The sequence below is a fragment of the Tamandua tetradactyla genome, chromosome 4, assembly GCF_023851605.1.
Source record: "Tamandua tetradactyla isolate mTamTet1 chromosome 4, mTamTet1.pri, whole genome shotgun sequence".
Taxonomy (NCBI): domain Eukaryota; kingdom Metazoa; phylum Chordata; class Mammalia; order Pilosa; family Myrmecophagidae; genus Tamandua; species Tamandua tetradactyla.
In genome coordinates, this window is record NC_135330.1 from 121,604,632 (window position 1) to 121,748,810 (window position 144,179).

General features: G+C 34.7%; 1 long non-coding RNA gene across 1 annotated transcript; it reads right to left on the minus strand.

Annotated features, from left to right (window-relative positions):
• Positions 1 to 29,938: 29,938 nt before the first annotated feature.
• LOC143679319 (uncharacterized) lies at positions 29,939 to 104,734 on the minus strand. The gene is made up of 4 exons (XR_013173649.1): positions 104,555 to 104,734; positions 88,247 to 88,330; positions 64,310 to 64,410; positions 29,939 to 30,018 (listed from the first exon to the last, which is right to left on the minus strand). It is a non-coding gene; the product is annotated as an uncharacterized LOC143679319 (long non-coding RNA).
• Positions 104,735 to 144,179: the final 39,445 nt, after the last annotated feature.

Consider the following 144,179-nt stretch of genomic DNA (forward strand, 5'->3'; position numbering starts at 1 on the left):
TATAGTGTTTGTAACAGATGAATTTAATACTGGACGTTACTTCAAAATTGATTTAATTGCTGGAGAGCAATAATGGAGCAGATAGCTGAAGTAATTGTAGGAGGCAATAACGACCCTGAGAGATAAATATTACCAAGATCCCTCTGTCTCTGTGCTGCAGAGGATGCTGAAACATTCAAAAAGACCATGAGTTTATGTGTTAGGTTGCTAATTTGCTGGAATGCAATACACCTAACATGGATTGGCTTTTATAAAGGGGATTTATTTAGTTACAAATTTACTGATTTGGGAAGGCACAGGGTGACTTCTGTTTCTGGGCTCAAATGGCTTTCCTGAGGTGATTCCTTTCTGCATCTCCAAACATCAGGGTCCGAGGCGGCACTGAGCTCTGAGCTGTGTTGTGCTGCCTGAGCTTCTCAGAGTTGTGAGGATCTTCTTTCTCACCTGATTTCTCCTTTTAAACCCCTCTCATTGCACAAGACACTCCCCTGAGCCAACAGTAAATGTAATCAGCCATAGATGAATTTCACAAGCTGATGATTTAACTCCACAGCAACAGAACAGCCAAGTTGAAACCTGAACCTAACTATCATAGTTTGTAACTAATCTGCCAGAGTAACAGGCTAGGAGTCTGGAAAATGTAGTTTCCTTAGGTCTAACTCTCACAATAGAGAGCAATACAAACGGGAAAGTGTAGCAATGAGAGAAAAGAATCATTATTTTTCTCAGGTCTGTTTTCCAAAGACACTGTGAAAAAAAACATCTCTGTGTGGTAAATATTCTGAACACTTACATGTTTAAGAATATATTTTTTTTTTACCTGTGTCTTTTAATGCCCATTTTGATGGATATGAAATTCTTGGTCGAAGCATCTTTTCCTTTGCTAGTCTAGAAACAGTCTCATAACCTTCAAATGTTGCTATTAAGAAAGTTGTTGTCAGTATACTTTGTGTTACTCTGCAGAAAAAGTTTTTCTATGGAAACTTTCAGTTTTATCTTTGATTCTGTGCAATGCAATTTCTCTATAATATGCTAAATTTACTTTTCTTTCTCTTGTATCCTTTTAGTTACCCAATGTTTTCTTTCAATCTGACAACTCCAATTTTTCTTTACTTTTAGAGAATTCTTAGGCATTTTGGATTATTCTATAATTCTAGTTTGCTATCTCCTCTGACTCTCTGGTATTATATGTTTGGGCATTTTTACATCTATCTTCACATCTGCTAACTTTATTTCTTAATTTCCTCATTTACCTTTTCTTTTCTAATAATGTTTGATTGAATTATTTCTGGCCCAGTAATTTATTTTTTCTACAGAATCCATTTTAATACTGAACAAATATTAGTAATTTTTGTCGTGGTTGCTTTTTGTATATGGATAACCAATATTTTCTGTTGTTTCAGAAACGGAACTGAAAATTTGAACTTTATATCCACAGTGTACTCTCTTTTCCCTTTCATTCTATTTATTATACTGATTTAAGTTATTTTCCTGTCTAGGTCATTTAGTTATTTTTTGTGTGTATTTATCATTTTTGTATTTTATCCTTTCTTTTCTATTCTCACTCATATTCTGCCTGTATTTTATTGTTTCTCCCCATTATATTCCATTGGGAGCATCAGTTAATATGATTCACAATGTTACGTGACTAAAGGATAAAATTCTTGTCCCTAGTCTGTACATTTCCTGCTGAGTTTATGGAGAGAAATAGAGAGAGAAGGAAGAAAGAGAAAGACTAGTGAACAAATATAAATCAGAGTAAAGAACTCCTTATGTTAAAATCAAGCCTCATCTAGCCCCTGTTTCACAGTCCCAAATCCATTAATCCAGCCTTTGGGAATCATCTCTCTCCTTCTATTATCATGACACCTCTTTCCACGTGATGCTTCTTGAAAAGGTTGGGAGGGGGTCATTATTATAGAATCTAAATGTTGTTATATGTGCTCCAGTTCTACCATGCATCAGTGATATAATATCATTCACAATTTGTTAGAGCTTCTGTTTTAATTCCCCACAGTGGAAACACAGTGCCCCAGGTTATTCTTTAATTTTCTGGGATTAGGTAATTCCCATCACCACTTTAGTTATTTGTGTACTTTTCCCTCTATTGGTTTGCATAACTTTATAGCACAGGAAGATAAAACTAGAAAACGAGAAAGCAAGCAAACAGACACAAAAGTTAGTTAAAGTCCGCTTAATGTCCACTGCTATGAAATGACTATTGAAATTTTTACTATCAATTTTGTTGCTTGAGGCCCCAAGGTTCTTAACATTGGATTAATTCAGATTGAGAAGTGACATTTAAACAGGGTGAATAAGCAGAGCTCTGCCAGAGAAATCTTTTAAAAACAAACCAAAGGAATTCTCTCTTAAAATGAGATCAGGCTGCATTTGGCTGGCTGGAAATTTTATTTTTGCTAATTTCTAAATTGCTAAAGATGATCTTTACCATGTTTTTCTTTACTTGTCCCCCCCGCCCAGGACTTTTTATTAAAAACAAAAAAAAATGTTTTTTCATATAATAAATAAATGCAAATACTCAAGTTACTTTGTGAATGGTGTGTGTCAGTAGATAAGAGAATAACTGATGGGAAATCTCTGACAATAATACAAAAATGAAAAGGATAAGAGAGGGAGGAGAAGAAAAGCTGACTCATTTCTTCCATTTCTAGGAGGACAACACACATAGAGAAATTTCCCTTTGAATTCCGACTTGTGGGGTTCCTCAGTGTGATGGATGGCTCCAGTTCCAAGCAATATTAAAGCAAAGAGCTCCACACAACTCTGCTCAGCCATGGAGACAATGCAATGCGTTTTCAACTGCCACTGCAGGGGAGCTGAGATCTTTCCTTTTACATATCATTTATACATTGATACTGTACCTCCACCAAGTAGCAGTCTTTTAAACCTTAATGAGAAAGAAAAATCATGTGTATGCTTGTGTGTGTACATGCATGTGTGTAAGTACATGGTTAGCATTTGATATCTCTAGAAAATTGGCAGGGACAACAATTCAAGCTCTTGAATATGTTATATTTTGACATTTTGTGCCTGCTTTCTTTTAAATATAACTTTACCTTCAAGTTATATGTTGGTAGAGAGAAAATGCAGGGCAAATAATAAAAATTTATACTCCTTGTGTAAATTTCTAAGACACCATTGCACTTGCACTAGGATATTTCAAGTATTGTGGCAGATTTAGTAAGGTCAAGTACAGAACGATGCTGTGTTAAGTTTGACTTTCAGATAAACAATGAATAATTTGAGGTATAATGTCTCAAATACTGTATGGGAAAACTAGCACTAAAACATTATTTTTTTGTTTATCTGAAATTTAAATTTAACTGGGCACCCTATAATTTATCTGGCCACCAAAATATTGTCTACCCTGATTTCATTCCCCTAAAAAATCATCTGTGGTAAAACATGAATTATTTCAAACTTTATGCATGATCACAGAACAGATACTTAAGTGGGTTAAATAGAACTTTGAGAATGATAAGGCTTTTTTTCTTTCCTTCCTCCTCATTTTTGTAAAGTGAAGCAGTGAATAGTCCCAGAAAGATCAAAAGCAACCATACTATGTACGCTGGGTCCCTAGAATAGCTCTGATAAGTCCTGGATCCAGTAAGCATGAGTTTTTTCATAAATACCAAAATCTTTTATTGTATTGTTCTCAATCCCCACTGTGAGCGCTGGTTTAATGGTAGCAATGATGTTTGTAGCTGAACTCTGGACCTTCACTATGCCACGTGCTACAAGTTTCAGGAAGAAAGATGCCACTCCATTAAAACAACCTGAAATGAAATTCTGGAATCCATGTGTTATAGAGAAACTGACAATGCACCAGGATTACTTTAATCAGCCCTGGATAACCACACCCAGCTTCGATGAATACTGAATGCTAGTGTCTCCCAGCTGCACCTTCTCCAGAGAATCTCCCCAAGAAGACAGAAATGCCTAGAAGGTCATGTATTACTTATTATCCCAAGTTGTCCACAGTCAAGGAATGTTGGCTAATGGATGGGACATCGCTGCGAATTAGTATTCTCTATGCAATCAGGCCAAGTCTAGAATTCAGGTGAAACCTTGAGTTTACTTACCTTTTTCTCCTTCACTGTCCTTACAGCTTTCACCAGAGAAATCATCTCAATAAATAACTTGCACATAAATCTTCATTTCAAATTCTGTCGTTGGAAATCTCCAACCCAGATACTATCCTATTATCATAAGAGATTTGTCTATGTAGACAAAATCAAATGGGAGGGACAGAGGATTATCTGTTGAATGTTAAACCATATGAGAAATAAGTATACGTGATCAATAATAATTATACTTCCTGGCTCCCCATGGTGCAACACAGTCATATCCTCTGTGACCCAGAAGGATAATTCCAGAGTTCTAGCCCTGAGATCAACCTGCAGCTTCAGGGTGTCTGAGAGGTAAGCATGGGTGGCTATAAAAATGCTCAGAGACAAGGGGTGTGAGGGCAGTTCAGTGGTAGAATTCTTGCGGGAGACCTGGGTTCAATTCCTGGCCCATACACTTCCCAAACAAACCAGCAAACAAACAGACAAAAAACCCAACAAAAATTCAACAAATGATGCTGCAATAAGGGGATACTTACATGGAAAAAGAATGAAATGTGACCCCCGCCATAGGCATACAAAGAAAAAAAAAAGTGCTCAAAGACAAATCTAGTTTTCATTATTGCCTGAAACAATTCCTTCTTTTGTAATATTTTACTTACCAAAAATAGCACCAAACTTTCATCTCCAATTTGTATATATTCACTTCTATGTTCAAGGGAGACAAACTTAACAATAGTTTGCCATTGTCCTCAATCTATGGATAGGGAAAACCAATATCATAGGACTAAATATATTTTTAGAAAATACGTTTTAGATGTGAATATGCTTAATGGCAAAATCTTGTTGATGGTTGCCCAAGTACTGATTTCCCAACAGGCAGATTAAGACTAATAATACGTAGCATATCATGCGATCACAGACACAAACATCCCTTTACTGATGAACAAAAAAAAAAAAAAAGAACACTGGAAGTACAAGAGTGCAGTGAGGAAAAATCCCCTCTCAGATTCTTATTTTGACTACTAAAGAGGCACTGTTTCCCATGGTGAGATAAATTTACAGTGACAACATTGGGAGAATGTGACAGTAATGTCTCCAAAGTTAGAGACAAGGGATGTAAATGATCATGATTGGCTATCTTCTCACAAGAATTTAAGGGGAAAAAAAGGATCAAATTTATCAGATTAAATGTATATATTATTTAGTGTACAATATATTGATAAGGAATCTAAGAGTGTTTTTATAAGGGCTCAAATATATAATTGCTATCTTTAATATGAATGAGTTGCATCCTTGTAATTCTTTTATGAAAATGTATAGATGACAATCTATGTCACGGACATTTTATATTGTTAAATGCTTTTTATACCCAAGTCTTATCTGCATCCAAATGAGTAAGTATTTTTTAGTATTTGATTAGCTTCCTAATAATTTTTTTCTGGCATCATTTGACAGAATATTGAAGCTATCACAAACCATGCTAATATAATTGGAGCATCTCCCAATTGGCTGAAAAATAGTATTTTCCCCTGTTAAGATATATATGCTACCAATATACTTCAAAGTCTATTTTAAGGAAAACTTTCTATGTTTAGTAACAAAATCCCCTAGTGAAACAATATGTTAAAAAGAGAGGGTTGCTTGCTTTTACAATTAGGCAAACTTGAGGCACAATTTTTCTTCAGATTTTTGGTTCCTACACAGATATACAGATTCTTACATATAAAGTCACAGACCGCTTAATTGGTAAAAAGTGACTTATGAATGGGACTATAATTCACTTCCAAAAACTTTTTTTTATCAACCTTCCCTGACAAGAATCTTGAAACTAAATTAAATCATAAAAATACAACGATGTTTTTCCCCATCCATTTTTGAGAAAAGCACCAAATCTACCTTAAGAGAATACTGCAATATATAAGGAAAATAAAAGCTAGACAAAAGTCATAGAACCTTGAAGGAAACAGTTATAAAAGATAAAAATCACAGCAATACTAAAAGAATACATGTGTTCTTACTTGTGGATAATTGAATTCTAAATTGTGACTGTGAGCTCACTATGAGGTATATTATCTGTTTTGTATTTCCTAAATTTTTTTCTTGGACAGAAAATATGATGAAATGAGCTCCTGGAAACTGGCAGCTCAGCAGGGCAATCAACTTGTGCCAAAATAACTTTGAACACAACGTTGTGCCAATAACCCCTTCTGCCAATTGCTGATTGCAAACCCAATCGGCAGTGGATAGACTTGCACAAATCTGGATCAGCGTATATACATAGATAGAGGCTCAGCGGTATTCATGCTTCAGTCCTTTTAAATTAATAACAAAGGTTGAAATGCCATATGTGATTGTTTCATTCTTCCCAGGCAACCTATAACCACATATCCTTTCCTCTCCCCACCAACACAGCCCCAGCCTCATCCAAAAATTATAGGTAGGGTTAGGGTTGAGATTCCGTGTGACCTGTTGAATGGGCTTGTCCTAGCTACCGTGCAAGGAAGAGTAATACTGGGTCGTGAAGGCCAGTTCTTCCTAAGGGATTCATCTATCCAAGAAACGTATGGTCAGTTAACCACAAATAAAATTGCCTGAAACTTATCCCTGCAAAACTTGACCAAGATTCCGGGACTTTCAAATGAACTCCAAGTGTCTCTGGTTTATTCTAAAAGATGAGTCTTTAAAACTATTCCAAACCCCTTGGTGTTTCTTCATATCAACGTATGCTTTGAGCCTTCAGTTATATTATTAGATATATGTTATAAAACATAATCATGTAATTATGCTATGTTACTGAGATGTTATTGATAGTTTTCCATCACTCCTTTATAAATATGCGGAGTCCTGACTTTTTTTTTTGTATGCTGTACGGCAGGGTCACATTTTGGTTTTTTTCTATGTAAGTTTCCTTTTATTGCAGCACCATTGCTGAATTGTTCGTTTGTGTTGGTTTCTTCATTTGTTTGGGAAGTGCATGGGCTGGGAATTGGACCCAGGTCTACCACTGAACTACACTTGCACTCCCTGACTTTTTTTTTTTTAACTGTCGTTTAAGAAAAAGTATCTGCATATATTCAGTCATATTTGCATCAACAGTCATAGTAAAAAACAAAGAATGAAACAAAAATCATAAACAGCCCAAAGGATCGCAAATTCTAAATCTCTGCTTGGTTCAGGCTACAACTTCACTCTCCAAATAAGATTTATGACTCCACTTGGGACTTGCATTACTGGGCAATCGAGGAACTTTCCTTGGGAAGGGCAACACGTATCTCAGTCACAACAGAATTTTGACAGATTTTCTCCCAGAGAGGATGGGAAGATTGAGAGTTACCTTAAATCCCTTTAAGACTTGTTTGATGGAAACCACTGAAGCAAGTTTAAGGTAATGCCATTTTTGGTTGCTTTATCAGTACTATCTAAGATAAATATCATCTTCAAAGTTACAACATATCAGCAGTTTTAGTGACAATGCAACAAATCATTCCAAATAGAAAGCTGTTCAAATTGCTTTATCAAAACTATCTAATTGTTTTTCTGGTATTATGGGAGCCAGATAAACTGTAATTCTCTTAACATGATTAAATAATTTTACAATAAGAAATAACATTAAAGGAAACCAGGTCTTCTGATTTTTAACACATTCTGTAGCTGACAGCCTAAGCTCTTTAAATATTAATTACATAACATTCTTCATAATAGGTTCAGGAAAAAAAAAACCTTTCGTGTTCTACTATTGAGTTTTCGCTGAATATTCTTCATGTAAATTACTTGCTTTCATAAAGTTTAGGAAGGGATATCTCAGAAATAAAATCCAATATAAGAAACAGTCCTTTTATCCTTTCTGCACTTTTTTTCTTTTATCATTTATCCTTATAGTCTGTTCTTTTGTGCTCTTTAACTGACTATGGCAGTGGTACAGAATGTTAAAAAGGCATACCTTGGTTCAATGTCACATAATAATTACGTTTACTGGTAATGATCAGCATAGGAGCTAAATATTAGACATTCTCAAGTTTTCCTTTTTGACTTTGCTGGAGGTAACCTAATAAGCTATCCATGTAAAGTTCTCTTTTAATATTCATGCACACAATTATATGAATATGCCACACTCATCATGTCCCTAGTACAGGAACAAAAAATGCTACAAAAGGAGTCTTACGTTGGATTTCACCTTATCTTTTCTGAAGTGTGTGCATATTTCAAAGTAAAATAATCTCATGTGTATTATACATCTAACTCAATTCTGAAATCTTTGACAGTGGTTAAATGCATTTGAATAACTAATGTGTTGTGCATTAACCTTCACGATAAATGTGCCTGTTTTGTGAGTTTTGTTATAATAGGCTTTTCAAACACTGTTTTTTGTGTGTTTGCTTCAGACCCTTCAAACATATGCTCTTAGTACCTTAAAAAAAAATGAAAACAAAAGAATGGGCCACATGCAATATTTTCTAGCCCTTCACTGTGTTTGTACTTAGCAGTTTTTTCAGCCAATAACGTTACCAGTTTAAAAATGTTTCCCAGAATGAATCATGTTTCACAAGTTGTATTAATAATTGTTGTTTCAAAGTAAAAGATTTTCCACACCCCAAAGCCAATCTTAACAATCTGTGTAATGATTTTTATTAAAACATTATGGAGAAGATAGAGGATAGGTTTATATGACATGCAGTTATACAAATTTTTATTTAAAATATAACATTAAATCATTCTTTTCTCCTCTAAGCATACCCCCAACGTATTCAATGGTGAACAGTTGCCCCATCTTCCTCATTTCTTCATCAGTTAGTCTCCCTAAACTAACTAATATAAGTCTTTCTGTCAGTTGTGCTCTTTTTGTCACGAATTTCAGTAAAATCTACATGGCTTTCTTTATTAGTTCGTTACCAGTGACAGAAGTTCAACTCAATGAAGGTAAACAAAAGAGAACTTAATTGGTTTGGGTAACTTGAAAAAACAGGAAGTTTCAGGAACAGATAATCCTTTCTGTGCAAAAATGTCATCTTGAATTTTTAACTTAGGTTATGTTTTATTTTTGGTTCCTCTGGCTTCATTGCATCCTATAATGGAAAGGATTCCTCCTTGTGCAGGAAATCTGATCACTGGCAAAGCCTGCAGGAGGAGAGACTTCTTTCAACGGGTATCAGCCCCATTTCTGTTATGAGTGATTTTTGCCAAGAAACAACTGAATCACATGCTCAATCATGTGACCTCAATTTGCAGGTGAGGGTGTGAGTGAGGTATATGATGTGATTGACAGCTTCACCAGATCAACAAATTTGCAAAATGGGCATCCCAGAAGATAAGGGAAATATGTGGGGTTTTTTTGTTCTGGTGGGAAAGAGGAATGTTTCTGGCAAAACAACAAACTTTAGTCTTTAGTTCCCTTTTTGTTTCTTTCCATAGTTTAGTATCTCTCTCCCTCACTCCCTCCCTCATTATTTGTTTCCATCTCGTTTCCTTTTTTTCTTTCTTTTGCTGTGATGACCTTTGCAGTTCTCTTTGATCAATAGGTACAGATCCAGAAAGGACAGAGATGATGGAATGAGCAGACAGAACGTTAAGACATCTGTTGTGATTATTCTCATATCAGGTGCTTGCCCTCCTCCAGGCTGATCTGCACTCTATAAGTAAACATTTTTAAAGCAGAATGGCCTAAAAGTCTGATAATATTTTTTTGATGTTAGGGAAAAAATTCTTGAATTAATATAATCTATTCCACCAACTTTGGTACAGATATAGTCTTTCATTTAGTTGTTTTTAAATATATTTATTAACTTACAATTGATAGGGTTTATGTATGCTAGATGAGAAGAGCGCTTAGAAATACTCTGCTTGAAGCAGCACTTAAAAGCTTTCAAGGATTCTAGACATTTCTCACTAGTGATAGATAAATGCTGTATATTTTACTTAAATTAGAGTATATTGTTTCTCAATTTGTCCTTACAAAATTTCTTAATTTCATTCCATGTATCCTTTTCCTGAATCATATTAATTAATAACCCAATATGTTTTACAGGACCATATGATGTACTATATGTACCGAATATTGTTTTTTTTCTATGTAGAATAATGTTTTTGCCCTTACTTCATGGTAAACTCATATTTATACTTCAAGCTCCGCAAATATTTACTCCCCAATAAGACCTTCTCAGGAATCCAGTCTATCTCTCCTATCTTCTCTACACCTTTGCTATATATCTTGATATTGAATATTTTATATATATGCTTCTTTTGCTTGTCTATTCTGAAGGCTCCTCAAGGGTACACTTCAAACTTTTCACCATATTTAACTTGGCAAATAACATATGGCATATAATGACTGCTCAGTAAGTGTTTGCTGAAATTAAGCTTTGCATGATAGAAATGGATAGAAAAAAATATACGCTTAGTATGAAACTAGTTGATGCCTGATCTAAGCTGCTTTGAAGATATACAGTAGTATAAAGAAAACACAGTGTTCTGTTTTTGACTCTAATTTCAAAATAGGTTATATAGTAGATTCCAGTAGTGAGTGTGAATCTGAAGCCTCTCCTCTGTCCAAAGAGGGTACTCAACCTGGTTCAGGAGGTGATCAGTCTCCTCTTCTGCCTGAAAGGCAGGACCTGTCAGTTGCTATACGTGATCAAATGGCCATTATTACCACTCCAATGGGCGAGGCTCCAGTCCAGTTCTTAGGGCTGCTGAGGTCCCTCCTGAGTCCAGGGAAGCCAGTGTCCCCTTCCAAACAGATGATGCCTAACTGGAAGAAGTTCTGAAGCACAAGGGAATGATCAGGATCAGTCTGTGGCTTGGGCCTCCCAGGACATGGGGAGGAGACAGAAGGGTGTCTCTCTTGGGGTACAGAGTTTCCAGGCCAATGCACCAGAAATGAAGTAGGGAAAACTCTGAACATCATACAAGAAATCACTGACACCTCTGAGAAGGGAGCAAGATTTTATTGCCGCAGCGGACTCGGAGGACTTCTGTCCAAAGTCTGAGCCCTGATTATATAGGCTAGCAAGCAAGGTGGGCGTTACCATGGGAACAGACAGGGGTGGTGCTAAGCAGGAGTTACTATGGGAATGGACATGGGTGATGCTATAAGCTCTGGCTGGTAACTGATCTCTTTTGTCTGGAATGCAGGTGGGCCTGGGCATGCCTGGACATGACTAGGCAGAAGCTGCAGACATTTGTTTCACTACCTCTTTCAGAAAGCATGTTTTTACACATTCTTGAAAGTACACAAATTCATAAAGCCATTTGTTCTAGTTTGCTAGTTGCTGGAATGCAACACACCAGAGATGGATTGGCTTTTAATAAAAAGGGATTTATTTTGTTAGTTCTTCAGAGGAAAGGCAGCTAACTTTCAACTGAGGTTCTTTCTTACATGGGAAGGCACAGGGTGATCTCTGCTGGCCTTCTCTCCAGGCCTATGGGTCCCAACAACTTTCCCCAGGGTGATTCCTTTCTGCATCTTCAAAGGCCTGGGCCAAGCTGCAAGTGCTGAGATGAGGTATGCTGAGCTGCTTGGGCTGTGCTACGTTGAGCTCTCTCATTTAAGTACCAGCCAATTAAGTCAAACATCATCCATTGCAGCAGGCACACCTCCTAGCCGACTGCAGATGTAATGAGCAACAGATGAGGTTCACATACCATTGCCTCATGCCCACAGCAACAGAACTAGGTATCTTCACCTGGCCAAGTGGACACCTGAACCTAACTACCACACCATTTTAGTAAGGAAATACAGCAATAATATTGGAGCCATTCTTATGAACAACCTCATTCCCCCCTTTTGATGAGATTATTCATCACATTTTACTCTATATAGGTAGCACTGTTTTCATTTGTGAGGACTAATTCATATTTTTGATAGTTCAAGGGGTACAGGCCTCTGAGATGAAGTAGGTAGGAGGCCTGTCTACAAAGGCTTCTATAGTTTGACTTACTCTTTTCAATAAGCAAGGGAGGAGACAGGAGAGGATAAGACATATACTAAGCAGCACTAAAACATTTCTATTCAGAGTTTTGAACCCTTCAAAGGTTGAGAACTACTCCCCAAACAGGTCTTTGGGGTCTCAGCTATTCCAGGTCTGAGCCAGGATATGGGCTAGGGTTCTCATGATTGGTGATTTCCTCTGTTACCTTTCCTTGATCATCTAACTGCAGGAAACAGTTGGAAAGGTTGAATTTTCCACATACTCCTCCCTCCTTTGCTAACAGGTAGTCATGAGTCACTCGGTTTTGATGGATGGCTGTTCAAAATTTGGTTTGTTGCCATGCCAACAGATTTAAAGCCTGGGCAGTTTCATTTGTGATTAGTTCTACTACTACTTGGAGTCAAATGCTGTGATTTAACATGTAAATTGGGGTCCAATGTCCCCATGCCTGCTGCCCATTTTGCTGGGCTGTAACATTGGAAGATGTGCTCAGGAGGCCACTCATCATCTTTCCAGTTCCCTATTTGTATGCCTCTCTTTTGGACCCAGTTATTTTCTGATTCATTGACTGGGTATCCTATTAGTTCCCCTTGATTTAAGGGGATTAGGAAGAAGGAAGGTCAGATAGATTCTAGCACACAGCCTCCTGCCCATCCTACAGGTAATTCAGAATAGGCTGTCCTGCTGCAGATCCAGTACAACCCTTCAGTGGCTTTCCAAATTCCTGGAACTGAAATATCTCTCCAGAAACCTTTTAGGAAGGGGAAAGAGGATGATGGTGATGGGTCTGGAGCTGTTTGATTTTCATCTGATCCCTACCATAAAGCAGCAGTTTTATTCTTATTATAATACTGTTGCCCCAAACAAATGAGGTTCCCAACTGGTACTGAGAAGCTATTTCCTCAACTAGATATGCAGTTTTTTTTTCCAATTATGGAAGTCGTCAGGTCCCATTTGCTGGGTTTGGGCTGGGAGGCAGTTACATTTACTTTTTCTGCTGGTATTTGTTCTCTTGCTTCTGATGGCCATTGGTCTCCCATGTTTGTTCCTCCACAGACATCACAGGAGGAAACACTTAGGGAGGAGGCTACCTATTCTGCTAGCTGAAAAAACAGATTTTGAGTGCTTACAGGAATGGCTGGGGGTTGTTCTTGTATTTTCTTATAAAGGGAATGGAATACCTTGAATTTTCCTCAATTGTAAGAGTTCATGGTTCTTTTTATATAGAAGTTGGGGCCAATGATGACTTTAGGGGACCACTTTATTCTGAAGAGCACCTGGACTTCTTCTCCCCACTGGGTATCATGAATATTTAAAATGGTAAGATTAGCGAAATTACAGTGCTTGGTCCTGGGGGTACTTGGTGTTATTTGTAGGAGGGTATTTTGGGGGTTTTCTATTTGGTATAGCACACAGCAACTGGTGGCACTTAGTGCTTTTTGTAGGAGAGTACCTTGAGGGTCTCCTCTTCATTGTAACACACAGCATGTAACCAGACCGATGGCTGGACAAGCATTAGAAGTATAGAAGAGTAGAAACGCTTGTTTTTTTGGAGCAATGGCTTTGCTTATTACTATTTCTTTTCTGCCTTCTTGGAATTCTAATTCTACCAGAGTTTCATGTTTGGGCATGTTAAGGTCGTGGCAGATGTAGTGATGGTCTTCCCCAGGGTCACAGACCTAGTATGTGCTCTGATTTTAGGTACAGAAGCCCTTGGGGAGACCCTGGCAAGTGTAATGGGTGTGGAATATCAGGGTGAAGGTGACTGTGCCTCCAATCTGGGTAGTGTGAGTGCACACATGGTGGGAGTTTGGGATGGTGATCCCTAAGGGACAAAGGGAAAGGGCAAGAGAGATTAAGGACAAAAACAGCATTCTGCAACTTATATAGGAAGGGAGGAGTTACCTGGATATGGAAGATGCCACCAAATTAAGGTAAAATTAGTTTTGGGGAAATAATGAAAATGGATTTCTTCTATAAGTGCTAAAATTGCTAGATGCACAACAGACACAAATGAAGGATTAAGAACACTAAACTACAGCACGATAAACTATATCACTCATTTCGTGAAAGACTAAGTTGATAATACAACACGTTATGCTGCCTCTCAAAATCAGAGTGTATCTAACTACTGAGGGTTTCTCCTTCAGCCTCTCCTCTGTCCAAAGCGTTCTCAGCCTGGTTTAGGAGGTGATATAGTTTTGTCTTCTACCTGAAAGGCAGGACCTGTCAGTTCCTAAACCTGATCAAATGGCCATTATTACCATTACCACCCTGATGGGCACGGCTTCAGTCCATTTCTCAGGGCTCTTGAGGTCCCTCCCAAGTCTGGGGAAGCTGGTGTCCCATTCCAAACAGATGATCCCAAACCAGCAGAAGAGATTCCTGGGCACCCAGGGGATGATCAGGATGAGCCCGCATCTTGTGCCTCCCCAGAGTTGGGGAAGGGACATAAGGGTGTCTCTCTGTTGGGGTGTAGAGTTTCCCAGCCAATGCACCAGAAATGAAGTAGGGAAAACTCTGAACACCACACAAGAAAGCACCAGAGCCTCTGAGAAGTGAGCAAGCTTTTTATTGTCGCAGCAGACTCAGAGAACTCTGTCCAAAGTCTGAGTCCCGAGTATCCCTTGTCTTCAAATTATATATATATAGGCTAGCAAGCAGGGCAGGAGTTACCATGGGAATGGATAGGGGCAGTGCTAAGCAAAACTTGCTGGGCAGGAGTTACTATGGGAATGGACAGGGACAAATTATGGTTATAAGAAAACTCTGTTTTGCATTGGCAATTGAAAAATATACTTAAGATGAACTAAAACCATCAGAAAAAAAAAGACAAATGACTAGTGTTCTAGTTTTCTGTTTTAATCATACTGGCTCAGTCTATGGCAAACTCTTTTATTTTTTCCAAAATAATATCAGAACACTTCAGAGAAATTAGGATAATGAGTGTAATTGTTAGTTTAGCAATTCATTCCCCTTTCATCTTAACATTGATGGTGTGACTGTATCACAAACATTTCTTTAATAATACTCTCCTTATTACAAAATAAATCAATTTTTCCCACAAATGGTGATAGAATCAAAAGAATGGGCAAACCTTATTTGGTTGACATATAAAAAGAGAAAGAGAGACAAAGTCAGATTACTAAAATCCAGAATGAAGGAAGCCTTACTTTCCTTTTGGTTGCTATAGTTTTAGTTTGCTGTTATTAGTCCAGTATATTCAGTTGAAGACTATAATAGTGATTTAAGACTTTTTTTTTCTTTTTTTAAATACATGTGCTTATAGCTACAATGTGCATTTTCTTCTGTGGATTCAAGTTACAACTGGCATCATTTCCTTTCTCCAACACAACTATTTCCCCAGTTGCCTCCTTTCTGCTGTCACTACATTTCATTTTCTTATAGCCTGTTATGTATTGAAAGGTACATTCAAGCTTTGATCCCAGTCTCATAAATGTGACCCTATTTTGAAATAGGATCATTTAAGGTATTATTAGTTAAGATGAGGTCAAACTGGTTTTGTAGTGGGCCCAAACCCATATAAATGATGTCCTTATAAGAAGAAATTTGGGCACTGATGAGGAGAGAATAGTGAGAAGGCAATCATGTGACAGAAGCAGAAATTGAGTTATGCCACAAGTCAAAGGACACCATGGGTTGCTGGCAAGTTATAAACAGAATCCTAATGACTTCATAGGAAACACAGCCCTGCTAACACCTTGATTTCAAGCTTCTAAATACAAAACTGAAAGACAATAAATTTCTGTTGTTTTAAGCCACCCAGTTCATGGTACTTTGTGAGGGCAGCCCCAACAAAGAAATAGCCCTAACAATACAGTTGTACACATATTGTTTGCTGCTTTTGTTTTTAAATCACTTGAGAAGAAAAATATTAAATATGCAATTCTACTGTCTTTTATAATCACATCTCCAATTAAATATATTGAATTTATATTTAATTTATAATTATGCTTTGATTTTCTGTATGGATTCAAATAGAACCCACACAGTGTCTGGGATCACTTACCTTCAAACTAAAGAATTTCTTTCAGTGCAGAAGGTTTGCTAGCAATGAAATTCTGTCCATTTTGGTTCATGTAGGAATGTATTTATTTCCTTTTTGTCTTGAAGGCTAGTTATAGTAAATACAGTATTCAAGATTGACTTCTTTTTTTGTTCTACTCAGTTCTTAGAATATGTTATTCCACTGTTTTCTGGTCCCTATTGTTTGTTTTTAGAAAAGTGAATTTTATTTCAAATGAGGAAAGAAATTACAGCAAATTACAATCATTTTTAAAGCTGACAAATATAGCCAACACAAAATCAAGATAAATAGCACAATCTTTTATTAATTAACTTCCTAAAATACACTATAATTTTTACATACAAGTTATTTTGGCTGCATAAATTTGAATACTTCCTTTATACATGTATTTTATATGTAATTATATGTATATTAGTTTTTTAGAGAAGTTGTCGATCCATGGAAAAATCATTCAGAAAATCCAGTGTTCCCATATACACACCACCTCCTCACCCCATTATTCATACTTTGCATTGTAACTTTTCTTACAGTTGATGAAAGAATCTTATTATAATTATACTAACTGTAGTCCATAGTTTACTTAGAGTTCACTGTTTGTGCTTTACAAATTTATGTTTTTTTAATTATTCCAATAAATAGATACATTTTCCTTTTTTATTCCTGCTTTTCTTACTTAGGTTCCCTTTCTGTAGAACTTTATTTTTCTGTTTTAGTATTTTTCTTATTTTCTTTCAACATGTTTACTAGGGTCTAGTGGTAGATCTCTTTGTCTTTATCCTACTTGGAATTGGTTGAAATTCATTGATGCATAAATTGTTTTTCATCAAATCTAGAAGTTTTCAACCATTAGTTCTTTGAAAATTGTGCTAGTTTGAAACTGTTATATATGCCAGAATAGCCATGTTCTCTTAATCCTAATCCAATATTCTTGGGTCAGAACTATTGTTTAGGGTGGGACCTTTGTTTGGGTCATTTCCATGGAGATGTGACACACTCAGTTGTTTGTGTGACTTTTGATTAAATTATTTCCATGTAGGCATGACCCCACACATTTACAGTGATCTTAATTGGTTTATTGTAGTCCTTTAAAAGGGAATATATTTGGGACAAAGCTCAGATTCAGAATGCTTGGAGTACCAACAGAGATGGTTTGAGAAGCCACAGGATACTAGGACACAGATGCTTAAAGAGAAGAAATCTCTGACTCCAGGAGATGCTAAGTTGAGAAGTGAAACCAGAGTTTTGACTAGAAGAAGCTAAAAGTGAGGGCCCACAGATGCTTGGAGAGAAAGCCACTGGAATCAAAAGCTGGAAGCAATGAACCTGGAGTAAATATTTCATATGCCAGTCATGTGCCTTCCCATGTGATAGAGAAATTCCCAGAATGCCATTTGGGCTTTCTTCAAAGTCAAGGTATCTTTCTCTCGATGCCTTGACTGGACATTATTATTGCCTTAGAATTGTAAACTTGCAATTTAATGCATCCAGTTCATAAAAACTGATCCATTTCTGATATATTGCATTCTGGAAGTTTTACCAAACTAAGACAAACATATTTATAATAGACACTTTGAAGTCATTGTCTTATAAGACCCACATGTTTACTTTCTAATAGGAAGTTATTGTTGTCTGCTTTTGTTCTGTGTGTTGGTCACACTGTTTCTTTGTATGAGTCATGCCATTTTTATCATAAATGGGGTATTGTAGGTAATACATTGTAAGAAATATACATATTGATAGTTCAGTGCTTGTGGTTGTTATTGCTTATTTGCTATTGATTTATTTGCTTAATGTCATGGTTAGAATATTTGAGTGAAGTCTATTTACCCCACAATATTCCGCCTCTGATATTATGCTTCACAATGTGCAGTTTTCCTGATACTCTTTCTACACATGGGTGAGTTCCTATCTGGTCTGTATGTATTGGTGTTGCATCTAGCTGCTACTAATCACTGCATTGATTATACTATATTCTTTTCAACAACCACCTAGTGCATACATGCTATGCAGTCTGTTTTAGAGAAGTTGAGCTGCTTCTCTTGAGTAGTTCTAGAGGACAGCCTTTTAAACTGACTTCAGCACCAACCCCAAGATGGCTCTTTTAAACTCTGTTTTTCCCTGACTCTTTCTGATAGACATCTAGCTTGAGTAACATTTCAGTTGTTGCTCGCTTGGAACTACCATCCTTCTCTTAATGGTTTATCACCATTATCCCCTTCTTTGTGACAGTGCCATTATCCTGAACTTTCCCGCACTGTTCCAAATAAAGTCAGTTCACATAAAGAGAGCTACAAAATTCACCATTCTTATCCTCTGCTTCTTTAATGGGGCAGGAGCTCCATACCACAAGTCCACTATTCCAGAGCCTGGTCATAGGCATAATCTCACTTGTCTTAGAGTAACACCACTACTGTATGATCAGAGCACTAAGCGTGGATGACAACCTCTGGTCTTGATTTGGCTCTCCTGGGATAGATCATCTGTCTTATGCATGAGATGAGGTGGAGCAAGTGGGGTCCAGGATTTTTAACTTGTCAAAGCTTGAACTAGAGCTTCTTTCCTATGAGCAGGAGGAGGCTAGAAGAAAGGAATCCCAGACCACTTGCATTGCTTACCTGGAATAGAACTTCTGCAACATGCAGCTAGAGGTGATGGTGCTGAGGAATGCTTACTACGTACTCCTCCCAGAAAGCAACCATAGCCCTATATAGGGAGCTGCCAAGAAGAGGGAGTTCTTTCTTTGTGACCATACCTACTAGAGGTGTACTTTCCACCACACTGGCCTGAGGTAAGAGGTAATGGGTCCTGGCTCAACTCTCATAGACTCTCATTGTTCGTACTCAGATTAGTAGATTTTGTAGCATGAATGTTTTTCCATTTGTTGTATGCACTTAGAACAATTCCAGAGAGTTTATCTGGCTAAATTTATGTGTGTATGTTTGTTTCGTTTTAATTTTGAGTAGTTATAATTGGTTCACTGGGGAGAACTTCCAAGGAAATCCTCATATGCCATTCTGGAAATGCTTCTTTCCCAAGTACTTTTAAGCATGTTATTTCCTGAGGTAATGTCAAATGCAAATGTTGTTATACTTTAGTCATGGCAACCTGGGCAAATAATTTACAATATTTTCATTATTTTTGGTTTGTTTTATTTCATTTAATTAAAATGATGATGAGGAAATATATATCATGTGATTTAATATGTAATCAAACATGCAAAATACATGGCACAATGACTAGGAAAGAGTAAGCTCTAGAGAAATCTTTTATATACACATTCACTTATAAGAAAATGTCAGGTCCTGAACAAATAACCAATCTCAGGTTACTATCCCTTATTTTGGAGTGGAAAACAATGTTTACCACTTTCAAGAAGCTTCTCCAACATCTATTTACTGACTGATAAGGAAATTATGCTAAGGAAGTTGTGTCTCCACTGCCAAGGAAGTTGTGCAAGTTTACAAGGCAGATACAGTAAACTGCTCAGAATTTTGTCAAGCAGCTTTGAGCCTGAATTTAATTTCCGCATGTGTGGTAAGTTATAAATTGCTTATCTTCTTTGAGTCTTTTTCCTCATCTGTAGAATCAGGATTACAATGGTTTCCACAAAAAGACTGTTATCAATATTAAATAAAATACTTAATACAGATATTGATCCCAGAAAATAAAATTACATCTCAACTATGTAATTGCTTTCCTGGCTCAACATTCTCTCTTGCATACTCACAATAGGAAAAATATGGAATGAGACTGTATTTATTTAATACCTATATATTACTATGTGTTTCCTTTCTCATAAGCCATAGGTCGATGCTCATCATATTATGCATTTGTTTTTGGCTATATCTTAGCCTATACTGTGTCCTTTTCCAAGTCTGATTTGTATGAGTTACTAAGAAGTTTTTTCTTCTGGTCATAAAATATTACATAATATGAACTAAAATTAATATAGGTTTCCTCCTTATTTATCAATATCCCATAGCATCTTAATCTCTAGAGCTATTGAACTTCACAATTTAAACAATAAATGGAAATGATATTTTCCATTATTAGATTCATTGTGGGTTTTTATTTGTTTTTTAAATGATAGCATGTCACTAGGGAAGATATTTTTGCATTAGACAATTCCCATGATTTTATTCTATATGAAAATTAAACTAGAGACAGTGAACATGGGAAACACTTTTTATAAGGTCTGGCATTGAAAGCTGACATCTGATTTGTAAAACTGAATTGTATTCTATTTTACTTAAGTTAAAACCTCTCCCCCACTTCACAGAAGGCATATCCAAGTCCCAAGCCCTGGTTCTGTGGGTGTGAACCCTTTTGTAAATAGGACCTTGAAGCCATTATGACCAAGGTATGTGTGCCCACATAAAGTGGGCCTTAAACCAATACGGTTGAAACCCTAAAAAGCAAAGGATATTGGAAACAGAAGAAGTCATGGAGCACAACCATAAGCTGGAAGTCCAAGGAACTCTAAAAAAAACAAAGACACTGCCATGCACATTGCCATGTGACAGACAAGCCAATGTAAGCCCAAAGATGCCCCACCAGCCAGAAGATACCAACCCTTGGAAAATGCAAGCTGTGCTGTGCTGGTCTGATGCTGTTATGGTCTCCAGAAAAGGCTATGTTTTTTTCATCTATTCCTGTAGGTGCAGACCTGTTGTGGGTGGGACCTTTTATCTTAGTGTTTCAGTATGCTAATGTTGCCAGAATGCAATATAGCAGAAATGAATTGGTTTTTATAAAGGGGATTTATTAAGTTACAAATTTACAGTTCTAAGGAATCAACAAAGGATACTTCATTCAAGAAAGGTCAATTGTATCTGGGGGTTCTCTGTCACATAAGAAGGCACATGGTGATGTGTGTTGTCCATCTCTCCCAGCTTCAGGTTTCCAACAGCTCTCAGCTCCTGAGAGGCTTCTGGCATCTCCTTGGGAAGTTTCCTTCTGCATCTCCAAATATGTACTGTGAGCTCTTTTAAGGACTCCAGTAAACTAATTAAGACCCACCTTGAATGGGCAGATTCATGTCTCCAGCTCATCAAAAGATCCCACCCACAATTGGGTGGGTCCATCTCCATGGAAACAACCTAATCTAAAGGTCCCACACAAACAATAGGTCTGCCCTCAGAAAATTGGATTGAGATTGAAAGAACATGGCTTTTCTGGGGTACATAATAGTTTCAAACTAGCACAGCTCAATTATTTCAATTTGAGATGTGACCCACCCCATTCAAGACGGGTGTTAATCCTATTTACTGGAGTCCTTTATGAGAGGGTAAAGGACAAGAAAAGCCCGGAGAGCTCAGAAAGAAACATCCAGAGAAGTTCTGAGAGAATTTAGAGAAAAAGTAACAGAGGAAGAAAAGCCTCAGAGATGCTGAGAGAGGACCCAGCAAAGCTCAAAGAGGAGTCCACTGCTTAGGAGCTGAAGACAATGAAACATGGAAATGAAGGACCAGCAGATGCCAGCCATGTGCCTTGCCTTCTGACAGAGGAAACCCAGACACCGGAGGCCTTTCTTCAGAGAAATTATCATCCTGTTGAGGAATTATTTGGGACATTTTCATGGATTTAGGATTGTAAGTTTGTAAACTAATAAATCCCTATTGTAAAAGCCAACCCATATTTGGTATATTACATTCTGGCAGCTTTAGTAAACTGAAACACAAACCCTGTAGCAAACTGTCAGCCACTAAATTTCTGTTGTTAAGCCAACCCATTGTATAGTATTTGTTTCAGCAGCTGGCAAATTAAAACAAACTCCACATCCTTTTCTATTCTTGTTTAAAAGCATTTTTTTTTTGCTTTGACCTAAAATAATTGTGGGTTTTAAGATATTCTAGTAAGAAAATTTGAGATTAGTTCACATTGATGGAAATGAGAAATCTTGATATTAAACAGAATAACAATAATTGCTAACATGTATATAGAACTTACTTTGTGCCAAGCATTGCTTCTAAATTCCTTGTCCGTATTTTCTTTTATTGTTTCTGAACCCTTTACACATTAAACAAGAACTACAAAACTGCTAATTAATGCCTTGGAAAGGAAATGTTTAGCTGGAGGCTTTCAATGTGCTTTCTCATTTCTAAACAGGGGTAAAATTTGGGGACTGTCCAGTGGAAAGGAAGGAAAGAAACAGGAAAGAAAAGAGGGAAAGATGTAAGAAGGGAGGGAGGGAATGAGGGCAGAGGGAAGAAAGGGTCCAGTCAAATAATCATGTAAGCATGATAATGACAGAACTCTTGTACATCACTCTAATGATTTTTGATAGTTGGAGAATCTGTGTGTATGGAATGATTTCACCAGGATACATTAGGTGTGAATATATCCTTACTGAAAACAAACCAAGGACAAGTGGGTTTTTGATGCATACATCCTTGAAAAATATCATGAGATGTGTAACTATTTGAGTATAAATTGGAGATATTTCAGGAATAAACTTTTCATTCTATTAAGTAATGAAGATATCTATATAATTTAAATTGTAAGCACATTAATTTTGACCTGAGTGCATTCTGATAAGGCAAAAAAGTCCTGGAGAGCTGTAAGGCATACCTACATCTCTTGGTGCTTCACTCGGGCCTTGAATTACCTTAGGTGCTGACAATTAGTAGTAAAGCCTGATACCAGGTAAGAATTCTGGTTTGTGTTTGTGTGATTTGACAACCTGGTACTTTGAGTCATCTTATACATGAATGTTGTTTTTATGTAAATAGATCTATGTAGCCCATAGCTTTCTACCTCACCTCTTGTAAATAATGCTTTATCATTTCATTCTTATTGAATTGACATTAAAGTTGTAAGTATGTATAGTGTGATGGTTGGGTTCTGGTGTGAATGGCAAGGTGAAGATGCACAGTTGCTTGGTCAGGTGGGCACTGCCCTAACCATTACTGCAAGGACATTTTGTGGCTTGTTGATAAACCAGAAGGCTGGCTTATTAAATCATCAGTCAGTTGATTGCATCTGTGGCTGATCACACCTATGATCAATTAAGGGCCCCTCTTCTACAAGCAAGATGATCCAATCAGATTGATCCCATCAGCTGAAGACTTTTAAGGAAGAAGAGAGAACTTTCATTGTTTCTTCAGTCAACAAGCCTCTCCGGTGAAGTTCATTAAGACCCCTCATCAGAGTTGACAGCTTCACAGCCTGCCCTAGGGATTTTGGACTCTTCCATTCCCACAGTTGTGTGAGACACTTTTATAAATCTCTTATTTACAGATATCTCATGTTGGTTCTATTTCTCTAGAAAACCCTGACTAATTCACACAGTTTTTCAAAATATTTATATTATATAAAATGGAGCTATACTTTAAAAGAATGTGAGATATTTTATAGTTTACTGTGTTGTTTTCAAGAGAGCTAGAGCACAATGTTTCTAATTCTGATATAGAATTAATTCATACAATTCTAAATTAAATCTTTAATAGGTACTATCCATTGTTTTGAGTGCCTTAACAATAATTTAGTGCTTCATTAACTATCCAAAAATAGTTGCAAACCTTCTGTGTTGGTTTGAAACTGTTATGCACCTCAGATAAACCACATCCTTTCACCTGATCCAATCTTGTGGGGCAGCCAAGTTTCTTTTAATCCTGATTATATTGTAAGGTGGTAACCCTTTGATTGGATTGTCCCACAGAGATGTGATGCACCGAATTGTAGGTGTGACCTTTTGATTAGATGTAGATGTGACTCTGCCCCTCCAAGATGGGTCTTGATTTATTTACTGGAGTCCTTTAAAAGAGGAAATATTTTGGAGAAACTTCAGCTGCAGACACAGACACAGATGTGTGGAAATTCAGAAGCCCCAGGAGAAACAGTTGCTTCAGAGCTAGAGGATTGTGCCAACAGAAATAGCAGATGACTACACACAGATATTTGGAGATGCAGAGCCCAACAGACATCACTGTGAGCCTTCCCATGTGATGCTAAGCAAGCCAGAACCTAGACTTGTGTCCCAAAGGAGCTAAGTGAAGGCCCACAGATGTTTAGAGAGGAAACCATTGGCATCAGAAGCTGGAAGCAACAGAACCAGGATGAGGAGTATTAGCTGCCAGCCACTTGCTTTCTCAGATTGGCCTTTGATGAGTCAAGGTATCTTTTCTGGATGCCTTAGTTCTGACATTTTTATAGCCTTAGAACTGCAAACTTGTATCTTAATTTCTTCCCTTTTTGAAAGCCATTCTATTTCTGGCATATTGTATCCCAGCAGCTTTAGCACATTCAAATACATTCTTTCCTACGTATCTCACTATTTTACCAACCAGAGGGTATTTTGGTTATCTTATCCTATGGAGGTACAGAATACTGACAAATGAATATTTAAAATTAAAATATAACTTGTCACACAGAATTAGAAACTAATGCCATTTACAAGGAAAAGGTAGATGCATATTCAGACATGTTTGATGTACCAATGGGGATTATTTCAGTTAAACATCAATGTTAATGTTATTTCAATAGACTGAAACCAGAGCAAAAGACACACAAACTCACATGAGACATAAGAATTTCAGTTATCTGAACTGAAACCTATTTACAGGAGCATTGGTTCAATTTATCTGTATTATCTAAAGTAGAAGGAAATGTCCTCAGAAATAGACCAAGAGAATTTAACCTTTGTTGTTGCACTAAAATGTGCAATTCTTCAAGTACAGTTATTATTCTTTGCTATTTTCCCTGGGTGAATAGAAGGCAACATCTTTTGCAGGGGTTAGAAATGAAAATCACTGGGGAAATAAATGTCTTTGCATTTAGTATAGTATTTTGCACTAACAAGGTAAAGCAGTTATTTTAATGGAGAAAATATACAAAATAAATACTTGGTTAAAATGCAAACATTCTTACTTACATTTTTATGGGCCTGGTTTATGTATGATTCAATTATGAAAGATTAAAGTAAATCTTCAATCGATAAACACTTTCTTAATTTGTAGTTTCATGTGCTTTTTAGAATTTGTTTGAGGTCTTCATACCAATTCAGAAAAGGATGCATTGGGATAGGGAGAATATGAATGACCTATTTGAATATATTTTGCTTTAAAAATACACCACGATATGACAAATCTGTAAATATGTATGTGTGTTTTCACAAGTTATGAAAACTTAATGTAGGCAAAATTAAGCCATGTTTTAGCTCTAAAACACCACTCAACAACACAATGCATCAGCAACCATTCACACTGAATGATGAAGATAATTAATCTAATTTTCCCTCTGCTTCATTTTGTGTTCTATTAGTTTTCTTATTCAAACTTTCAAGTCACAAATCTAATTTAAAACCTCTTAACTGGTGTAATGCATAATGTGTTCTATCTGCGTACATTGTCTAGCAGTGAATGGCAAAGCTGGAATACTAATTTGCTTCAGAGTGTGCAAAACACTCAATAATCAAATAACAAAATTTTGGATGCAGCATTTCTTAATGACATGATCAAATAAGTCCAATGCCCTGAAAGGTGCTTATAAGTTAAAATACAGAACAAAATGAAAGGTAGAAACATGCTACCCATAACGACATATTCAGTATCCTAAAATGGGCCCCTATGCAAGTTAACAAGTGTTTAAAACTAGCAAAATTTCAATTAACAACTTTATTAGTGTTGCCAGTTTAGTACTGCCAACGTACTTGTCATTTTCTTTCTCCTCTATCAACACAAAAAGACACTTAACCTGCATACACATTAGCATTATTTAGACTTAATATTTCAATATTATTTTCCATAGTCATGGTAAACTTGTATTGATTTTGAGGGCTTTTCCTCTCTCTTTTCTTTTTCCATTTTTTTCCGTATATCCACACCCCCTTTAGAAAATAAAGTGTATTTCCATACACACTTGAACTCAAAGTTAATTTTAAAAACATTTCTTAAAATGAAGAATTAGAGTATGTCAAAAGAATTAACCATGTACTGAGTGATTAAACTATTTGTTGTAGAGATGCCATTTCTATCTCATTTAAATGTAATGCAATTTACCAGATCATAAAGAACTCCTCAAATGAAATGGCTGTTTTCCAGGGAAAGCTACTATGCTGCTGATCGCAATATATTCTGGCATCTATGACAGTTTTATAATTCTTCTATTCGGTAATCCAAAATGTCCCTACTTTGCTGAAGGCTTTCTTCTGTGAAAAACCACTAAAGTTTTGTGGACTGAAAGGATGATAAACAACGTGATGGGAAAACAATATCACTATATGATGCAATATTATTAATTTGTTTTATGATAATGTATGAAAGTATTTCAAAAGACCTTTACATTAGGATTTAGAGGACATATTTTTATGCTATAGATAAAATATAGAGAAGATAATCATGGAAAAATAACTGAGGTTTTATTACATCTTTGGTAACTATTTTTGTTCAGTGCGAAATGTGTTAGAACAAAGACATATTGTAAAAAATATACTTTAAATATTACACGTTAAATATTCCTGTGGATAAAAGTATGACAATTTTAATAATGAATATCATAGAACAATAGAAATGTACGTTTTGGAGAGCATTTGTCAACAAAAGGATTTTTATTGCTTATAATATTACCTTAGAGGGTGTTCAATAAGTAATATCTCAATCACTCTTTTAGGAATCTGTGAGTTGCCCAGTAACGAGTATTTTATTTTCATTTCAATATCAAAAATAAGTTCTTATTTAGTATGTATTATATCAAATAACCATGGACAACACACACAGAAGGAAGAAATGTGGCCAACAACATCCAAAAGAAAATCACAAGAGGAGAGTCTGCAATGTTAAGAAAAGGAAAAATAAAATGAGCATGTGGATATGTATGTATTTATGTAAATACATGCACGCATAAGCACGCATACGCGCGTACACAAAAGAGGAGAACAGAAATTACAAACCTCTAGACAAAAGTATACACGTGAGTGTGTAGGCTGGATGCTCACAGTAAAACACTCATTAAAATCTGAAATCGCTGCCGTCTAACATTTGGACAAAGTTTAAGAAGTCATTTAACTATTCCATACAGTTTACATGGATTTAGATTTTCATTTTCTTAGGCTATTCCATTTTCCAATAAAAAGCATCACTGTGGCTCATCTTGCATCATTAACTGACATCTAAAATTCATCAGCTGGTACTATAATAAATAGCCTAGGGAAAGGCTATATGGAGTGAGTAGCACATTAAGAATGCTTCTGAACACAGAACAAATTATTTTATGCTTCCTTAGAGGACAGATTGTTTAAAAAACAACCAGTTTAAAGGGATGTAATGATAACTATAGTTGGAAAAGAAATACTCTATTAAATGTATTTCAACAAGTTTACTCTGTAGCATTCCTGTCACTGTACCTATGATTCTCTCAGTGATCCCCACTTCTCACCCTCCAATATGCACGTAAAAGAACTAAGAATGTTAAATAAAATGAGCATCCTTTCTCATTGGTCTGCCACAAGTGTGCAAACACATTGCAAGTAAAAATTCATTCCCTACCTCACCCCATCCCCCCCTCACCTTTTTAAAAGAAGCCTTGAAAGTAAAAAGTATCTTTGAGGGGTAATTTAAAACTGTGTTATTTTTCTCCCACATGTTTCATGAATTAAGGAAAATATTTTGGAACATAGAAGGTGTTAGTACTTAACTACTATTAGGCTACTAGAATGATATAATATGTAGAAGAGTTTTCTGTGGATTGTCGGTATGAGACAATCCTTATTTTCACTACCCTTATGCAATTGGCAATAATAGTCTGCTTTATGGCTATTTTGCATGAAGTCCCCAGGAAATAAGTGGTTGTGTTATACTTAAAATCAAAGCAACATACCTTCAAAGTTTGAACTCTTCAATTTGGAGGAAAATTTTCATATATAATAATCAAGGAGGATAAAAGCCAAATGAAAAGTACTGTAGTGGTTGATTACTCAAAACCAATTTTTCTTTATTCATGAAACATTTGGGAAATACATTTCTCACTTTATTTTATAAAAAATAAATTATGTGTTATGTACAGAATTAGAGCATATAAAATAAGTGCAGAATGTAAACAAGAAACAGTAAGTCTAACCATTTTTGAAAACCCACACTGATTTAAATACCAAAACATAGACACCTGAACCACTATCACGGGTGTTGTGTGTGGGCACGTGTGTGTCTCTTTGTTTGGAAACTTTCAGTTGGTTGGTGTGTGATGTTGATGGGAGGTTAGGTAGGAAAGAGAGGGAGAATATTGATGGGAAAAAGCCTGGAAACAATATTTTTAATTAGTTTTAAAGTTAACTAGTGTATTAGTTAGGGTTCTCTACAGAAACAGAATCAACAGGGAACACTTGCAAATATAAAATTTATGAAAGTGTCTCACGTGACCGTAGGAACGCAGAGTCCAAAATCCACAGTGCAGGCTGCGAAGCCGATGACTCCGATGGATGGCCTGGATGAAATCCACAGGAGAGGCTCACCAGCCAAAGCAGGAATGGAACCTGTCTCCTCTGAGTCCTCCTTAAAAGGCTTCCCATGAATAGATTTAGCATCACTAATTGCAGAAGACACTCCCCTTTGGCTGATTACAAATGGAATCAGCTGTGGATGTAGCTGACGTGATCATGACCTAATCCTATGAAATGTCCTCATTGCAACAGGACAGGCCAGCGCTTGCCCAATCAGATAAACAGGTACCACAACTTGGCCAAGTTGACACCTGTCCCTAACCATGACAACTAGTTATTGTTTTAACTAGTTAAAAGCGCTTTAACTAGTGCCATCTGACAATCTTCAGCTGTCCTCTAGATATGTTCTTTTGTGGTTTGCCTGATGAATAATTTATTGTTTATAAATTTAATCAATCACATTGCCCAAATTCCTCTCATATTCTATATCAAACTGGGTTATATAATGTAAAAAAGTGTTAGGAACATACTGAAAAAATCAAAATAGATTACTTGCTTTTAATTAAGCTAACGAAATTAGTTTAAGTTATGAATGGATTTGATAGTCATTATTTTTAACCATTTGCTTAAAAAATATTAATTGGGTCATGTAGTAGAAAATTTGAATGCAGTATATTAAACAGAAGTCAAGAGAAAAAAGCAATCACACTCATTCACGCACACATATGCAAACACACACAGAAATTGGCTACAAAAAGCGAAGATCCTAAGCAAGCTGTAACCCCATAGGCACAATAGGAGATTGTTGTCACTCTCCCTCTGTCTTTCCAGGAGAATTCTAAGCCCTCTTTCAAGTACTTGCAACTGATTAAGTCAGTCCCACCAAGGGTAATGTTCAACCCAAGAGTTTAAGCAAGTGTAATCTCCCTAATTTAAAGTCAACTGATTAGGGATTTTATTTGCATCAAAATATTTTACCCTTTGCCATATAATATAATATAAATAGGCTCAATTATTCACAGTCCTGTCTACTTAATTTCAGGGAATTATACGGGTTTACGTATCCAAACGGGTGGAAGCCTAGGGGCTGTCAGGGCATTTTGCTTTCCAAGGAATGTAAAGATGATTCCATGTTAAAAAAAAAAAAAATCCACGTAATTAACCTAATATATTACTAGCAAAAAGAGAAAAATATCATAAAATTCCCTTTATTATTTTTAAACATCTGATAAATTTCATTTACTTATGATTTTAAAAATGTTTAAGCTTGTTGAATAAAAGGAAACTTTCCTGATTCAATAAAAGTCATATTTCTCAACATATAGGAAATTCTATATACAACTGAGAAATTCTAAATTTTTCTTTTCTTATCAGAAATAAAGCAAAAATGTTCATTATGACCACTATAATTAAAATATTGGTCTTAGCCAACATTCTAAGTAAAGAAATAATACAAAAACATACTAGTTATACCTGATGGGTAGAAAAACATTTAATATTTGCAGATATGATTTTATCCAGATGAAAAACACAGACTCAAAACACAAGACACGCGGAAGACATGGGTTTGATTCCGAGTGCCTGCCCATGGGGAAAAAAAAAGACAATGCAATGAATAAGAGAGTTCAGCAAGGTCAGTGGATATGAGGTAAATAGAAAAGATAAATTAATGACATTTCTCTATACCAGCAACAACCAACTATAAAATATGTTACTAAATAAGATACCACTCAACATATCATAAAAGCACTACATAAAAATTATTAAATAATTAAAAATTATGCATGATATAAAACATATATAACAGATATTATATCATAAATATGCACATTTATATTCTATCATATCACATTTTATTCAATTTATTCTTAAATTCTAATGAAGGTCTTAAATATATCAGAATAAATACACTGGACATATCATGCTGTGGGGTGAAAATGCTTCATCCTTAATATTTAAATATTTCTGCCCTCCAAATAAATCTTTTTTTTTGCATGTACAGGCACCTGAAACCAAATAAATATCTTTTAATAGAAAAATATTTCTGAAATTCCATGCCATAAGAAATTAATTTGCAGCTGGATTTTCTGAGTACTTGTTGAACATATTCTTAAGTGCTTTACAACAAATAAAATATTAGGAATAACAGCATGAAGGAAAATAAACTGTAGAGTGGAACCTTACATAACGGATATTAATACAAACCACAATGCATAGAAATGTAACCACAGTGGTAACAGCACAAGGATAAACAGACTAATGAAACAGAATAAAACAAATATTTCAGAGGCAGACCCAACAGATTACAGGTATTATAAGAAATTCATTTCCCCAGGAGTTGGGGTGTCTGGCGGAATCTGGATAAGAAATGGGCAAACTTGGCAGATGAACCCAATGTGCCATATCAGTATTTTACTTTACTGTGTCCATGATATGAAAAAGTTCCAGAACTACCTACTACATTAGCCTGCCTCAGTGTTCATATGTAACATTAAAAACAAACAAAATTTTGCTCTATGAGTCATTGTTTATATAAAGGACCATTGTAATGTGGTCACTGTATGTGCTTGAAGAAATACTTTTGAACCTTTTTCAACTCTAAAAAACACACTTTTAGGATTGATGTCCTTGGTAGCTGCATAGTATTAGAATTCACTTGCTCTATTTCAATAATTCCTTACTTTTGATGCAAATATCGCACCCCTCTCTACAAGCTTTGGTACCAAGATTTGTGCATTAATTAAGGCTTGGATAATGCACCGGACAAAATCAAAAGCCCATTGTGCAAAGAGGTAACAGCCACAGATGAAACTACACACATTTTCCAAAATCAAGATTTCTATTTGAGTCTTCTATTGTCCAGTGTCAGGGGAATCTATAAAGCCTGCTGCTGTGTTTATTACCAAGGAGGAGGCTGCTTCTGCAACAACAAAGGCTGTTTCAAGATTCATAAGGGCTTTCACCAATAGTTTGCTTTGCTCCTGGATTCTGGGTTGCCAAGTAGAAGGAGGGAGCCGACATGATCAGAGGTTACAGATGACACAATGCAATGAAAGAATTTCTCTTAGTGTGGAAAACCGTATAGTCTTTGGAATTTCAGTTTCGGCTTCACTGGTTGTCTGAAAGTTTCCGCCTCTCTTGCACCACCTTTGAAACATGGCCAAGGCAATTAGAGGCATTGCGTTTTGGCCTTTCACTTTTCTTCCTCTATTACGAAAAATATTGTTTTTGTTCTTTTATGCGTATCTGAATGAAGTTTCTAATGATGAAGCTATGTTTTTCTCACCAAATCTTTCCAGTCAGTGTTTTGATTCAAATGCTGACTGATCTTGTCAATTTGCAGAATCTCTTAAAAAAATGAAGAGCTTTTACATTCAGATCATTATAGAGGAAATTTTAGGTTGGAGGAATGATGTTTTATTTCCAAATACAGAAAATACCCTAAAGTAAGCAATTTTCTAAATGTATAGCCCAACAAAGCTAGGAACATGTGAAAGAATTGTTGCACTGAAGTTGATGAATAGTTTCTAGCTTTTATGATTAATGGGCTATTCAGAAAGATGTGCATCTGGGAGCATTGAGTTAAAATTAAATGCCAGGAATTCCTGACTTCTAATTTCATATCTTGAAACAGTGTATCTGTGTATCTCTGTAATTTATGCGAGCATTGATGGAGTTTTTAAGCAACACTTATGATGAGCAGTGTTGATTTCACAGAGAATAATAGTGAATTGACTATGTTTCATTCCTTCACACAGACAACTGAAGAGGGAAAATAAAGGAAACGTCCCATAAATACAGCATTATTAAAATTTGCATTATTAGACTTTTTTCCCTTTAAGTGTTCCTCATATAGAAGCACTGTTATAAATCGATACCACATTCTGCCCTTGAAAAATATCCCAAGGATAATTAATTAATCATCCTTAATAATCATTAAATGACTGATATTATTACAATTTCATATATTTAAAAATGAAGGTAGTACAGGCCACGGTGGCTCAGTGACAGAGTTCTTGCCTGCCATGCTAGAGACCCAAGTTCGATTCCCAGTGCCTGCCCATGCAAAACAAAAACAAAGGTTTTTACAAGCTTCACTCTAGTCATTATCTATCTATCTATCTATCTATCTCAATTTTGGGAAAAATATTCAAGGTGTTTTTCTTAGAAGTGAGGACTTGAGAGTCTTAAAAATATATTTTAGAAAAATAAAATAGAGTAAAGGTAAATATATGTGAATTTTATCTAAGAAATTAAGAAGAGATAAAAATATGTAACAAATTAGTTTAATGAGGTAAAAGAAGAGATTAAATAGAAAGCATCAAGTGTGACAAAACAAAAACCACAAAACCTCTCATGACATATTATAAATCTGACTGATCTTTGTAAAGATGAAATGCAGTTGACTTAATGATTAAATTTTAATGGAGTCAGAAAATAAATCACTCATTATTATTGCAGATGAGAAAAGGGCACCTTTACTATACAGATGAAATCTAAAATAATAAGTATTTGACTTGGGGAGGTAAATTACAGAAAGTATTCAAAAGCCTGAATCGACCCATAACCAATTAAGAATGTCATCACAAACTACACATTCTTCTCATACAGAGCACAAATAGAGATAAAGAAATAACCTTCCTACAGTAACTCACATATTAAAATGTTCAAATGGTTTAATACAGTTTCATGGAAAAATCATTTGATTTCTTTTTTTAAAAAATGTCCTATTTAATACTTTAGCAGAAAAAAAACTCTCATTCCCAACACCATTATTTAAAAATGACATAATATGGAGACTGGGAAGGTCGTGGCAATAAATGCAGCACAGATTTTTACTCCCTGCAAATCCCAACCTAAAAACACATGGAACAATTTAAGTAGCAAAACCTGAACTAAGCAGCAATGTGTAAACAAGCTACATGACAAGTCACCCAAAGTAACTGCCTCATATGGAGTGTCGGAAACAAATAAATAACCACAGCATGTTTTATCTGTGTCTGTGCAGGGGAATGAAGAGTGAAGTAAAAGCTTGCCTAATGGACCAGGAAGCAGGGGCTCTCCGTGCCACTGAGGTGACTTTGCCCTATTCCAATAGCACCTGAGAGCAGGGTATGGTGGGGACTCATGAAGCTGAAGTGTTCTAGTTCCTATGATCTCTTGAAACCAAACTGCCAGGGGTCCCTTCCAGAACAGGGCCCAAAGTAAGGAGAAAATGCTGGGCAAGAATCAAAATTGAGTATAAACAGGAAAATTGAAACACATATAAAAGAAAGAACAGGAAAAAGAAATAGGGGCGAGTAATAGACCCAGAAAATCTGAAGATCCAAACCACTATATTTTGGGACACTACATAAAAACAACAGAAGGACATGCTCTGCAATGTCAGAATAGCTGTCTTAACATGTCACCTTCAAAATTAGAAGGAAAACAATTTCACAGAAATGAGCAATATAAAAATATTAAGGCCAAATCCCATAAAATGCTTTACATAAAAAAATTAATACATAATAGAGAATAATTAATATGTCAATACAGAAAATGAAGATGTGCAAAATAAATATTTGCTTGCAGAACAAATTGTAAGTATACAATTCCATTACAAAATGAGCTGAGATGCTAATAAAAATTTATAAGTCATGAGTGACGTCAAGAAATATAATTAGAGAACAAAAACAGAAGGTAGATCAAAGGATTCGAGAAAGAATTAAAGCATAAAATACAGTTCAGAAATACAAATTAAATTATAAGGAAACAAGACTGACTAAACATGAGCGACTCTTTAGTAAGAAAATATAATGTGAAAAGGAGGAACTACTGTTAAAATAAAAAAGCAATGAAGAAAACTTCAATAGAATTTAAGGAAAAAACTGAAGATCCTGAAAAAAGGCAAAAGAGATTGAAAGGGAATCACTTAAGAAAAAAAGTAACAGAAATAACATTTTAAATAAAGAAAATTTATATTAATTTTTAAAGGATTTGAAACTGCTTATGGGGATATATCTAAAAACACTGATGCAGAATAACCAATACCAAGACACATTTTAATAAAATTACTGCATTCTGAAAAAGAAGAATAAACATCCTTTGAACAGTTGGGCAAAAAATGGTGACAATTAGAAATTTTGATAGCAAATTTTTTCAAGAAATATTTCGAGTCATATATTTAAGATAATCAAAGAGAACACTCTTAACATCAGTTGAGAAAAAAAAAAACTGGTGATAAATACAGTGCGGTTCTGGAACTCTCTTAGATCATGAAAACAAAGATTAACAAATTCCCCCTAAGTGATGCATCATGCTGGTGGCTTGCAGTTTAATGGTGAAAGGATTTCCATCACAGAAATTGACGAACTCTATAAATCAGAGCCTTCTATATTTTTATTTTTCAATCAGTTTTAAACATTTACCAGCACATCGCTCTTTATAGAATTAATAGTGAATACAGATTAAATGGGAGAGAATTTATCATACAATGGTTATCCATTCAGAACATGAACATGAAATAAAATACTATAAAAAGTAAATTAAAAGTTGCTAAACACCAGGAAATCATATGCACAAAGATATTCCCTTTTTCCAGTAATTGTATCAGTGACATTAACGATGGTGTTATTTGGGTTGTTATTCTCTGTTATGTTTGAAATGTATGCTAGAGTAAATGAATAATTACAGGCTATTCTAAAATAATTACCTTGTGAGATACAATGTAATACATATATAGCTCTGATTGAACCTCTAGGGTTCAGAGAATGTTGTCTTCAACCTCATTTTTCAGTAAAAGAAACATGGCTTCATTGAATAATGGCTAATTCTAGGACTGGAGTAGAAAATGTTACAGACAGGCTTGGAACCTATTATCATAGTAGGTAGTAAGGAAATATTTTAAGACTAGTGGGGTAATATCAAATGGACTCAGTAGTAAGCTTACATACTCCTTCTGGCTAAATGTGGTGCAAAATAAACTATAGAAGTATAACAGTAACTGAATGAAATCCATTGATTATGTTTAAGATTATGGGTTAGTAATGATGTTTTTTTTTTTTTAATTGGTCATTTCTCAACAATGAAAGTAACAAATGCATTATCCTGAAAAGTTAAATGAAAACAAAAGCATCAATCCTGCATTTCCTATATGAATTCGGTAAGCAGACAATATTTCATCCAGTAAATATAATAGAAAAGTTTAATTGAGAATAACATCATTACTTAATCCCCAAATGAATTAATGAATGTACCAATGATCAAATTTGGTAAGCAGACAATATTTCATCCAGTAAATATAATAGAAAAGTTTAATTGAGAATAACATCATTACTAATCCCCAAATGAATTAATGAATGTACCAATGATCAAAGCTTTGAGCATCCTCAGCTGCTGCCTCCTGATTAAAAAAATGCACAAAAGATATTATATGTCATGCAATGAAAGAATGAAGTGATCAATCATGAGTTTTATCAAGACTTTGTATCAGACTGTGAATTGGAAAAATACAGAAGATGGAAGAGCATGTTAAACTATGTATGACGTTGCTAAGCAATCAACATTGAATTGATAAGTTGTGCTTTTATGATTTTCTGTTTTCTTGTCAAATAATTAAATTTGGAAATGTTTTTTAGTATATATTTTCTGTGTGTATAAAATATTTTTTTAAAAACACATCAGCATTTCAAAGGAGCCTGAGGTTTATTGAATCAGTCTGTGGAGCAATCTATATACCAGTGCAAATTGTTGAAAGCAATAGAAAAACCAGCCAACAATTGGTGGAGTTTACAGCTGGGTGTGGGCAAGTAAATAAATGGTCAAGAAATGCTCTGCCAAATCATTATCATTCCAGGGTGACTGTGGGCATACCCAGGGCTTTAGCCATAACATATGAAGAACAAAAGCAGAGACTTCACTCTGCATGGTGGAAATATACTTCATTAAAGTAATCAAGCAAATCACTAACCAAATGAAACACAAAAAACAGTAACAAGTCCCTGAGACAGTGATTACTATAATACATCAAATATCAAGTTTTCCAATAAAAATAATGAAGCATGCAAAGAAATAAATATCACACATATACCAGAAAACATAAAGAACATGTGTGACCAGATGTCAGATTTTAACAGAAAAAAAAAACAAGTAGCCATTATAAATAAAGTCAAAGAACTAAAAAAAAATGATTAAATAAATAAAAGAAGGTATGATGACAATGTCACATCAAATAAAAAATATCAATGAATGGAAATTATTTTAAAAAGGGCAAAATAAAAATTATGCAGTTGAAAATTACAATAACTGAAATGAAAAATTAACGTGAGGAGCTTCATAGTATATTTGAAAAAGAAGAAAAAGTAATTAGAAAACTTGACTATTAGTTTAACAGATTGTGCAACCCAAATATCAAAGACAAAAAAGAGAAGAAAAATGAGCATAGCTTAATAGAAATGTGGGACAGCATTACACACCCCAACATGTGTAATGATAGCACAAAAAGGAAAGAAAAATGAAAGAAGAAAAATGATGTGATAAATTAACAGCTGAAAAGTTCCTAAATTGACCCAAAAAATATTGATTTACATATTCAAAAAATCTTAAGTAATTCCAAGTAGGATAAAAATGAAGAGGTATGCAAACAGACATAGTAGAAAAGCTGAAGACAAAGAGAAGGAGAACACTTTAAAGCAGAAAAGGAAAACTGACATTACTTGCAAAGAAACCCCAAAGAAATTGACAGCTGATTTCTCAGTAGACACAAAGGAGGCCAGAACATGGTGGGAAAACATATTTAAAATATCCAAAGAGAAAAAATAAACAAAAATCCTTTATCCAGCAAAGGTATCTTATAAAATAAAAGAAAAATAAAATAAGATCCAACTATATATACCCTCTACTAGAGGTAAACTTAAGATTCAAAATTTTAAATAGATTCAAAGTAAAAAGATGAAGAGTGCAAACAACAACCATATCAAAGCTGAAGTGACTATACTTATATCAGACAAAACAAAATTTAAAATAAAATGTATTACCAGATAAAAAATAAGGACATTTTATAATGATAACAGGAAAAATCCATTGTGATGATTTATAAATACACATAAATGTAAAAACTGCACCAAAATACATGAAGAAGAGAAATAGACAATTCAAAAATATTAGATGGAGACTTCATTACTTTAATTTCTATAATAGATAAAGAAGTAGGAGAAAGATAATAGAATTCATATAGAACACGATTTATCAACTAGACACAACTACAGAACACTCTAACAACACCAGCAGAATTTAATTTCTTCTCAACAGCACATGAAAATTCTCCAAGATGCAATGTATGCAACACAGGATAGGCCGCAAAGAAAAATTTCAATAAACTTAAAGGTTTAGATATAATAATATGTATTTGTTTTTTAACCACAAGGAATGAAACTACAAATCAATAACAGAAAGAAATTTAGAAAGCAAAATACTCCAAAATACCAATAGGTCAAAGGGGAAATCCAAACAGAAATCAGAAAATATTTGAGGTGAATAAAAATGAGGACACAACATAACTAAAATTTATAAGAGGCAGCTAAAAGTAGTGTTTAGAAGGAGAAAAAGAAATGTATAGCTGTAAAGACCTATGTTAGAAAGTAGAAAGATCTCAAAGCAATACCCTAACATTCCCCATCACAACAGAAAAAGAAGCACAAACTAAACTTAAAGCAAACAGCAGGAAGGAAATAATTAACACCAAAGAGGATGTTGATGAAATAGAGAATGCAACAGAAAAAACAAAGGAAAAATCAGCAAAAGTAGATCATGAGTTCATTGAAAATATCAAAAGAATGGGCAAAACTTTAGCTAGATTAACCCAAGAAAGGAGAAGAAGATTTTAATTGCTAGAATCAGTAATGAATAAGGCATATTGCTACTGACCTTGCAGAAATCAAAATAATTATAAAAGAATGATATGAAAAATTTGTCAATAAATCAGATAATTTAGATTAAATGGACAAATTCTTAAAAAGAAACAAACTGCTGAAACTCACCCAAGAAGAAATATGCAATCTTACTAGATAAGTAAATAAATTGGATCAGTAATTAAAATAAAAATAAGAAGAAAAAACTATTCACAAACAAAATACCAGACCCAGATAGTTTCAGTGGTGAATTCTAGCAAACACTTAAATTAATGATAATTCACAAGAAACTCTTCAAATGAATAGAAAAGAAGAGGTCCTTTCCCAATTCTTTCTGTGAAGACAGTATTATCCTGATTAAAAAAAGATAAAAATATCATAATAAAACAAAAGACCAATATCACCTATGAAGATGTATACAAACACCTTTAACAAAATGTTACCAAACTGAATCCAGTAACATTTAAAAATAATTGCATATCATTATGAAATAAGATACATCTGAAGAATGCCAGGTTGTTTTAACATCAAAAATCAGTCAAGGTAATATCCAACCAATAGAATGAAAACCAAATGACACTGCATCACTGGATGCAGAAAAAGCATTTGACAAAATCCAATGCCATTTTATGAAGAGACACCGAACAAACTAGTAATAAAAATCACTTTCTCAATGTGATAAAGGTCATCTATGAAACTACAATCAGCAGCATACTTAATCATGAAATAATTAATGCTTTTCCCTAAGGTCACAAACAAGTTAAACAAGTCCACTTTTCCATATTTATTCAACTTTGAACTGTGGGTTCCTGTCAGGGCAATTAAGCAAGAAAAATAAAGACATCCAGGTTGAAAAGAAAGAAGAAAAGCCATCTCTCTTTACAGATATCATGACCTTGTATGTAGAAAAACCCAAAGGAATCCACTAAAATATGCCATAATGTTAAAATTAATAAATGTGTTCACAATGGCTGCAGGACACAAGATCAATAGACAAAAATCATTGTTTCTTTGCTCTTGGCATGAACAATACAAAAAATTAAGGAAACAATATATATTAGAATCTAAAACAAAATACTTACGAATATTTTAATAATGAAGTGTAAAATATATATTCTGAAAACTGCAGAAGATTGCTGAGCTTTAATTGATACTTAATATGTACATAAATAGGAAAGAAAACATGTTCAAGGATGAAAATCATAATATTGCAAAGATGGCAATCCTAAATGGGCCTGCAGATTGAATGGGATTCCTTTCATAACCCCAGTTGGTCTCTTGGTAGAAATTGTTAAGCTGATTCTAAAATTCATATGGAATTGCAAGGGGCCCCACATAGCCAAAACAATCATGAAAAAACAAACTTGGATGGCTCACATTTCCCAATTTCAAAACTTATTAAAACAGTAATTAGGACACTGTGGCAATTATGTAAGTGTAGACATAGATATATGTAGACATAGGTCAATAAAATGGATTAGAGAGTCCAGAAATAAATTAATATATCTATGGTCAAATGAGTTTCAACAAGGCTGAAAGACCATTTAGTGGTGAACTAATGGTATAGGGACAACTGGATAGTCACATACAAAAGAATGAGGAGACCCTTGCTTCACATGAAACCCAATAATTAACTTGCAATGTATCAAAGATGTAAATACATGAACTAAAATTATAAATCTCATGAAAATATATATATAAAACTTTATGAATATCAGATCTGACCATGGATCCTTAGATGTGACACCAAAAGCACAGCAACAAAAGAAAAGAAAGATAAATTGAATTTCAAGAAAATTAAAATCCTCTTTGCTTCAAAGATACTATTAATAAAGTGAAAAGACAGCCCTCAGAATTGGAAAGAATATTTGCAAACCATGTATCTGATAAGGTACTTGAATTTTGAATATATAAAAATCTCTTTTAAGTCAATAATAAAAAGGAAAATAACCGAACGGAACAATGGGCAAAGGATCTGAATGGACATTTCCCCAAAGAATATATACAAATGGGCAATAATTATATGTAAAGATGTTGTTCTAGTTTGCTACTGCCAGAATGCAACACACCAGAGACGGATTGGCTTTTAATAAAAGGGGATTTATTTTGTTGGTTCTTCAGAGGAAAGGCAGCTAACTTTCCACTGAGGTTCTTTCTTACGTGGAAGGCACAGGATGGTCTCTGCTGGTCTTCTTTCCAGGCCCCTGGATTCCAACAACTTTCCCCGGGGTGACTTCTTTCTGCATCTCCAAAGGCCTGGGCTGAGCTGCAAGTGCTGAGATGAGGAATGCCAAGCTGCTTAGCTGTGCTACATGCAATCTTTCATTTAAGTACCAGCCAATTAAGTAAAACGTCACTCATTGCAGCAGACACGCCTCCTAGCCAACTGCAGATGTAATTAGCAACAGATGAAGTTCACGTACCATTGACTTATGCCCGCAGCAACAAGACTAGGTATGCTCACCTGGTCAAGTTGACAACTGAATCTAACTAACACAGATGTTTGATATCATTATTCGTCTGAGTAAGGCAAAACCAAACCGCAATGGGTGTAGTCTCACACAAAGTAGGATGGCTAAAAAAAGCCATAAATTAACAAGTATTGACCATGATGTGGAGAAATTGAATGGAAAATTCAATTTCCATGGAATGGAATGGAAAATGGCATTGCTGCTTTGGTAAATAGTTTGAGAGTTCCTCAAATAGTTGAAAGTAGAGTTACCAGAGGATCCAGGAATTCCATTCCTGAGGATATACCAAGGGAACTGAAAAAACATGTCTCCATAGAAACTTGTATGCAGGTATTTATAGTAGCACCATTAAGAACAGCCAAAAGTGTAAACAATCCAAATGTTCATCACATAATGAATGGATTAAACAAAATGTGATGCTTCCATACAATAATATTATTATTTGGACATGAAAGAATGAAATACTGAAACATGCTAGAGCATGGATGATGCTTGAAACCATTATGCTAAAGAAAAGGAGACAGTCCAGAAAAAAGTTAAAGCCTTTTGACTGGCTTCTTTTTGCATATTCTAAATAACATACTATCTTAGCATATTTTAAAGAGCATAAATAGTTCTTTTACAATATTTTAGCATGTTTCATTCCATTTAAATGAAATGCCCAGAAGTGGCAACTCTATAGGTATATAAAGGAGACTGGTGATGTCAAAAGATGAGGGGATGGGAAGATAGCAGGGTCATAGCAAAAGGGTATGAGATTAGTGTTTGGATTGAAGAAAATGCTGTCAATTTGACTGTTGTGATGGATATACAAATCTGTAAACATAATAAGAACTTGTGTATTGTACATTTATATGAGTGAATTGTATGGTATGTGAAGACCTGGTTTTGCATTAGAAATTCATTGAATAGTGAGAAGACTGGGTTGAAATGGGAAAGATATTCAACATATGGAATTTTGGGGGGGTTGTTTGGCAGTTCAGGATATTTCAAATAATCCTCCCAGCCTTCCCTTTTCTTATAGATAATATATCATCTTAGGCAATGTTCTAAGTATTAAATAAAAGTCTTGGGAACAATAATATATTTGAAACTATAATTCAACTAGCAACAATCACAACTGTAAAATTTAGTGGAAATTTCAGTGGCAAAATTCTAATATAGTTGACACTATTTTGAGCTTGATTTCAGGAATACCCTGAATTTAATTCTACTTTATGTAGGTTTTGAAGGATTCTTAAGTTTTCTCTCATTTAACTGAATTTATTATTACCTCTTCTAGATTTTCTAATCCCTGTAAATTGTACAATGTGAGCATCACAAAGTCTCAGAGAACTCATGATACATTTTTTCAAGTGAAATCTGTGATAAATTAACTAGCTGCTATGCTGCTTTCTAACAGCAATGTTAATTTTGCTGATATCCAGTGTTAATTGTAGTTTCACTTTCTTCTGCACATACACAGCTGATAACCATTCTGAGTTACCCCTTTTCTCTGACAGTCTATTGTCTGAAAATAATTCTTTAAATGCCAACTTTATTCCAATTAGAACTCTTCAGAAACCAATAACAGATATGAAAACTGACAAATAAAAAGTAATGAAGTTACTAGGACAATATATTGCAGGCATGATATTGTAGCAGAATTAAAGAATAAAATTTTTTATTTGTTATGCTGTATGGCAGGGGTCACATTTCATTCTTTTTCCATGTGAGTACCCCGATATTGTGGCACTATTTGTTGAGTTTTTTTTGTTTGTTTGTTTTAGTTAGTTTGTTTTTGGGGAAGTGCATGGGCTGCCAATCAAACCTGGGTCTCCCTCATGGCAGGCGACAATTCTACTACTGAATTACCCTTGCAGCCCCAAGATCCATCAGAGAAACCTATATCTATGGCAGTTATAGCCTTATGGAGAGTCTCCCTTTCAATTGAAAAGTGAGAGGACATTGTAAAGTTATTCATTGGCACAATTTCAATATTGTTTTATCTCAGGGAATAGGGAGAAGGGGTTACAGCCAGTCACTGGAGGAGTCAAAACACACATTTATTAATTAAGTGTTCTGTTTTATATTGCCATGGTTATGGTGCCCAAAACAATTATAATATTAACATCAAAGATTACAGATCACAGATTACCATAACAGATATTATGATGAAAGAGATTAAAATATTGATAGAATTACTAGAATGAGACACACAGACATTAAGTAAGCAGAAGGTACTCAAAGACTTGCTGGGTCCAGGGTTGCCACACACTTCCAATTTGTGAAAAATGTGATATCTGCAAAGCACAACAAAGCTAAGCATAATAAAATGAAGGATACCTGTATTTGGACAAGTTCATCCTGCAGATATAATGAAATTTAAAGATACAAAGCTAATATGTACATGCAGGATAGAGTTTTGTAACCCTTTGTAGGAATTTCTGACTCATTATGTGAAAGGTACAAGTAATATAAATATTGAAGGAAGAGGAGCTATTCCTATAACAATCACTTGAATTGATAGAGTAGTGTGTACTGGCTTTCAATTTATTACTTATTAAGACTTTAATGATGTTTACACTGAAATATCAATAAGAGAGGATCACAGCATTTTCATTTTAATCTAGACATTTGTTAAAATAAGATCCCAAATAAAATCTGAATAGAAATTATATTTCCATTAGTACAACCAACAATTTCATGCTTATAATAGAGGGAACGTTCAGTTATAGATATCTGCTTAGGAAGGTCAATAAAATAGATCTGCTCAGCTACTTCATACAAAGAAGTTGTGGCCTATTTGTATCTGTATCTCTGGCCCAGCTACTTTCTTTTCTAATTAATCATCTGGAGTAGATTTGCACTAAACATAAAAAAGGAAACAAAACACTGCATGAGAAAATGTGGTTAGATTTAATGTTTTAGATGAAATTGGCTGATTACATTTTGTTTTTCCCTGTTATGAGAGGAAAAAAACAACAGTACACTTAGTCCATTTACTTTTGCCTACGTGCATTCTTTTTTGAGGAAAACAATATTTATTATAAAGCAGTCAAGTGTCTCTTTTCATTCTATACAAGCTATATGTAACACTGATAAATTACTGCAAGCCTCTTTCATTCAAACTAGGCAGACCTGTAGTATAAAGTAAAACCGTATATCTATATTGTTGACTCTGTTTCACAATGTTAAAAATGCTATGAGGTTGAAAATTTTGTTGTTAATCATAGACTCTATGAAGAGAGTTCTGCCTATCATATTTAGACTAAAAAAAAGCAACTTAGAATATGAACCATTTTAAAAAATAAAAACTAAGAATATATAACATTTTGTACTCTTTGACCAGAGTTCTGATAAAAGCTAAATAAGAGGACGTATGCCTCATTTACAGTAAAATCATAAAGCATTAACTGCTTTTTAGAATTCTGCAAAGAGGTGTGGCTACATAGCAGATATTCTGGTGGATTTATTTGAGGGGTGAAAGGTGTTAACTATAGCCCTATTATAATCCATGAAAAAAGTTAAGAAGCCAGAAATGTATCTAATGCTTTCAAATACATTATGATCTTAGCTCTCGTGATCGGAACATCTGGGATAACAAACCCCAAAAGGTAAAGATCTAGGATACCATAAATAATTCAGATACTGAAGCTTTTGCTAATGATTCTATAGGGACAATAGTAGGATTGTCCTATATCAAAGGACAGAGTGCCTCTCACTCCGGGAAGCTTAATGTGAAGATAAAATGTTGGATTGATTCTGTTAACTATTGATAGATATTTGGATTAGCTCTCTCATCCCATTCTACCTGGAGAGATTAGAAAGCTAAAATCAATTTTCCCAGAATTCCTTACAGCTGAATGAAGTTATGACAATTACAAACAGTTGTCCAAAATGTGGATGGCAGAAATGAAACAGAAAACACCTTCTTGTTCCTGGCAGTTGACACACAAATCCCGAAGATGAGAGTGTTGGCAGCAGCGAGGAAGTCAGTCCCACCCTGGAGCATGTGCGTTTTAGGTGTAAACTAGTTTGGGAGGGGGCATCACAAAACTAACAGCAGCAACAGTTTTTGTTCTCTGGATAAATAAGCCCACAGCTGAAAACAAGTGTCCAGTGCCTCCCCTTTTACTCCTGATCTTATCCCTTTGTAGGTTTTACAGTCATTTAAATCACTGTATTTTCCCCTGTAGCTTGAGATACTGCGAATGTTTTTTCCTTACATTAAATTTTGATGGACAGTGCGTTTATGAAATACAAAATTTGATTTTACATTTAAGTAACATTTCTTTTACAATTATGCCTGAATAGGGTTAAACTATTAAATAAAAAGTATTAAATGACATTAAAAGAAATTCAAATTTTTATTTGATATTTTTGGGGGGAGATGTTAGGTTTTGTTTAGGAAAGTAAAGATTGATCTGAGTGGAAGTTTCTGAGTTGTGCCTTTGAGAGTCAACCAGATACCACTGACTCACTTAAAATTAGCCACATGCTGACCAGGGCCAATAAACAGTAACCATAAAAACAGTAAGCCACTAATGCCATAATTTTATGCAATTTAACAGTAATTTTCCAAACATTATGACATTCCAGTATCAAAAAGTGGTTATAGAAAATGCTATTATGGTCACCATTTAACAGTTGAAGTAGTTGATTCTGAGATTTTGAGACATCTGTCCAGTAATGTGTAGACTCATATTTGCAGGATCATCTTGGAACTCTTTAAAGATGGGGAGTTAGTTGTGGTAACAGATTTTCTGCTATAATGGCTATTGGTAAAATCACACTGGCAAACTATTTTTCTCTGCTATTATGTAAAAAAAAAATATCCAATTATTCAACTAATTGTAGGAATTATCCCCATGGATTGACTGGTTAAATCTAAAACAAAAAAATTTAAATGAAGACTATTAAAACTTATTGAATAAAAGTGTAATAAAATAAAATGGACTGTTGAGTCAGTGAATTATATAAGTAATCCTGTTGCACAAAAATAAAATACAAAGTTAAGCTCTTTTGACTTAGAGACTAAGTAATTGCTCATTATTTTGGTTTTGTTCAATTGTCCAGGAATTTTATTGAAAACTAAACTCATCTAGTGTTTGATAAAACATGTTATATGACATTAATTTCCTTGGAGTGAGAATACATGGTTAGGTTGTTCAACATTTTGAATCATTTAGTATTCTATGGAAATTAGACATTAGGCATTAAATAATTGTAAATGCACAGCATCAATTAGAAAGTTGTTGAGAGGAAAATTAATAGAAAGGACAAAACAAGAAGCAAATATATTTTCAAATAATCTATTACATTTCATCAATGTGATGTTATTCCTATAAATTGATGGATATAAATCGTTAATGCTCTAATGGATCTCTTTGTATCTCTTACTCAGAGAAGAGCCAGTGGATCTACTTACATGATGAAATCTCATTGAGCTTCATTTTTAATCAGTCATGGGAAAAAATATCGGAGATGAAAAAATAGATGGCCAGCAATGTCATGGAAATAAGTAATCATAGAAATTCATCTCACTCAAAATTTTAGAAAGATGATTTATTTTAGGGACAGTTAATGCTTAATAGTTTAATTGGTATAGGGTTTCAATTTGGGGTAATGGAAAGGCTTGGCAATGGATGGTGTTGTTAGCACAATTTTGTGACTATAGTTAATATCACTCAATTGTATATTTGAAAGTGGTTAAAATAGGAAAATTTAGGTTGTATATATGCTACCAAGATAAAAAACAACAAGTGAAAAACCATAAAACTGAACCATAACACAAAGCATGAACCCTCATACAAACTGTGGTCTATAATATAAAAATATATTATTTCTTCATCAATTATAACACAGGCATCACACTCATGCAAAATGTTAGCAGGGAAAACTGTGTGTGAGTGTGGGGGTAATTATATGGGAACGCTGTACTTTCTACATGATTTTTCCACAAACCTACAATGGTTCCTTTAAAAAATAAAATAAAATAATATATATATATAATTCATATTTAAAAATTATATAAAAACAGAAAAACTAAGCAAATAAGCCAAGCAGAAGGAAACAGTAAATGGTGCATCCTAATATGAAAGTATAGCTTATCACCCATCTCACTTTTTTTTGTGAGTAAAGCTCTTTACATTGTTTATTAAAGTTTTATAAAGCTTTTCAAGCTTAACCCTGTGCGTATGTGTTACAGATACATTGTACAATTTTGAAAGTCAACTTCTTACACATCACATACATGTTATCATTTTACATACATTGTACTGTGTATATTGTCATCTACATTGTGCTGCGTATACAGCAGCATAACACATGCAATTTTCTTAATTTTCTTTTCTTTCCTCATGCAGAATGATCCAGCTCAGATGTTTAGAACTCTTTTATTCCCTTTAAGTGCTGCACAGTATTCCACAAAAAGAATCTATACCAGTGGTGTGTAAACCTTTTATTAAAGGGCCAATTCTTAACAATTTTAGCCCTCAAAGACCAAGTGGGGTCTGTGACAATGACTCAACATTGTCCTGGTAGCCTGAAGGCAGTCATAGACAAGATGTAAGTGACAGAGTGTGGCTGTATTCCAATACAATTTTATTTATAAGATCAAGCAAGTCCTAGTTTGAACAACTCTGATATCTATAATTATTTTTAAAGGTCTCTCCTTATAGTCATTTGGGCTCTTTCTGATAATTTGCTATTACAAATAAACCTGCAACAAAAATTTTTAGGTACACATCATATTTACATGAGCATTTATATTCATACTTAAATTCAAATAATTTCATAGAATATCAGATTTCCTTCTCTACAGGAGTATAGTTTACACGTAAAGCAACAATACCTGACAAGCTGTATGCAGTAAGTTGCATGTAATTTCATTTAAAAAATGTTTATCATCTGATCAGTAAAGTTGAATATAATTTCTTTGATCAGTACTACTATGACTTCTATTACTTTAAACATGTATATTCTTCACTTATTTCTCAAACGTAATTCAGCCCTTTTTTCATCTATATGCAAAAATATCTTTTTGGAAATTTTATCAGGCAGAAGCTCAATTTGCAGTTCATTTTATGACAAAATTTATCTTTAAAAGTCTTCCAAAGTATGACCCTGAGGATCCAGCAATTTCTCCAAGTGGGTGGATGACAAGCAGTGTTCTCTTTCACTTGAAAGACAGTGATCAGACATGTATTTATAGTGTTCTTAATGTTTTACTGACTGATCAGAGAATTTGAAATTAAGGGATTGTTGAAAAGAGAAGACTGGTTCCATAGAAGAGTGAAATAGTCTAGTGAATATTGAGTTATGGTATCACTTAAACTTCAGCAGCTTGCGTGGTGAGACTGCTGTTCAGTAAAATGTGATTATGCTCCATTTATGAGAGTCTTCCTCATAGTGTTTGAATAATTTAATTAATTAACAAATGAATAGAAGTAGAAACACTGAATAATTGAATTAATAAATGAATAGAAGTAGGAATATCTTCTTTCACCACTGCCCTATTATACTTTCACAATATGTTACAAAAATGAATGTTTCTTGTTTGAAGGTCTTAGTTCAGAAGGGATCAATATATCCACATGGGAAAAGTATGACCATTAAAACTTGAAGACATGATTGGCCTGATCAGTTTTGGTTCCTCATGTCTGCGAAGCAATCTGAAAATTAGGGAACAAATGAAGTAACTGTGATTATTGATCCTGATGATCCAGGGATTAATTGCTTGAACTGTGTTCAATTTCCTTCTACAAATAAAGAAACTGGAGCCTTCAGATTTCAGTGAAAACCATTCTACTGAAGTTTTCACATAGTTTTGTAAATTATGTATATCTAAAATGGCACAATAATTAGATTATGTCATAAAATGGCACAATAATTAGATTATGTCATAGGCTGGAGACTTGGACAATTGCAGAAACTTTCCCAAAATATATCTGTACCAAATATAAAGTATTCTTGATACAAGGCCTAATAATTTCCCTTTTATGCTGGATTTCTCCTACCAGTCACTGAAGGTAATGCATTTTTAAAACCGACATGCAAACATTGAATTGTCATATGGATTTCTAAAGATTCGTAAGGTCTTCACAGAATGTGTGCACTTAACATAGTGAACAGAATTATCTGTCATTTTATTATTGCTTGGAAAAATAGACTGGACTAATTATTAAGATCTTGTCTAACAGACTTTCCTATAGAACATCATTTTTGAAGCATTTATATAGAAAGCCTACATATATTTGCTTGGCATTTTACAGAGAGTTCTGTATCCTTTATTTGAGAATGTTTCCTTGACTGGGATGACTGTTTGACGGATAATGGTAAAAATTTTCCACTGAATTCTTCTAAATTATAATTAATCAGGTAGAATACTGTATTTTATCAATATACTTGAATAACACAATTTAAATGGAATATAAATCACCTATGTTCTTTTTTCATGAAAGTGATGAATGTTGGGGAAACAGTAAAATGTCAAATAGGGGCACGGGCACGTTTGTTGTAATTACATTTACATGTATTTGTTGTTAAGACTAGGGCATGATTGCATGTTAATGACTTCACTAAAATTGTACTTGGAATTATTGAAAGCATTCATATTACTTGTGTCTGGATAATATTCATCCCAGAACAAAATCCAAGAATCTGAAAACATGAAAAAAAAAAAAAACAAAAACAACTAGGGTGGTATTAGCAGGTAAGTTCTATATTTCAGTCTGTATTTTTAGTGTCAGTACATTTACCAATTCATTTTTTCCCAACACTGTTGATTCTCAAAAAATATTTTCACACATTTACAATTCAAGGAATGACAAGAAAGGTCATTGTGAAAAAATTCTTCATTTGTGAAAAATTAGAAAGTCTGCTAAACAAATTAAAAAAATCTCTGATGCAACTGAGAGAAAAGATACAATTAAAGAAAAAGAACCTGCTTATCCACAATTTTGCTATTCCTCTTATAATCTATATGCTGATGACAAGTAGATGACTAAGAGTTAGAGAAGTTGAGCAGAAATCAAAGGTTGAATGGAGGAAATTAGCAGAACTTCCAAAATTATTTACAGAGATGGGAAATAGAAATGGAGTTCAAGACCACTAGGTGAGAGAGACATTAGTAAACAACTCACGTTTCAGTTGGAGCTCCAAAGGGCCACAGTCAAAGAGGAAAAACAAACCAGGAATGAACTAGTTCTAGCAAAGATTAAGGCGTGGGTTCAAATCCGCTGGATCACTAACTGAATTGAGGCCATCTGCTCTTCCAGATGTCTGAGTTAATAGAAACCACAGCCACCAAAAATGAGGGGATTCACAGAAAACAAAAAAAGCCAAAGAGGGAGAGCCTCCAATTCTATATACAAAAAAATATATATATATTCTTCATTGCGTCTGGCTAACTTTCTAACCATACATATTCAGGGAAAATTCAAACCTGAAATTCTGTGCAATTTCAGTATATAATTCAAAATTATCTGATATACACTATAATCTAGCATTATCCAGAGAATATGATCCATTCTAAATAGAAAAGCCAATTAATAGAGACAAATATTAAGATGATGTACATGTTGGAATTAGCAAATGAAAAATTTAAATCAATGTTTACTATTATGTTTGATGAATAAATGTACATAGGAAATGGAAAGGTAGGGAATAGCACAGAAATAGAAAATATGCAAAAGGAGCCTAATGATAAATCTTGAGCTAAAAATACAATGAAATTTGTTTGATCAACTTAACAGCAGAAAGTCAATTACAGAAGAGAAATTAATGAACTTGATGACATTTGAGTGTAAAGTAGTCACTCTGAAAACTAAAGGGATAAAGAGTGACGAAATATGAACAATTTGAACAGCAAATCAGGTATACATGGGGCAATAATAAAAAAATCTAAGCTACATATAATTAGGGTCCTGAAGAAAAGGACAAAGAGAATAAAGTAGAACAATCTTGTAAGATTCAATGGCCCAAATCTTACTAAATTTGGTGAGCCAATTCAACAAGATTGGCAAATAGCAAGATGTATGTGCAAAAACATCTATATGTAGGCACAACATATTCAAAAATTTGAGGATCAAAGGAAAGAAGACTACCTTAAAAGCTGACAGAGAAACATGACATATTATATCCAGGGGATAACAATTTCAAAATAGACTGACTTTATATTAGAAATAATGGAGGCAAGACAACAGTTGAACAGCAATTCTAAAGTAATGAAAGATAATACATATTTTGCTCTTCATGACACTGATTTATACATGTATACCCAGAAATCCATATCCTTCAAGAATGAAATCAAAGGGAAGATATTTTATGTTAAAAAGGTGGAGAATTTGTTGCCAGTGTCCTACACAAAAAGGAAATGTTAAGGGAAGACATTTAGACTGAAAGAAGTGACAGAAGATGAAAATCTGTATCTATAGGAAGGGTTGGAGAATATAGAAAATTATGTATTTCTGACTAAATATGAAAAAAACACACCTCTTTTGTTCTTCTTAAAATAAATACAATGTTTTAAAGCAAACATTAAAATAATGGTTTGTGTTATTTACAGCCAAAGTAAGGGAGAATAAATGGTTTCATACAGTTTGATGCTTTCTATATTAATGCTAGCAGAATATGAATAATTAAGAATATATACTGAAATCCTAAACAACCACAAGAAAGACAAAAAATTAGCATGAATGCTAAAAAGCCCAAACATTTCCAAAAATGTAGTAAAAAGACCTAAAGAATTTAGGGGATATATGTGTTAGCATAAAGAAGAATTTGAAAGTGTAAAAAGAAGCATAACAAAAATAATGGGGATGAAAAGCACAATAGTAGAGATTAAAAATACAATAGAAGCATACAACAGCAGGTTTGAACAGGCAGAGTAAACAACCAGTGAACTGGAAGACAGAAAAATTGAAATCATACAGTCAGAAGAAGAGAGAATAGCATAGAAAAAATTGAGCAGTGTCTTAGAACTTTGAGTGTCAGTGCAGAGTGTGTGTGTCCCAGTAGGAGATGAGAAGTAAAAGGGAGCAGAAAGAATATTGAAGGAAATAATGGCCAAAAATTTCTTAACTCCTATGAAAGACATAAATGCACATGCTCAAGAAGCACAAGGCACACCAAATAGAATTAATTAATCCTAATAGACCTACTCCAAGACACATACTAATTAGAATGTTAAATGTCAAAGATAAAGAGAGAATTCTTAAAGAAGCAAAAGAAAAATGATTCATCACATAAAGGGAATTCCCAATAACACTTAGAGTCAATTTTTCATCAGACACCATGGAGATAAGAAGGCAGTACTTTGGATATATTTAAGATACTGAAAGAAAAACTGCAACCCAAGAACTGTTTATCCAGCAAAACTGTCCTTCAAAAATGAGGGAGATTTTTGGAGTAAAGAAATTGTTAAAAAATCAGTTGTGATGATGAACGCACAACTATGTGATGATACTATGAACCACTGATTGTACAACTTAGATTATTATATGGCATGTGAATATATAACATATCTCAATCTAAGTACATTTTTAAAAAGTCATAGAAACAAACACAACTCAAAAAAAAAACAACACAAAATAAAATGAGAGTTGAAAATACTGAAGATTTCAGAAGTCAGAAAGAATTTCTCCTTTTGTTTCAGCAAGCCAGCTTCTCCTGGGGAATTCAGCTTTATCTTCATCAGAGTTCCAACTTGTTGCTATGGAATTGGCACGTGTCAATCCTCACAGTCACGGGAGGCAATTCCTATTTGCATGGAAACAACTGTATGTTTATATTTTAAGCTATGGTTCATTCTTGTTCTATAATTTTTTCCTTATGCCTTCTAGGAAATGATTCATCCTTTTCACTGAATTCAAGTCTCCACAGGCAAAGAGCATAAATGAATAAAGAAATAAAGAAATATTTTAAATAACTGGCAAAACAAACACCAAGTCTCTTGAAGATTCAAAATGAAATTCCAGTGAATTACTTTAAGAAATCCATGAATCAGATATTAAAAGTTTAAAAATACAATATAAACTGTCCTGTAGTAATTTGCATTGCTCTTTCCTGAATTACCCATTTTTCAAACATTCATTCATTTTGTTTCCAGAGGTTATCATAGAACATAATGACTGTGAAAAAATAGGTTTATTATTTTATGGTCACATCAAAATGGATCCTGGTGGAAGTAACAGAGAAAATAGACTCTATATAGATACATAATATCTTGACTGTAATTCATGCCATCTGTAATGGATTGATGTTTAGAAATGGTGAGAACAATGCTGGTTTGGGGGATTAAAATCCATAGAAAGCAGCACAGCCAGTGCCTCACCCAGTTCATTACCTTTTTGAAACTCTCAGTGATTTTTTTATTGTGTTAAGCTTTGTAGGGTGTGGTCCCATTTTGGAAGACCCTTAAATTCCACCAACATAAACCCTACCCAAATCCTTTCCTCTTGCTTATAAAAAATGGGAAAATACAGGCTCCAGAATGTAACATGGAAAAGTTCTCATAAAACAAATATCAAATTCTGTAGTTAAAGTGCATTATATTGTGGTATTTGTTACAACTCTCCTCAATTTCCATCACAACTCTACTTTTCTAACTGAATAAAGTAAATTAATGGAAAGATCATGAATTTATATATATATACATACATAAATATATGTATGCGTATAAAATAAGGTAAGACGTGAAAGGAGTTTGTCTTTAATAAGAGTGATTTAAAAATATAAAATACAAATATAAAATATAAAATACAAAGGATATCTGGGAAACATTTAATACCTTTAGCAGGAGTTTAATATGAATGCCAAATTGAATATCATGAAAGTAAATGCTATGAATTATAGGTATTGATTTCCAAACTGCTTTTACATAAGCAAATGCAGACAGGATTCTTCAGATGACTAGTTACAGGAATTTGATAAATTTATAGAGAGCTACTGATTCCTCAGAGTAATGTCAGGAAAACAATTGAAAACTGATTATACCGTATTGTGATAGTTTGTTTAGGTGTCAATTTGGCCAGGTGATGGTGCCCTGTTATTCTGTTGCTATGGACTTAAATCATCAGCATGTGAAAATCATCTATAGCTGAGTACATTGGCCATCGGCTAAGGGGAGTGCCTTCTGCAATGAGTGAGATTTAATTTAATTAGATGGAGACTTTAAAGAGAGAGGTCAGAAGAGAGCTGAGCAGCTCAGCACACCTCATCTCAGCACTGGCAGCTCAGGCTCAGGTGTTTGGATATGCAGAAAAGAATCGCCCCAGGAAAAGCCACTGGAACCCAGAAGCCAGGAGGGAAACCCAGCAGATGTCCATTGGTGCCTTAGCACGTGACAGAGAAAGTCAGAGGAAAGCCAGCTGCCTTTTCTCTGAAGAACTATAAATAAATCCCCTTATAAAAAGCCAATATATCTCTGGTGTATTGCATTTTATCAGCCCTAGCAAACAAAAACACGTATCATTCATTTATGTATTCATTTGTTCAACAAATAATTTTAAGATTCTATTTCTTCCAGATAGTTTTCAAATTTACAATGGAAGCCAAAAGAGAAAATTATCCTTTTCATGTAACATCAGTGAGTATCTTTTGCAGCCATTTGATTTTAGTTTTTTATTCCATACTTATCTAAATTTAAATGCAAATATATTCATATTTTGCCCTATATCAACAAAATTTCCTCTTCAGAATGTCTTCTTTCATCTTACTTAAGAGAGCAGTATGACAGCATCATTCATTCATTCATTCATTCTCTCACTCACTTATTTGACAAATATTTTCATATGTAGAGTATACTATGTGAGGCTCTGGTAAAAAAGATAAGGACGTGTCATCAAGAAACTCACAGTTTAGTAAAGAAAATCCAAAATGTTAAATAAATATATGCACAATTTGCTTTCTTTGAAGATGCTGCTTTCTCACAGTCTGAGCTCACATCCAGTATCTGCAGCTTTTACAGTGAGAAAAAGAAAAATGCTGGGATGAAATGTGACTGAGCTCACATCCAGTATCTGCAGCTTTTACAGTGAGAAAAAGAAAAATGCTGGGATGAAATGTGAGGCTTATCATCAATGTTTATCAAGAAATAGAACTTATGCCTTTTATATCCCTAATGTGTAATGCTATCTGGAATGCAGTCTTTGCTAAAAAATAATGCTGAATGGATTAATCAATGTGTAAGTAAGTAATATTTTTAGTGATTTTGGCAACATGAAGGTTTTCAGGGCACTGACTATTCTAGATGACAGCACATAATCCCACCAGACTGACATGAAAAAGAAAGTAACTGGAGAATAGACCCCTGCTATGATCTGGCAATGAGAATGTGGTGGAGGATAGCAGCAAAGAGAAAGAGAGGCATTAACATAAATGGCATTTCAGAGATTTATCACACACTCACTGTGTTAGTTAGATTCAGTTGTCAATTTAGCCAGGTGAGCATACCTAGTCTTGTTGCTGTGGACATAAGCCAATGGTACGTGACCCTCATCTGTTGCTCATTACATCTGCAGTTGGTTAGGAGGCGTGTCTGCTGCAATGAGCGATGTTTGACTTAATTGGCTGGTGCTTAAATGAGAAAGCGCAAGGTAGCACAACCTAGCAGCTCGGCATTCCTCATCTCAGCACTCGCGGCTCAGCCCAGGCCTTTGGAGATGCAGAAAGAAGTCACCCCGGGGAAAGTTGTTGGAACCCAGAGGCCTGGAGAGAAGACCAGCAGAGACCATCCTGTGCCTTCCACGTAAGAAAGAACCTCAGTGGAAAGTTAGCTGCCTTTCCTCTGAAGAACTAACAAAATAAATCCCCTTTTATTAAAAGCTAATCTATCTCTGGTGTGTTGCATTCCGGCAGCTAGCAAACTAGAACACTCATATTTACAGGATGTTTTAGGAGAACTTTAAAAACTATAGCTGTACATTATGGATATGGATATGAGGGATATAGTATTAAAAGGAACTGATCAAGTGGCAGCAGAGCCCTCATTTAATAGCACAGCTATTTTTAATCTATTGTTACATAACTTTTACATTAAAAGTTATGTAAGAAACATTTAGATTGACCCCCCAATGTTATGACCCCTCCCTTTGTGTGGTATTTTCTTACATTAGAAATTACAATATGATCCATTCCTTTAAAGTATAACTCAAATTACAAGATTTTTTTTCTCAGTACTAAGCATAAAACTGTCTAAAATAAGTACTCAATCTTTTATTTATGTTTTGGAATTAAGCATGAATATCTTACTTTCTAAATAAAGTTTAAACCCTTCAGTTGTATAAGTACAAAACTAACAAACTTAACTTTCTCAAACCATTTCAAATGATATAATTTCTTTATCATTTACCTATTTTCTTCTATGTTACATATTTTATTTTCCAATGTCCATGAAAAAGTGGTGCTAAGAAATGTAAACAAAACTCATATGACAAAAATATTTGGTTAGTAGGGATTTTTGTGATAGAGAATTGTACAATAGAGAATTCACTTATCCATTATTTTTTCTTCATAGGGACAGAAGACGGCTATTGGTTTGTTTGACCTGCAAATCCAGTTAAATTTTTGGGGAAAAAAATTTTAACTAGAGAAGAAGCAATGATAAGGATCTATAAAAGTTGGGTACCACATTTATGGAGTTAATACGAATGATGTGTTTTATGTGAAGAGATTTTAAGAGGTAATGAAGTTCAGGTTTGTAGCTTACACATGCATTAGAACTGAAGCCTCTTTATCTCTCCTCTCCATGGAAAATCCAGCCATTTAAATCTACTTCTCTTTGGTGAAGATAAAATATCTTTAAGTTCCCTATCAGGAGTTCTTTAAAATACCCTTCATGCAGTGACTAATAAAGTTTCATTCTAAGGTTGAATTTACAAAGATGAATCTCAGTTTGCCTTTGCCCTATTTTTACTCAGTATCAAATATATTCTTTGAAAAGGTCAGTGTTAAAGTAAATGCATAACAAATGTTGCATAGATTAGTGGCTGAAGCAGCTGGCTCCCAGAAACCGAAGTATAATAGAATTCCACTGTATGTTTTACTCTTTTAAAAATTACAATAATTGGCAAGATTCCCTCCTACCTTAGAACAGTATAAAGATCCACTCAGGTGTTTCCGGGCTTTCTCTTTTTTTGATTGCAGGAAATCCTCTCTCAGGATTTCTATCTCAATTTCTCTTCTTCCAATCTGACAAGTCTGAATTGATGGCTGAATAACTCAATTAAAACTTTTTTTGCTGTTGCTCTCCCATTGCCTGAATGTTATATAAATGATTCCTATTAAATGTATGAGCAAAGTGAAATGACTTTGCAGGAGATGAACCTTTGATAGCTGGGGATTAACTTTTCTGTGTTTGCGCATGGAAAGTCTCTTTTCATTCTCTATAAGTGGGTTCTAATGATATAGCAACTCCATTTATCATGGTACATTAATTAGATGGGTTATACTCCCTAAGATAAAATGCATAATAAAAATGTAAGTGTCAGATGAAACAACCTTTCCTCTTACGAATGTCAGGACCCAGGTTATTCAAACAGACTGCACATTTTTTTTTTATCTCTTCTTAACTTTAATAAGCTATTGTTAATTTTTACTTGGAACTCACTTTGTTTCTCTTCATCAGGTTTATCCTACCCTGTTAATTTTTCAGGTCTTTTCGGATTCCTCAGTCAAATACTAATCAATTCACTAAGTAACATGTAATATGCTGAGTCCTTGAAATCTCTTTTTCTCTTTCTGGCTGTTCTGTATAAAAACAAGGAGGGAAAGTTGGCCCATTTTGGAAAGCATTGCGCCCTAACGTTTTTGCCAATTCCACTGACAAAAACCAATTCTTTCTGTCATCTTCCAGAATGTTTCTTCTGGATTCAGTGTCACTCTGTCTTTCCTCGCTCCTGTTCTCATTCAGATAGGACACGCATAAGAGTATATTACAAGGATTTTAGTCATTCTGTCTGCTTTCACCTCTGTTCTTTTTATTTGATTTATGTTCTATTTCTTGGGAGAAAACACTGCTGAGTTACAACTCAGATGACTCTGTCTTAATTGTAGTTTTGAAACACTTTACTGTCCAATCCATGCTTACAAAATTCCTTAATCTGTAAAGTGAATGGATTGCATTAGAGAATCTCAACCTTGCCAGCCAGCTTTGACATCTTATTATATTATCAAGTGAAATTCTTTCTTCAAGTAAATAGCATGTGTTCATGCTTAAAAGGTGGTATAAGATTGACTTGAAAGACTTGTTGAATGCCTACTGTAAAAATTGTTAATTAAAATTATTAAATTGTTTTATAATTAATGAATATTTGGGTAGTGATATGCATTGAAAAAAGTGGTTTTGTTAATTATCTAATTTATTTCTCTGAGCACGCATCAAATAAAGGGATGGGATGAATTTTTACTATTTTCAAAGTTTTGGAAAACTCTGAATATTCAAGATCAAGATTATCAAACTGAACAAAATATGTACTGTGTTACTCTTATTAATAATATCAGTTCCTGTGTCATAATATAAACATTCATGAGGATTATATACTTTCATATAATTGTATTTATTTCAATTTATTTTATTCTGGTTTCATATCCTTATATACTTTAAACTGTTTTTTTCACACTCTTTCTTCCTTTCTTGAATTTATTATGTGAATATCCTAACCAAAGAATTTCAATCATTCATGAGAACTAAACAACTTATATTATCCATTTTCTGTCTAATATCAGGCAGGAAGATACCATTTCTCTAAACCATATCAGATATTTGCCCAAAACAGGAGGCCAGATTCACTATAAAATATATTTATGTACAGGAATAGAAAACTTTCATTATCCATTTTGTAATTGCAATTTAAAAAGCCATAAAGAGGATCCCTTTTCAGGTGATCATATCTACAACTCTCCAGACTTTGTAGAACTGTTATTTTTAAAAGAGTCTGCAAGTGGCATTGATGTTTTCAGGCCTTAGTTTATTTTCTCACTTGAATCCTCAAGGATATGCAATAGCTTGCTGGGCATTTCTTTACTCAAGTGTTATTGTTAGCTTCTATTCAGTGTTTCATTGGGGAATTTTATTCTAATCAAAATAAATAGGCTATTTCATACCAAAAGTGATCTTATTGACAGATCCTAAAAATGTTAAATGAGCAACCTCTCCTAGAAATGTGGCTGTTCTAATTTAAAGTCATTACAGCACTGGGACCTTGACAAGAAGTTATTTGTTATAATTTCTTATTTGGTTAGTGTAAGCTACTTTAGGTATTTCTTCTTTGATTTTGGCTTTATTTGAAATCATTAGTACAATATTACATTCATATTTACAACTTTATTCTGAAAAGCATTTTTGGAACCCATGAAACCATCTCAATTTTATTATTTGAATTGACAGTTGCAAAATTGTAACTTAGGTATGTTTAGCATTTAACACTTGTCTTTCAATAAATCAGCAATTTATCCCATTAATTATAGATTGTTTTCTTCTAGGCATGCAATGATTCTATATTGATTGTTTTCTTTGGTAATTCAAACCTACCTCCCCCTCAAAAATAATCTCTGGTTATCAAGAAAAGATATTTGGAGTCTTGTCCAGAATGCGGGCAGAGGGAGATATGTATTCACATGACTCCTTAAATGTAGGGAGTCTTTTCCCAAATGTGGGCAGAGGGAGATGAAACTTAGGAGGAAATGTCAGAGGGATATAGCATTACTGCCTTTGAAGATGGAAGAAGAGAGAGACCAGCAAAGCAATGTGGAAAACCTCTAAAAGCTGGAAAAGACAGGGGAATACTTGCTTCCTGAGAGCATCTAAAAAGAACTTGATTTGGCCATACTGGACTTCTGACCTACAGAACTGTAAGACAAAGTATGCTGCTTTAAGCCACTAAGTGCGTGGCAGTCTATGATATCAGCAATTAAAAAAAATGAATTACAGTGTTATACGCCAATACTAGATAATTTTATTGCACCAGTTGCTTGAGTCTGCCATTGTGAAAGGCCTTTCAGGTCTGTCTCTGTGCTATTTTTTACCTATCATCTGTTTATTTCTTGACCATTTCCTTCCTTCTGCCACAAGATGTTCTAGTCTTAACTTGCATTTTCATTGCACTGGCTCTAGAATCAGCCATCTGTCAAGGACACTCAGTTCCATTTATTGTAGAATGGTATTCAGCAACCACAGTCTGCATTCTGAGTAGTCTTGATGTTACTGGGGCATTACTGCTTCCACATTCTCCCAGGAAATATGTGCAATTTATAACTAATATATACACATATATCCATTTCTTTATATCTCTTTCTATAGATAGTAGATAGATAGATAGAGATAAAATGAAACATAACCATTATCACAGAGTTCATTCTGGCTTTTTTGTCTTGCACTGTTCAAAGTTCTTTCTCTAACAGTGAGAAACCTGACTCCCATCGTCTCCTGTTTATTTCTTTTTATTCAACCCTAATATTCACATTGTGTACCTACAGAATTGTTCATCTCTACTCCTGTGAGAAAAAACTGCTAACTAGAGAGCAGTTATTTTGTCTTCAGCCTTTGTTTCCAGTCAATTCATCATTTGTTGAAAGTTAAACAGGTCAGTTTCTTTCCCCTCCGCATGCCCTTCGCTGAGGACATGCCACAGATTAGTGACATGCATCCGTCACAGAATACAGCCCATCTGTGATCCTCCATCATCTGTGTATGTGTTCAATTTTCACACTTTAAACTACACTCTTTGTAAAGGACGGTCATTTGGGTTTTAACAAATGCATAGGGTTATGCATCCATTACACCATCCAGAACAGACCCATCACCCTTAAAATTCCCTGTACATCACCTTCATGGACAAGAATCTCCTCTCCCAACACTTGCAACCACCAATCTTTTTAAGTCCTAAATTTTTCCTTATACTGATTGTCATGGGAAGAAATTCATACACCGTGTAGCCATGTGATCAAGCTTCTTTCCCATACAAATTGCATTTAAGATTCATCTATATTATTCCATGAATCAATAGCTCATATTATTTTATTGCTAAATAGAATACATTATATAGATGTACTGTTATCTATTGACCTGTTAAAGCACATCCTAATCCCTTCCAATTTCTGATGACTTTTAAATAGAACTGCTATAAACATTCATGTACGGAATATTATGTGAATATAATTTTCAATATATCTGGGTTTCTTAGGAGTACAACTGCTGGGTCATAAGGCAAGCCTTTGGTTAAACTTCTAAGAAATTAATAAATTATCTTCCAAGGAGTTTGAATCATTGTTCATTCCCATAGCCACTGATGATAGTTTCCTTTGCTCTGCATCTTAACCAGCGTTTGTTAGTGTCACATTTTTAAATTTAAGCCACTCAAATAGGTTTGCAATGTATCCATTATGGTGTTAATTTACATTTCCTTAATGTAAACCAATGTTGAGCATCTCTTAATATTTCTATTGATATATTGCTACTCATATATCTTCTGGGTGAAGTGTCTGTTGATGTTAAATCGTCCTTAGAGATCATGTGGTCTGCATTTTAAGTTTTGTAGAAAGGCGAAATAAAGCATAGCTTTTCCTGTAACTTGTCAAATGACACATTCTTAGTTAATGGTAGAAATGGATAATATTTCATATATTCTGACAGCTAGTCTTATGCTTTTTCTACTAAATTGTGCTGCCAATTAACTGTCATGTGTGTATTCTGAAATCATTATTGCATTGTAACAGTTAAAATAAATGTAAAATATGGCATGCATTTAATCATTAAATCTGTAACTGTAGTACAATGTTTTTAAATAATGTGGATTCAGAACAAATGTGTAAGTTTTGATCAAATTGTAATTATTTTCCCTAAAGTGGTAGATTTTATGTAGTATGTTCTACTATACAATGCAAAACCTAAATAATAAGGTTTCTTTTTCTTTTTAAAGAGTTGAGGGACAATTTTTCATGGGTCATGTATTTCACTACCTGTGAAAAGAGACACTGACTCAATTTGCTCTGGATTATCTTTATAAGAATATTTGTATATCGAACAACTAGGAAGATGGAAGTAGTATCTTCCTCCAGAGCCAAAGGTTGGCAAGCTTATTGTCCAGTATAAAATATTTGGGTACCTCAATCTCAGGGTTCCACTCAGTTAATGCCACTCACTACACCAATCACATGGACCTCTTCATGTTGCTATATAGAAATTGGGGCTTCAGAAACTGATACCACAAAATGTTGAAACCACTGCTATTTCTGTGAACGATAATGTTCTTTGTCCCTAAACCAGGAGATTCTTTTCTTTTGCTAGTATCAGTGAATCTTTGGCAGGATAAATTGTTAGATTAAAGTAAGGAAAATTGCAAATCCTTCACAATTCTTGATGGTGCAATGCTGGCTTTTATGGTACACTACAGAGAACACTTCCTTATTTTTAAAGTAAATTATCAAAACAATTAAATAAAACAACTTTATTATAAAATCAAGAGGCAGTATTACTACCGGCAATATTTAGGGGCACTACCCTACCTTTTTCATCTAAAATAACTTTTTTTAAAATTTATTTTCAATTTAATGTTGATCATTTTCTCTTTAAGGATGCTTGCTTATAATTTTTTCATTTTTACATAAATCTCTATTGATTTTCTGTTTTCTCTAAGAGTGACCTCTTTCTAACAGCATGTGAATATAAAGAAAATATTTGCATGAGACAGCAAGGATGAAGAGTTTGTTCTCTAAATAACTGTTTACTTTTCAAAAGCCTAAGACTGCAATTTGTATAACTTGCAAATGAATATTGTAAATTTTAATATTTCCACAAAAATCCATGTGCTAATCTATTTTGTCTAAAGTGAAAAATGTTCTGCAGTTCTATCCTTCAATAGATGCTTTATGTTAAAAAATAAGGTTTCAGAAATGTATGCCTAGGTTTAAAATGTCTTATTCTGATATTGAAATATTTATTCAGCTTTGTGTACTGTGGAATGGTTTCCAGGCAAACCCTATTTATGTTTTCTCAGGAAATGCCTCGAGAGATATCGTTCTTAAACTATACTAAATTAACATTACTCTTGTTTTATGGAATCCATGATTATTCATTGTATCCTCATTTGTCTACTTGTGGTTCCATTGGGAAAGAAATACTGTTCATTTTAGAAAGACCTTCTGCCGTGATTACAGAGTCCTGCTGTGAAGTTTAAAATGTGTGTAATTCCACAGTATTTGTGGAAATAATCACACTGTTTACATGCAGTGATGATGTTAATGAAACTAGGTCATCATCTTTAAACAAATGTTTAAACCTATTAGTGGAATAAATATTCACTGTTGAAATAATTTTCTAATTGCTTTCCCTGGATTCAAACACTAGTTGGCATTTGATCTTTCATTCATTTTATACATTGTTTACTTAGGCTTAATAATACTTTTAAACATAAACAATTCCTCATTTTATCATGAGTTTTATAATGCTAATAGTACATAGGACATAGCACAATCTGGACACTTAGAATTATAGAACTAAAATATTTTGATATATTTCTGAAAACAAACCCCAAATTAGGATTATACTCACATGTTCTACTTCAAAATATTTTTTCCATATTTTTTATGCTATGAACATTTATCTAAGTACTTCTATGAGATAATTTTTAGGAATGTAGTGTATTATTTTATAAGAATGCAAACATAAAAGGACCCTTGTAAGCACAGGTTTGATTCTTATATACTTGGGCTAACCTTCTGACCTTACCCTCTATTTGGGATGCATGTAATTTAACTTTCTTAAAATTAGGCTACTTTTCCAAACATGTAGATAAGTATAACCACCTATACATATTTTATGTTTATTAGTGAAATAATACAAATAAAGCACATGAGAGGATGCAAAAAATATTAATAGTACTAAGCATTTTGTATGTCTCATAATAGTAATATCTTATTCAATCCTTAGCATTGGACATGATGATCTTTCAAATTTGTCAATGCCCTAGATAGTTATTTGCCATATATCAATTTGAATATAGGTAGTTAAGGAATGAATGAAGTCCTAGAAATAAAAATCCTGGTTAAAAGCATACTATCTAAGGTTCTTGATAAATTTTGGAGGTTATCCATCAGAAAGGATATAATGGTTTAGAGCTGTCTTGGTCTATGTAGGAATGCTTGCCCAATTTGATACAATGTAAAATGTTAACATCTAAAACATTCTTTGGAAAGTTGAGCATTATAGTTGTATTGTTATTTTAACATGGATTTCCATGATTCTTAATATGGCTGAATGCTTAATGCAATTATCTTGAATGTGGAATTCTTTGTTTATAAATTTTCTAGCTCCTATACACAGCTCATTTTATGTCATAAAAATAGAACTTTTTAAATATGCGCTGCAAATGGTTTCCTTAATTTACTTGCTATTCCCCAATGTGATTGTTTTTGGATATCTTTAAAGTTGAATTATAATTTTATGGCACTTATTTTCTTAGTAAAAAGCAGCATACTATATATGTAATTAATTACAAAGTGGATGTACCTTTAAATAGTCAAAATAAATACCTCTATTTAAAAGATAATGACCGTTAGGTGGGCAATGGTGGCTCAGTGGCAGAATTCTTGCCTGCCATTCCAGAGACCCAGGTTCGATTCCCAGAGCCTGCCTGTGCAAAAAAAAAAAAAAAAAGATAAAAAAGACAATGATGTTTATTATTTCATAATTTCATATATCCAAATTCTATTCTGATACACCCATATGAATTCAAAAAGAAGAAATACTCTTCAAGAATGCTCACTGCCCACCCACATAGTTTATTCAAAATTAAAAATAAATCTGTGAGGAATATGAAAAGAAAATGAAGACCTTATTTGGGAATCTTAAAAATGAAGGTAAAAGGCAATGTTATTACCTGTTGATTATCCCTTCTTTACAGCTTTACAGATATTTGGAATGATGTATATGGACTGAGAAGAAAGGAATGACTTCAATGAACCTTATCCTTTCTGCTTTTGAGCTACCCTGTCTAGTTGCTATATCCTTATAAAAAGGGGAGAGGGGAAGGTCATATTAAAATCATCTGAAATAGCAAAATGTGCAAATTAAAAATTACACCCTGATTATTGCTCAGTCTTTTATTGTACTCTATTTCTGTTTCTTAGAGCATTCAGAGAAATAACATTTAGTAAATACTGAACAATGAAGTATTAACACACACATGTATAGATAGATAGATAGAGAAAATATATGGAAATTTAGATACATACAAGTTTATATGTATAATGTTCCAGTTTAAAACTATTATACATCTCAAAAAAGCTGTGTTTTAATCCTGACCCAATCTTGTGGGAGTAGACATTTCTTTTAATCCTGACTCAATATTGTAAATTAGAAACTTTTATTAGATTATCCCCATGGAAATGTGGCATGCCAAATTGTGGGTATGACCTTAGATTGAAATGTGAATCCAACCATTCAAGATGGGTCTTGATTAGTTTACTAGAGGCATTTAGAAGAGAAAACATTTTGGAAAGAGACAGAACTGACGAACTTCAGAGACAACAGAGAGAGCAGATGTAGATGGTTTGAGAAAAGTTGCTTCAGAGAACAGAGATGTGGATGTTTGTAGATGCTTGGATCCCAGCAGATGTCCTGAGATATTAAGCAAGCCACAGCCTTGAGAGAAACAACAGAAGCCAAGGGATGAAAGCCAGCCATGGAGAAGCAAAGTAGGGAACTGCCACAGGAGCAGAGGTTGAAAGCAACAGAGCCCAGGAGTAAGAGAACAGCAGATGTCAGCTACGTGAGTTTCCAGATGACAAAGCTGTTCTTGACTAGTTGGTCTTCTTTGAATTAAGGTATCTTTCCCTGGATGACTTAGTTTGGATATTTTCATAGGCTTAGAACTATAAACTTGTAACTTATTAAAGTCCCTCTTTAAAAGCTGTTCAATTTCTGGTATATTGCATTATGGCAGCTAATAACCTAATACAGATTTTGAACAGGAGATATCTGTAAATATGAGATTTATGAAGGTGTCTCATGCAAACATGGGAATGAAAGTTCAAAATCTTTAGGGCTAGCTACAAAGCTGGCAGCTCCAATGAAAGATCTGGACAAACTCCACAGGAGAAGCTCACTGGCTAAAGAAGGAGTGAAAAAGTCTTTCTTCTTCCTTAAATGTCTTCAACTAATTGGGTTATCTCATTTGCAGGACACAGGCCCTTAGTTGATCACAGATGCAATCAGCCATAGCTGCAGTCAAATGACTGATGATCTAATACACCAGCCTTCTGGTTTATTAACCAGCCAAGAAATGTCCTTGCAGCAACTGTCAGGCCATTGCTTGCCTGACCAGACAACTGGGCATCAACACCTGGCCAAACTGAAAACAGAATCTAACCATCACATATGTATATATAAACATAATTTTTGTATGCTTAGCATTTTAACTTGAACCATCATCATGTATTATGTTGCCAGCATATTAAAATATGTGCACAGATTTTAACATTGTAATGGAATTCCATTAAATGCATGCAGTATGGTTTTGCCTAACCAATTAATAATTTAATGATAGGTCTTTTTTTTGAAATTATAAGTATCTTGTGTGTCAGAAGATGTAATGTGTGTCTGTTATTGCAAAATATATTGTCATCACTGTGTGTAGCTCCTTGGATAATGTATTAAGTGTTTTTGGATCACATAAAATTTAATGGATCATGATAAAGCATCTAAGACTTCTAATACTTCTAACACACTTTTGTGCTAATATCTCCACACTACTGTGACCAAAACCATTACCTCTATATACTTCACGAATATAATATAATAAAAACAAAAATTAAAAAAAGAAGTGCAAAATAAAAAAAATCAATGGTAAAATCACTTGTTATTATAAAAGTGATGAATCTGGCCAGTGATTCCTTGATAGTCTACACAGTTGCCTTCACAAACTCTGTTAAACCTTTTCATCTTTGCTGACATAATAAATTGTATTTCAAATATATTTCTTCCATAATTAATGGGTTTGAATGTATTCATACTTATTGAACATTAAATTTCTTATTTTGTGAATTACATTTTGATATCCTTTAACCATGTGTTTTTGAACTGTTAATGTTTTGCTTTGCATTCGTCAATGTTACATGTATGGTAATGCCTTATCCCACTGAATATCAATCTGTAGCAAGTACTCTCCCAATACTCACAGTGAATAGCACAGTTTACACTCAATCTTATTCATATTGGCATTTCGTTTTTACTCATCAAATATTCTTTTAATTATTACTTCATAAAAATTATCAAATTTTGTTTCACGGTATGATTATACCAGTTCTTGTGTGTTATATAGGAAGAATTTTCTCCCATATTATTACATATTTTTGTTTATATATCGACAGAGAGAGAGAGAGAAACATTGAGAGACAGAGACAGAAACTGAGACAGAGGTGAGACAGAGAGATGGAAAAAGACAGAGAAATTGAATGATGTTGAATTTTTGTACATAGTTGTCCAAGTGTGATTTATTGAATAATTCTCTGAGGCAATGCAGGAAAGAGGAAGATACAGAGAATTAGAAAGAAGAAGGGAGAGAAGGAGGTGAGAAAAGAAAGAAAAAAGAAAAGTAATGGTAGGTACACAGGTTTGAGAGAACGTACGTACCCTAGAAAAGCCATGTTATAATCCTAACCCCATTTTGCAAAGGCAGCCATTTCTTCTAATCCTTATTCAGTACTGTATGTTTGAAACTTTAATTAGATCATTTCCCTGGAGATGTGACTCAATCAAGAGTGGTTGTTAAACTGGATTAAGTGGAGATGTGTCTCCACCCATTCCAGATGGGTCTTGATTACTTTACTGAAATCCTAAATAAGAGGAAACACTTTGGAGAAAAGAGGAGATTCTGAGAGAGCAGAATGACATAACCATGAGAAGCAGAGTATCCACCAGCCAGCAACTTTTGGAGATGAAGAAGGAAAATGTCTCCCAGGGAGCTTCATGAAACAGGAAGCCAGGAGAGAAAGCTAGCAGATGATGCCATGTTTGTCATGTGCCTTTCCACTTGAGAGAGAAACCCTGAAATTCATCGGCCTTCTTGAACCAAGGTATCTCTCCCTGGATGCCTTAGATTGGACGTTTCTATAGACTTGCTTTAATTAGAATATTTTCTCAGCCTTAAAATTGTAAACTTGCAACTTACTAAATTCTCCTTTTTAAAAGCCATTCCATTTCTGGGATATTGCATTTCAGCAGCTAGCAAACTAGAACAGTAGGCTTCTTGAATTAAAATTTTACTAGAATTATTTCACTTCCAGGTATCATTTTATCACCTTAAAGTTTCTGGGAACTGACTCTTTGTTTCATATTGGATTCTCTTGGATAGTGATTTCCATATGTCTGCCACATAAGTGCTATTTTATCCAGGCTACACAATTGTCAAGTAGGTAATCCTGATTACTGAAAAATTATCATTTCTTAATGAAATCTCCTAGTTATTCCTTGAAAAGTTCAGGCACTCAATTAGAGGCACCCTCACTCAAGTCAGCCTTAGGGGCAGGCAGACAGCATTTTTTCCTGCAGATGCTGAATCTTACATAGCCACATGGGGTTTTCCATAATGGCTGGAGGTAACGTGTATATGTGTTGGTTTCTGATTATGGAATCTGAATTATGATCCACCCGTCCCTTTAAGGATACTGTTCCTTCCAGCTTCTGGGCCTCAACTATTTCCTGCCTGAGGTGGGGAGCTGAATAAAATGATTCATTTACCCATGTGTGGTTTTATGAAATGCCCCCAAGCACACTTTAATTCTACAGTCCAAGTATTGTTTTCCTTAAGGATCAATTTACCATTGAATACCCATCTTTCACATAAGCAAATGAAAAACCAGGTGTGCTTGTACTTTCCTAAACCCTTAGAGGATTTCTTAGATATATTCCCTTTCTAAACCTAGGAAGTTCAATTTCTACATTTCCAATGAATTCCAGTCCTTCTGGAGGTGCAGCTGGCAGATTAATTCTCTTTGAATCAACCATCCATGTATCTCTAGCATTTCCACAAGACTTGTTAAGAGTCCTTGGCAACTTCCCTTCAAGAAGATTTGTATACCAAACCCCCTTGAATATTGAGATAATATATTCTTCTAAGACAGACATATTTGTCTGTCACCTAAGTTAATAAAGATAATTTCCTTCTTGGCAAGTGATGAGTATGACTGTTAGCAGTCCCTTTATAAAACTGGTGGTGTCCTAAGTTTGCAGCTCCTCAGCTGTGACACAAACTTACTGTAGTGTACAGCATTCACCTGGGCCTGACACAGTGCCCCATGTCACTAGTTGGGCACAGGGAATTAATGCAAATAAATAGTTCATGCTTCCTGTTCTCCTATGAGGAATAACACTCGTCTCTGACATAGGAATCTTGTGCCTTCTGCAAATATCTATGAAACTGTCACTACATGTTATCTTGTAAGTAGGATAGAATTTCAGATCCTTCAAGTTCTTGAAAGAGACAAGCTATTTTGAAAGCTCAATTGCAAAGCAGATAATTCAAAGAAGGAAATAAAACATAAGTAAAACAGATAACAAAAAGTAAAATGCATAACAGAATTAAGATTCTCTGTGATACATATGCCCTGCATAAAGCATTCACATTTTTTTCTATTCTGTTTCTACTTCTGCTCTAGGCAGGCCAAATAAATTACATAATTAGGTTCAACTTTAGTTAAAGGCTAATGCTTTGTGGATATATAATAGAAGTTTTAAATTTTGTGATAACTTCTAATATTCCTTAGCTCAGGATGCTGAGTTTCACTAGAAGGAGGTACAAAGGCCAGGACTTGAAAATTTTCTTGCTTCATTGTCTTTCTAGGCATTTTTCAAGTAAACAAGATAATGTGAAGTGTTCATAAGTTGTTTAAAAACATCCGTTCACCCACTTTTTGGCTAGTAGGGACTGTAAAGATCCCACAGTGCTCTTTAAATTCAATCTTATCTTAGTTCACCGGTATTGCTGACATCAGTAGTAACTTTTCAGAAGGCTTCTACTTTCTGAATATCAGCTATTCCACAAGAACAAGACTTTTGAATCAAATTAACCTATTAAAAAATTTTGGTAATTATTTCATAGAACAGTTCATGATCCACATGAAACATTTTACCAATGTATGATAATAATCTTAAGTCCTCAAATTCTTCAAGGAAAATATCATTCGTCCCAACTAAAACAATTTTGCTTTTGTGCCCCTTCCACTGGAATGGTAGGAATTCTCAACTTCAAAATTTTCAGTGTTTGCTCTTTCTCTCGATCTCACTATTCGTGAAAGTTCTAAGGGACTTATGCCGTGCCAGTGTGTTGGGATGGTCCTCCAGTTATTTGCACATACATTTCTGAAAATCCATTTCCCTGATTTTCATGGAATTTCATCTCTGGTGACTCCTTTCCTGGGGTTACTTTGACATTCTTGGGCATATAAAACCTATATTCAAGACTACCAAGGTACATTTGCATTTTGGACACCATACAGCCTAGAGTTCTTTGGAGTTTTTCCACTTTATGGAGGTTTTATTAGGAAGTCTCAAGACCACAGTCTTATCATCTGTGTCCTTAATTCATACCTTCTCTATCTCTCCTATATGATTTTTTTTTCCATTTCTAACAAAAAAAGCATGTGAAAATTCACAATGTGAAATGTACTCCACTTACATTTTTGGCTTTGAATTTGCTTTTTAAAAATTCCTTCCCTAAATCCTGACGTATCTTTTGTATTTATGCTGCGGATCTCCAAAATTTCTGTTGCGCTTGTAGAACTTTTTTTTGAATGATAGATTATCTTGGTTTTCCCCTTCTGTTAAGGAGTTGGACTATCTGTCAAATGAGAATAAGGTAAAATGGAAGGAAAAGATGGAAGAACTGCGTAAGATAAAATCTATAATAACATCTTTTCACAAATGTATTGTCTATGTTCCATATTTAGTACACACACACACACACACACACACAAACAGAGTATTTTATTAACTTTTTTTCTCCAAATACTACGTTAGCAATATCCCATGGATTTACAGATTTGATAAATGGCAATTAATTACCATTATTTTCTGGAAACACCGGATTCATGGCTTTAATTTTCTCTCTGATCAAGGAACTGCTTTAAATAAAATGTTGATTTTTAATTATTGCTTGTAAATGTCCAAATATTTGTTCATGTTATTATGTTTAAATATTTTCACATTAATAGCTAATTTTATTGTTAGTGATAAAAATATTTTTTGTATTATTTATTATTTCAAGAAATTTTATTTTGTTTTTCTTTTTGTCTTAATGTGAATCATTTAAATTCTATATGCACTAAAAAAGAAAGAACACTGCTTATGGGATAAGGAATTGAGTAAAAATAAAATGTCAAGATTTTCAATTACACTTTTAAAGTATCTATATGCTTGCTTCCATTATATTTATTAGTTTGAGGTATATGTATTAAACATTACTATTATCACAATTTAGTATTTTCAAATTTTTGCACATTTTTCTACATTTGTGCAGTTTACACTCAAACTTTAATGTTACACTCTCTGTCAGTAGATTATTTCACTTGTTTACTTTAAATGATAAAAACAATGTTTTATCGAGGTAGGTGCCTTTTCCTTAGATCTTTTCATTTGGGTTAGAATCCAACATTCTGGGACCAAGTTGGAAAGTTGGTTAAGGACAGACTGCACAACAGAAAACAAAAGGCTGGAGGGAGTTTTGGGGTAAAGAGTGGGGTGTTTATAGCCTTAGTATGGGAAACCCCAGCAGGGTATATTAATATCCATGATGTACTTTTTCATCTATGTTGGACCTGCCAGTTAAAAACTGTTTCTTTCCAGCCTGCAATCCATTTCTGGTGCTCCAGAGCTTCCCACCATCTTGAAATGTTTGTTTTGTGTCATGAAACCTGTAATATGTTGCCATCATTTAAAGTTTCATGTCAACACAATAAATATAAAACACACACATGCACACACAACTCCACCAACAACTAAGGTTTTATATAAATCATATATCTTCATAGCAGTCTTCTGAAGAATATCTTCTTTACCCATCTATCTTTCAAAAGTCACAACTTCTCACAACAACTCTTCAGATCTCTCATCTCTCTCAACTTCCAACCTATGCTGCTTTCCTTCTCACTCTTTTTACCTCTCTTTTGTTTCCCTTTGTTTCCTTGTTTACTGTATTTCTTTTGTTAGCAGTGCTATTCTCTCTTTTCTCTCAACTTCTATTCTTCTCTATACCATTTATTTGACAACTAAATTGATAGTGATGTGCAATGAATGGCAGATTTTTTCCTCAAAATTTTTAGTTATTACAAAAATCATAATACTCCCAACTGATTTCAGACAATACATGCCACTACAAAACAAATATAAGTTCCATATAACTTTCATTTACTAAGCAAACATATACTCAATGACTACTGTATTCTAAACTCTTCAGTGGGGAATATGCTAGAGTTATAAAGCCACAAATGGGTAATGTCACTCATGTTACACTTCTCCTTGTGTGGAGAAGACACAACACAAACTCAGCAAGTAAAAGAATCACAGATTGATAAAAGGGATAGTAAAAGAATACCATGCTTTATGGTAGGACTACAAGTCAGAGTGAGGAGGCTATAGAATAGGGGAAAAATAAAAGCTTGACAAATTCTAGGAACTCACAAAAAGGGCACTACTTATCTCTATCAACTCTAAAACTAAACTTGCCATAACCTTTACCCTTCCACATTAAGAGTTGATAGTCAATAATTAAGTTCAAATTTTTAAAATTTGTGATTTACCTTTATTAAATCTAATATGCTATCTCAGGGACAGTTGTTAATGAATATAAAGATTATTTATTCTAAAGGAAATACTTAAAAGTCAGGTATGACCTTCTTTATTATTTTGAAATGTTGATATTTAACTCTTTTTTTTGTTTTTTTGCTTGCTATATGGTAAGGGTCAAATTTTAATCTTTTTTCCAGGTGACTATCCCATTATTGCAACACCATTTGTCAAAAAAAAATTGTGGGGGAAGGGTGGAAGTGCACATGCTGGGAATCAAACCTTGGTCTCTTGCATGGCAGGTGAGAATTCTACCACTGAGCTACCCTTGAACCCCTTGAATTTTAAATCTTTTGGTATGGATTCTACAATACTATCATATAACATATTTATATTTGAACTTGAAATATCAAATATGTGATAGGTTGCCTTCATCTGTATATATAATAGAGCTTTCAAACAGTTACTAAAAAAAAAATGTGTGGTTAAATTTCATCCTGAAAATAGGGTGATTACTTTTAATCCAGTGGTTATAAAAGAGCAGACCTTTTTGTACTAGGAAGGTATTTACAATTTGTATCTGCAACCACAGTTTATACATTAAACAATATTTCTTAATTGAAATACAATTTCTAATGTAATGTTAATTCCTAATTACTCTCCGAAACATATTGAATTTTAAAACATTAGTTTTATTTGCTTTTACTTGTCAGCCACATTGCAAATTTCAAATATCTGTAAACAATTTTTTTTAAAATGTAAGCCATTAATTTATCCATTCTGGATATATGGATTTTTCTATGATCTTAATTATGGAACACTTACTGTTAGAGATTTCTTTAAAGATCTACTCATAAAATAAGCTTTTTCTAATTTATATATGAATGATGGAAAGAAAATAATAAAAAATGCCTATAAATGACATATAAATATATTTACTTAGGCAAATAAGTGTAGATGCCTAAGACAAGAAAATAACATTTGGGGAAAATGATAGAAATATTTGTGCGTTATTGATAGACAATGCAAAAATACTTAGAACTTGACCTTAAAGAAGTGATCTGGGAATGTCAAACTGAGTTATTTTGGGAAATTGAGGGAGTACTTTTTGGTTGATGGTGGATCAATATGTTTTAAGTTGAGTTAATATATCCAGAGGTCTAGAGCAAGTTTAAATTTGATAAATCATGAAGGAAGAACATATTGGTCTAGGATAAGAAATACAAAATAGATTTAACCTAATATACCAATGATAAAATACGAATTTAGGACATGAGGAAACTATAGATAAAATGAAGTGAGTGAAAGCATGCCTATAGGGGCCCTGGGAAGAAAATAAAATGGGAAAAAAACTGTGGTCCATGTAGAAGTTAGGAACCATGTTACACTTTGTTTAGAAAGCCCTTTTTTTAAGACTGATATTAATGGATACTCTAAAGAAAGTGTCATGTAAAATATCATTTGTAAAAAGAAGGTGGATCACAAAAGCCTGACCAAGCTATTTCTATATTAATAGCATAGACCTATATAGAAAAATGATTATTTGCAATTATATAAAGAGGTTTCTTTTAACTGTAGCTTCATAAGAAATTCTGAACAACATAAAAGAAGGAAAAAGACTTCCTTAAAAAGAGATAAAATATCCATTGTGAGAGGCATACATATTGTCTTTGAAGCTTTTCTCTGTCATTATTTTTACATGATAGCTTGAACAAGTGTTTACAGCATCTATTATTTTTCAAACAATATTGAACTCTGAAGCTATTCATATAAACAGCTGTTTGAATCTTAAGTATACTATTCTTATAGTTATACCTAACCTATTGAAAGGGATTTTATTTTTTCTTACTCTGTTAAAAGGAATTTGCAGATGTACAGGTTTTTTATAAAATTACTTATTGGTTAGTTAGCCTTATTTTCATTTATGAAAATGAAAACTTGAAAAAAATGGAAAATAAATACAAGAATAATGTTTTTCACATACTGAAAAATCTTCTCAAGTTTAATTAGTTTTTGTTGGTTTGCAATATGAAGATGTATTTTTAGAATTTTGAATCATGAATCTTTAAAATAAAATGTTATCCAATGAAATGCATCTCATATTTATAAGGAATGACATACATAACACATGAGGAGTTTGCATGTACCTGCAATTATATAAATGAATACAGTTGGATCAGTTCTAAAAATAGCATGGAAAATATCATTATAGCAGGCATTCAACATGCAATGTGGAGTTGAGTCTTTAAAGTAAAAAGGCTGCTCATTTACTTATTATGTTTTATTAAATATAATGCTTCTGCTCCCAGTATCCATCCTGACCTTTCAGAGGTATTTTTCATTATTTCTTAGAAGAAGGGGATGATGAATATCGAACAATCATTGGATAAGAGATAGAGTTAATCTGATCGCCCGAAGACTTTTAAGTAGAATTCAGAAGAGAGTATCTCTCTCCACTTCAGCCAGCCAGCTTCTCCTGGGAGCTCATGGAGGACCTTCATTGGAACTGCCAGCCTGTGGCAGTTCCGATTTTTGAACTCATATGTCCCCACAGTTGCATGAGACTCTTTAATAACTCTCATATTTACAGATATCTACCGCATGTTCTGTTTCTCTTGAGAACCCTAACTAATGCAATCAGCTTCTTGCTCTAACCATCCTGGCGTAGTCAAGGATGGGACCAATACTTTTGTAAAACACTTAGTTTTGAGTCCAGCGAGGAGAAAATTAAAGACAAGTTGAAATGTATTCATGTCAGTGGATACATTTTGGCAAAACTGAGGGATTAGTTCTATTTCCAAGACCTTACAGAACTGAGTTTCTGAGTCTTCTTTTTCAGTCAAGCAGCCCCTGTGTATTTTTAAAAGTATTAGATACTGTCATGTTAATCTGAATTGGAGCATCACAACTGTTACAAGGTATGTAAAGCTACACACCTGCATTCAAATATATGGCCATGATCAACACACCTGATTGTGCTACATAAGGTTACCAGATGTAATTAATGTAACAAATCTTGAACAGATCACCAAAACATAAATTGGATTGACCATAGCACCTGAGATTGCTTTTGTATTAAATTAGTGTAATATATAGAGATAGAAATAGAGAGAGAGAGAGATAGATAGATAGATACATAGATAGATAGATAGATAGAGAGAGAGAGAGAGAGAGAGAGAGAGAGAGAGAGAGAGAGAGAGAGAGAGAGAGAGAGAGAGAGAGAGAGGCCTACCTGTAATTTATAGCCAAAAATCTCCAACAGACATTCATTGTACCCATCAATCCTACTGCACTTCATAGGACGAGTATTCTCCACTCTGTACTAAATAATTTTTCCACCCTCTCTTTAATCCTCAGACTGCCAATACCTTCTGACTTCTCATTCTTACTGGATGATATTGCTTTATATTTCACTAATACAGAGATGATAACAGATAAAAACCTGGTCATGCAAAATAACCTGATCTTCCAAGTGATAAATGCACCCACCCACCTCCCTCTCACTCATGTCCTCTGCTTTCCTTCCTTTGTCCATTAAATCACGCCAAAGGCTATCTCTTATCCATGAACTATGGGATTATCTATTTTCATCTTGTCAAGATTTTGATGATAAAAATATAGCCACATTTCCTACACCATGTTTTCCTATCTACTAGCTCAATGGCATCAACATTTGTTGATCAATGTTTATCAAGCATTATACCATCTTCCATTCATGTGAATGCACAGAAAATTTGTCCCTTCTTCAGATCTTCTGAATTTTAAATTGCAAGGATATTGAGTTTGGAGCAGAGACTTCACTTTTTCTTGGGTGAATGAACATATAAGTAAATTGTCATTGCGACTCAAGGCCACATGTTCAAATTCCATCAATATACTTTCAGCTTACTCAGGAAAAATGTCATGGCATTATATTACACCTAAACTTTGCTGAAAATATCAATACTGAGGAATGTTTCAAGTTGATCAATCTCTGTTTTACTTTCTAACCTCCCAATCCTAGTCTTTTGTTCCTGTATTTTATGTCCAGGATTTGTTAAATCCATCTATACATTAAAGACAATGAGATTTTTCATGATATTTTGTATTTCATTAATTGAGAAAGCTAATATATTGAACTGATAAATGTAAAAAATTGTAAATATTTAAGAATATGAGAATGCAATGAGAGTAAGGGTCTATAAACAGGTAGAGTTCATTGTAAAATATACATAATTAAAAACAATTCTTCTGAAGGTAGTTTTTCCTGGTACTTAGTGAAAAGCAAATTTGAGTATTCTTATCAAAATTTCCATTCATTATAATAAGCAAAGTTTGCAAAATCAAATGTCAAAGATGCAAGTCAGAAAATATAAAATAATAAAGTGAGTTGGGCAGGGGGGCTATTTTAAGTGTTGAATATATCCCTCTCTAGAGCTGGCAAATACTAGTTGACTTTAACTGATTTTTGTCATGAGAAAAAGTATGCCCAGTTTTATTACTTAATGTATGGAACTGAATATTAAATATGCTATTTAAATATTGGCAAAAAATTAAGTCAATATTTTCAGAGCCAAATGAAATCCAGAACTGGATTGTATATGACCTCATATATTTCTAGTTTGCTGGGCTCTGCCAATACAATGTGGACATTAAACAATTAGACAAATATTTGCTTGAGCTTTATAAAGGAGAAAATGCTAAGCCTGAAATAAACAAATAACACAGCATCATCCTTACTTGAAGGACCTTATTAGTAGGAGAGGGAGAGTTACACAGGCTTCCAGTTGTCATGAAATGTGAAATTACCCTTTAAGTAATAGTTTTAACAGAAGATACCAAATCCTTAACATAGGTATATAGCAGTAAGCAAAATAGACAAAATACCTGCAATTACATATTCAATGAGAAAAATTACTATGTAAATACTAATGCAAGAATATAGATAGAAATTAGGTTGGGGAAGGTGGTAGCTGTAACATCAATAAGTTGCTCATGGATGAGCTAAAACAAGTCAAACATGGTAAGTATCTGAAGGAAATGAATGATTGAGTCGTGCAATCAATATCCAGAGCAAAAGTATCCCAAATAGATTGAAGAGCATTTGCAAATGTCCCAAGGTGGGAGATAACTGGCAAGCTCATGGAACAGAAAGGGGACCAGTATTGGTGGCATAGATTAAATGAAGGAGAGAATAGTAAAATATTAGCCAGGATTGTTTTGGTGTGTGGGGCAAAATCATATGGCACAGGCTCCATATATATATATATATATATATATATAGAGAGAGAGAGAGAGAGAGAGAAACAAATTAGTTATTATGGAGTGAAATAAAAGTGGGAAGGAGGATGGGGTACTAAATTAGGGAGGAATGTTTGTAAATAAGAGGAATCTCTGCCACATCCTCCCTATGTTTCTGGTATACATTATATTTATGGTAATCAATAAGAAATGTAATATTACCACCTAATCAAAACTGTTCAGTACTTCCCACTATTTCCCATTTCATGTGCCAACATTTCACTATAGCATGTGTGTTTCAGATCATCCAACCTTTAATAAGCCCTCCAGGTTCACAGCTTTCTACTCCTTGCCATGTATCATATAATTCAGTCTTGAAATTCCTTTATAAATACTTTTCTAGATGCTAAAAAATTTTCTTTTACCATTGCCTACCACTTATAGCCCCTTGCATGTATTTTATATCCCTATTAAAGCTACATGGTTTTAATTTTTTTTTTTCATTTTCCCCAGCAAGCTGAGTTTTTTTCAGGTTTAATACTATGTAGAGCGAGGTACTATTTATGTGCTAGTAACAGTTCTTCTTTTTCCTGTTGTATGAGTCCCTCTCTCATGATCTGGTTTGAAAGTGAACTGTTGAAACAAATAAAGTATAAAGGAAATTTGTGGGTTATCTTCTGGGAAAGGAGTTCCTTTCTAATATAAAGAATGAGTTAAGGGAGAACCCAAATCTTTCCTTTCTTATTAAAGATTTTTTTTTCACATGGTTATTTATTTTCTTTTGTTTTTAAAACTTTTATCATGATACACATATATACAACATAAGAGTTCCCATTTTAGCCACTTTCAAGTATACAGTTCACTTGTGTTAGTTACATTCACACAGTTGTGCCATCAATGGTTATTTCTTCTTTTTTATTTTTATTTTTTATCTATATTTATATTTTTTATTTTCTTAAATACCATAAAACACAAAGAAAATGCAAACATTCTTATTTTGATCATTCTGTTCTACATATATAATCAGTAATTCAGAATATCATCACATAGTTGCAATATTCATCATCATGATCATTTCTTGGAACATTTGCATCTATTCAGAAAAAGAAATAAAATGAAAACAGAAAAAAAAGTTTACACATACCATACCCCTTACTGCTCCCTTTCATTGGTCACTAGCATTTCAAACTAAATTTATTTTAACATTTGTTCCCCTATTATTTATTTTTATTCCATATGTTCTACTCATCTGTTGACAAGGTAAATAAAAGGAGCACCAGACACAAGGTTTTCACAATCACACAGTCACATTGCGAAAGCTATACCATTATCCAATCATCTTCAAGAAACATGGCTACTAGAACACAGCTCTACAATTTCAGGCAGTTCCTTCCAGCTTCTCCACTACATCTTGAATAACAAGGTGAAGATGGTTATAATGAGGACCTGATTCACGAAGCTTTAGAATCCATTTGAGTCATGAAGAGCCACATTTCGGTGCCCTAAGGATGGTGGGAAAAAAAGGACAAGTCATGGGATTTTGATAGAATCGACGATCTCCTGAAATAACCTCTGACTACCAACTTTCAGACTTCCAGACAAGGTGTTAAGCATAGATACGCAAAAGGCCAAAATCTCTGCCAAATTGCTTCTGATAAGTTGTTCCATTTCAGTTGTTTTAACCATATGTGGCTATTTAAAATTAGATTATTATTAATTTGAAATAAATGTCATTACAAATTCAGTTCAGTTGAACTAGCTACATTTCAAGCGTTCAGTAAGTACCTGTGGCGGATAGCACAGACATGGAACATTTCCATCATTCATATAATTATATTATTGCACAGTGATGGTCCAGAAGTTTCTATCTCTTGAAACTCTATTATAACCCTATATAACTTCTAATGTCTAACAATTATAGTTGGATTCCATGTACAGAAATTGGATCCGTGTCACCCAGTTGCACCACAAGCTTCAGAGAAGCCAAATTCTTCATGCTGAGAAACAGAATTCCAGCAAAAGCATTTTCTGAAATACATACGCAACCCAAAGGCTTCAGGCCACATCCACCAGTGAGGGGCAACATGTTACACTTTATTTAATACCACAAATACTATGCATCAAAACAGCCTTTTTTAGTTGACTCTAGTATTGTGTGCTGTTGGTGATAGGCTTGTTTCTGGTGTTCTGAAACAGACAACATGTTGCCACTGTACTTCAATGTTCTCATTTAATCTGCCTTTTAAAAATAGTCAATCAGTTTATTTCTCAGACCCAATAAAGCTATATACAACAGAGCTAAGCTAGAGAGACAGGTGCTGTTGAATTTTTCGCTTTTTAAGCCATCCAAAAGCTAGGGCTACATTCTACTACTTTTTCTTATCCACTGTTCAATCCAATGGCATGGATAAAGAAGGGCTGTGACTATATGAGAAAATCACCCATAGCTGACCATTTAAGCTTCTCTACTTTTGTTAAAGGTTAAAAGAACTATTTAAAAAATGGCTACAAAGCATTGCTCAGATTATGACCAAAAGACTAAAGCAGAATTTTATCATTCTGTTATTTTAATGACATAGATATTGCTTATCTTAGGTAAAAATACATCTCTTTAATGAAAGAATAGAAACCACATGTATTTGAAAATTAGGTGGTATAATAAACTTGTGAATAAGTGAGATTAGGCACCATTCTTATATTTCCAGAGTTTTGAATTATAACTCATTTAAATGTGAAAAATGAAATGACAATTTATAGGGTATTTTCTCTAATATTAGCTGTTTTTTGGCACTGGAGATAAATATCAGGATGCCACATTAGAAAAAGTCTCTTCAAGAAGAAAGTTTTTGCAATGCAGCTTCCACTGTTTTTGTCCTTTGCCTGTATGCCTTTTACTCCTACATTTTGGCAGAGCTAAGAAAAGTCATCCTCCGAAAAATAAGAGAAAATGATACTTCCCCTTAAATGTCAGTGGTTTTGAAAATGTAACTCCATTGCTTGTTTAGTCTTGTTGCTATTTACTGTCATGTTTTGTTTCCTAAGTAATTGTTATGCACAAAACGTCTTATTATGTTTGCAGGGAGAGTAAATGAGACTGGCCACCTATTGCACCATGATGCAAAAGATCTTAAGGAGACTATACATTAGTTGTGTTTATCGACAGACAGAATAGAAAGTTATTTTAGGAACACCCATATGTTCCATGACCAACATGCAATGTTCTGCATAGAAAAAAAGAAAGAAAATGAGATATTATTTGCATTTCTCAAATTGAAACTTCTGAATGGATTTCTCTATAGGAATGGTATTTTTATAAGAGGATAACAAAATTAATCAAATGAATGATAACATTAATAAGGGAAACTTTATATCAGCATTATAATTAAATATTCACTAAAGAGAACTAGATTCTTTACAGAGTAAATAATCAATAAATGTTAACACTTACCCTTTCCTTTTCCATAACATTGAACTTGGACTTATGGAGTAGCTTACATATGATATCATCAATTCTTGATTTTTTCTCTAAGGAATCACAGAGAGCACTACTGAAAATCTATTGGCAGCAGCTGATAGAATTATCTTCCTTTAGTCTGGAAATCTTATTCTTGAGCTATGCTAGTCAAGATAACATCTAAACACTGCATTTTCTTCTTTAAAAATCCTAATGGTATTGGTAAACATCTCCCACAACTCAACTCTTGGCCTGGTCAGTTGATAAGACCTAATCCTGTTATCTTGGAGGAAGTCAGTTGCCAATATGCTCATATGCTTCTTTCCATCTGAAAGCACAGCAATGATCTCGGTTGGTTGAAATCCTGTACGTAGGTCCAGGAAATACTTGGGGCCATGATTCTGATGCACCAACATTGAGTTGCCTCTATTATCTGAGCAATTAATATATATTCTAGTGTAGACACCAGCAAGAGGACCACCTTACCAGCTTGTGAGCACTGTTTATAAAACATGTGCTGATGGTTTGGATCTAGTTCTATGTTCTCTTGGTTCCTGTTGTAGACCCTGGTACATGAGCATAGGTGTGTAAAAAGACACCTCCTCAGCTGAACATGTGGCTCCCCGGCCTCAAGCCTCACTCATTTTTATCTTGGTAGCTTATGAGGCAAGGATGCAACATGTCCTGTATAACTGAGAAAAAAACTCTGGGTGCTGCATCTGAAATTTTGGACCTCCTCTGATGTTTGCCTGTGCTTTATTTATCTGCTGTCCTATATATTTTTTTTTTACCTTTGCTAAAGCCTATGTGTGCATGCAATGTGGAGTGTCAAGAGTTGTTTCAATTATCCAGCTTTGTGTAATGTCTGGAGCACTTCAATATTTACTTTAGTTCGGTTACTCAACACTGTGAAGTAAAAACATATAAAGGTGTGCAGGTGAGGGTTTCTAGTAATTATCATAGTAACACTTGAGCCATCTTCAATCTAATTATTTCCAAATACGTAGTGTCCTTTTTAATGTTTAGCTTTTTAAAAGCATACCTTTAATATTATTTCATGGGTACATGCAAGAAAAATAATAGAATAAGAAAAAATAACAACAACAATAAAAAACCCCAGAAAACTATGTCTTCTATTAGCTAGTCATTGTATCAAGATCAAGAATAAAATTCCTACCTAAAAATTCCAAACTCAAAATTATACGTATATGGGGTGGACCATATACAGTGCTGCCGCCTGCCATGCCAGAGACCCAGGTTCAATTCTCCGTGCTCTGCCCAAGCTAAATATATATATATATATATATATAATTATATATAAAATCATATATATAATTATATATTTTATATATACTACTCTATCCTGCTATGCAAAGCAAATACTGGCACCCATATCACTGGAATGAAAACTAGAATTCTTTAACTCTCAATGTTCCATTTTATAAAGCAAATTAGGGACCCCCAGAATTAAAATGTTTGGATTTTCAGGTTCACACAACCTGCCAGGTTATCAGAAGGTCACTTAGCTACTCTGATATCTATTGTCATTTCTCACTGTGTTTCCAAGGCTCACCCTTATTTTCGCTCTGTCAGCCACTCCCATCTATGCATCTGAATCTGGCTCCACTACGGCTTCTTGTTGTCTTGTTTCTCAATGACAGTAAACACTTATAAATTTCGACATTTAGCAATATTATGTCTCGTTTTGTTCATTTATAATATGGTACGGAAAAATTACTTAGGTAACTTTTAAATAACTGTTTTTATTTTATTCTGATCTTCTGAATAAAGTGATATGGAATTTGAGAACAAGTTGCAAAGAAAATAAAAGAACATTGTGCTTACTCGCATCTTGTGTCCCATAGCTAGGCAAACAACAACAAAGCCACAACAAATGGCACCCAACATTCCCTTAAATTTCAGGTAATTTGAAGATCTTTATATTTTTAAAACAAACATAAGTTGAGCTATATTTGCCAGTTTCATTTTATTTTTAAATTCTTGCATGTTCAACATCTGCAGGCATCTGATAAATAAAAGAAAGCATTCGGATAGTGCAGATTACTTTCTGACCATCTCAAAGACATTTAGATAGGGTATAATGTGTATCAGCTTTATTTTATAAAGTGTACAATAATGCTGTGGTTATATTTTTTTTTTACTTTTTGGATACAGTTTGTGGAAAGTTATTTTTCATACTATAAATCATGAAAAAAGTAGATAGGTAGCTTCACATATACACACACACAGACACTCCTAAAAATTGAACTTTCATTAATTCAAGATCTATAATTTCAATTTTCTTCAAGACAAATATAAATTCCTTTAATTCTTATGTACTATTAGCTATGAGATTGTTTTGTCCCCCAAAGTTATAAGGAAATATACTGTTATGGATTTTTGAATATCCAGGATATTTGGCTATAACAACATACTCTGAAACAAATTCATACTATTGGTATAGCTTAAGAAAATGGCCAAAATACACACATATGTGAATTTATATTATTACAGGGACACAACTCAAAAAAAACTAAACATGGCTCTTTTTATTTTGATTTTAAGTTTCCAACTTATATAGGAAAAGCATACCAAGGTCTTTCCAAAGACATCAGTTAGTAATCATCATCTATAATTGATTTAATCTTTCCACTTCATTTCTTCAAATCTCATATTGCAAACATTTGTTTTTTGTTGATTTTTAGAAGTCATAAAGCTTTCATTTTCTTCTCTTATTCTCCAAATGGTATGTGGGCCTGTACTGGTTTAAAAGGATGTATGCCCCCTAGAAAAGCCATGTTTTAATCAAAATTCCATTTCATAAAGGTAGAATAATCACTATTCAATACTGTATGTTTGAAACTGTAATCAGATCATCTCCTTGGATGATGTGATTTAGTCAAGAGTGGTTGTTAAACTGGATTAGGTGATGAGATGTCTCCACCCATTTAGGTGGGTCTTGATTGGTTTACTGGAGTCCTATAAAAGAGAAATATTTTGGAGAATGGAGATTCAGAGAGAGCAGAGAATGCTGCAGCACCACGAAGCAGAGAGTCCACCAGCCAGCGACCTTTGGAGATGAAAAAGGAAAACACCTCCCGGGAAGGAGCTTCATGAAACTGGAAGCCAGGAGAGAAAGCTAGCAGATGACACCATGTCCGCCATGTAACCTTCCAGCCGAGAAAGAAACCATGACTGTGTTCACTGTGTGCCTTCTCAGATGCGAGAGAAACCCTGAACTTCATCGGCTTTCCTGAACTGAGGTATCTTTCCCTGAATACATTTGATTGGACATTTCTATAAACTTGTTGTAATTGGAACATTATCTCAGCCTTAGAACTATAAACTAGCAACTCATTAAATTCCCCTTTTTAAAAGCCATTCTGTTTCTGGTATATTGCATTCTAGCAGCTAGAAAACTAGAACAGGGCCCAACTGCTAGTTTCATGTTTTCCAGAATAACTCCTTTGAAATGAGAACATTGTTCTTCGTACTTATCTAATTTCCCTCTATTTACATTAAATTGAACAAAAATACTTAGTTTCCCCTAGTTTATCTAAAGGAAATAGAAATGCATTTCCCTGTCATTCTTTTAAATTCCTCTGAGTTTCTACTGCCACACCTGCATGAGTACAGACCTCGCCTCTGAGGAAGTTGACAACCAAACTGTTCTCACTATCCCTAAACTGATGTTTCTAAAATAAAATAGACACTAATATCAAAATTAAATAGATGTGTCTAGTGACTATACCATGTCAATTGAGTGCTTCTAAAATAATTGCATTCAGTAATTTCAACAGGATGCTATTTAATTAGGTATGTGGGCTATTAAAATTAGAGAGTACTGCATGAAATTATATCCAGAGTTCTACTTATTAAATGTCTTATTGCAATTATACAGATTTGCATTTTATGTATGCCTATTGGTCTGAGTCATGAGTTTTAATAGGGTTTGATAGGAACACTTAATTGTAGTAAATGAAGGTTGGCCCTGCCATGTGTGCTGATAAGATCCTTAAGCAAAGCAGGTAGCAGCTGCTTTATTACATCTGAATGATGCTTTTTCTGCACAATTAGGTTTATGCCTCTAAAACTCTTGTTTTTGTTTCAATAAACAAATTTTGTCTCAGAGTTATGAATAAGAGTTGGGTTAGTAAACTATTACCAAATTAGTAATATCCCTGATAAGAAAATTGACATTTTTTTGAACTGTGTAAAAGAAAAGTGGATGGGATAATTAGTCATTGTTGGGGGTACTGGAAAATAGGCTGCTTTGAGTAAAGGTGGAAAATGAAGGAAATCAGAGAGTTTTTCTGAAAATGAATAATATAAAGAAATATTAGCCAGAAAATCATTGTTATCTTTGATAAAGTAAAAAGTGGGTTATTTAAAGGGTGTTGATATAACCATTTAAATAATTCTATGAATTCCAGAAGTAACAAATGAAAAGATGATAAGTAAATTAAAATAAATGGAAAGCCAACAAAGCTAAAAAAACAAAAATGAAGGAGTCAAACAAGAAACTGATATTGGGCATAAGAAAATGCATATTTGGCATTATAGAAAGTCCCCTCAAGAAAATCACCCAAAACTCAACCCCAAATAACAAGAAATCCAAAATGACTAGAGAAAACCTATGAAAGAAATAAAATACCATCTAAGAGTAAGGAAATGATAAAATTTTTCTTAAATTGTTTGCATATAGGTTAAAAGACAACTATTTCTGAACTGCAGGAAATTTTTAAGATGCAGAAAGGAGTGAACACTATTTACTAATAAAGACCTATAGAAAGCAACTAAAAAGAAGAAATATCCCAATGAATATATAAAATTTCAGAGGCAAAATGAATTCTGATGACCACAAAAATATCCAGTTTGACTTCAGTATGCAAATATCAGAAAATGATAAAAGAATATGCTTGGGGGTTTTGAGGAGAGAAAATGCACCCAATACTTATAATCCACCAGGGCTATTCTTTCTATATTATGAAAAATTGTTAAAATTTAAAAGAAAAAGATAAAGCAAATATGATTTAAAAATGAACAGTTTATAAACAGACAATTCACATAAAAATAGAAAATAAGAACAATGAAGCTATTAAAAAAAATTATTAATGTTCTAGTTTGCTATCTGCCAGAATGCAATACACCAGAAACGGAATGGCTTTTAAAAGGGGGAATTTAATGAGTTGCTGGTTTACAGTTCTAAGGCTGAGGAAATGTCCCAATTACAGCAAGTCTATAGAAATATCCAATCAAAGGCATCCAGGGAAAGATACCTTGGTTCAAGAAGGCCGATGAAGTTCAGGGTTTCTCTTTCAAGTGAGAAGGCACATGGCGAACACAGTCAGGGCTTCTCTCTCAGCTGGAAGGGCACATGGCGAATACAGCATCATCATCTGCTAATTTTCTCTCCTGGCTTCTGGCTTCATGAAGCTCCCCAGGAGGCATTTTCCTTCTTCATCTTCAAAGGTTGCTGGCTCATGGACTCTCTGCATCTCATGGCTACATCGTTCTGCTCTCTCTGAATCGACCTCTCCAAAATGTTTCCTCTTTTATAGGACTTCAGAAACTAATCAAGACCCTCCCAAATGGGTGGAGACATGTCATTCCCTAATCCAGTTTAACAACCACTCTTGACTAAATCACATCATCTAGGGAGATGATCTCACTACAGTTTCAAACATACAGTATTGAATAGAGATTATTCTACCTTTATAAAATGAGATTTATATTAAAACATGGCTTTTCTTAGGAGGCATAATTCCTTTCAAACCAGCACAATTAACAATTGTAAGTGAATTAATATAACAATTTGTAATATTTACTACCTATTTCAAGTATTAAAATATTTGGTAATTACAATTGTAATATTTTTAAAACAGGCACATTTATAAAGTGGTGGGGCTACTAATTGGTATTAAGTCAAAGCCATTTAAAAATATTTTAACAACTGTTTTTAAAATGTAAGAATACTTTCAATGATAAATTTTATTTCTAGGTTAATGGAATTATAATTCTGCTAACTGGCAAATCACGGTCTGAGAAAGAAGGGGCTTAAGATAAAATAAACTTTTTAATCATAGTATGATCTATATGAAATGTCTATATTCTAAGAGATTTATTGTATTAAACCCTCTAATATGATCCATAATTTAGTCACACCTATGTAAAATTAAACACATACTTTTACAGTGATAGAATTGTTCCTCTCTGAGGAACTTGCTTTAGTATAGCATGGAATAATTACATGTATACCTTAATATATTAGTCTTGAAGATAATCAGAGCAGCTAACTGAAAAAGAAAGTGTCCAAAACAATACGCATATAGCTATCCAATATTTGTAGCACTAAACAAATTACTATAATTGGAAATATATTTTTTAAATGTTAAAAATTTGAATTTCTCTTTGGGGATTGAACTTTGAAAATGAGTACATTTCATTAATGTTACACTCTTTGCTAACTTTTCCTTTTAGATTGAGAATATACTATTTTATTGGGTAGCAAAATGAAGCTACAGTGATTTTATAAGGAACGTTATTACTCTTTGATTTATTGTTTCACAATTTGATTGACCAAAAGAAACCTTCCTTAAAACTTTCTATGAACCTAAAAATATTATAACACTGTGTATTGTCAACTACTATGCTTTCTTTATAGGAAAATTTTATAGTAGACGGAGAAATACATTTCAGAGGAAAAAAAACAACTATGGTTCAAATATTAAGCACAGAATCCATTTCCAATTTTAGCTGGGTGTGTTTCTTGCTTATTTAATGTTTATTTTATTTGTTGCAATTATCATTACCTACCAAATCTAGGAAACATATACATACAAGCCCATACCTAAACTAGTTAAGTTATAGCTCATATTTTTAATTAGTGTGATTTGCTTTTGTGAATTGCTTTTCCTTCACTGAACTGTTCTGAAGAATTTTGCTACAGTGTTCTCCTAATTAGTCAATCTTATATCCCGTCCTTGGATGAAAGAACTTTAAAATAAATTCTTACCTATCATCTTAGCACTCAGTGCTGATTTTCAGTGTTTCCTGTTCTGAGGCTGTTTTGCCATTAAAATAAGAAGAAAGTTCAATGCTATAAAAATAAAACGGGAAGTGTTAGTAAAATATCAATCAGCCATCATTTCTAGAATGTTCTATAGCAGAGAAATGTGTCCAATCATTTTTTTATTTTCAAATAAAATGAAAGTTTAGGATTTGTAAATCAGATGGATATGGAGTAGAGGAATTCGTAAGTATTAGAGAAGGTTAAAGATAGTCTAAAAGGAATGAAAGTCAGTGGACATACAATTTCACCTGTCTAGAAGAGTGTTCCATCTCCGCACAAGGCTAGATGCAAAACCCATCACTTTGAATGTCTCCTTTCTCTAAATAACAAGAAGTAAAACATAAAGTAGGAAACTCCGTGGGAATTTATCAAGTATTTAAGGCTAGAAGAAGAGGACTGTAGTTTTGATTTGACTTTGATCTATATTGTTGATTGTTTAAAAATTAACTATGGAAACCCGGCGGGCCGCGGTGGCTCAGCGGGCAAAGTGCTTGCCTGCCATGCCGGAGGACCTCGGTTCGATTCCCGGCCCCAGCCCATGTAAAAAACAAACAAACAAACAAAATACAATAAAACAAGAAAATGTTTAAAAGATGTTTCCCTTTCTTCCTCCCTTCCTTCCTTCTCTCTGTCTTTCCTTCCCTTCCTCCCTCTCTCTTTAAAAAAAAAAAAAAAAAAAAAAAAAATTAACTATGGAAACCCTATGATCTGTCAAATAAATAAGACAGGTTCCAGAGCTAAATGGTAGAACCCATTTTATTGCTACTTAGAGATACTCAGCTTGGAGCTCCATTTATAAAAACTCATCTTTTCTTTAACCCTGAACTTCATGAGTATTTATTTTGGAGGAGTCCATAAAGGTTTACTAGAAGTGCCATTAAAATCTGAGGGTTTCCTGTTTCTATCAGTGACATGGACCCAACATAGGGAATTTCTGAAATAACTATTCATGTCATTTCAAAAGGAGGCTGTTTAATAATCTACCTCACAATGTCAACTTTGCTTCCACTACAGGTTTGGCCTATATTATCACCCTCATCCCCAATGTTAAAATATATTTTTTCCTTCTTGCTTGCTCATCACAGTCTCTCAGAATCCCTCACCACAATTGTGAGGTGATTATAGAATATTCCTGTGGACTTGCTTCTAAACATGTTATAAGGACTTTTAAAAATAAATCTCTTCAACATCTGGATAAAAATGTGCTCAGTTATTTAATTGCTGTCAATTGTCAAATTTAAAATATCAATCAATATGTTGATTTTATATTAAATCCTAAATTTATTTTGTATTAAATTGCCTATTAAAATATCTAAAACATTTATGTTTTATAAAGAAATATATAGTAATTTTGTTGATATATAATTGCAGGCTCCAAAAGTTTGAGGGGATTAGTCAGTGAAACATAGCTAATAAACCCAAAATTAAGCAACATGAAATAAATGTTTATAAGATAAAGTCAACATGATCATGATTTTGAAAATTGACAAAATTCAAATTAAATGAACTGATTCCCTAAAACAGATCAGAGCTCTTATTTTGTTTAAGATACTATGACCTAGAAACTGATCCAAATTAAAATCTTATTAAAAAAGAGGATAAGCCACTCTACCTGATCACTAGTTGTTGCCATTTTAGCGCCCATGTCCCGGGCCTTTACTCATTTCTTCCCATTTTCTGAAGAAATGGGAGTTCTTCAGAACTCACCTGTTTTTGTGAATTTTAAATGCCTCCTATATACTGGTTCACATATCTGTGTTTCTCTCTTAGACTTCTCTGAGATTTAAATGTTTATATTGATTGCCTATTTATAGCGTCTACCTGAGTCCCTAATTATCCTCGCACACAAAACCTGATTTCTTCACCCTTTCCTGAAAATTTCTTTAGCGAGAACCAAAGATTCATTTGAGTTTACATCCCGTACTCAATTACCAAATACTGTTCTTTCTCCCAACAATGGAAAACTTTTTTCTTCTTCAAACTACAACTGTCCATTAACTTAAACCAAGACACCACCATAAACTTATTTAAATAGCTTATCATTTCATGATTATTAGACAATATCAAGACATCATAATTCAAAAGTATGGCATTTTAAATGAAGCATTGTGTCAACAAAATAGTGTATATAGGGAATTTATCTTATTATTTACAGAAAATAATAATTTAAACCCACTGGATATTACTAAAGCCTAAACATTTTCAGGGAAATGAGATAATAAAGGCAAAACGTGAATGTATTTGTATCAATTTGCATTTTATCCATCTTTTAATTTACAACACTACTCTTTTTCTGGCTTATCAGAGGAATTTAATAAACACAGACATGCAAACACAAAATTTCTGTAATTGTTTGTCCCCAAATTCATCTAGCAGATTCTTGTGTCTTCAAAAGGTGGAAGTGGGAGGATCAGTTAATAGGATGGGCATACAGAAAAAGTGTTCTGAGAAGAGATGAAGGTATAATAACAGCACCAAAATAGCTGCTGATGAAATGCACCTGCTCATTGGAAGGAGGCTGAATACATACCTAACTGGCAATGGAAAGGGGAACACCCACTTTTCTTGTTCCCACCATGATTCTCCAACTTAAAAAAAAACCCAAAACCTGACCATGTGGCTTCAGGGAATGAAGTAAAGAAATCAGATGGGAGAAAGAAAGACCGGATAGTTCTTTTATTTTACTTTCTTTTTCTTATTCTAGCCTGGAGCTAGAAATTAAAGAAACATCATGGTACCCAGAAAGAATCAAGAATCAACAAGGACCTAACTGCAAAGAATTCTAGACTAGAATTTCAAGGGCAAAGAAATCCAACTGGGATCACCATGTAGAAACTGAGCAGGGATTTCAGAGGACATTTTTTTAGAGTATTAAATCTGGACACTTGGCTAAACCAGGCTAGATTGAAATTCTGAAAATGTGGATTATAACAATTATAACACGGGACAGTGAGGAACTAACAACATTGCATAGATGAATAAATCAATAAATTAATTTTATGGTTCATTATGAACCAAAATTCTTACGTTTTATGTATCTGCTGGGCTGATCATCCCCAAATGAGTACAAACAGACCTCAGACATTCTCAAAGCGTTTCTGAGGTGTTTCTGGAAATCTGGCACTTAGTTATCCTTCTTCCACAAAGAAGTGTGCACTCATCTTGTGGCATTTCAATCCTCCTTTCTCTTTCAGTGTAGCAAGCTACATAGAAAGCTACCAGCAAGCTACCTAGAAAAACGTGTGTCCACTCTCTTGTTCAGTATTATGAAGTGTCCCTGATCATGGGGCTATCTACTAAGTTTCCAGAACGTTCAGTCTTTGGCTTTCTGAACTATGAAAAGTTGTATATTTGAGTTGAGGGTGCTTTTTGAGGAGAAAAAGCCCTCATTGATAAAATAATTATTAGCCAAAACAGTCACTTTTAAAAACATTCTGAAGCATATTTTCCTTTGCCAAAAAGTATTTCTTGACTAGATAAGGAGGGTTTATTTTTGGGAACTTTCTCTAATGCTTCCCCTTCTTTGGGTTTCTGTTCAATATAAAATAAAAATAAAATATTTATAAACTGTCTTCTAATTCTAAAATACTATCAGGAAATTATTGACCATGATAGTGTTACCTGCGACATTTCTGTGGCTTCAGGAAGAAACACAATATCTACTTGAGCCTTATTTTCACATACGGCTTTTATTATACTACTTCCTTTAAATATACAGAAGCTTTCTATAGGTATAATTAATAAATTAGTCTGGTAGATATGTAAAATACTGTTACAATATAGTAGAAGTAATAGAGCTCTATTAAAATGATCATAGGTATAATTTAATGTTCTAAATAGTGTGGCCAGTTAATTGGGGCACCTCTAATTAAGGGAAATAGTGAAATATTACATTTTATTCCATTTGCTGCATTTAATCATGTTCTGTCAAAAATCCCTGTTTTATTTCTAAACTATTCCTTGAGCAGATTCCAAAAATCTCTGGTGACTTCAAGGTTTTTCAAGATAAATACAGTCAGTTCTAAACAGATTTTTTTTTCTTCTCCAAGTCCAGGTACCAGATAAACCTTCCTCTGGAATTCTAAATGATTGGATTAGGAAGGGGGGGTCATATGATTAGCTTTGAGAAACTGCTTCCCTTTTACTAATTCTAAGTTCTTCCATCATGTTGAGGAGAAAGGGGAAAATATGGGAAAGAACTGTCTTTTTTTGGCCAACTGGCACTTGCTTTATTCTACTTTGTTGTCCTATACTCACCCTGACTGTCACAGATGGGCCATTAAGTCTCCTCTGTGCGGCATTAATCCCAGTCCTAGCTCTATCAGTGGATTCATGCGTGAGTTATTTTGAGCCCCCCCCCCCATGTTTCTCTCTGTGGAGACCCAATTCAATCAATCTTTATTCACAGATCTTTGCCTCCTGCTGCCATTATTGCATCCTACAAGCTCATGCTGTTGGGACCCTTCACCTGGAGGACAGCTTTTGAAAGACATGGCAAGGCAGCTGAAGCCTGACTGGTTTCTGGGGTATTCACCAGCTCTTTGAATACTTCACTCCTTTTGACCAAGGAACTCAGTAGAAATGCCAGCTACTTCCTCACTATTTCTTTTCTATTTCTGCTTTTAGGTGGTAAGAGATAAATAGAAGGTCACCAAATATTTTTTTTTAGCAGAGCTCTAGCGAAATAATTGATTGTTAGACTCTCCTATTTTTAGGGAATGCATGCTCATACACACACAAACACTTGGCTATTGAGAAAGAAAATCACATAGTTTCCCAAAATTTCAACACTGCACCCCTCAAAATTTGACCACACTGATGATGAAATTTTCTCTCCCTCTCTATCTATCTATCTCCCCCCTCCCTCTCTGTCTCTGTATCTCTCTCTCTCTTTCTCTCTCCCCACACTTATTTTTCTCCATCTTTCTGTCTTTCCTGACATTTTTATAAATTCTGGGAATTTGGGGCAGTGTACCATGACCACCTTAGTCCTAAGTAAATCTCCTGACTACAGTCGATGCCTATACTTGCTTACAAATGTTGGTTAGTTTTGCCAACATTTTGACTTCAACTCTATGTCAACGGGAAAAGCCTGACTCCACAGTTTGTTTTGTTAAAGAGAGCAATATGTATTCTGGCTTTGACTTTGGACTAATCTAATTTGAATTAGTATTATAACTATCTAAGTTTCTTACATCCCAATTAATAGTAATATATTGAGTATTTACTTTCTTTTTTTAGAAAATTTGCATTTCATATAGCCATAAATAAATAATGTATCCCCTATGAATGTATTATTGCTATTGTCATTGAATTCTAGATGATAAGGTTGATTTTATAATGCATAATTTAATACCCTGATATTTTCCCTCTCTCCTTTTTATAATTATTATTATAGCACATAAACTTTTTAGTCTTCCACTCTTAACTATGTTTAACATGTACATAGATTATTTTAGAAACTTTGATATAATAATTTCTCTTCACTAAGCAAGAACACATCTTTAATTTTGAATAAAATATAAATTATACGATACCCACATTCCATAAATAATTTACACAACTTCTTTCTGGTGGAATGTAATTTTCTTTCATTGCAGCTAATTTTCAAGTACAGGTTATTTTCAAGAGCACAATGTAGGTCCTTAAAAATACGTTTTCAATAGAAAGTGGTTTAGAAATAGAGGATCACATAATTCTCATTTGTTTTCTTTTGGGCCAATAATGTTCAATATGCTTTAACCATTCAGTGATTTTTGCGTTTTAATAGCAGTCACTATGTAAATTTTTCCAAATAAATATTTCCAATTTCAAATTTCTTTGAAAACAATTACTTGACAATTGCATTGCATTATAGAATTTTCTAGATATAATACACTTAAATAATGCCATGTTTTACAATTTCGAACAAACTTCCCTTATTATTTAAATGGGGACTAAAATTGATAAATAAATAATACAAGAAATCAAACCAGTAATTTAGAAACAGAATATATGAGGTAGTCACCAATGGTTTAGGAATCATTACATTTATATTTGCTTGAATAATATGTCATATCATAATATTACCAAACGGTTACAATATGCTTGCCTCTGCTCCCAGCACTTCATATAAATTAATTATTTCATCTTCACAATAACCCAGTGTAGTAGAAATTATCATCTCTCTTTTACAAATGAGGAAACTCTGGCATGAGTCCTGAGTCCAAGGTCATATAGAAAGAGAAAGTGAGAAGCTGAGATCAACACCCAGTCAGTCTGTTTCCTTAGCCTTGCCTTTTATTGTCCTTCATGAGATACTTTATTCTTTATGTGCTTCTATTAATTTTGAAATTGTATCTTGGCAAGTGGAAAACACATTCTCAAGTTTGAAGTCACATAAGTAGTTTAGACACAGCTCTTCAACAAGTGAAGTCCATTGTTTCAGACTGATATAACACGTTAGTGGACTCGGATATACAGTAAACAATCACATGCAATTGGGAGCAAATTTTTGTTCCTGATACTACTTTGGGTTTACTTGATATTTGACGATAATTATTAGGGAAACGCTGTGTTCCTACTTAATGTAACATAATTTATCAAACAGTTGCTAAACAGAGAATGCTTTGTAAACCATCTATAGTTTGTAATTCAATTTACAATTCCTTTTGAGAATTTATTGCAAACTTGAATTGCAAGTTTTTACTACTTTATTTTATTTTATTTTTTACTTGAGTGAGAATGGAGGAGCAAATGACATAGACAACCATGGCACAGGGAATTTATAACTTTTATTAACTTACTTACCTTGTTTATTTTCTGGGGAAAAAAAGTACTATCATTTTATAGCTTTTGTAGCATGTAATACACTAGTCTTTTTACTTTGAACCCATGCAAAATCCCAAAACTACATGGCTCCTTGTTCTCAGTTAGGTAACAGAATTTACGAATGATTTTGTACTACGCTCTTCAGCAATTATTTCAACTTTTTCTTTCAGTACTCATATTAAATCAAGGTCTTTAAACATAAGTTCCATGGCGAGTCTAACTAAGGAAGAAAATATAAAAATGACAGACTTCCTACTCCCTGATTTTAACTATAATGGAAATTATATGCTTGATTTTGTTTGCTAGATATGAACAAATAAGTGGACAAATCTCAGAATGCCAATAAATAAAAATAAAAATAGTGAGTAAAAATTTGCTACATTGCTTATTTCATTCATTGTACAGAAGCAAGATAAATCAGTAAAGCATACAGATCACTGCACATGAGGCTTTCTGAAATTGTGAACTTCATCTTAGGAATATTTTCTTAAATACTTAAAATGGAAAGCAAAGCTGGTATGTCTTTGACGTGCCATTAAAGAAAGGATTTTTGAAAACATTAATAGTTCTAAATGTAGATAACACAGAGTATGTGATCAGAATAACAGACATTGGTGAACTTTTAGCTCATGATTGCATATTTTTAACTCTGTCCTTGAAACTCACAATAACATTTCATGTCTTTTCATATTCCTGCATTGCGCTCCTTTTCTGTAAACACCAATCACTTGAAATTGAATGTTCAGAAGATTAGCCATTTCAAGAGTCATATGTCCTGACTTGGTAAATTATACTAATATAGGAAATTCTAAGGGCTGTGTTTTTTTTTTCTTTTGCTCTTCTCCGTTCAAGGCAAATGTCACAATTAAATACTGAAATATTATTGTGGGCATATTTTATACATCTTGAGAGCATTAAAAACCATGATTTAGTTGAATCTTTTCTTATACTCCAAGCTGCCTCTAAAAATCACATAAGACTATCTCACGTTCATGACAGATTTATTAAAGACAAGTGATATATTAAATCCTTGGAAGTTATATTGTATATTAAAGGTAAATTAAAACCATAAATTAAATGTGTGCACAGATGAGCCCAGTCTTACCAAAGAGTAATCAGGTGCTATTTAATTTTCCTGTTCTAGATAGATTCATCAAGACCGCAGAGGCTCTTTAGCAATTTTCAGTATCCCCGTATGGCTGACATTTACTTCATAAGTTCTCCTTATAATCATAAGGTAAGATATACTCTTTCAGTTTAAAAAGAAAGAATGATGTTACTGTTCCCATATTTTAATCTTGAAAACATTACAATGTTCTTTACCTTCATTCTTTATTTAATGAGAATATTAAAATGCTCTGCTATCCTTTATAATAACATATTTTGGAAATCAATGACAAGAGAAAGTTTTGTATAGTTGAGTAAAGGTGGTTTACTTCCTAAACTTAATTAATGAATAGAATTTTGGAATGAAAATGTGAGGGAAATTTTTAAATGCAAAGCTTTTGTTCAAATGGGTGAGGTCTCTGAATAGATGCATGTTCTGGGGAACTATTTCTGAGCAACTTATCTTTTTAAAAATGTTTAAAGATACAATCACCCAACGATTATAACATATGGCTATGCAAAATATTTGCTGTAGATGCATTTCAATGTCAGATAAAGTGTCAAAATTAATTTTAAATTGCTTAACTTAAGGGTCATCTCTGTATTATTTAATGGTTAACATCTAATTCTCTATTCTATTATTTCAGTTTGATCATTATTGTATGTATTTCTGTCGGAAAGAATGATTGAGTTTTTAAAATTATTATTTTGTCAATTCTATTCTGAGTTACAGTGTGAATTAAGGGTTTATACTTTCCTCTGTGATAGTGAACTTCAACTTGCGGCTAATAGTCAAAGAAATGTGAATTTACCTAATGGTTTGCAAGTAGTGCAATGTCACCTTGTAATAAGATTTAAGATTTACCACCTTTAAGGGTAAAGCCTAAATTATCATTTTAGAGATGGTTCTGAATTCCAGTTTTGACCATAAATGGGTTTGAATCAAACATGTTATAAAATTAGAATCACCATAACTAAATATGGTTAGGAATATATTGTACAAAGAAACATCATGGCTAATACATTTTATTTATTGAGATATGCAATGTTAATGTCTTTTTTTTGGGGGGGGGTGCGTGCATGGTCCGGGTGCAATGTTAAATTTTGACAGGTATAGTATATATATATATTTTACTTTTTTATTGTATAGTATAACTTATATGCAAAGTAAAGAATAGAAAAGCAATAGTTTTCAAAGGACTCAACAAATAGTTACAGGACAGATCCCAGAGTTTGTCATGGGCTACCATATGATCCTCTCACATTTTTCCTTCTAGCTGCTCCAGAATATAGGACCAATCGACTTTTTTTGAAAAATAACATGTATACAAAAAAACAATTAATTTCAAAGCACAGCACCACAGTTAGTTGTAGAACATGTTTTCGAGTTTGACATGGGTTACAATTCAACAATTTTAGGTTTTTAGCTGCTCTAAGATATTGGAGACTAAGAGATATCACTTTAATGATTCAGCAATCATATTCCTTCATTAAATCCTACCTTCAATGTATAACTCCACCATCACCTTTGATCTTTATATCCCTCTCTTTAGGGGTGTTTGGATTATGGCCATTCTAACTTTCTCATGTTGGAAGGGTCTGTCACCAATATGTGGTAGGGAGATGGGAGTATCCAGTGCTCTAGAAAGACTGGGCCCTCTAGGTTTCAGGACCCATGATGTCCAGTGACCCATCTGGAGGTTGTAGGCCTCTGGAAAGCTACATTAGTGCATAGAACTCTTGAAGAATCTTAAATATTGCCCTATGTATTCTTTAGGATTGGCCAGAAGGGTCCTAGATGGCGTTTGGCAGGCTGTGATAGGTAGCAATGTCTAACCAAAGTTTGCATAAGAGCAGCCTTCAGAGCAGCCTCTCGACTCTATTTGAACTCTCTCTGCCACTGATACTTTATGAGTTACACTTCTTTCCCCATTTTAGTCAGGATGGAATTGTTGATCCCATGGTGCCAGGGCCAGATTCATCTCTGGGAGAAATCTCCCACGTTGCCAGAGAGACTTTCACCCCTGGATGTCATGTCCCACGTAGGAGATAGGCCAATGATTTTACTTGCAGAGTTGGGCTTAGAGAGAGTGAGGCCACATCTGACCAACAAAAGACGTCCTGCAGAAGTAACTCTTAGGCATACCTACAGGTAGGCTAGGTTTCTCTGCTACCTATACACACTTCATGAGAGTAAGCCTCAAGATCAAGGGAATGGCCTATTGATTTGGGTATCCCTAAAATTTGACACAGTATCAGGGGATTTCCTGATGGTAAAGTTTAAAAGTTCCATATTTTTTCTCTCATCTCTCAAGGGACTTTGCAATACTTTTTATCTGCTTAATATATCCTAGGATACATTTAGGCATATAATGCAAACTCTCTAACCCCCTTTTAAATATGCATGCGAAATGCAACATGTAAATGCTACAGGTTAATACATTTCTCTAGCCCTGCTTCTATAAATATAATTGCTTTGGTCTCAAGATACAATGCAAATAATCTAATGCTTAATATGAAAACACATTTTTATTAGTGACTTTTTATGGATTATGCACAAGGGGAATATAATCAAAGCTTTTTGCACTTTATATTCTTTCCCATTGTTAAGGGATAATACAGTTCAAGCATTTGGGATGGTATGATTTTAGAGCTATAAAAGGTCGATGAACACTCATATGCGGCCTGTAACTTTATAGGTGAAGAGATTGGGGAAAAGTTAATTTTCTTGCCTATGCCAAGCTTGCTAGCTAATGACAATTTTGAAAGAATAATCTAAGATACCTGATTTTCACATGGTTACTATTATTCCCTTAATGTAACCCTCTAAATTCTAGAGCCATCATGCTTTCTGGGTAGTCTGAGAAAATAGCTATGAAATTTCCTGTCTGTTCTGAAAAGGCAGTTGCCCCACTCTCCATCTGATGTGACTTTTTCTACCTTTTACCAACATCCATCCAAGAACAGAAAATGAACTTCTTATTTTTCCAACAAACTCAGATCTAATGGAGGCAAAGAGGCCAAGGATAACACAAGCTAAATGCTGAGGAATTTGACATTTGGTGAGTATTTAAGCATTCTTGGTTAAGAATGATGTCTCAGTATGGAAATGATGCGCACTCCTTCAACATGTCGATTGTCTTGTGGAAGCAGGAAAGGAAAGAGGGTGAGGGAGTTCCAGCTTTAATTCTGTACACAAAAGACTCCCTTTCTTCTTCTCACCTTCTCTCTTGCTTTCTTTCTTTCTCTTAACTCTTTTCTCTGTTCTTTCTTCTAAAATAATAACATGAAGCAAATATACATGGTATATACTTGGATGACTACCTAATTATTTATTTACATATACGACAAGATCAAAATAAATAATAAAAATTTAAAAAGAAGAACAACGTACCCTTATCAATGACTACTGAATTTGGTGGATTAGTGAAACTATGTTCGTAAAATTTCGGAAAGAAACTCAGATGATGTAACCTTAAATATGTAGTTTAGCGTAACTTTACATTCTGAATCCTAAAGCTACCAAGTGAAATATAAAAATATTCCTTCTATAATTATTTAAATAGATAGTAAACATTCCCAAAGCTCTGTGATGAGGGATCTACTTGGGTGAAAGTTGCTGTCCTTTGAACAAACTAGTCCTTTATCTGACTTAGAAAGATGAAAAACTTTTCCTTTCCGGAATTATCTGGGTTCTTCCGATTATAAATATTCCCCCAAATAAACATATTAGCACTGAAGAAATCTGTCAGAGATGTTGAAATTCTGCAAACCCTTCAAGTACTTGTATTTCCAATCCAGTGGACCACTAGGGAATGGACCTTCCCTTCAGGAGTTGGGTCAGTGGACGTCTTCTAGAGATCTCCATAGTGCCAAACTTTCAAAATTATTTTCATCAGGGTCTTAAAACTGATAGTTATATCACTGGATGGATATTTTTATTCTGATTCATCAATCTTTCTACTCATTCCACCCAAAGATAAAAGTAAGGCAACGATCTAAATTCCTAGCTAATGTCTATAGTGTTAACTAGACATTGTTAATAAAATGTAACATATTCATCTGCACTGAAGACAAACTCTGTAACACAAGTAATCCCAGGGAGTGTCTTATCCAGGGCACTCCTTTGAATCATTCAATTTATGCTCTGAGCTCTAATGTTCAGTTAATCTCATTAAGCCTAAGAGTCACCCACAAGAGAGCCTCTTTTGTTGCTCAGATGTGGTCTCTCTCTCCAGCCAACAGAACAAGCAAACTCACCACCCTCCCCCTGTCTATGTGGGACATGACTCCCAGGGGTGTGGACCTTCCTGGCAATGTGGGACAGAAATACTAGAATGAGCTGAGACTCAGCATCAAGGGATTGAGAAAACCTTCTCGATCAAAAGGGGGGGGGAGTGAAATGAGACAAAGTGTCAATGGCTGAGAGACTCCAGACAGAGTTGAGAGGTTGTCCTGGGGGTTATTCTTACACATTAAGTAGATATCACCTTATTATTCAAGATGTATTGAAGAAACTGGAGGGAACTGCCTGAAAAGGTAGAGCTGTGTTCCGGTAGCCATGTTTCTTGATGATGATTCAATAATGATACAGCTTTCACAATGTGACTGTGTGATTGTGAAAACTTTGTGTCTGATGCTCCTTTTATCTACCTTGTCAACAGATGAGTAGAACATATGGAATGAAAATAAATAATAGGGAGAACAAATGTTAAAATAAATTTAGTTTGAAATGCTAGTGATCAATGAAAGGGAGGGGTAAGGGGTATGGTATGTATAATCTTATTTTTTTCTGTTTTCATTTTATTTCTTTTTCTGAATTGATGCAAATGTTCTAAGAAATGATCATGATAATGAATATGCAACTATGTGATGATATCATGAATTACCGGTTATAGATGTAGAACAGAATGATCATATGTTAATGTTTTTGTTCGTTTGTTGCTTTTTTAATTAATAAAAAATAAAGTACATATAAAGTAGGGCTTCATCTTTTCTTTTACCTACTATATCTCCTTGTTTTTTCCTTTCTCTTTGTTTTCCAACCTACCTTCAAGTTCCAAAATCCTTTGATGCTCACTATTTGATTAAGAAATAAATGATTGAGTCCTTAAAGAGCCTCTATTGTGTGGTAAACAGCGTGAAAATGAAAATGGCTTTCACAAACATCTCATTCTTCCTTTATCTTTTGAGCAGCTCCATGAATTGGGTGTGAAGTTTAGAGAAATGAAGAGTGTTGCTCAAGGTCAAACATTGCAAATTCTGGATCAGGCTTTGGAACCAGGCATTTTGACTGCAAATATCTTAAACTATAGGCACCCTTCTTGATGTGAGTCCATCTGTTAGTGTATTTTAAAATTTATTTATAGTTATGAAAGAACAGGGTTAACAGTCTTTTAATTTCTTTCTGTAGTTTTTTCCTTAAGTCCTTGTGCTGACTCCATAATTAATGTATCTTCGAAAGAAAATCTTTGATGTGAGTGGTGATGAGCATAAAATACATTTGTAATGAATACTTATAGCATATGCACCACTCAGTTCTCACTTGATAAGAAAACATAATTCAGGGGTTATTTCTACCTTTATGTGGTTTTACTGTTTTCTGAGCATTTAGTTGCATCACATGAACTGTCTGCACGGTGTGGTAAGTATTGATATCCAAATTTATTATAGAGTAATATCATTGTATATTAGCAATATGTCTGAGGTCAGGCTGCAAGTCTAAATCTAAATTTCAGATCTACACTGAGTGATTGATTTTTTTCCAGGTCTTTTTGTTTGCTACCCCCATCCCTTTAACCTAGAAACACCATTACTTTAGACTCCCAAGTTTCTTGAATTATATGCTATCCTGAACAAGGCCATTAGAATTGCATATTGTTAAAACACTAAGTCATTTATTTTGGTAAACTTTCGGGGTTTTGGAATCTGTTTTCTTACTTGCCTTATACTTGTTAGTTTCCATTAGTTAAATAATTTATCTCTTTGATTTTCTTTAAATGCATCTTCTTTGCTAGTATAATTAATGCCTGGAAAGGTTTATATGAGAAGAATTAGAATAAATAAACACCAGGATTTCTGCCTATAGAAGGTATTCCTCAATGACAAAATTAGGCATTGTTTCTCTGTAATGACCTGTGCTTTCCGTTGTAGATCTAATAACTAAATCAGGTAATACTAAATTGCTTTTCATTTGTCCATCCGTAAATGATAAGCTCTTTGTTGCCTCATACGACCTTATAATTTCTAGTAAATGCCTGTCACACAGTAAAATTTCAATAAACATTTTCTAAATAAATACAAATTCTAAAGTTTATACAATTCTCTCTATATGCTACCACCTCCACAAAATTGGTAATAGAATGCTCGTAAATTGAAGAATGAATATAATACAAAAATGTTAAAAGGATAAAGCTAATTTTCTTGTGCTACTGCATTGAAATAAATGAAATAAATGATAAATAAAGGTATTCCAATAAAGTATTGGAATGGTATATTAAAATTCATTTTCCAAAAATTAGAGCTGTGTTTGCATACATGTTATAATCATCCACATTTTAAAACATCTAAAGAGATAGACATATACTGATCTTAAGAAACAACTAGGAAGTAGCAGAGCTGAGATTTAAACTGTGGCTATATGGTACAAAATCTTTGTTCATACTCTGCACACTAAATTATATCCCTGCCTACAATATTGAATTATGTCCATTTTAGTGGCAGCTTGAATTCATATGTTCACTGCAAAACATAACTAGTTTCCTAAGCTCTCAGATCAAAGGCAAGGTATCACTGACTGGTAGTTTTCTATTTATCTGCAGTATAACCACTGTAACCTTTAAATCAATACATAATAGATGTTCATAGAGCAGAATTTAATGAAGACTAAGTATATTTAGGCATCTGATACATTTCGAAAATTTAATTATGATGAGATATTGCATATAAAATAGTCCCTAGAAATATGACTTTGATGATATGTGATTGTTTATTATAACATTACTATTGATGATAATAATAATGATGATGAGAGTAGCAGGTTAACAGATGCGACATCCCTTGAATTACAGAATTTGAAAGGTTTCAGATTAATACACTTTCAATGCATCTGCAGCTGATTTAATATAATTCATTTTATTATATTCATTACAAAAATGTCACTTATATATTATTTTATTCATTTCATCAAATATTTATTGAGTGATTTATGAAAATTGTGACCAGGTGCTAGGCATCAGAGATTTTTTAATAAAGGTCATGTTTTCGCTCTTTTTTAGTAGTTGTACAATCTGTCCGTGGATACATGATTATAAAATTATTCAAATGCAGTTTAGTAATCGTATTATATGGAAGCAGAAAATCGGAAATCACGTAATTACATATAAAGTGATGGAAGAAACAATAATAGAAAAGAAGTTCTGGACTGTGAATTATCACAATCAGTATCTGACCCAGTTTGGACCATCATCTTACCATAAAATCCTCAGGAGCTAGCTTCATACCTGACCAATTACCTTTAAGCATTACATTAACACCCAATAGCTTAAAAAGTTAATATTTCTTAGGAGGCTTCATTTTACATGAAACTGACTCTGGCTGCACGGATGAAAATGAATATCTGTTGGTTTGAAAAGAATAAAGCCTTATAGGCAGTACATAAAGAGCTCATAGCATCAAGAATCTGTATCATTGTGTTCTACCCCCTAGAAGTTAGTGCACTTGGCGTGCAAATGACAATATGATTTTCTAAGATTTTAGAGGGAAAAAATGTGTACTGTTTGATACATAACTAAAGAAAAAAACATAGCACATGAATTCAGCTACCTACCTGGAAAGATAATATGTTCTCTTCTTTCACTGCATACAAAGTAGAAACCAGCAATTAAAATCAAATATGAGAGGCATTTCAAAGTGGGGTTTTATTATACAAAATCAGAGTGCCCCGGAAAGTGCTGAGACTTTGGCTTCTGCTATAGATCTAGGTAAGGATGTTATAACATGGGCCAGCGTGGGTAAGAGGGGAGGTGCAATAGCAGTTCCACCGAGGCAGGCAAAAGGGTACAGTGAAATTTTAAAGCTTTCTCCATGTAGGCTCATTCCCTTTCATTGGCAGTTATAGAGTTTCCTCTATTGGCCGTATATTTATTGCAAAGGCTGTCACAGATAATTTTATTAGTTTGCTAATGCTGTCAGAATATAACATACCAGAAATGGAATAGCTTTTAAAAAGGGAATTTATCATGTTGCAAGTTTACAGTTCTAAGGCCATAAAAGTGTCCAAACTAAGGCATCCAAGTAAAGATACCTTGACTCAAGAAATAATAGATGACTTACAGGTTTTCTCTTTCAGCTGGGAAGGCACATGGTGACCTCTACTAGTTTTCTTTCCTGGCTTCTCATTTCTAAAGTCGTCCCCCAGGGGAGTTTCCTTCTTAATCTCCAAAAGTCTCTTGTCTGTGTCAGCTCTGAAGCTCTTTCCAAAATGGTTCCTCTTAAAGGACTCCAGTAAGTGATTAACTTTGAATGGATGGAGACGCATCTCCATGGAAACAACCTAATCCAAAAGTTCCACCCACAATTGGGTGGGTCACATCTCCATGGAAACAACTTAATAAAAAAGATCCCACCTGACAATATTGAATGAGTTTAAAGATGATTTTTCTGGAGTATACAACAGTTTCTAACCAGCACAATAATGAATTTAATTATATTTGTCCTTTAAATGAATATACATTCCTTCTAAATTATATTTTAAAGCCTACAATCAAACTGATTTTTGTCTTACATTTGCTTGTAAACAATGGGGGAAATGAATATAGTGTTAGAAGTACTCATAAAAACTTTCAGTTCATGAGGAAATAGTTTATCTTTCTTGAAGGTATTAAACCAAAACCAATACCAAATATAGCTAATGCTGTGACAAGATCAATGAACTGTAGAATTCAGGCAGAAACTGAGATGTATCTAATAAATAAATGCCATACATTCTAGAAATTTCAGCACAAATATATCCTCCTCTAAAGAGATATTTTTGTGAGTGTTTTTCTTTACTAATATTGTGAGAATTATTAGAACATGAAACTATTCCAAAGGAGCCAGATGATGTTGAAATACAGAATCAGAAAACATTTTTATAACTTATCAATTGGCCAAAATACTTATTGCTTACTCTTTAAGATAATTTATAAACTATTAAAACTTGAAAAAAAGGTGACTAGGGAAATGTGTTTTACACCCCTCGTCCCATGCTATTTCTGGGTAAATACAGTGGTGAAGGTTAATGTGTGGTCATAAACAGAGACCAAAATAAATCCAAGTCATGGGAAAGAGATAGCAAGCAGAGATGATGAGAGAGAAGCAAAGAATTCAGGTTTCTTCTTTCAATTGATTTCCTGTGTGCTTTCCTATAGACTCTGGATTGGATGGGAAATATTTTGATTTTCTGATAGATTTTTTTCATTATTATATAGGAAGAAACAGTGGGGAATGAAAAATAAAAATGGCCTTAAGGCAGAATAAGAAAGCCAGTAGTATCTGGGAAGGTTTTTTGTATTGGAAAGACACGTCTTTCCTTTTTTGTCAAAGTATCTTTCCCTGGTTGCCTTTAAGCATCTAAAATGGCTATATGAATTGCATCTAAACAAGTATTGCAATTTTTTTCTCCTTAGGAAATGTTTAATAACACCAATTTAAAACTATATCTTTGATTTCAAACAAGAATAATGTTAAATTTCTTATGATAGTGTTTTAGATTACCTATCAAGGTTCATTGTCGTATTTTATATGTTTACTGTAAATGTGCATAGATCACACAGAGGACAGACACACATAGGCACACGTGTTGTGTATGTGTGTGCATTTATGCTAATATCTGTACATGTGTGTTTAGTGATACAAAGTCAAAATTTGGTTTGGATATCAAGATTGAAGCCATTACACACCCAGCAAGAGGATACAAAAAGGTGTTATTACTCATATAATGGCTTGTGAGAAAGAAGACTGGCTTGGAGTTCGGCAGTGGTTAGGGTTTGGGGTTGGGATGAGGGTTTCCCTCTTGAGGCCTGGGTTTATGTGGTTGTGCAACGCCAAAGAAGATAGCACACTATTATTTCTTTTCTTTTCTTTTTTTTGCGTGCATGGTCTGGGAATCAAACCCAGGTCTCTCACATGAAAGGCAGGTCTTCTAACCACTGAACTACCCGTGCACCCAACCATTATTTCTTATCAGCGTGTGCAAATGCAGAGCACAATGGCAAGCAGGAGAGATGGGCTTAAAAGCGATCAGTAATCAGATATTAACTGCAGGTAGACTCTTTAGTACAATCCATTTTTAAAAGATTTGCAAAACAAGTGAAGGATAACATTCCACATGGAAACATGCAATGTTATTTGAGAAGTTGGCCAGAAATTTCTTAATAACAATGGCACAACATATATTTTAAGCAAATTAATGTCATCGCATGGTTATGTGCCTGTTGCCACACATATTCTTGGATAAAATCTCTTCCTGTCCTCAACTTGCTCAATAAAGACTGGAGCCACATTAATAGATGCAAGAGATAAATGTTATAGTCTTTCCATTTTCCCCATGACATTTGTTTACTTTTCAAAGGGATGGTGAAATTTATTATCTTTTAATTTTACTTTCAAATACACCAAGACTTGAGTCTCTACTCTAGTGTGCATATTATTCAATTTAGGCAAACTTGTGAATCTCCAGAGGTTGGTAAAAATGATGTACAGATAGGGCCTTATTTGTAGTGATTGCTTATTTCTGCATTGTAAATGCTCCCTGTATGGCTAGTTTCAAGCTACCAATTTTTAACAACTAGCTCATAAAATTCTCAAATACATAACAACTAAGCCTCAGGATCTGTAAGTGTCTGCTTGGGCACCCCACTCCAGCAGATAATCTCTGACTCATAGAAGTCAGAAATAATGACAGTGTTAGTAAGACCAGAGTCAAAAAACTTAGTAGAGATTAAATGAGGTTGTTTTTCCATTCTTCTATTGAAGGGCATCTTGATATGATTGTTCTGAAGTTTTGCCAATTAGGAATAAAGCCACTATAAACATTTGCATATAGATCATAATGTGGACAAATATTTTCAAGTCTGTTGGATAAATAATGAGAAGGTGATTGCTGGATTGTATGAAAAATATGTTTAGCATTGTAAGAAGCAGCCAACTGTATTCCAAAATGGCAGTGCCATTTCGTATTCCTAACAGCAATGAATAAGATTACCTGCTGTTCCAAAAGCTTGCAAACAATTGCTGTTTTGGATTTTAGCCACTTTAATAGTTGTAGTGGTATTGCATGGTTGTTTTAATTTTCATTTGCCTAATGAAAAATTAATGATGAACATCTTTTCCTTCATGAAACTGTCATCTTTCTATCTTATTTGATGAGAGGTCTTTTCATAACTTTGGGCAATTACCTTAAATTGGGTTGTTTGCTTCATTATTGTTGGATTTTAAGAGTATTTGCATATTGAGATACAATCCTATTATTAGTTACAGTTATGCTATTTGTAAATATTCCTTCTACTTTGCAGCTTATCTTTTCATTCTCGTATCAGTATCTTTCACAGAGCAAATGTTCAAACTTTAATAAAATCCAAATGATCAATTTTATCTTTCATGGATCATGTTTTTGTAGTATTTAAAATTCATATCACTGAAGAAACATCACAAAAATTTTCTCCTGCATTTTCTTGAAATTTTACAGTTTTGAATTTAATATTTAGATCACTCATCCATTTGAACTTAATATTTTTCAAAGGTATAGTTCTAATGGCTTAATCGAAGTGGTTGTTTTTGCTTTTGTGCCTATGAGTCTCCAACTATTCCAGAGCTATGTGTTGAAAAACTGTCCTTTCTCTTTTGACTTGCCTTTGCACTTTACACAAAAGCCTGTTGACTATGAATGTGTGGGTCTCTCCCTGGCCTCTCTCTTCTGTTCCGTTGATCTATGTGTTTACTTTTTTGCCAATATCACACATATTGTAACTTTATAGTAAGACTTGAAATTGGATAGTATGGATTCCCCAACTTTGTTCAACCTTCTTCTGTATTGTTTTGGCTATTCTGAATCATTTGCCTTTCCATATAAAGCTGTTGACATTTACAAAATAGGATGCTGGGATTTTTCATGGGATTGCAATGAATCTATGGGTCAATTTGGGAAGAAATGTCATCTTAACAACACTGATTCTTCCTATCTGGAACTACTGTATTGCCCTCCATTCATATAGCTCTTCAGTGATTTATTTCATCAACTTTTTGTAGATTGCACATAAATATCCTAAATATATTTAGTTATACATTTGTAACTTAAGCATTTCATTTCTTACTGATACTGTAATTTTTCTTTTTGAAACTCCGCTTGTTCTGGGCTGGTATATGGGAAATCGTTTTTTATTTGTACATAGATCATATATGCTATAAGCTTGATATACTCACTTATTTTTTCCAAGCATATTTTTGTAGATTTTTTGAGGTTTTATGTATACAGATAGTCATGCTATCTACAAATAGATATGTTTATTTTTTCATTTCTCAAGAAGTTTTTTAGATTTCTTTTTCTTGCCTCATTTCAATAGCTCCTACTGCCAGTGCAATGTTGAATATGATTGGTGAGAGGGGACCCACTTGCCTTGTTCTCAGTCTAAGTAACAAAATAGTCAATCTCTCATTATTATACATAATCTTAGATATACAATTCTTATATATCCTTAATTAGATTAAACAAAGATTTACATTTTACCTAAGAGTTTACCAAGGTGTTATAGTTAGGTCAATCAACTAGAAGAAATATTTTATATTATCTTCCTTTATTCCTTCTTTACTTTATGTACATTCAAATTTCTAATCAACATCATTTTCATCCTGCTTAAAGAATTTCCTTTAACATTTCTTGCAGGGCAGGTGTACTAGGAATCTTCAGTTTTTTGTTTGTGTTTTCTAACCACAGAAGGTTTTATGTCCTGTTCACTTTTTTATTTTCTTTTGTTTTTTGCATGGGCAGGCTTCAGGGATCAAACCCAGGTCTCTGATGTGGCAGGCGAAAACTTTGTCTGCTTAGCAACGTGGCCTGCCCTCCCTACACTTTTGAAGGCACATTTCACTGATACTGATTTCCTACTCATTTTTTTTTCATGTTCTTCTTGTTTATATAGTTTGTGATGAGAAGTCTGCTGAAATTCTTATCCTTCTTTCTCTATACAAACTTTTTTTTCAGTTTCTTTCTTCAAGATTTTCTCCCTTTCTTTGTCTTCCTGTAGTTGATTATCACTTTTTATTTTTTTAACTCCTGCTTGTGGTTGTTTGTGCTCTTAGGATCTAGATTTAGATTGTGTCACTAATTTTGTAAAGGTCTTGCTCAGCCAAATTACTTCAAACACTTCTGATATCCCAATTATGTATGTATTAGTTCTTATTTATTGCCCCTAGTTCTTGGGTATTCTGTTTTATTTTTTGTTTGTTTGCTTTAGTCATTCATTTTTATCATTGCTTTTTCATTTTGGGAAATTTTATTGGCTTATTTTCAAATTCACTAAATCTTTCCTCAGTAAAAGTGTAGAATCCACTACTAATGATCCTGCCTAAGGCATTGCTCAGTTCTATTCTATTCTATATATATATATATATATATATATATATATATTTTTTTTTTTTTTTTTGCATGGGCAGGCACCAGGAATCAAATCCAGATCTCTGGCATGGCAAGTGAGAATTCTGTCATTGAGCCATCATTGCACTGCCCCTATTGCCATATTTTTAATTTTTATTTCCAGCTTTTCCTTTTATTCTTTCTTAGAATTTCCATTTTTATTAGTCCGGGTTCTCTGGAGGAACAGAACCAAGAGAAGATATCTGTAAATATGGATTTATAAAAGTGTCTCATGCAACCATGGGAACACAAGAGTTGAAAGTCCATGGGGCAGGCTGAGAAACTGCCAACTCTGATGAATGGTCTCAAGGAATTCCATAGGAGAGACTCACTGACTGAAGAAGCAGTGAAAATTCTCTCTTCTTCCTTAAAAGTCTTCAACTGATTAAATCAAATATTGCATTTTCTTATTTGTGGAAGACACATCCTTAGTTGATTGTAGATGTAATCTATCACAGATGCAATCAACTGACTGAATATTTCATAAACTCTCCTTCTGGTTTGTCAACAAGCCATGAAAGAAACTTGCAGTAAATCTTAGTCCAGTGTTTGCCGGCACAGACATCTGGGCACCAGCATCTGGCCAAGCTGACAACTGAACCCAACCATCACATCATTCCTTACTGACATTATACACATTGTCTTTGCATGTTGTCAACTTTTTCCACTTGAGACCTTAATAGATTCGTCGTAGTGAATTTTAAATTGCAGTACTGATAATTTCAATATATGCTATGTATGTCTGGTTCTCGTTTGTGTTTTAATTTGAAATTGATGTACTGTATAGGAGGGTAGGGAATGAAATAAATTGCTCCTAGATAAAAATCTTAAGTGTGAGGGTTTATTTTACTCTGGCTAGGAGTTGGGTTAGATTTCAAAATTTCAGAATTTCCCTCTAGTGAACTCCTTCCTTTGAGAGGGAGAAGAGTCCGGATGGGTTTCAAACATTGCTAACCTTTCCTCCCCCAGCAACGGCCACAAATTTATCTCACATCTTCACCATGAGAAAATCGCTGAGTTTCTTTTATGAAAACCCAAATCAGTATTGGGCTACACCTAAAACTATGGCCCCCAGCAGATTCTCACTCTTATACTAGTCCATGTTCATGCCATAGAAATTTTGTAAAATACTCATTTTATAGTTCATACCATCTGATTGATTCCAACAGCCTCCACTGAAGGCAAGCAAATCCCAGGATTTGTTTATCTCCAGATATATCTGTCTCTCAAGATTTCAAGGTAGTGGATTGTCCTGCTATATTAATTCTCTAATGGGTCTCAAAAAGTGACTACTTTTCAGTTTGTCCAACTTTTTCTTATTGTAAGTGACAACTTCTAAGCTCCTTACATATCAGATCTCTAATGAAAGCCCCAAAGATCAGATTTGATTCAGATATCTAAACAGGTCCAACCACTATACACATCAAACCCATATTATTCTATATGAAAGAAACTGTGCTTCTCATCAATTTTACCAGAATTTCTTGAAAATGGTTGACATTTAAACTATTTTACCCAGGAAAACACTACCATGCTTATAATTTTCTATCTTTGTTCATTTCAATTCAAAGTTTGATTTTTCCTATATTGTGTTAATAGAACATTGAAGTGTGACTTTGGAAATTAACCATAGACTGTTTATATGATAAAATGTGTTTTGGTTTTCTCACAAGTAATTGATAATCAAATCCTGGAATACACCTATGCTATTGATTATAGCCTGACTTTAGACTGTAGATATGTCTGTTATCTGAAGAAAGTTCAAGAATTTTTCCCTAGCATTAAAGCTTCTAAGAAAAAAAATACTAACTTAAAATGCATATTTACAACTTTGATATACTGTGATAACTTTCTGTGCTTTATCCTTTTGTGTCACTTGGTATTTATTATATAATTAATTTATTTTATAAGGGTAGAACATGGAAGTACGTTGTTTACGAGGAAGTGTACCTGTCTGATTTATATGAAATCAATAAAATTTATTGAGGGAAAAGGAAAACAGGAGGAAAAGAACACAAATCCCTCTTGCCACATTGATGTGATATCTAAAGCTAAGGGGATAAATAAAACATATTCGAATGTAGAAAAATGCAAAATATATTAGCAATAGGGACTTCCTTTACTCATAAGTGGAATCTGATTTCCATCTGCATCTCACAATAGAACAAACAACTACCCATTGAAGTGAGTATTAGAATTTTACAATCTTCCTAATGCTGAAAACTATGCAAAGGAAAATCCTTGAAGTATAAAGAAAAGCTTTCAGCAAAATAGGTTTGGGGAAGTGATATACATAACACACTGAGACTGAATTTACTATTTGATTCACTTTAACAGTACTGTCAAATTCCACAAAATAGCATCCATGACAGATTACAAGCATAAACCACCTTATGTTTTTCCCTCGTGTTCAGAAAAGTAGCTGTGTGTTTAGTATTTATTTCCTATAAACCCTTCTTCATTCTCTCTCTCTCTTTACACCAACTTTAAATGAAACTTAAGTTTGCTAGTTTCAGCAGGCTCTGATTTGTACAGCGATTCTAGTTGCCATAAGAGCTTAATCATAAAAGACTATTTTTAAATGGGTTTATTTCTTCCCCCAATGAACCAAATTCTTTAAATGCAGCCCTTTTGTGCCTGAGCCTGTTTGCCAGAAAGGATTGGATTATTGAATCTAAACTTAGTAGAGAATTTCATAGAGCCACCCCTAAAAACTGGAAAGCAGCCTATGTGGCTATCAACCAAAGCTATTTTTTTTTTTAATTTTCTTATATGTTGAAATTCATTTCTCAGGTTTTTTTGAGGTATTATTACCCACAAGAAGTACCTCGGTGTGGTGGTGGCAAAAAGAATTCTGTCAGTCTTGTAGGTGTCTTTCAGAAATCAACTTTAATAAGCAAAGACAAGATTTAGCAGCACAGCACCCTTTCAGGTGGACTCAGCCGGAGCCGCTGACCCCTTCCTCTGAGAGTTAAACCCTTTTCTCCTGCCGCAGTTGGGCACAGTGAACATGCTTATACTGAGGTGGCCTTATGTACTACTCATACCTATGCTGAGGTGGCCCTACGTCTGTTACCTTAGTCTTTGTTTGTCGTTAGGCATTACGCCTACAGTATTTTTCCTACATGAGTACTGCGCATGCTCCCCCTAGCTCCCTCTTGAGATAATTAACCTGTTCAGTTGTCCCTTGACCGAACCATGCGGCCCAGTGGTTTGGCTTACTTCCCATATGCCCGTTGCTTGTTCTTTCAGAACTTTCTAACTCCGGTCTCAGCCCAAACTCATTGCTCGCACCTCAACATCCTCCTCCACCTCTCCCTACCTATTTTCTACCTAACAGTATAATATACATGCAAAAATAATTACTCTTTTCAGGTCTACAATTTGGTGAGTTTTTGATAGATATATTAAAATCAGATAACCAACACTACAATCAGTATAGAGACTATTAAAAAAAAAAAATTCCCCTTGTGCTACAGCTATGATGACAAATTTTGTGTTAACTTGATTAGATCATGTTGTCCAGTAATTTGGATAGCAGCCTAGCTGTAATTGTGGAGTGAGTTTATAGATAGAATTAACATATACAATCAGTGTAATTTAAGTAAAAATGGTTAATGAAGGTTACCCTCAATTGTGTGTTGGGCATCATTCAGGGGAAAGCCTTAAAAGCAAAGAACTGAGGTACAAGAATAAATAATCCCACCCCAACACTATATCAGGTACTCCTCTAAGTTTCCAGCTTGCTGATCTCACCTTTGGATCTCAGATTCAAGATGGCAACAGCATTCTCATGGGAATCTCAACCCTGTGTGCCTCCCTGCCGAATGATCTTGGAATGACATCTACTGACTTCATTTTTGTCTTCATAGATTTGAAGTATGTAATGTAAGCAGGATAAGGAAACACGCCACCCTCTTCATTCACATAATGCTCTTGAGAGTTATCCATTTGGGCAAACCAGCAGTTCTTACTGAATATTATTTCTTTGTCTAAAAGCCCCATAATTACTTCTGGCATAAAGGAGATGTCATATAAGTTACATGTGTGGACATATGTTTTCATTTATGTTGGGCAAATACCTAGGAGTGGGTTCACTGGGTTATATGGAAAGTCTATATTTAATTTATAAAGAAGCAAACAGTTTTTCAAAGTTGTGATATTGATTTCCACTGGCAATATGTGAGAGAAATGGTTGTTTTTGCATCCTAGCCAGTCATCAGTATTATTAGGGATGTATTTGTTTGGCTATTTGCCAGTTTATTTATTTACATCTTTATTATTTCAATTTTATCCATGCTAGAATGTGTGGAGTCATATGTCATTGTAGTCTCAATTTGCATTGCTATAAAGATTATAGAGGTTGAGCATATTTCCATGTCTTAATTGCACACCTTTTCTCTTCCTTTCGTCTAGTGCCTGGTCAAATATTTTGCCTATTTTAAATTTGGGTTGTCTCATTATTGAGTTATAAGAGTACCTTAATAAATATGTGCTTTGCAAATGTGTTCCCTCAATCTGTACAATGTCTTTGCATTTTCTTTAGAGTCTTTCAATGAGCAGCATTACTTAATCTTAATGGTGTCTGATATATCATTCTTATGATCCATACTTCTTGTGTCCTAATAAAGTTTTGCCTAACCCAAGATCATTAGCATATTATCTTCTATTTCTTAAATACATTTTACAGTTTCAGCCTCTGATTTTTGATTATGATCAACATTCAGTTATTTTTTAAAATAGTATGAGGTAAAGGTCAGGCAAATGGATGGTCAAGGTTTTCAGCATCATTTACTGAAAAAATAATCTTTTCTTTAGAGTAATACCTGGCACATCTGTTAAAAACCAGTTGACCAAAAACAATTGGATATTTTAAAACTCTTTATTCTTGTACATTAATTATATATGTCAGCTCATAATCCAGTTTCACAGTGACTAAGTTACAGTAACTTTGAGATCAGATGAGTTCTCCAACTTCATGATTTTTCCAATATTGTTTTGGCTATGTTAGGTCTTTGAGTTTTCCATGTAAATTTTAGTAACATTTTTCAATTTCAACAACAAAAAAATCCTGTGAAGAATTTGATGTTTTTTTTTTAACTCTTTAAGTCTGTTGGATGAAAGTGTTCATCTTTATAACATTAATTCTTCCAGTCAATATAACTGGTATGTCTCTTCACTTTTATTCTCCTTTAATTTCTCTCATAAATGTTGAATGACTTTTATGATATAAATCTTACATTTATTCTGTTAAATGTTCCTTAAATGTTACTGTTTTATAACATCATAAATATTAATTTATTAATAATTAATAATAATTACCAATGGTTATTGTCATTATATGTAAATTCAACTGATATTGTAAATTGGTATTATATCTTGCAATTATACTGAGCTCCATTTTTAGTTTCAGGAAAATTTATATAGACTCTGAAATTTTTTAAGTAGATGATCAGATTATCATTATGACTGGTAAAAAAGAGCTTTATTCCTTTCCAATATGTATGAATTTCATTCTGTTTCCTTCCTTTACTATATTGTCTATGACCTACGTTCTAATGCTGAATATGACTGTGAGAACTGACACATGCTTGCTGGTTACAGATCATAAGGTTTAAGCTATTTCAGACTTTTTTTGTTAGTATGGTGTTAGCTCTATGAGTTCCATACATGTGATTGTTACCTTCTAGTCTTAGTATGCTGAGAGTTCTTTAACCATGAATAGATCTAGAATTGTGTCAAATTCCTTTTCTGGTAGGAATATGGTAGGAAGATGGTGGGCTAGGGAGCTCCAGGACACAGTCCTTTCACTAGAACAACTATTAAACAGACAGAAATGGTCTGAACAATGATTTAGAAACTTTGGGGCTGATAAATTATAGTGAAGAAGAATAAATGGCTCTTTCCATGTATTGACGAGTGTTGTATATCCGCTACTCTTGTGGCAGGCAACCATGGGCCTAGTTTGCTGTTCAAAAAGGGACATAAAATCATCTTACCCAAGACCAGAGTTGGGCCCAGCTAATCAATGATCATGGCTTTTAAATAGCAATTATAGATTAGTGGGGACTGGCTTAAGAGCAGCCATTGTTCCAAACTGCCCTGGACAAAGAGGGTAGCTACCATTTCTTAAACACACCCTAGCAGAGGCTACTGTGGAAGACACGTAAAGATGCTGCCCTTTCGCAGGACTGCTGAGGTTGGCTAACAGGCTCCATTTGGTAGGCCAAAAAAGCTCAGCACTGGGGAGCAATGGAAGAAGCCCTTGGCACACTTCCCGATATACTCCCCTATGGCAGATTGTAACAGGTTGTTCTAGTTTGCTAGCTGCCAGAATGCAATACACCAGAAACGGAATGGCTTTTATGAAGGGGAATTTAATCAGATGATAGTTTACAGTTCTAAGGCAGAGAAGATGTCCCAATTAAAGCAAGTTGTGTTAGTTAGATTCAGTTGTCAACTTGGCCAGGTGAGCATACCTAGTCTTGTTGCTGCGGACATAAACCAATGGTACGTGAACCTCATCTGTTGCCAATTACATCTGCAGTCAGCTAGGAGGCGTGTCTGCTGTAATGAGTGACGTTTGACTTAATTGGCTGGTGCTTAAATGAGAGATTGCAACGTAGCACTGTTAAGCAGCTTGGCATTCCTCATCTCAGCACCCGCAGCTCAGCCCAGGCCCTTGGAGATGCAGAAAGAAGTCACCCGGGGAAAGTTGTTGGAACCCAGGGGCCTGGAGAGAAGACCAGCAGAGACCATCCTGTGCCTTCCACGTAAGAAAGAACCTCAGTGGAAAGTTAGCTGCCTTTCCTCTGAAGAACCAACAAAATAAATCCCCTTTAATTAAAAGCCAATCCGTCTCTGGTGTGTTGCATTCCGGCAGCTAGCAAACTAGAACACAAGTCTATAGAAATGTCCAATCTAAGGCATCCAAGGGAAAAAAAAACCTTGGTTCAAGAAGGCTGTTGAAGTTCAGGGTTTCTCTTTCAATTGAAAGGGCACATAGCGAACACAGTCAGAGTTTCTCTCTCATCTGGAAAGGCACATGGTGAACATAGTCAGGGTTCCTCTCTCATCTGGAAGGGCACATGGCAAACACAGCATCATCTGCTAGCTTCTTCTCCTGGCTTCCTGTTTCATGAAGCTCCCCAGGAGTCATTTTCCTTCTTCAACTCCAAAGGTCACTGGCTGGTGGACTCGGCTTCTTTCAGCTATGTCATTCTGCTCTTCTCTCTCTTAATCTCTTTCATTCTCCCTAAATGTATCCTCTGTTGTACAGCTCCAGAAACTTATCAAGACCCACCCAAATGGGTGGAGACATGTCATCACCTAATCCAGCTTCACAACCACTCTTGATTAAATCACATCTCCAGGGAGATGATCTGATTGCAGTTTCAAACATACAGTATTGAATAGGGATTATTCTACCTTTACGAAATGGGATTTTGATTAAAACATGGCTTTTCTAGGGTTCATGCATCCTTTCAAACCAGCACACAGGTCTGTGCCCTCTTTGTGGGTCTTCTATGCTGTGTGAGCTGAAAAGACTGATTTAGGAATGTCCCCTCTGGCAAGTTTTTCCTCCCAGAATTTGCCCTCCAGAAAAAAAGCAGCTCAAGACAATGAACGGAGGATTTCAAGAAGAGATTGGTGATTGTGGTGTTGAAGCCACAACTATATAATGATTCTGTGAGCCATTGATTGTGTTCCTTAAATGGTCTGTATAACGTATCTCAATAACACTGCACTGAAAAAGGACAGATTAGAGCTGGCAGAAGAAAGAATCAGTGAACTCAAAGAGAAGAAACTTGAAATGAATCAGGCTGAGGGTTAGAAAGGAAAAGGAATTACAAGAGAAAAAATATCCTAAGATACTTCTGAGACACAATCAAACATACCAATGTTTGCCTCATGTGTGGTCCAGAAGGAGAAGAAAATGTGAAAGAGATATAAGGAATAGTCAAAGAAATAATAACAGATAACTTCCAAATCTTAATTAGGGACATACATATGCACATCCAAGAAGCCCAGAGAACATCAAATAGGGTAAACATGAAAAATGCAACCCATTGTATATTGATCACTTTATGAAAAGCAAAGGACAAAGAGAATTCTGAAAGTTTCAAGAGAAAAGCAATGTGTTATGTATAAGGGAGCTGCTTCTAGATGGTGCTGATTTCTTATCAGAAACCATGAAGACAAGAAGACAGTGGGTTGAAATATTTAAAGTTCTAAAAGAAAGCAACTGCCAAGCAAGAATTTATATCTGATGAGACTTTCTTTCAAAAATGAAGAAATATTAAGACATTTCCAGATAAACAAGCGTTTAGATATCACCATTCAACATTCCCTATAAGCAATACTAAAAGGAGTATCAGACTAAAGGGAAAGCACACTAGACAGCAGTTCAAAGTGGCATAAATAAATAAATATCTTTGGTACAGGTCACCAATTGGGTAACTATAAATGCCAGTGATATTGTAGTGTATTGTTTGGCATGTAACTCCACCTTTATTTGCTTCAGGTGCTAAAATGAAAAGGCAAAAAAAAAATTAATGTTAAATCTATGGTTTGGGACAATATACAAAATTCTATCTTTGTAAAATATACAAAGATAGAAGTGGTAATGTACAAAAAAAGTGTGGAGAGAGAAAGGTATGGGAAAAGTATATGTGCATGTTATTTAAACTAAGTTGCTATCAAATCAAAGATCATTGTTACATATTTAGGATATTAAACTTTAACCCTTTGGTAAGCACAAGGGAAATAAACTAAAAATATATCCAGAAAGAAAAGAGAAATAACTCAATAGGTACAAGACAAAAAAGCAAATAAGTACAAAAGTAGGCATTAATGGAAGAATTTAGGTGCAAAATGGTATAAGACAATTAAAAGCTAAGTAGTAAAATGGCAGAAGAAAGTCCTGAACTATCAGGAGTGACATTAAATATAAGTGGATTAAACGCTCCAGTCCAAAGGTAGAGATTGGAAGAATGGATAAGAAAGGCTAACCCAACTGTATGCTGTATGCAAGAGACTCACCTGAAAACTCAAAGAAATAAATAGTTTGAAAGTGAAAGGATGGAGCAATATACCACGCAAGTAGTAACCAAAAGAAATCTGGGGTAGCTGTATGAATTTCAGATAAAACAGATGTTATTTCAAAAACAGCTGTGGGAGACAAAGATGGTCATTTTAAAGTGAACAATTCAAAATGAAAGTGTAACAATCATAGATATATATGCACCTAAAAGTAGAGCCCCAAAGTATATGAAGCAAATACTGACAGATTTGAAAGAATAAATTAATAAGTGTACATAATGTTAAGAGACTTTAATATACCATGTTAAATGATGGATAGAACATCTAGTCTGAAGATTAATGAGAAAATATAACACATGGCTGATTGCCTTAACTAACTATACCTAAAAGGCATTCATGGATATTTCACCCCCAAAAAACAGAATGCTCATGCTTCTCAAGTGAACATGAATCATTCTCCAGGATGGGTCATATATAAGGTCACAAAACAAGTCTCATAAATTAAAACATATTGAAAAATATTGAAATAATGCAATGTACATTCTCTGAGCCTAATCCAATTTATAAAGAGGCAAGCACTTCAATAGGCATTACTCCAAAAAAATATACAATGGCCAAAGAGCACATGAAAATATTCTCAACACCATTAACTATTAGGGAAATGCAAATCAAAACCACAAAGAGATACCATTTTATACCCATTAGAATGTCTGCTCTTTCAAAAACAGAAAATAACAAATGTTGCAGACAAGGAAGAGAAATGAGAGCACTCATCCATTTCTGGTGACAAAGTAAAATGATGTAGCTGCAGTAGAAGATAGTTTAGCTGTACCTCAAAAATCTAAGCATAGAACTATTTACCATATGGCCTGGCAATCCCACTACTAGGTGTATATGCAAAAGAATTGAAAGCAGGGACTCAGATATCTGCACACTGATGTTCATAGCAGCATTATTCATAATTGTCAAAAGATGGCAGCAGCCCACATGTCCATCAACCAGTGAATGGGTAACTAACTGTAATTTATAGATACAATGGAATATTATTCAGCTGTAAAAATAAATGAGGTCCTGATACATATGACAATAGAGATGAACCTTGAAGAAAGTAGATTGAGTGAAGTAAGTCAGACACAAAAGGATAAATATTTTATGATTTCACTAATCTGAAATATTTGGAATAAAAACTCATAGAGTCAGAATCTAGGTGAGCATAGTCAGAATAGATAGCCAAGGGAATAGACTGGGGAGAGGGAATGGGGAGTCAAAGCTTGAACTGTACTTGGAATAACCAAATGTACTTGATTCATACCTGAAATAATGCAAAAGTTTTTGTATTAAATCGTGGTGATGGTAGCACAACATTGTAACCATAATTAAGCAGCACTGATAATCTGACTGTGATTAAATAAGGAATTGTTAGATTATATATACGGTAACAGAATACAAATTTTATAAAATTACCATGAAACTGGGACTTCTGAGAAGATGGCATAGCAGAGTAGGTTGAGTTCATCCTTGATTCAAGGAAGAGCTAGAAAAGTGACAGAAAAATGACTGGGACAGCATTTGAAGAATGTAAATGACCTGAAAGGGTCTTTTACACTACATGGGGAGGTCCTGGATGAAAAAGCTGAGAAATTGAGAAAAAGAGAACTAGGTGAATGGGCTCCATTGGGACTCCACTTGGGACAAGTGGCCATTCCCAGTAATGTCCCTGCCACCTTTGGGGAAATCAGAGGCCAGAAAAAGAGCTTTCTCTGCTCATATAGACCATAGAACTAGCACATGAAGCCTATCACACAGCTTTCCAAACAAAGGACTGGAACCTTCAGGAGTACACAGACAGGGAGGTGGGAAAAAGGAAGGAAGCCAAGCCATGCCCCTTGACTGCATCATGCCCACATGCCCACAAACGTGACCCAAGCATTGACTCTCGTGTCCCACACCCCCATGCCCTAAGAACATGCACCCTGCCCCACACATCTCCTGAACCCAAACCCTGTCACCCCATACCCCAAGTATCCATGCCACACCCCCCTGAAACCTGCACCCCATAACCAAGTCCCCAGTGTCTTGATCCCATGCCTTTCACCCTTTGCACACAGGAATCAGCATAGCACCCCCACTCCACACATAGCCCTGTGCCATTCCCCACCACCAAGCTGCCACACACCACCCCATCTCCCATGCCCCACTTGAACCCCATCCCAACAATAGAAAACCTTATATGACTGAAGGAAACCAACTTCCAAAGTAATCCTATCAAAATAATTGAATGCCTTGAAGTCAACAGAAAATCACAAAGCATATGAAGATGCAGATAGATATAGTCCAATTTAATGATCAAATTAAAACATCAGAGGCAGCACAGACTTTGGAACAGCTAACCAAAAATGTTCATACAGCTCTACTAAGTAAATTCAATGAGTTGGCTAAAGGATATGAAAAAGACAGTAGATTAGCATAAAGAAGAATGTGAAAGAATAAGTATAAAAATACAGATATAACAGATATGAAAAATACTAGAGACTAAATCAAAATGTACTAGAGACACACAATAGCAGATTTGAAGAGGCAGAAGAAAGAATAAGTAGGACAGGACTATTAGAATTCAAATACTTGAAGAACAAACAGCAAAAAATGATGGAAAAAATTAAATTGAATATCAGGGAATGATGGATAACATAAAAAGCACAAATATAAGAATCACTGGTATACCAGAAGGAGAAAATAAGAGTAAAGGACTAGGAAGATTAGTTGAGAATATAATGGGGGAAAACTTGCTAACCCTTATAAAATATATGAATATGCAAATCAAAGAAGCCCAATAATCCCTCCCCAAATAGAATAAATCCAAATAGGCTTATTTCAAGACAGACACTAATCAGTCTGTCAAATGTTGCAGAGAAGCAGAAAATCCTGAAAGCAGCAAGAGAAAAGCAGCTCAGTACATACAAGGGAAACCACATGCGACTGAGTTCAGACTATTCAACAGGCACCATGGAGGCGAGAAGACAATGGCATGATATATTTGATAACCTGAAAGTGAAAGACTTTGAGCCAAGAATTCTGTAACCAATCAAATTGTGCTTTAAAATTGAGGGGGAGATTACAATTTTCACAGACAAAAGTTGAGAGCATTTGTCAACAAGAGGTCAACCCTACAAGAAATACTACAGGGAGTTCTGCAGGCTGAAAAACAAAACCAACTTTTACAATAATAAATTTGAATGTTAACATGCTAAACTTACCAATTAAAAGATACAGACTGGCAGAATGGATTAAGAAATATGATTCATCTATATGCTGCTTACAAGAGAGTCATCTTAGACCCAAGGATACAAGTAGATTGAAAAATGGAAGGATTGAAAAAGATGTTCGTGCAAATTGTAACCAAAAGAAAGCAGGAGTAACTGTACTGATATTAGACAAAATGGACTTTACATGTAAAAATGTCATAGAAGAAAAAGAATGACACTACGCATTAATAAAAGGGGCAATTCACCAAAAACAAATAGCAATCATTAATGTGTACATTTGTAATCAAGGAACTGCAAAGTACATGAGGTAAACATTGGCAAAACTGAAAGAAGCAATAGATGTTTCAACGATAATATTGAGACATTTCTCAGTATGAAAAGCTTATGTAAGGAACATATTATTCTCACAGCAAACTCAAAAAAGCAAGAAGATAATGCTGGCCATATTTTGCCTTTCTGACATTTTCTTAAAAATTTGCAAGAACGTCCCCTTTCCTGCTCCCCCAATAAGACCATTTAAATGTGTGTTAAATGACCACAGAATACTTAATAGAAAAGTTTGGCCAGAACAATCACAAAAAAATTCATGGAAGTACACTGCACAATAAATCTAATTATACAATTAGATTTATTTACTAAAATTAATAATACAATTATAAAAATATGTTATCTATTGCAACAAATGTTAAACATCAATGCAAGGTGTTAATAATAGAGTGGCATATGGGAATGCTGTATTTTATTCATGATTGTAATATAAACCTACAACTTCTCTCATAAAGAAAAAAATATTTTTCTCTATTAGTTCATAAGGTTGAATAAGTCTTTAAAAATCTATTGATTAAAAAAATCTATTGATAGAGTTAATTACATTGTTTTATATTCAAATTTTGAGCTAAACTTATATTACTAGAATAAATTAGAATTGTTCATGAAGAATGACCTTTATGAAACAAATACTTAATTTGCTAATATTCTGTTACAATGTTTGCTTCCATATCATGAATAATATAATTCAATAACTTTCCTATTTTGCTAAGGGTAAAAGGTATAAGGGTAATGCTAGACTGAAAAAATGAGTTCTGTAGATTTACTCCCCCCCCTTTCTATATTCTGGAAGATATTATATAGATCAGGCTTTTTCTTCTTACAACACTTGGTAGAATTCAACAGTATAATATAATAACATCTAAGTCTAGAATATTTTTGTGAGGTTGTGTTTGATTATAAATTTAATATTTTAATAAGTATAAAGCTATGTATTCAATTTTGAGTGAGCATTTTAATTTGAACCTTTTAAGGAACTACTTTACTTCATTTAATTTATCAAATGGTTGCTATAAACTTGTCCATTATATGCCCATAAATTATTTTCCTATCTATAGTATCTATATCAATTATTAATAATGTGTGGCTTCACTCTTATTTTATTATCAGTCTGGCTAGCATGTTATCCATTTTATTAGTCATTCCAAAGAAAATGATTTTGATTTCATAATTTCATCTAATATTTTTCTGATTTCAATTTTATTGATTTCTGCATGCATATTTTCTAGTTCCTTCCATCTGCCTACATTTTCTTCTCTTTTGTAAGTTTAAGCTTACATCATTGATTTAAGAACTATTTCTGGTTTCATACAACATTTGCTTCTTTGAATTTCTGTATCAGAACACTCTAACTGCACTTCACAAATATCATTATATTTTGTTTTCATTTTTATTTGGTTCAAATATTTTCTATTTTGCTGTTTATTTCTTCCTTCAGCCAAGGGCAATTTAGAAATGTGTTGGAGATTTTCCTGTTATCTTTGGTTACTGATTTCTAGTTTAATCTTCTTGTGGTCAGAGAATATTTTAAATAGGAATAAAATTATCTTATGAGTCTTGACTTCTATGGTCCATCTTGACAAATGTCTCATGTACAGATTAGAAAGATGCCTATACTGCTGGTATCACTGAAGTGAAGAGTTCAAGTAGGTTGATAGTGTTGTTCAAATTATAAGTATCTTTTGTGTTTTCTCTTTACTTGTGTTATCAATAGTTAAAATTTTTGGAAGTATCTAAGTATGAATGTGAATTTGTCCTTTGATTCTAACAGCTTTACTATGTGTATTATGAAGCTCTCACCTTAAATTCTTATGTCTTCCTGATTGATTGAGTGATCCCTTTTTCATTATACAATGACTCTCTTTAATCCTTCTTCTGAATTACAATTTTGCTGATTTTAATACAGTCACTCAGCTTTCTTTTGATTAGGATTTTTGCTGCATGCATTTTACCATATTTCAACTTTTTTCTTTTTTAAATATAAGATGGTAATCTTTATATCTAACACTACAATCCCTGATTTTTAGTTCTGATGATTGTAAGAACCAAACTTTAAGTTTAGCTTTCACAAAGGTGATGCAGGCAGAGAAAGGGTTGAGTCTCTGACACAAGCTTAGAACTGGTGCCAAATCCTTAATGACCAGGGTCATTAAAAATCTAAAACATAATCATAATCAGTGGGAAGTTCAAATAAATTAGATTTCCTAGATAGGCTGTAACATCTGGAGTATCCAATCAGCGGAGAAATAAGGGAGGAACTGCAGGTCAGGCACAGGTGTAACCATCTCAGCATTCTATTGTTTGGCGCACCAGCCACCATTTTGTGTTCAGCAGGGAGCCCATTCTTGCAAAATCATGTATAAATGGATGAGCATTTGTTCTCCTTCAGGTATGGAATTCTTTCTAGTAATTTTGGGGCTCATTCAGGATCCAAGGCTTCAGAGGCAGGCCCCTCTGAAGGGGCTTTGATGATAGGAAGGTGTGCTCCACTGATTAACTGGTCTCAAACAACACTGTTGGGGGTCCACTTCTGACAGCCAGAAAGACCGGAGACAGGATGCTTGGATCCACTGATTGTGCATGAGAATGATGAAGGGCTGCCTCATAGTGACCATGCAACTCTCTGCACAGACCACAGTAACAAAATGCCTGCCAAGTATTGTCTTGGTGGTTGGAAATGATCCTGATGAGTCTGAGGTGGAGCGTGCGTGTCTGAGATGTGCAAAGCAAGTGCTGAGTCCCAAACAACCTCCTCGAGGAAAAGGGGGCAGAAGCAGGACAAAGCGAAATGGTGCTGAGGGAAAGGGAAATAGGCAAGACTCAGGATGGGGAATAGAAGCAGCCAGCTGGCCAGGAGAAAAAGGGAGAGGATGCTGGCAGAGGGCCTTGGGAAAATTTCCCAGTACAGTTCATTAGGGAGAATCTTAAAATGTTGAGCTGATAATGATAGAATAAGAGGGGAAGGGCAAAAAAGAAATGGTTAAATATTTTTGTTATATTTAGACCAAAGAAAGCATTGTACCACCTAATGTATTTTGGCCAAAATATAGGGCAGATGAGGATTGGCTTTGTACCAACCTCATTCTTTATGTCAATGATAGGAAGCCCTTCTCTAAAGATGAATTGAATTATGCCATGTGTTAGCTAAAGAGAAGGAGGACTCCTCTTTAACCTGTAAAGGTAATGCCAGAGCCAGAGGCTAAATCTTTAGATGCTAAAGCCTGAGATCATTTATTGAGCCTTCCCCCTCCCTATACTCCTCCTCTGGGCCAGAAACTTTTGGACCATGAAGGCCCAACAAAATTAACCTGCATCCCCTCTGTCAGGGGGTGAGAGGGGCAATCAGAGCCGACTGCTCCATCCGTGACAACCCACCAACCACTGAGGAAGGAGTTGGAACAATGTAAAAATAATATATAGGATTTTCCATTTCTGGGTGCTCCTAAAGGAAAATATGCCTGTTGAGTCTCTATACTCTCTGAGAAAAGTACCTATTGGACCAGGCAAACTTAGTTACATAAACATCCCCTTGATGAGCACAGAAGTGAAGAAATTTAAGAAAGAAATGAAATAAATAATGGATGATCCAGTAGGGGCTAGCTGAAGAGCTGGATAAATTTTTAGGTCTCAGCTTATATAACTAATCTGAACTTAGTTCATGTCCTTATGTCCATAAGAGTATAAGAATATCCTCTTCATGGGGGAAGAAAGGGGATGGTGAGAAGGGCAGCTATGGCAGAATTGGAGAGGCAGAACCCACCTGGACAAGGGGTGATGGCAGCAGAGCAGAAATTTCCTAGTGTAGATCCCAATCGGGATAATAATGATCAGGAGGACAGGGCACACATGAGAGATCTTCGAGACCTCATTATACAAGGAATAAAGTTGGTTGTAACCAAATCTCAGAACTTAAATATGGCCTTTTGAGTGGTCCAAGAAAAAGATGACACTCATTCTGCTTACCTAAAATGGTTTGGGGACCAGGCAAGGAAATACTCTGGAATACACCTTGATACTGTGGCCCAAGGAATATTAAATGTCAGCTACATGAAGGGGTCTTGACCTGACATTCAGAAAAAGATCCAGAAAATAGATGCATGGGTGGATAAACCATTGGAAGAGATATTGAGAGAATCTCAGAAAGTATTTGTGAAAAGGGTAGAGGAAGGACAGAAGCAGAAAGATGAAACCTAAAGTCATGATAAGCATGGCCGACCACATGATTGAGAAGAAATTAGAAATAAAACAGGGAGGAAACAGGCAGAGGCAAGATAGAGAAAGAGTCCAGACCAGAGAAAATAAAGGCGAGAAGAGGGCACAGGCCTCAGCAGGGTGTTATCACTGTGGGAAACCTGGTCATTTTAAAAGAGAGTGCCCGAGTTTAAAGAAAGAAGGTGGGGTGATACCCCTGATGAGTTTTGAAGATTAGGGAGATCAGAGGCTCCTTGTCCCGAGACCCCACCAGGAGTTTTTGGTAAATTTGAAGGTGGGCCCATATCAGGAAGAAATTGTATTTTTGGTAGACACTGGAGCAGCTCAATCTTCTGTGAACCACAAGCAAAAAGGATTGAATTCTCGTAGCTCCGTCACAGTTTCAGGAGTAAAAGAAGAAGGATTAAAAGTCCCTATTTTCAAACCTACTACTATCTATTAAGAAGGGAACCAAATTACAAGTTCCCTGTTATACATTCTAGAAGCTGAGAGTAATTTATTGGGAAGAGACCTGATAGTACCTATGGGACTATATCTGGGGGTAAGGGATGGCCAAATAGAAGTTGTCTTAGCCTTGCTTACTGAGGAAGATGAGAAAGACGTCCATGAAAAAGTGTGGGTGAGAGAGGGAAACAGGGATGGTGGTGGTGTTGCAAGTTCCCCCTGTAAAAATTAAAATGTAAAAAGAAGGGGAGGTGGTTTGTCAAAGACAATATCCCATTCCATTGAAGGGGAGACAAGGTCTTAAGCCCATCACTGAAGGTCTTCTTCAAGATGGCGCCTGGAAACCTGTATGTTCCCTGTCAATACTCCCATTCCTCCCATCCAGAAAGCAGATGGCAGTTGGAGAACGGTACAGGACCTGAGAGCCATCAATCAAATTGTTCAAGTTAGACACTCTATGGTCCCTAACCCTTATACCCTCCTTAGTAGAATTCCCTACCATCATAAGTAGTTCAGTATAGGAGATCTGAAGAATGCCTTTTGGGCCTGCCCTCTTGACCCACAGAGTAGGGACTTATTTACCTTTGAATGTGAAAATCCCTTCTCTGGAAGAAGGCAACAATATAGGTGGATAGCCCTATCCCAGAGCTTCATAGAGTCTCCCAATCTCTTTGGGCAGGAACTATTAAAAGTGATGGAAAGGTTTTCAATCCCAGCTGAAATTACCCTTTTACAGTATGTAGATGATCTGTTAATATTGGGTAAAGAAAAACAGGGGGGTGCCCAGACTTCAAAGGGTCTGTTGAACTTCCTAGGGGACCAAGGACTGAGGGTTATCAAAAAATAAACTACAGTTTGTGGAAAGGGAAGTTAAATACTTAGACCATCTCATAAATGAAGGAAAAAGGAGAATAAATCCAGAGAGAATTTAGGCCATAATTGGATTGCCTTTTCCCTGGACAAAGAGGGAACTAAGGAAGTTCTTAGTATTAGTGGTATACTATAGGTTGTGGATTGATTCTTATGCCTCTCAAACTAAAGGGTTATACCAAAAACTGTTAGAGAAAGAGCTTGACAAATTAGAATGGAGGGAGGGGGGAGTAGGAGTCTTAGAATGGCTCAGTGGGCACTAGTACAGGATCCTGTTCTAGATTCCCTCTCCTTCAAGGACCCTTTCCATCTATTTGTTACAGCAGATAAAGGGACAGCATTAGGAGTACTAACCCAAACTTGTAGAGACCAAAGGAAACCTATAGCCTTCCTTTCTAGACTTTTGGACCTTATCTCCAGATGATGTCCCTGGTGAGTTTAGGCTGTTGTGGCAACCACTCTCCTAGTAGGAGAAAGTAGGAAACTAACCTTTGAAAGGGCATTAGTGGTCAGCACCCCTCATCAGGTCAAGACTATTTTATCCCAAAAGGCAGGGAGGTGGCTGACTGATTCCTGAATGCTAAAGTATGAGGAAATCTTAATGGAGAAGGATGACGTGGTTTTGGCTGTAGACAATAGCTTGAACCCGACCTCTTTTTGTTGGAAAGGGCTTGACTAAATGGAAGCCCTTGAACATGACCGTTTGGACTTAATTGAGTCTCAAATCCAAGTTCAGCCTGACCTGAAGGATCTCCCCTTACATTCAGGGGAAAAATTGTTCATAGATGGGTCTTCTAGGGTCCTGGATGGAAAGAGGCACAATGGTTATGCAATTGCAGATGGACTAACTTATGAAGTAAGAGAAACTAGTCGATTGCACAATGACTGGTCAGCTCAAACTTGTGAGCTGTATGCATTAAACCAAGTCCTCAAATTATTAGAAGGGAAAGATGGTACAGTCTACACTGACTCTACCCTTTGGGGTAGTTCACACCTTTGGAAAAATCTGGGAAGAAAGGGGACTAATTAACAGCAAGGGGAAGGAATTGGTCCATGGAGAATTAATAAAACAAGTATTAATTAATCTACTCCTACCAAGGGAAATATCAGTGGTTCACATAAATGGACACCTTTTGTGGCAAAAGTCAAAAGGTTGGCAGATGAAAAGTCAAAGGAAGCTTCTCTTTGCCCCCCATTGAAGTTAATGTTCTTAATACCTTCCATTCCCAGAGAATCTGAAGTCCCTGTATTCTCTGAGAAGACAAAAAAAGGGACTGGAAGAAATGGGAGCAAGCCCAGATATTCAGGGGAAATGGGTCCTCCCAGATGGTGGGCTGATGTTGAATAAACAGGTAATGAGGGAAATATTAGCAATCTTACATCAGGAAAGTCACCAGGGAGTATGGGCCATGTGTGACCTGTTTCTTATGCATTTTGGGTGTGTGGGTCTTTATATGATACCTAGACAAACATGAAAAGTAGATAATTTGCCAAAATATCAATAAAAAGTTTCTAAGGAAACAGGTGCACAAAGGAATGGAGACAAGTCTAGGGCCATTTCAAAGCATTCAAGTCAATTACACTGAGATGCCTCCAGTGAGACAGCTAAAATATATACTTGTTCCTGTAGACCATCTAACAGATTGGGTGGAGGCATATCCTCTGATCTCAGCTACAGCATTGGGAACATCCAAAATTATCCTTGAACAAATTGTCCCCACTATAGGTTGGTAGAGAATGTTGATTCTGACAATGGTAACCACTTTACTTCCCATGTACTGTGAGGTGTTATGTGAAGCTTAGGCATTTTATGGGATTTTCACACACCCTGGCATCTGCCACCCTCAGGAATGGTGGAAAGAATGAATCAAACCTTAAAGAAGCATTTTTAAACTGGTCTTAGAAACCAAGTTAACTTGGACTAAGTGTCTACCCATAGCTCTGCTAAGAATTAAAACTTCCCCTAGGAAAGAATTAGGTAGGAATCTCCCTTTATGAACTGTTCTTTGGCTTGCCTTTTTTGAGAAGAACTAGAGATCTCCCTTCCTTAGAATCAAAGGACCTCTTCCTTAACAATTATATACTGACTTTGTCCTCTACTCTGTAATCCCTCAGACACCCTGGATTGCTGGCCCAGACTGCACCTCTTGAATTTGCTGTCCATCAACAACAGCCTGGCAGTTGGGTCCTCAACAAATCATGGGAAGAGTCCAAACTCCAGCCATTCTGGGAAGGACCCAATCAAGTTCTGTTGAGAACTGAGACAGCTATCTGGATGGCAGAGAAGTGCTGGACCCAATATACCCAAGTGAAAGGACCAGTACCTGAGCCAGATGACAAGTTTGATTCCTGGGAAATAACTCTAACTTCACACCCTTTAAAAACCACTTTGAAGAAACAACAGTTGGGGGATAAAAGGAGTTTTTGGATTTGGGGGATTCTGGACTCTGTATTTTAACCTAACATAATTAATAGTGACCCTAATCAAAGGACAGATAAGGTATCTGAGGTCCAGTTTTAAAATGAGAATAATTATACTAATTATAATGCTGTAAATTGGGGATGCAATAAGCTCTGTAAAGTTGGCGGTGAGTGTAGCTGAAGGTTTAGAGTCCCGAACTGTGCAGTTTAATACTTACCAGGTGGTAGACCATGGAAACTTGACAAGTCAGCAATGATTAAGTTGGGAAAATGGGTACCTGTGTCCAGAACCAGTAAGAAATTACTGGAAGGGAGTCTCTGAGAAGATTCTGGATGCAGGCTCTCTCCCCAACACCAATAACACCCTTTTTAATTGCCCCTTCAATAGCACTTAAGAACACTCAGCTAGAGGTTAGTTCCCTAAAACAGAATGATCCCAAAGTTGTTCAAGGAGGACAAGACAGATGAATTGGAGCAAAAAATAAGGGTAGGGACAAGGTGCAGAAATACATATGCTTGGGTGGAATGAATCAAATATACAGTCCAGAATCTAGACAAAAGCAACTGTTATGGGTGGGCCACGGTGGCTCAGCAGGTAAGAATGCACGCCTGCCATGCCCAAGGACCCGGGTTGGATTCCTGGTGCCTGCCCATGTAAAAAAAAAAAAGAAAAGCAACTGTTATGCTTACACAACAGGCTGTCCCACTGTCCTTGTCATGCCCTTCCCAATGGGCATGGAGGAACGTGGAAAGGACTTCAAGTGCATGGTACTCCTTTTTCAGAATACTACTCCTGGTGAAAACTGCAGTACATTGTCTTCTCTTTTCCCTCCAATTAGGGGCAGAAAAGTCAAGGCCATACTGGTTTCTCACCTTGGTTCAGGAAACCACTCTGCCTGCTTCTCTAGATGGAAAGAAGGGCTCCAGGACCTTGGCACCTTGGTCTCACATATCTAAGCATGGGATGTGAATGAGGATAGTACTGGCAATTTCTCCAGTTTCATCACACCATGAGCAGATCTTTAGTGGCTTTGTGGAAAGGGCATCCTCCAACCAGTTTTGCCCAAGAGAAGGGGACCTGTGCTCTGGTCCAATTGGCCATCCCATTCACCCTGGCATTTGAAAAGGAGGAGGATCAAGTTGATTTAGACAGTATAGGGGTACCAAGGAAAATCCCAGATAAGTTTAAGACTAAAAACCCAGTGCCTATAGGATTTGAGTCATCCTAATTCTGGTGGATGACCATCAAGAAAAATGTGGATTGGATTAATCAGCAAAGGATGCAGTTAAAGAAACAGCAAAACAATTGTGTTACTAGCCAAATGACCTGGGAGAATAGGATGGCCCTAAACATGATGTTAGTAAAAAAGGAGGCATTTGCGCTATAGTCAGGAGCAATTGTTGTACATTTATCCTCAATAATACAGCCCCAAATGGAACTATCACCAGAGTTTACAAGGTCTGAGGGCCTTATCGGAAGAATTGGTAAAAAATTCAAGCATTGATGACCCTCTCACAAGATGGTTAGAAAACTGGCTTGGGGAATGGAAAAAGGTGGCACTGTCCATGCTGACTTCTTAAACCATCACGTGTAGGGTAGTCACAATACTTAGGTGCGGCATTATCCCAGGTGCCCAAGGATTATTTCAGATACTCATCAAGAACCTCCTTAAAGAGGAAGAACCCTGTGATGAAGAGTAAAAAGGTTCTTATCAGGTTTGAAGAAGAGACTAAAATGTGAAAACTCAAAGTTTGAAAAGAAAGAGAGGGGATTTGTAAGAATCAAACTTGAAGTTTAGCTTTTGCATAGTTGAGGCAGGCAGGAAAAGGGGAAGGCCCCTGCCACAAGCTCAGAACTGGCACCAAATTTTTAATGACCAGACTCACTAAAAATGTAAAACATAATCAAAGGGGGAACCTTCAGTGGGAAGTTCAAATTAGTTAGATTTCCTGGACAGGCTGTAACCTCTGTAGCATTCAATCAGTGGAGAAACTGCGGAGGGATAGCAGGACAGACACAGGTATAAGCGTCTTGGCAATAATGTCTTGGCATTATTGTTTGGTGCACCAGCCACCATTTTGTGTTCCTCTAGGCTCCTGTTCTTGTAAAATCGTGACTAGATTCTTTTCTCCTCCACAACTGGATGAGCGTTTGTTCTCCTTCAGGTATGGCGTTCTTTCTAACAATGATTAGACAATTAGATTGATGTAATTATTGACATTTTATTGAAGTTTATCAGTTATTTTTATTTATTCTATCTTATTTGCAGATTTGTGTTTTGCTTATGGATGCTTTCTTTTAGATAAATTAAGAGATTTTTAACTCTGCCATTTTATCTCCACAATCAATTTATTAGTTGTTGCTCTTTTATTTTTAGAGTTTTCTCTAGGATGTTTGCAATTCATCTTAAATTATCATAGTTTACCTTCAAATAATATTTTATTAAGTGCGGTGATTCCTACAACATACTTCCACTTTGTTCCTTCTATGCTTAGTGCTGCTGTGGTTTTGATATGTATTTTTATTTTATAAAAATAAACACCTTTCAAAAATTTTTATACTGCTCAAATTATTAATTTTTTATTCAATTATTTTGTAAAGTGATTACTTATGTGTCTTTTATATTTACTGCAGTTTTGCTATTTCCCTGTGATCCATAGTTCCATTTATTATCATACTTTATCTGTTTGAAGAACTTCCTTTAGCATTCCTTGTTTAATGTTAAATACTTTTGCTGGGAATGAATCATGACACATCTTATTTGCTCTTTACGAAAATATCTTTATTTTTCTTTACTTATGAAATTCTTTCTATCAGGGTATAGCATTCTGAGTAAAGAGTTTTGCCTCTTGTTTTTCTTCTTTTATTACTTTCAAGATACCACTCCTTGTCTTTTCTTTCACATTTTCTTAAAAAAAGACTGCTGTAACTCTATTTTGTTTCTCTATATTTTATGATGCTTATCTTTGGCTCTGCAGGATTTTCTTTGGCTAACCACAGTTAGACTATGATGTCTCCAAGAGCATATTTTATTTCTTAGGTTTGGCATCCTCTAGATATTTTGAACTTAAGCTCTCTTTCCTTCTCTCTTCCTCTTTTTTTTCCATTCATTAATTTTGGAAGACTGACCACTATCTCTTCAATCATTTTTTTTTTTTTTTGCCTTATTGCCCTGTAGTAGACTGCTAATGCTTATTATTCAGTGTTCAATTGTGGTAAGAGGAATATAAGTCTGTGTTTTTCTTGTCAGGCCTTAGGCTTAGCCAGGCCCTGTATGCCACAGGAATTAGGTCTTCTATGAATTTGTGTTTCTCTCTTGCAGTGAGCAGACCTTTTATCTATGGCAGGTCACATAGTTGGTAAAATTTCTTTCCTCTCCCCTAGCAGTAGCAGATCTCCCTTTTGCATTGTAGGAACTTTCGCCCAAGGGGTTTCCTGCTCCTGCCCAGACTCATTTGTTTTTGTGTTTCTGTCTCTCCTCACGAAGTGGTTGATCTTTTCTAGAGCACTGGATTGTTACTCTAGTGCTCCTCAGCACATTCAAACTTTTGCTTCTTGTGATTCAGGATCACCAAGGGAAGGCTACTTTGCTTCTGTCCCACTGGCAGCTGATCATCTCTGAATACCTTTATGCGGGACCATGGAAAGAGCTTGAGAATGATTGCCTGATACTTTATCCCAAAGGGGAGGGGCGAGGAATTCCAAAATGACATATAAATCCTCATTTACCATCTAAGAATATGTTAAAATTTTGGTTTGTTTCTCTACTTCCACCTGTTTTCTTGGAGTGATTTTATTTCATTGGAATTCAATTTACTTGTATGCCTTGTGAATTTCGCTCTCAGATTCACTCAGAGATATGATTTTGTAAATAATCTGACTTTTTCTCATTGCTAACATGGCATCAACACTTTATTGTGGAAGTATATCTTAAGTGAAGCACAACTCCTCATGTCAGAATTGTATGCTTTTGTCATCTAATGCATAACAAATAATAAATATTCCATGACTAATGTAAAACTGAATATGCATAATAGGATAACACACACATGCAATATAGATCCAAAATGAACCCTTTTTTACATACAAATATTTTTATGGAGTGAATCTTAAATTAGTGAGAAAAATATTCTGGAAATCCTTTATTGAATGTTCATTCTATTTATCAACAGAATTGACCATTTCCTTAAATATTAGTATCATGGCATAGTGGTAAAATCCATGAAATAAAGTATTGCAACGTATGGCAGGTTACAATGTATTAGTGACAATCTTTAATATTCTTAAGTAATTTTATTTAAGACATGAACATGTACATCTATCCTACTTTTTCCATGTACATTCCTTAGATTTCACATTGTTCATAGATGATGGAGAGAAAATGTTGGGATATTATGCTTCATCTTTGAATACCAGACAGAAAAGATAAGAGACTATATTCCTTTTCTTTATTTCTTTTCACCTTAAAATACCAACCTGAGATAATATATCTTACTTATGCATTCTTCCATAAAAATCAATGAAATATGCAGAATTTTAGAAGGAAATAGTTTAATTCCTCATAAGTGAATCATCACTATTTCAAGTTTGCATAAACTAAATAATAAGCAACTGAAAAAACCAAGCATGCTCTTTTCATACACAAGGTAAGTTATATACCGGCTGTGATGGTTAATTTTATGAATCAACTTGCCTAGGCTGTAGTACACAGTTCTTTAATTAGCCCTAACTGAGGTTTTTCTGTGAAGGTATTTTATTGATGTGGATAACGCTATAATCATTTGATTCCATGTAGATCATCCTTAGTAATGTAGGTGGACCTGATCCAATCAGATTAAGGCCATAAGAGAAAAAACTAAGGTTTCCAGGAGAAGCAACAATTTTGTCTCAAGACTGAAGCATCAACTCTTTCCTGAATTTCTAGCCTGCCACACACCTCCTGCAAATTTCAGTCTTTCCAGTCACCCAAATCATGTGAGCCAGTTTCTTAAAATAAATAAATGAATAAACATATCTATCTTATTCATACACACAGGCACATACATACACACACCCACACACCATGTTACTTTTGTTTCTTAGGAGACTCCTGACTCATACAATAATATTGAAGCTTGCAAACCTGCTTAACTCTCTATGAATATGTACTTGACCTATACAGACTTTGATTAGCAGACATTTTAAACTAGCCCATACTGAGAAGTTGTCTTTCTGCTGATTATATCACTTTAAGATTATGTAGTTAAGTGTACAGAAGCTGTAGTTAATGGTGGAAATAAAAGATATCAATAATATATCCATAATCAGATTCAGGTCTGCACTTTTGAGTAAATAATATTATTGAAATATGCATTGATTACTTTTATACATAATAGGTTTTCAGTGTTTCCTACTGTGAGGGTAAGCCTAAGTAGAAATAAATCAATTATCACTAGCACTACTACAAGTATAATTTTAATCCTGAGGCCAGAATGCAGGGCAAAGATAGATAATAACACAGATAGATGAATAAATGTTAAATTGGATTGATAGATAAAAATGTGTCCTTAATTCACTCATATTTTATTCAAGTTTGCGCAAACACGAGGACAATTTCAACTAATTTATATTATTTTCATGTAATACTAAGACTTTATTCTTGAAAAACATTTTGAGAGTGTAACCATTTACTTCAAACTGAAAACAAATAACCTTGAGATAATTTTCTAGGTCTCATAACTTTTGTAACAAGCAACTTAATGTATATTTAAACAGAATGGGAGCAATTTACACATGATTTTCTAAAATTGAAATTAATAAAATATTAGAAGAAAAATGGTGCTTTCCATGTTGGAATTTTGACTTTTAAAAAATTAAATAGCTCTTAATTTTAAAATATATTTCCCAAATAAACTGCTTTAAGTCAAATGATTTTAAAACTCCATTCCATGAAGTGCATCATCATGGTTCACCCTTTGAATATTAAGAGAAAAAATAATGCAATACAAAATCACCAGCTAAGCCCCAAATATCTTCCTAACTTTCCTCTAGCCCATTAACTCCCAGCCATTACAGTCACTATTTGGATTAACTGAAGGGCAAAAGGAAAACATTTAAATGCCAACATTGCCATTTTCTGTACTATTGTGTGCGTCTGTCCATTCTGTGCCAGCACTGGGGATTGCCAGATTCATTCAGTTAGGAGTCCATTGACTCCTCTAAATCCTTCTCTATTTGGAACAAGTTGACACAAGTATTAAATGGTCAGTAGGTGGGAACATTGGCCAAGATTCTTCATACACAGAAATCATACTTGTTACTTGGGAATCTTTTTGTGTTGCTAAACAGCACCAGCATATCAGTGTACTAGATATAAATAAAAGAGATATTTGAATGAGGCTCTGATAAAGTTTGTCAAAAAAGACCAAAAAAAGATGGGCTATGGAGTGAAATAGTTTTCAGAGAAGAAATAGCACTCTGTATAGGTATGGAAAGAAAGGATGGCTCCTTTGTTTTGAATTTTAGATATGACACAAAAATAGCTTAATGTGTCATATATTTATTTTTGAAAGTAAATAAACTATCAGCCACACTTTACTCTTATTTAGGATGTTAAAACTCAGTGAGAGAGGTGGTAAAATTCCCAGCTAGTCTTTGTACTAAGCATAATTTAAATATTTCAAATGTATTTTAATGTAATTATGATTTCTACATCTTGGTAGTACAGATTTTATGCCCCAGTGACCTTTCATTTCAGAGAATGTAGAGAAATTAAGGTTTTAAATTGTTGATGATATCAAATGCTACCATTCAGTTTCATCTCATTTGTAAAACTATGAGAACTGGATTACATGGTATTATTAACTTATGATTCTTTTCCTTGGGTCCATTAGAACAATTATGTTACATTTTCCTGAAGAGTGGAGAAATACATCTCTCTACCTGCAGCATCAGAATGAGCTTCTTTTATAATCTCCTGTATTCTTGGAGCACATGCATGATTTAATTTAAGAAAATTCCCTCCATATGTCAGTGTGGAAAAATTCTGACCTTGGGTAAATTAGAAAATCATCTTTATTTACAAAATAATAATAATAAAAATAATTTTGGGCAAGACTAAGTTTGATTGTCAAGAATCTCATAAGTATAGTCATTGATGATCATTGTAAAAGTTTGAAAGTTAAGGTAAATTGAGGAATTGAAAAAAAAGGGAACAGAAGAGACTGGAATGGGAGACATGACAAAAAGGTGACAGACACACACCTGTCTCCTTTACACTGCTTTTCACAGTGCAGAGTTACTAATTTATAACTTAACATCCTAGAGATTTCAGAAATGTTGAGACTTGGTTATAGATAAATGAAATGTCAATTGTAATTATAGGAAATGCAGGTAAAGTATCTACCTTAGAGCAGAAAATAAGATTCGTTTTAGGCATAATGAGTTTGAAGTGATGACGATCATTTCAGTAAAAGTCCTTTATTAGAAATAGATGTTTGGAAAACATTAGTAGAGAGTCAGTGGTAGAATATTTTTAATTTTTTTTTTCATCAAAGAACACTAAATACCTATCTTGTCTCTCCTCACTATGTATGCAAGAGTCCTTGCTGTTCTGTCTGCATAATGTGCATTTTCTTTTTTTATGCCTTTGCACTTGCTATTCCCACAACTTGGGCTGTTATTTCTCCAGATATTTGCCTGGCAAGTTCTTCAATAGTTTGCTCATATGTCATCTTCTAACCAGGGTCCACAGTGATCACCTTTTAAAAATATTCGAAATCGCTTCAAAAGTGGCAGTATGAACAGCTCCACAGATTCTCCACAGGAAAGCCATCATTCATAAACATATATTAAAAAACATGTAAGGTCTCTATAAATTGCTCTGACAGCTATATGCTTAAGGGCATTCAGTAAATGGATAACACCCCCCCTTTTTTTTTCCTCAGAAAACTACTAAATCTTGCTTAAAAACAACAAGAACCTATGGCATTTGAGTCATGACCCACCTCCCCTACTCCCAAACTAGTGTGAGGGAAATGCACAGAATCCAAGAACCCAAGAGCCCCCTTCATCTGGCAGGCAGGCTGGAACTGCAGTATCTATCCAGAATGGTTAGGTGGCCAGTATTTCTTGTCCTTCCCGACTCTTTGTTTCAGAAGCTTTAATCTAGGAAGGAGTGGTCGCAAATCATGGGACTCTCTTTCTTCACTCAACCCAAACGTAGGGCAGAAACTCTCTCCGAGAGATGTCAGACTGAGATTACTGGGCCCCAATAATGCTCGGTTCAGTTTTCTCATGGAACAGAAGTCCCACTTTACACTCTAAGAAGCTCAGCTACCATTATCCCCATCCAGCACCTTAATTGTAAATAAAGGTATAGCTCAAAGAGAAGTGGGCAACTGTCCCTATTCTAGCTCCAGGATCATGAGAAGGAAGCTTTGCCTATGGAATAGGCATGCTATAAGAACAGAGACCTCTGTAACTCTCCTCTGTGGAAGTGATTTTATTTGGAACAGAATGTGGACAAATCCAACTGTTTCAACAGACTCAAAGACTGCTCTCAAATATTACTTCTGCAGAGGAGCTCAACTGTATCCGCTGTGAAACAATTTTTGTCCCAGGGTATTGCCAAAAACAAAGCAGAGCGATCAGCCAATAAGGGGGAGGCTAATAATCAGGAGGCTAATAGTCAGAAAGAACAGGAAAAATAGTCAAAGAGAAAAATGCAAAAAATCAATTCTTCCACAGTAGCTATGCTTATGCTCAAGGCTGTGTCCTTTCAGGGCTGACATCAAATGCTGCAGGAAATTATGGAAATACATATTATTGAAATAGTCCAGCCAAGACACTAAACAAATAGAAAAACTAAGACCAAACCCTGGGATAAGAGAATCAGGATCCAGAGTTGCTAAAATATATTACCTAAAATTTTTCAACATCAAAATTACAAGAAATTGAAATAAATAAGAGAGTGTGACCTATACATAAGGCAAAAAAAGCATTCAAGTAACTTCGAGAAATTCCAGATGCCGGTTTTAGCAGATAAGAATTGACAGCTATGAAAATAAATATATTCAATTAACTAAAAGAAAACATGCTTACAAATGTAAAGGAAGGTAATATGGCAAGTTTTCATCAAATAGTATCCTGAATAGATAAAAATATAAAAAGAACAAACTGGAAATTTTGGTATTGAAAATTACATGGGAGTAATGAAGATGAGATTTCCCTGAAGGGGTTCAAAAGTAGATTTGTGCTTTCCTGGTGCCTGCCCATGTGGAAAAAAAAGTAGATTTATGCTGGCAGAAGAAAGAATCAGCAAACTTGTAGATCAATAGATTGTACATTCTGAAAAACAGAAAGAGAAAGAATGAAGATAAATGAATTGAGCCTCAGAGAAATGTGAGTTAGCGCGTAACACACCGATATATAGATAAAAGATCAGAAAAAGAATTTCCTCTGAAAAAAAGAGCAGAAGGAATATTAGAAAATATAACTGAAAACTTCCCTAATTTTATGAAAGTCACTGAGCTGCACATCAAAGAATATCAACCAACTCGAAATAAGACAAACCAAGGAGACCCACATACAGTCACATCATAGTAAAAATGTTGAAAGGTAAAAACAAAGAGAAAATATTGAAAGGAACAAGAAATTTCCTGAGGAATGTGGATTGGAATTATGTTTGCATGAACTCATTTTTAATATGGATATGGTAGCAAATAGATAAAGGTATAAAATAGTTATGCATATGCATCTGTGTAAATATGTGTGTATATATTTAAAAACAAACATCTATTTCTCAACTTTACCCAATGAAAGTGTCCAGAAGTAATGACACTCCAGTAGCAATGAGTACAGGATCTGATATTTTATGTGCAAATATGACTGTCCAATAAAGTGTGCCACGACACTTTGGAGAAATAACTGATTCTAGGGCTGTGGAAGGGAATGCAAAAAAAGATCCTGGAAAATATTCTTGTTCCAAAGTATTAAAAAATGCTGAAAGAGTTATTGGAACATGTCAAAAAGGCTCAGAAGTCAGCTGCAAAATGCTGTCACTGGCCAAATTGTGTAGAAATTGATCATCAAGATAAAAATTATGTATCTAGAATTCTAACTCCTTGAACAAAACATAAATCCACTTCCCATTTAATTTAATATATCACCAAGTCCTATACAATCATGAATCCATACCCAAATAAATAAATGGTAAAAAAGAAAAAGTTCTTACAGTAAGTTGTCAACAAATATACGTAGAAGGAATGATGCTGTGATAGTTGATAGTGAGACTCTTCGATGGATACTAAGACTTGTAGGTGGATGTTTGATATGGGGCAAGATGTTACTTATATGAACATAATATCTTTGTCCAAATATATAAGAAATAAAAGAGGGAAATGGTGACTCTACATGCAGAAATCTTGCAGAAACTAACATAAACAATTAAGATGAATTTCACTACTAGTTAGTGTGGCCTACATAGCACCGATGTTATATTATGCACTGAAAAAGGCTAAGAATCATTTTGTAGTATTCCTGCAAAGAGGGTATGGTCTGAATCTGGCCGTGAGAAAACAGTGAACAAAAACAAATGGCGGATCATTCTATAGACCTGGAAGGCTGTATTTTGTAAGTCTGTCAAAGGCATAAAAGACAAGGAAAAGGTAGAAAGAAATATTTCAGAAATAGATTTATGGGACATGACAACTAAATATAATATTAGGTAGGACTGTGTAACAGAGGGTAAAATAGATTTCATTGGGACAGTTGGTGTAATTTAAATGGTATTTGGGATGTCAGTTTCCTGATAAGGAGCTTTGTATAGTGCTAAGATTAGAGATAGCCCTTGGCATTTATATATACATATAATCTTTCAGAATTATTTCTGTATCTGTATTGTGAAAAGAGAGAAAGAGAGGAGTAGGAGAAGCATGGAGGCAGGCAGGTGGAAAAGAGAAAGAGAAAATACTATGTTAATAATTGTGGGATTTAAGATTTCTGGGGAGGAGTTGTGAATGTTTCTTGAACAGTTCTTACAACTATTCTATAGGAGTTAAACTGTGTTAAAATGGAAAAAATTAATAGAAGGTAATACATTGCATGGGTGAAAATATGAATCAGTGAATTATAATACATGACAGAGCTTAGAAATGGGAACTCATACAAACAACTGAGTTTATGGAATGCCCGTGTTGAATAGTTGGAAATCAGAAGAACGTACAAATAAAAATTTAACCAAATAAGAATAGTCAGAGCAAAACAGAATACCACAAGTGATTTTTCTAGTCTATAAGAGTAATCAGAATTGCCAGCTTCCACTAAGAATTTGATACTGAAAAAAGACAGTGGTTTCTCTGCCCACTGTGCTCAAAGGTCCAATTCCTGAAACACCAGGGTTTCAAAGAGAGAAATAATTTATTTTAGGCATGAAGCAGGAGAGCAGATGGCCTATCAGCCTAAAAATCTGTCTCCCTAAGTCTGAAGAGTTCAAAGCTTTTATGTATTCTAGCAAGGGTAGATGAAGTCATTACTATTTCAATAGCAAGTATAAGCAGAAAGGAAGAGACAAAGTTACCATCTCAGTGGCAAGTGTAAGCTGAAAGGAGGGGAGATGGGGTTGTTATCATTTTGACAGCAGGTATAGGCAGGAACAATTTACAAATGTAGGGGTTCTAGGACTGTGCTAGAACCAAGTGAATGACTGGTTCTGAGTCGAACTTGGGATTCAAGTTCTACCGTTTGCATTGATGAATTTGCCCTTCTGATTACACGTTTCCGTGTAAACAACAACAACAAATGAAGATAAAAGGAGGACTGGTTTTTTACAGTCACAAAGGCATAAGATAAAGGCTTTTACAATCATTATCAGAGATTTCAGATATTTCTCTCTATTTTATATACCAGGAACTTAAAAGGAGTATTTATAAAGTGATACAATAGTCATAACCGTTTGTTAAATCCTAACTTCTTAGTTACAAAATCAATGAAAACCTTTGTGAGTGACAACTTGACAATGCTCATCTGTATGTTCATTTTCTCAGCTGTGCCCTTAACCTGCTCTACAATCAGAAATAAGGGGAAAGATATAAATGAACAGAAACTCTTTACTACTTCATCAGAATAGAGATCTATCTGACAAGGAGTTGTAAAAACCAGTATGATTGTGGGATATATTTTATCCCAAAAAGAATATGACATAGGATATGCAGGGAAACCTGTTTAAGAGAGAACATTTATCTTTTTCCCCCATGTGACTTTGATTAGTTTTTTGAAATAAGAAAATAGAGTTCCTGCCCATCTTTGAAAAGCACAGAAGCAGAGATACTGTCTCTCACTTTTCTCAAAGCAGAGATAGTCTCTCACTTTTCTCTCCTTGATAGACTCAGGTCACCCTTTAATATTTAGTAAGTATTTATCTGTCTAAGGGCTGTCCAGCACGGTCTGAGTGAGTGCTCTGTGTGCTGCCTGGCCACACATCTCTGTCTATATCTCTAATATTCGACATACTGATGTGGACTGAAAATATGCCTAGACTTCCATGCTGTGCGTCTCTGAAAGACAAATAACAGAGATAAATTCACACCTTAGCATAAGTCTGGTATTTCGTAGATGTTGAATCTTGATGGAAGAATGGATGAAAAATATATCAAGCACATGCCCCATTCACATGCAAAATCAGTAAAAATTATTGACTGATTCTAATGTGAAATATCAACAGGTAATCTCCTAAAACAGAAAGAGGCATTATCAACTATCTCCAATTGTTTAAGTTGGATTTTAAATTTAGATTCAGGTAGAGGTCAGGTGAGAGACAATGGGAAACTGAGACAGGAATTCATGAGACAAGAGAGTTAATCCTCATAGATCACGAGGAGATGGGAGGGAGGGTTCATGAGGCTTCACCAGAAATCACTGTCTTCTCAGTGGCACAGCCAGCAGGTGGGGAGCACAAAAGCAGAACTAAAAGAACATGTGGGCTTATGCTTTTATTGTGTCCCAGGGGTGGAGGTTAGAAGATTTCCTGCAGGAGTCAAGGATTGGTTAGTTTAAAGCAAATGCACAAAAAAGGGTAAAGGACAGAAGGAGGGAGTCCAAGAGCAGTGGAAATTGTTAGATTATCACTGGAGACCAGTGATACGTGAGGTGTGTGGGTGTAATCTGTGGTGGTCTCAGATGTGGGTTTGGGCTCTGGGAGAGTTTATGCCCCAGGGCTGGAAAGCTGTTCGTTAATGAATCCAAAGGTCATGCTGAGGAAAGTGATTTGGCTGAAGTAAGATGGATGTAACACAAATATTTTGATAGTTTTGACAATCCATTCCTCAATGCCTCTGCATCATATATTTGGAAGATTGTGGTAGTTTGGGTGACTGATACATTTACTTCTTGAGATACAGTATTATTAAGTAAGCATTTAAGGCACTTGGGGACATTGGTTATTATGAAAATGCAAAAAAATAGGGCCGTGCAATGGTGCTCAGTGACAAAATTCTTGCCTGCCATGCCAGAGACCTGGATTCAATCCCCAGAGCCTGTCCATGCCAAAAAAAGAAGTGCCAAAAAATGGTAAAAGCAAGAAATGGAAGCCTTTGCATCATCATTTCCCAGTTCATTCAGGGGATAACCAGAGGGAAATGTTGGAGGATTTTTAGGGTCTCGGATATTTTTTTGAAAAACCTTGGTTGTATTGTGAAAGCTGATTTTGGCTTGCCCTGAATAATTAATATA